Below are 144,179 nucleotides of genomic sequence, written 5' to 3'. Positions count from 1 at the left end.
TATTGATCCCACCAGCTCCTCGGCATATCTGTCAACATTTTCGTCACCTTCTGACAATGGAGAAACTTCACATTCCCGATCTAGGCGTTCCCAATCGGTTTTCTTGAAGTTAAATTGAACCTCCCAGCCTGTGTCCCAGAGGCACTCCCCGTCACATAAGGTGAACACAGTCTGGTTGTGTTCACTGTTATTGACCGGATCGAGGATTCTGCAATCCGTAATGTTGCGAATGACACTAGGCGTCGATAGAGTTGCATCTGTTTTGAATCCACGTCCACCTGGTCCAAGGTCTATCTGCGACAACTAGTTGCAAATCCATTATGAGCTCTTCGACTCTCTCTCCCTTTACATCTGGCGTGCCACTGAACCATAGGTGAGTATTTAGCAATCATGTCAGATGTTACAATAACTTTGCACCCCCGCAAAGCCGTGGTGACTGCTTTAAGGTGATCTAGGTAATCTTCAAACTTAGCTCCATTTACGATGTAGACAAGTCCGGCAGGTGACAGTAGCTCCACGACTATATGACAATTGTGACAGGACTGTGACACGTAGTGCCTTATTAACTACGATTAGTGCTTTTGGCTCGTCCGCTTCAAATATTTATCGAAAACTGGGAAAAAATATAACATAAAATAAAAGTATCATCACTCGATATAACCATTTCGATAACAACATATTGACTTATTGCGGAAGAATACCACAGTTGTATATCGATAATTTTCTATACTAGCGGACTGACGATATATCCATATTCTACCTTAGCACACCGCTCTCCCAGTCGTGTAGGCTTTCTTCACCTTCGGGTCGCTACTTACGTATAAAGCAGCTCCTCAGTTCAGCTGCCAAAGCTGAATGCACCCTGTTGCAGTCCTCTCATTAACGACAAATCTTTGGCACTACCGAGAATAGAATCAGGATTCTACGCGTAGCACCCAGATACGCTAACTACTGAGCTAGGCAGGTGCACACCTTGTTCGCCAGGTGCAATAGTTTTATCGTGCCTGGTTTCTCTTATTGTTGATTTTAATTGTCACAAGATTTCTGATAAGAGGGAGGCTGGCAGTGATATGGACTGAAGAGAGATTACAGCGAGGTGATCGTCTGCGGCACGAGCTGTGACACTGTCGCGGTGTTCCCGCGTGCGTTGCAGGTGAGCGTGGAAGCGGGCCGTGCCTCCGTGGTGGGCCGCCTGCGGCTGTGGGCTGCGCGCCCGCAGGAGGGCGGCGTCTACGAGTGCGTCGCCAGCAGCGCGGCCGGCGCCGCCTCCCACGCCGCCCCGCTGCGCGTGCTGGGCCCGCCGCACGTCGCACCCATGCCGGACCGCCGGGTCGTCGCCCACTCCGACGCCGCCTTCCACTGCCGCGTCACCGGCTTCCCCATCAGCGAGATACGCTGGCAGAGGGAAGGTTAGCACCAACCTACACGTAAATTTCTCCCCACAAATCTTTCGTGTAGGAAGCAGTAAATACGCTGGTGTCCAAAATTAAAGCAACAAACTGCTATTTCCCCATCTTGTGTCTAATTCACAATATAACCATACAGACTGTTAATACACACATCAAAAGAACTTTTGATCTCCTCGGTTTGAGAGTTCTGGAACCTGTACAGAAAATTGGAATAGAGATCAACACAAACTTCATTTCCGTCCTTTTTACTGCTCATGGAAACCACACATTGCATGTTGTACCACCATACAGCGAGGTCTTGAGAAGAGGTGGTCCAGATTGCTGTAGACAGCGGTACCTCTAATACCCAGCAGTACGTCCTCTTGCACGACGCATGCCTGTATTCGTAGTGACATACTATCCACAAGTTCATCAAGGCACTGTTGGTACACATTTCCCCACTCCTCAACGGCGATTCGGCGTAGATCCCTCAGAGTGGTCGTTGGGTCACGTCGTCCATAAACAGCCCTTTTGAATCTATCCAAAGCCTGTGCGATAGGGTTCATGTCTGGAGTAAACGCTGACCACGATGTCGTTGTGCATGGTGGGGGCGCGAATTGTCGTACATGAAGATGAATGCCTCGCCAGTACGCTGCCGATACGGTTGCACTATCGGTCGGAGGATGGCATTCACGTATCGTACAGTCGTTACGGAGCCTTCGGTGACCCCCAGCGGCGTACGTCGGCGCCACATAATGTCACCCTAAAACATCACTGTAACTCCACCTTGCTGCACTGGCTGGTCAGTGTGTAAGGAGTTCAGCCTGACCGGGTTGTCTCCAAACACGTCTCCGACGATTGTCTGGTTGAAGGCAAATGCGACACTCATCGCTGAAGAGAACGTGATGCCAATCCTGAGCGATCCATGCATCATGTTGTTGGGCCCATCTGTACCACACTGCATGGTGTCGTGGTTGCAAATATGGACCGTTCCATGGACGTCGTGCGTGAGCTTTGAAGTCGCGGCTGTCATCCCATAGTAGGCCTTTACAAGCACTGTACACTGAGGCAAGCTGTCCGTGGAATTTGCCGACAACAACCAGGCACGTGCGCGTACTGGTTCCCGTCAGTCCCCGCAGCAAATCGCGCAGTTTGAACGTCAGAAGTTATGATGATTTTATTTCATACAGTCCAATAATTGTCACCCTGTACGTATCAAGGAGAGGCCGCGAGTCTAGGGTCTTCAACATTTCAGGTGTGACTGTGAACATACGGGACCTACAAAGTAACAGTTGGCTGACGGTACGATAGAAGGCCTGTAATTCCCTCGCAAAGTACGCGGTAGTACTTATGGCTTTGCACATCTAATGTGTTAGGGGAAAATTTTTTGCCAACAGTTCGAGGAGGAAAAACATTTCTTTAGGTAGGGATCGAAATTAAATTTAGTCCCATTGGGTGATGCAGATATGTTCTACGTTGTGTTGTGTATTTTTGCTAGACAACAAGAATAATACGAAGTAGGGTACTAGACCCGATCTGTCAACAACTGTATTCTGTTTTCAGCGTCTTGTATATGTTTACAATGGCATGTTTCATTAACCACGATGTACATTTCTTAATTGTTTTATGTAGTGCAAAACGAGACTGGTATATGTTCTTGTATGAGTAATTCATTACTACCGCAGAACCCAACAGTTTTATTGAGCCCAAGACTTCTTCTAACTTTGTTTAATTATAACACATTTCCACAAGAAGTACGACATAATGTGCTTAAAAAGTCTTTCTAAGATGCGATGAGTACAGACTGAATGAAGTTTGAAAACAAATACAGCAATTACGGAGTACATTACAGGATTTGTGGCTTTCGGGGTACTAAATTAATTATTTTTACAGGTAGTTACATAACAAACTAGGCTTTCTAATGTTCCATTTGGCTTACTTAATTTTCCTAATTACTGAACAATATAACTTAGGAGTTGACTGCCCTAACACCTGCTTTCAGGTATCACGCTACCGGAAAACCACAGGCAACAAGTGTTCCAAAATGGAACACTCATAATAAGAAACATGCAGAAGCACCTCGATGAGGGAGGTTACGTGTGTGTAGCAACAAATCCTGATGGACTCACATCTAGAAGCAAGCTCAACATCCAGGTGATGGGTAAGAATGATGACGCTGATTTTAAACCAAGTAATTTAGTGTGAGAAGAAGAGATGCAGTGATAAAATAACTTCCACGGTAGATAAACGTGTTTCAAGATCACGATAGAAAGACTCTAGAGGCCAGTTATCGTGAAGGCTTACGCTTAATTTTCATTGACTGCTTACAGAACCTCCTGAGATTGACCCAATATCGACAAAGCCGGACCTTCAGAGAGGTATGCGGACGCACCTGTCGTGTATCGTTAGTAAAGGCGACCTGCCCATGGAGATCAGGTGGCTCAAGGACGGCGCGCCGCTCGCGGCGGACGCGGAGGTCAGCCAGAGGACGGTGGACGAGTACTCCAGCACGCTGAGCTTCCGCAGCCTGGAGCCCAGGCACGCCGGGGACTACTCGTGCCTCGCCTCCAACGCCGCAGCCTCCAGCCGACACACCGTGCAGCTCGTGGTAAACGGTGAGCGGCGGCTGTGTTACGTGTGCGACATCGGCAAACAGACGCAATGTAAAATGAGCATCATGCCCGTCTACAAACTCCCAATTCCCAGAAATACTTTGCGATAGCACTCTTTCGAAACCTACATTGTTACCGTCACTTCATAACCTTCCGAAACGAAAAACACATTTCTGTTTTATTTATTTATTTATTGAGTCATCTGTTTTCTGTCTGGTTTGATGCAGCCCGGTACGATTTCCTGTCTTGTCCCATTACCTTGATCCCAGGGAAGACCTTCCTCTCTATTTTCTGAATTATTTGCTCGATGTACTCCAATCTCTGTCTTCGCCAACATTTTCTACACTATGAAGTTCCCACTAGCACCATGGGTGTTATTCCATGACGTCTTAACACAGTTCTTATCATCCTGTCCCTTCTTTTTGTCAGTGTTCCTTTCTACGTCGGTTCTGCAGACAAGCTCTTCATTCCTTATCTTATCAGTCGATCTAATTTTCAACAGGGTTCTACAGTGCCACATCTCAATAGCTTCGATTCCTTTATTTTCCGGTTTTCAAGCGGCCCGTTGTTCACTATCATACAATGGTATGCTCCAAAAGAAATTCGCTAACACATGTCTTTCTCACATTATGACAGATTTTTGATGGTTACAAGACTTCTTCTGACCAGGGATTCCACCTTTGAGTTTGCTGTCTGCTTTTAATGTCCTCTTTTCTCCGTGCGTTTTGTGTGATTTTGCTTACAGCCGCGCTATACGATTGACACAAGTGGATATTATTTGGTAAAACAGTTATTTAAATTCTTTAAATTGTGAAGTTGTAAGGTGAAACGTAAAAATTTTATGGCTCTTTTTATGAATCTGTGAAACTTAAATACACAACTGGCCATTAAAATTGCTACACCAAGAAGAAATACAGAAACGGGTATTCATTGGACAAATATATTATACTAGAACTGACATGTGATTACATTTTCGCGGAATTTGGGTACATAAATCCTGAGAAATCAGTACCCAGAACAACCACCTCTGGCCGTAATAACGGTGTTGATATGCCTGGGCATTGAGTCAAACAAAGCTTGCATGGCGTGTAAATGTACAGCTGCCCATGCATCTTCAACACGATACCACAGTTCGTACAGGACCTGCAACATACGGTCGTGCATTATCCCGCTGAAATGTAGGGTTTCGCAGGGATCAAAATTGGTTCAAATGCCTCTGAGCACTATGGGACTTAAACGTCTGAGGTCATCACTCCCCTCGAACTTACAATTACTTAAACCTAACTAACCTAAGGACATCGCACACATCTATGCCCGAGGCAGGATTCGAACCAGCGACCGTAGCATGCAGGCATGGTCTCCGAGCTGATAGTCCATGCTGCTGCAAACGTCGTCGAACTGTTCGTGCAGATGGTTGTTGTCTTGCAAACGTCCCCATCTGTTGACTCAGGGATCGACACTGGGTGCACGATCCGTTACAGCCATGCGGATAAGATGCCTGTCACCTCGACTGCTAGTGATACGAGGCCGTTGGGATTCAGCACGACGTTCACTATTACCCTCCTAAACCCACCGAATCCATATTCATTGGATCTCGACCAACGCGAGCAGCAATGTCGCGATACGATAAACGGCAATCTGTTACAATCCGACCTTCATCAAAGTCGGAAACGTAGTGGTACGCATTTCTCCTCCTTACACGAGGCATCACAACAACGTTTCACCAGGCAACGCCGGTCAACTGCTGTTTGTGTATGAGAAATGGGTTGGAAACTTTCCTCATGTCAGCACGTTGTAGGTGTCGCCACCGGCGCCAACCTTCTGTGAATGCTCTGAAAAGCTAATCGTTTGCATATCACAACATCTTCTTCCTGTCGGTTAAATTTCGCGTCTGTAGCACGTCATCTCCGTGGAGTAGCAATTTTAATGGCAAGTAGTGTAACAAACTAGTATTAGATACCTGTTTATTTTAAATGTTAATTATACTTACTATTTAAGGTCTTTAGACCCAAGGAGTTTGGCGGAATCTCATTCCATTCAGAGAGAATTCCTAAGTTCGTTTACTTCCTCGTCAGCAATTCTAATATTAAGTTTGTCGGTAATGTCATTTCTGCTACTTCTCGAAGATATCATTTTCATCGTCAAATCTTATCACTGATATCTTTTCACCTGAACTTCCTTCCTATCAACTTTTGTCCTATCCTTGCCTATGCAAATGTTGCCTGCAAATCTACATCCAAATTACACCTCACCCAGCATATTATTGAACTTGCACTTCGGCTCATTTTCTGTATCCAATTCTTCGTACCTACCCTCGTCCGCGTCTTCAATCAGGCTACAAAAATTCCAGGTATTTCCTAAGAAATGGAATACTTCGATAGTCATGTACCAAGAGCAAAATCTAATCCTATTACAGCACTGCATCCACCATCCTAGAGAATCCAGTGACTCCCTAATCACCATATTCCATCTTCAACGTATAGACTTCACTCCTTGTCCTTCCGTAAAGTAACTGATTGCTAATTTTCTTCCCAAACCTAAAACTCAATCCTGTGAACTACTCATACTATCAAGTGTAGACTCTTCACTGTAAATGAAGGTTGTAACCCCGTCTTTCTCATTAGACGTTGCTACTATCACCTCCATTGCGTCACTTAACTATTCCTAATACCTATACATGTTCCATGCCTCTTTCCGTTAAATTAAACCAACAACGAAATGCCATACGTAGAAATTTGTAAGGTGAGCTCACAGCGTGGCATGACCAGCCACTCTGGCCGCACCGGTTCACCATTTATTATATTTCCTTAATATCGGAATGGTAGAAGCAGACCTCGGAGAAGATCATTTTGGATTCCGTAGAAATATTGCAACACGTGAGGCAATACTGCCCTACAACTTATCTTAGAAAATATATTAAGAAAAGGCAAACTTATGTTTCTAGCATTTGTAGACTTAGAGAAAGCTTTTGACAATGTTGACTCCAATACTCTTTTTCAAATTCTGGGGGTAGCAGGGGTAAAATACAGGGAGCGAAAGCCTATTTACAATTTGTACAGAAACCAGATGGCCGTTATAAGAGTCGAGGGGCACGAAAGGGAAGCAGTGGTTAGGAAGGGAGTGAGACAGGGTTGTAGCCTATCGCCGATGTTATTCAATCTGTATATTGAGCAAGCAGTAAATGAAACAAAAGAAAAATTTGGAGTAAGAACTAAAATCCACGGAGATAAATAAAAACTTTGAGGTTCAGCGATGACATTGTATTTCTGTCAGAGACAGCAAAGTACCTGGAAGAGCAGCTGAACGCCGGCCGCGGTGGTCTAGCGGTTCTAGACGCTCAGTCCGGAACCGCGGGACTGCTACGATCGCAGGTTCGAATCCTGCCTCGGGCATGGATGTGTGTGATGTCCTTAGGTTAGTTAGGTTTAAGTAGTTCTAAGTTCTAGGGGACTGATGACCACAGATGTTAAGTCCCATAGTGCTCAGAGCCATTTGAACCATTTGAGCAGCTGAACGGAAAGGACACGATCTTGAAAGGAGGATATAAGATGAACATCAACAAAAGCAAACCGACAATAATGAAATGTAGTCGGATTAAGTCGGATGATGCTGCGGGAATTAGATTAGGAAATGAGACGTTTAAAGTAGTAAATGAGTATTGCTATTTGGGGAGCAAAATAACTGATGGAGGTCGAAGTAGAGAGGATATAATATGTAGACTGGCAATGGCAAGGAAAGAGTTTCTGAAGAAGAGAAATTTGTTAACATCGAGTATAAATTCAAGTGCCTGGATGTTGTTACTGAAAGTATTTGTATGGAGTGTAGTCATGTATGGAAGTGAAACATGGACGATAAATAGTTTAGACAAGAAGAGAATAGAAGCTTTCCAAATGTTGTGGTAGAAAGGAATGCTGAAGATTAGATAGGTAGATCGCATAACTAATGAGGAGGTATTGAAGAGCAGAGAAGAGAAATTTGTGGTACAACTTGACTAGAAGAAGGGACCGGTTGGTAGGGCATATCATGAGGAATCAACGGATCACGAAATTGGTATTGGAGGGCAGCGTGGAGGGTAAAAATCGCAGAGTGATACCAAGAGATGAACACACTAAACAGATTCGGAAGGACTTAGGCTGCAGTAGGTACTGGGAGATGAAGAAGCTTGCACAGGATAGAGTAGCATGGAGAGCTGCATCAAACCAGTCTCAAGACTGAAGACCATAACAACAACAACAAAATCGGAAAGCGGGCAGCATTACGTGCACATTTCAGATGTGTAGTCAAAGAGTTCGGAGGCATCGTTAACTAAGAAGAGGTGGCGAGGAGTGACGCTCACGCGGGCTGGCGACGTGGGAATGGCGAACCTCGCAGGGCAAGTGCTTCACGTGACTCACAGTGGGAAGGTGCTAGGAAACGCATGAAGCAAGTTGTCCTAACACTGATGATTTTAAATCTGAAACGCTGCGAAACACACATGGAAAAATTCCTTTAACTTAATGTTCCAATTGTTAACTCTTATACACACATCAAAAAAAGTTTTGATCACCGCAGCTCCCAGAACTCCTGCAGACAGACGTTGACTGTGGATATTGTATCACAGACACAGTCCCTATGACTGTTCAGAGATGTCACTATAACCAGCCCAAAGATGTAAACAACAATGCATGAGCAGCACGTACTAGACGGAGGGGGGTCGGATAGCCGATCAGTTCCAATCGTTCCACCAGGAAAGAGGTACACGGCTCGTGTTGTCTGTAGTTCAGCCTTGTGCAGACGGTCAATACCGCGGTTTGATCGCGTCCGCATTGTTACTTTGTGCCAAGAAGGCTGTCAACAAAGGAAGTGACCAGGCGCATCGGAGTGAACCAAAGCGATGTTGTTCGGACATGGAGGAGACACAGAGACAGGAACTGTGAATAACATGCCTCTCTCAGGCCGCCCAAGGGCTACTAATGCAGTGGATGACCACTCCCTACGGATTTTGCCTCGGAGGAACCCTGACATCGTGGCAACCATGTTGAATGATGCTTTTCGTGCAGCCACAGGACGTCGTGTTACGACTCAAACTGTGCGCAGTAGGCTGCATGATGCGCAACTTCACTCTCGACGTCCATGGCGAGGTCCATATTTGCAACCACGACACCAAGCAGCTCGGTACACATGGGCCCAACAACATGCCAAATGAACTGCTCAGTATTGGCATAATATTCTCTTCACCGATGAATGTAGCATATGCCTTCGACCAGACAGTCATCGGAGACATGTTTGGAGGCAATCCGCTCAGGCTGAACGCCTTAGACACACTGTCCAGCAAGTGCAGCAATGTCGAGGTTCTACGCTGATTTGGGGTAGCATTGTGTGGGCCGACGTACGCCGCTGGTGGTCATGGAAGGCGCTGTACGATAAGTGAATGCCATCCTCCTACCGATAGCGCAACCATATCGCCAGCATAAGGGCGAGGCATTCGACTTCATGGACGACAGTACGTGGCCCCATCGTTCACATCTGGTGAATGACTTCCTTCAGGATAACGACATCGGTCGAGTAGAGTGGCCAGCATGTACTCCAGACATGAACCCTATCGAACATGCCTTGGATAGATTGAAAAGGGCTGTTTATCGATACGTGACCCACCAACCACTCTGAGGGATCTACGCCGAACGACGTGGAGGGGTGGGGCAATCTGGACCAATAGCGCGTTGATGAGCTTGTGGATAGTATGCCACGACGAATACAGGCATGCATCAATGCAAGAGGACATGCTACTGGGTATTAGAGGTACCGGTGTGTACAGCAATCTGGACCACCACCTCTGAAGGTCTCGCTATATGGCGGTACAACATGCAATGTGCGGTTTTCATGAGCAATATAAAGGACGGAAGTGATGTTTATGTTTTTGATCTCTGTTCCAATTTTCCGTACGGGTTCCGGAACTCTCTGAACCGAGGTGATGCAAAACTTTTTTTGATGTGTGTAGTTAACAGAACAAAAGTGGTAACCAACAAGGAACAGGCAAGAGGCTGTATCACGTTTGAAACTGCTGCACATTAGTACAAGTGGTCTAAATTCGTTTGAAGACGGCCTGTCAGATGGTTTGCGCTTATCTCCACGACTAAGGTTATTCTCATACCCAGAAGGACTGATTATTAAAGAGATTATATTACAACTTTTCAAAGCGCAGCTATTTGACATTGATAAATCGTATCTGCTTTATGCCAAAGAAAAACCGAGTGACATCCCACAATATAGAGTTTTCTTAACAATTGCACTAAACTACTACTGCACACCGGTATTGCTTTTATGAAGTGCTGGAAGAATTTCCCATTAAAAATCTTATATGTTCCCCAATTGAAATTAGAGTCGTTTGATTAAACAGAATGAAAGAAAATACAATGACCTAATTTAAATTTTAGGGTGTTAATTAGTTGGAAATCTGTGGCACTATAAGGCCGAATTTTACATATTTAACCTTGTTGAATTGAGCTAACTGCCAGAACACCTCCAGGTTCAGCAATCACTGGAGCTAACGTATCACTTCGATGAAATTAGTCTTTAATTCATTAATTAAGTTCCAACAGTTGGTGGCTAATGAGAGCCAGCCGTTTCCCATTTGAATGTTGGTACTTGATGAGGCTTCCATCAACCCCTCCCCCCTCTCCCCTCCCCCCTCCCCCCTCCTCCTACCCGCCCTCACAGTAGTTGCCAAACGGATGCAGTTACAACAGACCGTCCCCGGTCCGGAGGTGGATAGCGGCGCTGTCGCCATCGGCGCTAGTCAGTTGGTAGCGTGCAGATTTGCGCAGTCATCTGTTTCTTTCAAAAAGAGCTAACAAAATTACGAGTGCACACCGCGCCACTCTCACCACTCCGTGTCTGTGCTGCGAGCTAGACCTCAGTGGCGACTAATAGTCGTCTACGCATTAAGGCATGATTTGCGGAACATTAATTTCAACAACCACCTCCGCGATGTTATTAGTCGTTCATGTCTGCCAAAGCAGCCGCAGCGCTAGATGTGGTCTTACTGCCGTCTGTACTCCAGACCTCACTGCAAATTCTCGTCCTCGTTAGTGTTATCCTTGCTATACCACCCACTTATAAATACTTGACCTTTGTGAATTACAACTGCAGTGCTTTCAAGTGTTCTTCGTGGCACAAATAAGCTACTGTAAGTAATGAGTCTGTACACTACAAGAATTTAGACGATGCACTCAGACGGCACAGCCAGCAGCAGCTCGTGCCGGCAGAGTGAGAGAGTGGTTTCGGGCAGACCGAGTCCGAGGTACATAAGTGGTAAACCGCATCTCAGACTTCCTCTTTTGACATTGCGCCTACTTAGTGTTTTAGACCGCTGTTTTAGTTCGATGATTAATTTTGACACTATGCTTCAAGTTTATATTTTCACACTGGACAGTAGTAGTGCTTTTGCTCTCCACCTCTCAACTTCCTCTCTCCCATACTAACCATCCACGACATATGGATATGCATGTTGCTATGTGGATTCAATAGAATCCTAAATAGCGTTTAATGTGATCGGAAATGTACTACAGTGTTGTTCCTTTTGTTTTACAGCTTATTTCTGCGTTATTTTAAAAGAAACTGGTTTTTCAAAACGCGAAAGTAATCGTGTGCGTTTTAAAATTATAGATACTTCGATCTATGTTACCTACTTTTCTTTATTACTGCTTTGTTTTATTATATTTTATTTTTAGATGTGAAAATGATAATTAAATTTGGCCTACACTGATTACCAAGTGTGACTAAATGCAACTGAAACTGCTACAATAAAAATTTCAAAAATATTTTAATGAGTTTTTAAGTGTTTTACTCAAAGACTGGATGGAGCAAAAGGAGCTGCTGCTAGCTTGTACCATACTAGGGACCGAAAACAACAAAGAAAATGAAATGTACAAGTGAGATAATGTCTCAGTGTCACTTTCAGAACTGCAGTCAAAGTGCAATTAACAGACAGTGTTTAACATAAACCATGCCACTCCTATGTGCACCAACACTATTAGCGAAATACATCTGTGACTGCAAGTAAACAGAATGGTTGTCTGTTTCCCTGACTTCAGAGCCGCCGTCCTGGAAGACGCAGCCCAAGGACACGGCGGTGGAGGCCGGCATGTCTGTGGCGCTGCACTGCTCTGCAGACGGGTCGCCTCCTCCGCGAATCCTCTGGAAGAAGGACGCAGGATCCTCGCCTCCCCATTTCCTGGACGTCAGCCTGCTTATGTCCAACTACAAGTAAGTCTAAGCGAGCTGTTGCAGTAACTCTGGGTGTCTCACGTACTAGGCGAGCACCTTTTCCGGTACTGCGCAGGAATCAGTACTCCCGTAGCACGACTACAAGCGCAGCATGTCGCTCTGCCCCGATTCATCTTTCTAAACGTATTGTCAATCATCATCATCATCTCTTCAGGTATTAGACAGGAATGGCCCGCTACGGTACACATCTCTGTCGGGGTCTTCTTCTGTCTCTTCTCCCATGGCACATAAATTCTTGCCTGTAAGGGAAGTTCCATTTTCTTCTGTAATCTCGAATTTTTTCATTGAGGCTAAATATTTTCAGTTCTTCGCTGATATCTTGACTTCTTAGCCTGTCTTCCCTTGTGCAGCCTTTAACACCTATAAGGAATTTCATTTCTTGTGCCTCAATCCATCTTCCTTGCTTCTTGGTAATCAATCACTTCCATAGAGCAGTTTGAGAGCTGCGACAGTGTTGTAAAATTTAATTTGAGTGTCTTTCCTGTCGGTTTTGTTTAGGTTTCTGTTAACTGTCCCACATACTCGTCTGAATTTACTAAGCTTAATTTCAATATCTCTGCTGTAGCCGTATGTCATTTTACATCCGAGCTAAGTGAAATGGTTTACTTTATCTAAAATATTCTGATCTATCACTATTTTAATTGTGATTGGTTCTTTCCCCATGAAGGCCTTTGTCTTAGTTTTTTTCTTCTGAAATTTCCATGTTACATTTTGCACTTATTTGTTTTAGCAAGTAGATTCCTTTCTGAAAGTCATCTTCCTTATCTGCTAGCATAACTGCATCATCAGCATTTAGTAAATCATTTAAAAGAACGTTCCTGTCTAGGTAGATGCCTTTCTCAAATTCCGATTTCCATATGTGTGTTATTTCATTAATGTAGATGTGGAGCAAAGTTGGAGAGATGCAGCAGCCTTGTCGTACCCCGTAGTTAGTTGGTATCTCATTACTTGTTGAGATCTGGAGTGTTATTTCTATCTTCATATACAATTTTTATCGCAATTACTAGATGCTTTGGATGTGGTGTCAGCGCCAGACACCACACTTGGTACGTGGTAGCCTTTAAATCGGCCGCGATCCGGTGGTATACGTCGGACCCGCGTGTCGCCACTATCAGTGATTGCAGACCGAGCGCCACCACACGGCAGGTCTAGAGAGACTTCCTAGCACTCGCCCCAGTTGTACAGCCGACTTTGATAGCGATGGTTCACTAACAAAATACGCTCTCATTTGCCGAGACGATAGTAAGCATAGCCTTCAGCTACGTTATTTGCTACGACCTAGTAAAGCGCCATTATCAGTTACTATTGATATTGTAAATCATGTACCGTCAAGAGCGACGTTCATCATTAATGGATTAAAGTTAAGTATTCCACCAGCTACTTCCGTTGTTTCTAAATTCTAACTTCCTTGTCCTGTTCCAGACCTCACGCCAGCCTGCGTGAGATAAATCGCGTGCCTTTCGGCCTCCTCTAGTAACACGGTGTTGGCTCTCCTGCCAACCACAACATTGGATAACCGCAATTCGTCATTATTTCCCAAAGTTCCTGTCTATTGACATTGTAAAAGCTTTTTTAAAGTCAATAAAATCAATCTGTGTTTCTTTATTATAATCTCTCCGTTTTTCTATTATTTTCTATAGAATAAAAACTGCATCTATTGTGGAGTGTCCTTCCCTAAAACGTATTTGTTCCTCACGCAGTTCTGCTTCAGCTATGTTTTTAATTCTTGTATTTAAAATCTTACCATAGACCTTGTATGCTGAGCCCAGTAAGTTATTGCTCTGTAATTACTGCAGAGGCTTTGATCTCCTTTTTTAAAAGTTGATATCGCTCTAGCTGTTTTCCAGTCTAGGGGATTATTCTTCTTCTTACAACATTCGTCGAAGAGATGTAGCAGTCGTCGATGTAGCATCATTCCTCCATATTTTAATAATTCAGTAATTCAGTATTAATGCCGTTTTTTCCAGTTGCTTTTCTGTTCTTAAGTGATGTTAGTGCAGATGTTAATTCGTCACACTGTATTTCATCTAATCCTTTCTCACCTAGTTGTTCAATTTCAGTTTCTTGTCCTGTATTATCATACCACAATTCGCCGTAATGATTTATCTACTGTTCTTCTTCAATCCTATTTCTTTGTGTCTTCTCCCTTTCTGTTGTGTTTAAGGTATTTAAAACCTCATATGCCATTTGTTATCCTCGGTGGATATCATGTTTGATATTAGAAATAAACCTATCCCAGTGTTTCTGATGTGATCTTCTTACTACGCATTTAGCGGTTTTTTTTCTCCTTATAGTATTATTTGTTCTCAATAGTGGGGTTGCTTAAGTGTTATATATATATGCATCCTGGTTTTCTTTGGCAGCTTTAATTATATTCTAATTCCAGATTTTTACGCCTTTTCTTTTCCATATTCTTTTCTTTTTACAGAGAGCTTCTCCTGTTACTCTGCATACAGTATTCTTCAGATTTTGCCATTCTTCTTCTATACTGTCTTTAGTTTGTAAGTTTGCTAGTTCTTCATTTAATCTCCTTTGGTACAGGTGTCTGATACTGTCCTCTTCAAGCAAGTATACCTTATAAACTCTTCGATCTTGTTGGTTCATTACTTTTTTAGTTATTTTCTTCCATTTTGCAAAAGGATCTATTCTGGATATTAGTAAGAAATGATCTGATCCTATATCTTGTCCTCTATAAATTCTTGTATCCTTTACTTGGCCCGCTAGCTTATCATTTACTAAGATGTAGTCAATTATTGATCTAAGACCTCTGCTGGCCAAAGTATACCTGTGTATATCTTTTTTTCTTAAAAAGTGAATTTGTGATTTTTAAATTGTTGTAAGTGGCAAAATCGCTTAGTAATTTTCCACTATCATTACATATTAGTTCTCCAAATGGACCTATAACGTTTGGTACTGGGATATTGCGTATTCTGGCATTGATCACCCATCATAATAATCTGATCAATCGCACTGTATCTACTCAGAATCTTCTGTAGTTCTCCATAGAAGCTTTCAGACTCACCTTTTTCCCTTCTTCAGGTGCATATACACGTATAGAGGTGGCGTTACCCCTTATCAGTTTCAGTCTTACTACAAGTATTCCTTCATTTACGTTTGTACAATCTTGAATGTCTGTTTCCCATTTTTCCTCAATTTTTGTTTGCTCTTTTATGTTGTTCAACACCACTATAGAACACAATGTAATCCCCTACGTATTTATGTCCTCTTAATTTCTTTTTAGTTTCTGTGAGTGCTACAGCATCGATATTCATGTCGCTTAGTATATTTACTAGTTCTACCTCCCTTATTCGGGGTTATCACCCTTAGCAGATATGTTCCGGTTATTTAAAGGCGCCGGAAATAAGTCTGTCTTTCATCCCCTCCCATTGCCTTCTAGCCTGTATTCACTGTGTGTCATTCTTTGTCTAGGCGTCTCACGACTCATGCGTTTCAGTATGTGGGAGTAGGGTCTGCAGGCAGAGCTGCATTGAAATCCTTGAGGTCTGATTGATTTCTCAAATTTCAGTGAACATTTCCCAGAGATTATCTGCAAATAAGTGTCGGCAGCCTGAGCAGACTCCGGGGTCCTTTGTCATCCTTTGATTATTGGATAATAGAAAAGGGAAATGAAAGACACCCTCAGGCTCAGAAAATTTATACCATTTGGGTCGAATGAGTAAGAGTTGACCATGGGAAGCTGATAGGAAAGAAAAAAGAAGAAGTCCGACACAAGTAAGTGGAAGTAATGTCAGACCTAGCTAAGGACCCATGTGGTTGCCATCGACATGCTCCCACGGCAGGCGCCCACTGGGGGGACTATTCTTTGCCCGAAATCTCACCAACTGACCTGTCTGGCACGGGTGACCGTACTGGGAGCATGGCTCCCGCCAGCATAGCTCAGTGGATCACTGATATGCACAAATCTCCCCACCAACGTTAAGGTGATAGTCCTTGAAGAGGACATATTGTTAATATAATATAAAAATCGCAGTAGCTCTGTCGTTTGGAGTCCACGTTAAACTGTAGGTCCTCTACAACGCATTGCAGTGTCACCTTACTTCTTTTTCACAAGACTCATTGTTGTTGTTGATGTTGTGGTCTTCAGTCCTGAGACTGGTTTGATGCAGCTCTCCATGCTACTCTATCCTGTGCAAGCTTCTTCATCTCCCAGTACCTACTGCAACCTACATCCTTCTGAATCTGCTTAGTGTATTCATCTCTTGGTCTCCCTCTACGATTTTTACCCTCCACGCTGCCCTCCAGTACTAAATTGGTGATCCCTTGATGCCTCAGAACATGTCCTACCAACCGATCCCTTCTTCTAGTCAAGTTGTGCCACAAATTTCTCTTCTCCCCAATTCTATTCAGTACCTCCTCATTAGTTATGTGATCTACCCATCTAATCTTCAGCATTCTTCTGCAGCACCACATTTCAAAAGCGTCTGTTCTCTTCTTGTTCAAACTATTTATCGTCCATGTTTCTCTTCCATACATGGCTACACTCCATACAAATACTTTCAAAAATGACTTCCTGACACTTAAATCTATACACGATGTTAACAAATTTCTCTTCTTCAGAAACGCTTTCCTTTCCATTGCCCGTCTACATTTTATATCCTCTCTACTTCGACCATCATTACTTATTTTGCTCCCCAAATAGTAAAAGTCCTTTACTACTTTAAGTGTCTTAATTCGACTACATTCCATTATGCTCGTTTTGCTTTTGTTGATGTTCATCTTATATCCTCCTTTCAAGACACTGTCCATTCCGTTCAACTGCTCTTCCAAGTCCTTTGCTGTCTCTGACAGAATTGCAATGTCATCGGCGAACCTCAAAGTTTTTATTTCTTCTCCATGGATTTTAATACCTACTCCGAATTTTTCTTTTGCTTCCTTCACAATATAAAGATTGAGTTACATCGGGGAGGGGCTACAACCCTGCGAGACTCATTATCAAGACGTACAGTACTTCCCATACCCACGACTCACGATGAAAAGGGAAAGAAGTGTCATTCTGTTCGAGACTCATTATCAGACAGAATGACACTTTGTTCCCTTTTCATCGTGGTTCGTGGGTATGGGAAGTACTGTACGTCTTGGAATGCTTTGCGCCATTTTGTCTATTGGGTTCATTTGCTGACTAATCTGAAAATGCTAGTCAGTATAAACAACTGTAGTAGATAACATTAAGCGCAACAATAAAACACTTACTTTTTATATAACTTACACATGTTGTTGGGGTGATCTAATGTTGAATTCTGTAACATTCGAAGCCAAAATCGCTTGCTGTGAGTAGTCTATTTCAAGACCAGCTTTGACATTAACTAGCTGTCATTCTTTGATCCTCAGATCTCCAGAAATATAATTAGACATCAGTCTCATGGACATACTGAGAACATACTCCAGTACTTGAGCTGTATTATTACAAATGAAGCATGTTCAGTATGTCTGATGTGTAGTTAAATTTCTGGGAGACCTGAGAATCTAAGATTGACAGCAAGCTACTGTCGAAACAGGACATGAAATAAACTATTTCACATCAGGCGATCTAGGTCCCTAATATTATAAATTAGACTTATTTTTATACAGAAACTGGCAGTTTTTAAATTGTGAAAAATAGGACTCTTTTTAGCGATATTTCGTTACTATGAATCCAAATTCCCTCTATTGTGTCGATCGTGGCGTTTCTATGTCTACATGACACTCAGTGAAATCATCCACATTCGATGGATAACCTGCGTACTTTACATTCTGGAAGAAACAAAAACATGGTGGACTGTATCTGAATTTCGATATAACGTGCAACAGGCTGCATACAAAAATGCGCTTTGAGAATCTGTGCGTTAAATACATTTCAGTCATCGAACCTAGAGTACAGTAGTACATCAATCTATTTTAAACATATTTGCTTGCAATGTTACTCACTTTGGGAGACAGACAACGTAGCTGGGAGCCAAAAGAGTTTTCTTTTCTACAAGAATTTAGTATCCCCTTGCACCTTCACAACTTAGTTCACAAAGCTATGGAAGAATCACCAGAAAATTGAAATATCTTTGGCTATTTCTTCGACCTCCAAATGCGGCACTTGTGAGTACTCATCTTTTCGTTGAGAGGAAAGGTGGCCTCCGGTCGTAAAACTAAAACAGACTGGAATGTCTTCAATCACACATTTTCAAAAGTAAATTCATGGGGAATGAAGAGTCTTTGGGATGCTGCACAGTAGTTGAATCTTCCATGATGGTGACAACGATCTGTTTTGCATAACATGGTGAGTCATGGACTGCAGAGTTTAAACCTGCAAGGTACCAAAGATGACAGTCGGTTTCAGACTTCGGATCTATGGTTCTCCTATACCTCGGAACGCTTCACTCGTCTCTTTTTGTCGGAGTCTGTTTCCCTAAATAAATGGACAGAAATAACTGGACACCCACTCAAAACCACTGACGAATCAAATCGTTCTGATTGTAGGAACTGATCAAAGCCAGTACTGAAAATTGCATTTTCTGTAGCAATTTATGCTATATGCTAATTGGTACATATAAATGTTTCGTATGTGTGAAAAACGGAAAGGGAAAAGAGGAACTAGATAACGTACACCGTCATGTTATCTGGTGAACGGGTTCGGTTGGCCTACACAACGTTTACGTGCACTGGAAGATTCGGAAAAGGGCATAGGAAGGTATGGGTCGAATACCCACGTCAGCTCAAAGTTCTAATTTCTGTGGTCTGCAAGTTCCGGGGATTGTTAAGGGTTAAACGCACGTCAGCTGGACTTGCAACAGTGATGCTCTGTGCTTTTCTCGGTTCAAATACTACTTGCTTCAGAAAATATCTGAAGCCCCATATTGATACGGAGTCATTGGATCTTCGTGGCAAAATATAGACATGAGAAGGCATACGTCATGTGTTGGTGAGCAGAAGTCGTTTAGGGAACACAGTGAACACGGTATGGTCCCATGCACAATTCTGACTGTTCAGAGTCAAAGGATGACATCTCAGAACGTAAAGCTAGACGGCTGGGTCAATGGAAAGTTAAATTTTATGGAAACTTCAACACGAACAGCGTACCACTAATAATTTCACTGCACAAGTCATGTCACATGGATCTATGAGCAACTCAACAGTCTGTTGTTATCCAGGACAAACTGTCATGAAATTCCTTAGATATTCATGAAAGCTAGTTGTGCACATGTTTTAACATTAAATAATAAGAACAACGGTTTTGTTCTGGATATCGATTCAAACTCAGTACCTATAACTAATTCCAACTAACGTAAGCAAAGCTGATCTGGACTCGACACAGTACCTGTCGCCATTTATGATTAGCCTTGAAGGTAGATGAAATATCTAATTCTTAGCTAGTAACAGTTAGAAAGCCTCTATATCAAATTACAAGACGAAAATTTTTGTTCTGGGCCAGGACGCAACTGTTGTCTCTCTTAACTAACGATAATAGATATTTACAATGTTTTCATTCACAAGTAAAAAAGTTCGTACATGCTTAAACATGAAATGACGTGACGTAAAATTTGTGCTGGACGGATATTTGAGGACGGCACCTATCGGACTGTTAACTATGCAAAGTCACTTGGTAGATCTCGAAATTATTCACTGCTCGTGAGTTGTTTGAGCCTGAAATGAAAAGACGAAAATTTTTAGTATTATCGCGGCTCGAGCCCTACACATTCAAAATATGTCTAAGTTTTGGGGAGTCTTATATAATGGATCCTTCCTCTTTTATTAAAGTATACCTCCATTGTAAGGTTTTGGTTGTAGGTCGTTACTTACTTGCATTCTATTCCACGTATGTGAATCTAGGAGATTTAATTCAGAGAAGGAAATGAAAAACTGCTTTCACGTGAGCCGGTTCCAGTAGAGCTCGTGTATCCTGCAGTCTCATAAGTGTCTGCAGAGATAAAATAACGAGTCCGGCGGCCGTGGAAAGCCTCTGTAGTCAAGAATAGAGGGGCACAAAGTTCAGCACTTGTCGTGTCTATGGGAACACCAGAATGATACTAGGAATCTTCTGCACTAAACTACTAAACTCATCACATACCGCACCACTGATAGACATTTCGCATCCAATTCTTCATTATCTGAGAAAAGTATCGGACATGAGGACTGGAATTGGAACCAACCTAGCTTTTTATGTATCGTATCTGTAGAAACTATATGACTGTCCTTCAGGAATTTGCGAAAGGGATTTGAATCGCAGTCCTCTAGTACCATATGTAAGGTATTTTCTCATTCATTTGCAAATCGTAATCTGCACGTTTCTTCCTCCTCATATTTTTTAAAATTTTTTGATGATGTCACAACATTCAGTTGTGACCAAAACGTTTCTTTGTACGGTAGAATCAATTTCTTCAATGTCGTTACGTTTTACTTGACGTGCGTGCAAGAAGAAACAAATTCCTGCATTAATTTGAGGATGTAACTGCTCTTACGCAAGTTGTTTGTTTCAGAATTCTGGCCAATGGCAGCCTATGGATTCCTAGCGCCCGCTCAGTGGACGAGGGACATTTCTTGTGCCAAGCTACCAACGGATTTGGAATTGGTCTTGGTAAAGTCGTCCACCTTGATGTGCGAGGTAAGTATGCATCAAATATATTAACTGCCTGACATAAAAAGTGAAGCATCCAGGAAAAAGTAGAATGTCAGTGCACCTTCGTACAGGTACAAAACATTGGCGGTTATGTGAATGATTAGAACTGCTATTTTCTGTGAAAGGCCATCAGTTGTATTAGCGTTATTCATGTTTAGTGTTGTTACCATGCATGTTATTTATAACTAGTTGAACTCTTATGGGAGAATTTTCAATGAGGTACCTGGATGTCTGGAAGACTGGCAGCTCAATCCTTCTCAACCGACAACCCAGGAACCTACTGATGTTGAGCTCTGGGGAGTCGAGCGAAGTCGACGTTCAAAGTCATTGCATAGGTGTTCCATTGGATTCAGGTTTGGACTGTGGTAAGGCCAGTCCATTGCAGGAATGTTATCGTTCACAAGCTGTTCAACTGTGTGTGAATTCCTAAGGGACCAAACGCCTGAGGTCATGGGTCCCTAGACCTAAACACTACTTAAACTAACTTATGCTAAGGACAAAACACACACACACACGCGCGCGCGAGGGAGGACTCGAACCTCCGGCGGGAGGCGTTCACAAGACATTGACTCATTGATGCTCCTTGATGATAGGGTGCAGTATGATGCTGATACAGTCTCCGAACTGTTGCTCTACTGTACACACACTAATGACGAGAAACACCCCGATACCATAATATCAACTTTGCCAGTGGCACTGCACACGATGACAGATAACTTTCTCCAGGGATCAGCCAAATCCAGAACCTTCCATCAGACTGACACAGGCTATAGTGTGATTCATCACTACAAATCACTAGTTTCCAGCCATACTTGTCCAGTGGCGTTGTCCTGGGCACCACATCAAACACTGCAGAAACACGTGGTTCGTGGGGAGCTGCCCGCTCACCGTAACCCACTCTTTTTACTTCCATGCGCACAGTCATTGTGTTCGCTGGGCTGCTAGCAGCACTTTGAAAATCACGAGGCATCGCTTCCGCTGATTTCATGCGATTTTTACAAGCATCCTCTGCAGTGCTAGACGGTCCCTGTCCATCATTACGTGAACTCTGCCGGATCTTGGTTTAGCTTTGGTTGTTCCTGAGCATTTCCAGTTCACTTGGGCAGCTCTACAACGGTTCAGATGCAGAACAGATGTCGAACATCAGTCGTTGCCTAGTGCTGCTTAATCCACGAGTTTTGTCGGTAATGCATTTAAGCGAGCAATCAAGTTACGGCAATAGGCCTAGATCAAATGTATTGCAGTCAATATCGTCGATTATAATCCTGGAGTATAGAAAATGTCGCTGTATCTCACCCCCTCCTCCCTCCCCCCTCGTAATTTTTCACAATGAATTACTGAAAAATTCCTTAATTTGTGAGTCCACAGATCTGTTGTGTGTGTGTGTGTGTGTGTGTGTGTGTGTGTGTGTGTGTGTGTGTGCGTGCGTGTCCGTTCCGTCTTCTGGACCCTTCACTTTTTTGTCAGGCAACGTACAATTATTTTTACTGCTTTTCCAACGAATTTTAAATGAAAATTACTACTACAGTTAAAACATGAATCATTATATTAACTTGGTTCTATAGTTTTAAACTAACAGGTTTTCTTTTGGCGTTCTTCGAATTGTGGCAAGCTTGTTATGTCTTCGACTTTAGCCTGTACCGAATATAAAAGTAAATTATATTTACAGCTGCCTGTGTATTTGCTGCAATATTATTTCTATGTAGAGTATTTCTATTCTCTGTCTTGAATAACCCTCCAGTTACCTCGTGGGTTCTTAAGAACTGTTGTCAGACGTGTAAAACTGCAGCTTCATTTAAAAAAAAAAAAATTGTTCGGCGTACTCATCCCAGATAAATGAAGAAGGGACGCAGTGCAATCACAGGAAGTAGGTAGAAGTAACACACAACGCTTTTTAATGTTACCGGCGTGTGAGGAGGTCACATTTTGCCTCTTGTAAGGAGGAGAACCTTGTAACAGCCATTGCGAGAATTCGACAGCGGCCACAAGCCAGCATACCAAGACTGTGGTTTATCAGTCCTCGATACCGCTTCTCGTGTTGATGAATCTGACTGCAGAACGATCCTACTACCGTCAACATAAATTTCACGTAGGGACCACGAAGATAAAATACGACTAATTAGGGCTCATACGGAGGCTTATAAACTGTCGTTTTTCCGTCGCCCTGTCTGCGAGTGCAACAGTAAAGGAAAAGACTAGTTGTGGTACAAGGTGCCCTCAGTCACGCACCGTACGGTGGCTTGTGGAGTATGTACGTCGACCTAGATGTAGATGTTTGTGGCACCAAACTCATCGCCTACTCACAGTTGGCAACGGAAACGCACGTTTCCGACAGAGCCGGCAGATCCACTGATGGCTGACCACTGCGCCACGCCTTCGGAGGCTCCCACTACGAGCGCCCTCTGACGCCGCGGCGCAGGATGGCCGGCGGCGGCCACACCACAGGCCTCAGTCGCTGTCTCGACAGTCTTCAGCCTTAGGCAGCTTTGCACATTTTGTTCGTGGCTTAGTAGCGGGAGCCTCACAATAAGCGATGCTCTTCAGTTGCTTCTTGTAAAGGCTGGAATTTACTGCTGTTTGTTCTTTTGTAAAATTTATTCGCAATGCTGTGAGGAAGATAAATAAAAGTTCTGTTTACTATGTTAACTTGTCAGCTAATCATTTCTGCTCCCGTAGAGCTTTCCTACGATGACAGATGCTGCACCAATCTGTAGCCCACCTTCCCTTACCATTGTGTATGAGGTAGTACACAACAGAGTTTTGGTATTTGGCCAATAAAAGAACTGATGATCTCCGAATTAGAGATAACGAAGAATGTAGACTATGACAACATTAACGTCAGATATGCATTTAAATGTTAGGAAATCTTTCGTGCTGGTATTTGTCTGGTGGGTAGCATTGTATAGAAGCGAAAGACCGACCATAAACGGATCAGACAAGCAGAGCATACAAGCTTTTGAAATTTGGTGCTCCAGGAGAATGCCGAACATTTGATTGGTAGATCGTGTAACTAATGAGAAAGTACTGAATAGAATTGGGGAGAACAGAAATTTGTGGCACAACTTCACTAAAAGGACGGTTAATAGGACACGTTCTGAGACGTCATTGGAGCACCAATTCAGTACTGAGGGAAGTTTAGGGGGTAATAATTGTATAGGGAGACTAAGAGATGTATACAGTAAGCAGGTTCGAAAGAATGCGGGTTGCAGATAAAGAGGTTTCCAAAGGAGAGAGTAGGTTGGAGAGCTGTATCAAAACCATTCTTAGGATTCAAGACCACTGCAACTACAGCTCCTTGATGTTGTGTGTGTGTGTGTGTGTGCGAGCGCGACTAAAGAACAAAGCCTCCATCTGCAGTAGCAATTTGCTAACTACACAGAACCTGTCTGGGAAAGAGAAGAACCAGACTTCATCCGCTCAGATATATATGTTCGTTATGTATCGATATGTAAATAGATAGAGGTTCAGGGCACTCTATTCTCCCAGGGGTGGGAAATTGCCCCTAAAGGCGGAAGAATCAGCAATGATCAACGACATGAGGATGCAGAAGGTAATGGAAACCACTGCATTACAGACACATAACGTGTATCCACAGGACATGTGGCCTGAAGAGGAGTCATGATGATCTCTCCATTGGCAAAAGATTCCGGAATAGTCCCCCATTCGGATCTCCGGGGGGGGGGGGGGGGGACTGCCAAGGGGGAGGTTACCATGAGAAAAAGATTGAATAATCAACAAAAGGATAATGTTCTACGAGTCGGGGCGTGGAATGTCAGAAGCTTGAATGTGGTAGGGAAACTAGAAAATCTGAAAAGGGAAATGCAAAGGCTCAATCTAGATATAGTAGGGGTCAGTGAAGTGAAGTGGAAGGAAGGCAAGGATTTCTGGTCAGATGAGTATCGGGTAATATCAACAGCAGCAGATTCGTTATGAATAGGAAGGTAGGGTCTGTTACTGTGAACAGTTCAGTGACTGGGTTGTTCTAATCTGAATCGACAGCAGACCAACACCAACAACGATAGTTCAGGTATACATGCCGACGTCGCAAGCTGAAGATGAACAGATAGACAAAGTGTATGAGGATATTGAAAGGGTAATGCAGTATATAAAGGGGGACGAAAATCTAATAGTCATGGGCGACTGGAATGCAGTTGTAGGGGAAGGAGTAGAAGAAAATGTTACAGGATAATATGGGCTTGGGACAAGGAATGAAAGAGGAGAAAGACTAATTGAGTTCTGTAACAAGTTTCAGCTAGTAATAGCGAATACCCTGTTCAAGAATCACAAGATGAGGAGGTATACTTGGAAAAGGCGCGGTAGATACGGGAAGATTTCAATTAGATGACATCATGGTCAGACAGAGATTCCGAAATCAGATACTGGATGTAAGGCGTACCCAGGAGCAGATATAGACTCAGATCACAATATAGTAGTGATGAAGAATAGGCTGAAGTTCAAGATATTAGTCAGGAAGAATCAATACGCAAAGAAGTGGGATACGGAAGTTTTAAGGAATGACAGGATACGTTTGAAGTTCTCTAACGCTATAGATACAGCAATAAGGAATAGCGAAGTAGGCAGCACAGTTGAAGAGCAATGGACATCTCTAAAAAGGGCCATCACAGAAGTTGGGAAGGAAAACATAGGTACAAAGATGGTAGCTGCGAAGAAACCATGGGTAACAGAAGAAATACTTCAGCTGATTGATGATAGGAGGAAGTACAAACATGTTCCGGGAAAGTCAGGAATAGAGAAATACAAGTCGCTGAGGAATGAAATAAATAGGAAGTGCAGGGAAGCTAAGACGAAATGGCTGCAGGAAAAATGTGAAGACATCGAAAAAGATATGATTGTCGGAATGAAAGACTAAGCATACAGGAAAGTCAAAACAACCTTTGGTGACATTAAAAGCAACAGTGGTAACATTAAGAGTGCAACGGGGATTCCACTGTTAAATGCAGAAGAGAGAGCAGATAGGTGGAAAGAATACATTGAAAGCCTCTGTGAGGGTGAAGATTTGTCTGATGTGATAGAAGAAGAAACAGAAGTCGATTTAGAAGAGATAGGGGATCCAGTATTAGAATCTGAATTTAAAAGAGCTTTAGAGGACTTACGGTCAAATAAGGCAGAAGGGATAGATAACATTCCATCAGAATTTCCGAAATCATTAGGGGAAGTGGCAACAAAACGACTATTCACGTTGGTGTGTAGAATATATGAGTCTGGCGACATACCATCTGACTTTCGAAAAAGCATCATCCACACAATTCCGAAGACGACAAGAGCTGAGAAGTGCGAGAATTATCGCACAATCAGCTTAACAGCTCATGCATCGAAGCTGCGTACAAGAATAATATACAGAAGAATGGAAAAGAAAATTGAGAATGCGCTAGGAGCCGATCAGTTTGGCTTTAGGAAAAGTAAAGGGACGAGAGAGGCAATTCTGGCGTTACGGCTAATAATGGAAGCAAGGCTAAAGAAAAATCAATAAACGTTCATAGGATTTGTCGACCTGGAAAAAGCGTTCGACAGTATAAAATGGTGCAAGCTGTTCGAAATTATGAAAAAAGTAGGGGTAAGCTATAGGGAGAGACGGGTCATATACAATATATGAGGGAATAATAAGAGTGGACGATCAAGAACGAAATGCTCGTATTAAGAATATTAAGAAGGGAGTAAGACAAGGCTGTAGCCTTTCGCCCCTACTCTTCAGTCTGTACACCGAGGAAGCAATGATGGAAATAAAAGAAAGGTTCAGGAGTGGAATGAAAATACAAGGTGAAAGGATATCAATGATACTATTCGCTGATCCTGAGTTGCTATCCTGAGTAAAAGTGAAGAAGAATTAAATGATCTGCTGAACGGGATGAACAGTCTAATGAGTACACAGTATGGTTTGAGAGTAAATCGGAGAAAGACGAAGGTAATGAGAAGTAGTAGAAATGAGAACAGCGAGAAACTTAACATCAGGATTGGTGGTCACGAAGTCAATGAAGTTAAGGAATTCTGCTACCTGGTCAGTAAAATAACCAATGACGGACGGAGCAAGGAGGACATCAAAAGCAGACTCGCTATGGCAAAAAAGGCATTTCTGGCCAAGAGAAGTCTACTAATATCAAATACCGGCCTTAATTTGAGGAAGAAATTTCTGTGGATGTACGTCTGGAGTACAGCATTGTATGGTAGTGAAACATGGACTGTGGGAAAACCGGAACAGAAGAGAATCGAAACATTTGAGATGTGGTGCTATAGACGAATGTTGAAAATTAGGTAGCCTGATAAGGTAAGGAATGAGGAGGTTCTACGCAGAATCGGAGAGGAAAAGAATATGTGGAAAACACTGATAAGGAGAAGGGACAGGATGATAGGACCTCTGCTAAGACATGAGGGAATGACTTCCATGGTACTAGAGGGAGCTGTAGAGGGCAAAAACTGTAGAGGAAGACAGAGATTGGAATAAGTCAAGCAAATAATTGAGGACGTAGGTTGCAAGTGCTACTCGGAGATGAAGAGGTTAGCACAGGAAAGGAGTTCGTGGCGGGCCGCATCAAACCAGTTAGTAGACTGAGGACAAAAAAAAAAATAAATAAATAAATAAAAAAAATTAATGTGGTGGAAACTTGATCATGGCGTATAGAACCATGCAAAGAGGAAAAGTTAACTACAAGATAATGTTTACTCTCAATCGTTCCATAATCTAGAAATACTGATACATTTTCTTAGCTTTAATAGCAGTTATTAGTGATATTACTTTCGAAATAAATTAATCAATGAATAATTTACCGTTTTTGTTCTAAAATATATGACTGAATTTATATTGAACATGCAGGATGGTCAGAAACTGAAAAGACTGTAACCTCTACAGAAGGTTGTGCCGAGGAATAGGTGTTAGTAAAAAATTCGTTATGTTGCATATCCGAGTTATTGAAATAAGCCAATCAGGTCGTTGCACATGAAAATTCAAACACTCGCACACTCTAAAATACGGTAATGCACATACATCTGGGTGTCACTGAGTTACAACTCGTTTAAACCCTGATTACCAGTTAAAATGTGCCTTTTTCGGAAGCGATAAATTTAAGGTTGTGTTGTTGTTGTCTTCAGTCCTGAGACTGGTTTGATGCAGCTCTCCATGCTACTCTATACTGTGCAAGCTTCTTCATCTCCCAGTACCTACTGCAACCTACATCCTTCTGAATCTGCTTAGTGTATTCATCTCTTGGTCTCCCTCTACGATTTTTACCCTCCACGCTGCCCTCCAATGCTAAATTTGTGATCCCTTGATGCCTCAAAACATGTCCTACCAACCGATCCCTTCTTCTAGTCAAGTTGTGCCACAAACTTCTCTTCTCCCCAATCCTATTCAATACCTCCTCATTAGTTACGTGATCTACCCATCTAATCTTCAGCATTCTTCTGTAGCACCACATTTCGAAAGCTTCTATTCTCTTCTTGTCCAAACTAATTATCGTTCATGTTTCACTTCCATACATGGCTACACTCCAAACAAATACTTTCAGAAACGACTTCCTGACACTTAAATCTATACTGGATGTTAACAAATTTCTCATCTTCAGGAACGCTTTTCTTGCCATTGCCAGTCTACATTTTATATCCTCTCTACTTCGACCATCATCAGTTATTTTACTTCCTAAATAGCAAAACTCCTTTACTACTTTAAGTGTCTTATTTCCTAATCTAATTCCCTCAGCATCACCCGATTTAATTTGACTACATTCCATTATCTTCGTTTTGCTTTTGTTGATGTTCATCTTATATCCTCTTTTCAAGACACTTTCCATTCCGTTCAACTGCTCTTCCAAGTCCTTTGCTGCTGACAGAATTACAATGTCATCAGCGAACCTCAAAGTTTTTACTTCTTCTCCATGAATTTTAATACCTACTCCGAATTTTTCTTTTGTTTCCTTTACTGCTTGCTCAATACACAGATTGAATAACATCGGGGAGAGGCTACAACCCTGTCTCACTCCTTTCCCAACCACTGCTTCCCTTTCATGCCCCTCGACTCTAATAACTGCCATCTGGTTTCTGTACAAATTGTAAATAGCCTTTCGCTCCCTGTATTTTACCCCTGCCAACTTTAGAATTGAAAAGAGAGTATTCCAGTCAACATTGTCAAAAGCTTTCTCTAAGTCTACAAATGCTAGAAACATAAGTTTGCCTTTTCTTAATCTTTCTTCTAAGATAAGTCGTAACGTCAGTATTGCCTCACGTGTTCCAACATTTCTACGGAATCCAAACTGATCCTCCCCGAGGTCCGTATTTACCAGTTTTTTTCCATTCGTGTGTAAAGAATTCGCGTTAGCATTTTGCAACTGTGACTTATTAAACTGATAGTTCGGTAATTTTCACATCTGTCAGCGCCTGCTATCTTTGGGATTGGAATTATTATATTCTTCTTGAAGTCTGAGGGTGTTTCACCTGTCTCATACATCTTGCTCACCAGCTGGTAGAGTTTTGTCATGACTGGCTCTCCCAAGGCTGTCAGTAGTTCTAATGGAATGTTGTCTACTCCGGGGGCCTTGTTTCGGCTCAGGTCTTTCAGTGCTCTGTCAAACTCTTCACGCAGTATCGTATCTCCCATTTCGTCTTCATCTACATCCTCTTCCATTTCCATAATATTGTCCTCAAGTACATCACACTTGTATAAACCTTCTATATACTCCTTCCACCTTTCTGCCTTCCCTTCTTTGCTTAGAACTGGGTTGCCATCTGAGCTCTTGATATTCATACACGTGGTTCTCTTTAATTTTCCTGTAGGCAGTATCTATCTTACCCCTAGTGAGATAAGCTTCTACATCCTTACATTTGTCCTCTAGCCATCCCTGCTTAGCCATTTTGCACTTCCTGTCGATCTCATTTTTCAGACGTTTGTATTCCTTTTTGCCTGCTTCATTTACTGCATTTTTATATTTTCTCCTTTCATCAACTAAATTCAATATTTCTTCTGTTACCCAAGGATTTCTAGCCGCCCTCGTCTTTTTACATACTTTATCCTCTGCTGCCTTCAGTACTTCATCCCTCAGAGCTACCCATTCTTCTTCTACTGTATTTCTTTCCCCCATTGCTGTCAATTGTTCCCTTATGCTCTCCTTGAAACTCTGTACAACGTCTGGTACTTTCAGCTTATCCAGATCCCATGTCCTTAAATTCCCACCTTTTTGCAGTTTCTTCAGTTTTAACCTACAGGTCATAACCAATAGATTGTGGTCAGAGTCCACATCTGCCCCTGGAAATGTCCTACAATCTAAAACCTGATTCCTAAATCTCTGTCTTACCATTATATAATCTATCTGATACCTTTTAGTATCTCCAGGATTCTTCCATGTATACAACCTTCTTTTATGATTCTTAAACCAAGTGTTAGCTATGATTAATTTAAGGTAGGTAAGCAAAAATTACGTTTCTTCGGTTTGAGGAAACCAAATGAACAACATATTTTGCCACACTATCTCTGGCAGTGTGCTTGAATTTGCGTGCGACAACCTCATTAGCTAATTCATTGGTAACTGCGCAACTTATCGATTTTTTTTCTTAACAGTTTTTCTCAGCACAACTTCCCCTGGAAATACCCTTACAAGCTTTTCACATTGTTTCTTCTTACCATGCATATGTTGTCTGATAAAACCATCTAGCTTCTGTATCGTTTGTCAATGACGTAACAGCTTTACTATTAATGCAATATGTCTATTGTGGTTGGTAGGAGAGCCAACACCGTGTTACTAGAGGAGGCCGAAATGCACGCGTTTTAGCTCACGCAGGCTGACGTGAGGTCTGGAACAGGACAAGGAAATTAGAATTTAGAAAAACGGACGTAGCTGGTGGATTACTTAACTTTAATCCATTAATGATGAACGTCGCTCTTGACGGTACATGATTCACAATATCACTGAATATGGCGCATTGCTAGGTCGTAGCAAATGACATAGCTGAAGGCTATGCTAAACTATCGTCTCAGCAAATGAGAGCGTATTTTGTCAGTGAACCATCGCTAGCAAAGCCGGTTGTACAACTGGGCGAGTGTTAGGACCTACCGTGTGGCGGCGCTCGGTCTGCAATCACTGATAGTGGTGACACGCGGGTCGTATACTACCGCACCGCGGACGATTTAAAGGCTACCACCTATCAAGTGTGGTGTCTGGTGGTGACACCATAATGTCATAGTCGACAGTCAGCTCTAATTAGCTCAAAAGAATGCTGAAGATTGTTTAGCTGGGAGCTGTCTGCCCTTGCACAAAAGATTCGTTTCTTACATTGAGAGTACAAACTGTACATGGAATTTCAAATTTACATAAAATTTTGACATCAGCAAGCATTTCCTCGTCAAACTACACTATTTCAAGAAGCTATAATCTATATCTACACCTACATCTACATTCCACAAACCATGGTGAAGTGCACGGCATAGGGTACGTCCCATCATACCAGCTATTAGGATTTCTTCCCGCAGCAATCGCGTTTGGAATGCAGGAAGAATGATTATTGAATGCTTCTGTGCGTGCTGTAATTAGTCTAATCTTATCCTCAGGATTCTTATGTGAGATTTGCATAGCCGTTTGTAGTATATTCCTAGAATCATCATTTAAAGTCTTTTCTTGAAACAGTAGACTACCTCGAGACGGTTTACGTTTATCTTCAAGAGTCTGCTACATCAATTTCTTCAGTATTTCTGTGACACTTTCCCACGGATCAGACAAACCTTTGACCATTCGTGCTGCCCTTCTCCTTACACGTTCAGTATCCCCTGCTAATCCTATTTCGTATGGATCCCACACACCTGAGCAATATTCAGAAACTGGTGCATCAGTGATTTATAAGCAGTCTGCTTAGGAGACTGCACTTCCCCAGTATTCAACCAATAAACCCCTGCTTTACTCTTCACTGATCCTACGTGATTATTCTATCTCAAACCCCTACAAAATGTTATTCCCAGGTGTTTGTGTGAGTTTGGTCGATTTCAACAGTGACTCACTGATATTGCAGTCATAGGATACAGTGTTTTTTCGTTTTGTGAAGTGCACAGCTTTACGTTTTTTAATATTTAAAGCAAGTTGCCAATCTTTGCACCACTTTTAAATCTTACCAATACCTGACTGAATATTTATGCAGCTTCTTTTAGACAGTACTTCATTATAGATAATTCTATCAGCTGTAATACTCTGAGGTTACTGTTAATATTATTTGCAGGGTCATGAATACAGAACATGAACAGCAAGAATCCCATCACACCTCTCTGGGTCACACATCTAATGGTGACTCTCCATCCGAGATAGTATACTGCGTTCTCCCCGCCAAAAAAACCGTAGTCCAGATAAAAATTTCCCTTGCTACCCCACGTGATCGTATTTTTCACAATAAGTGTAGGTGCGGTACTGAATTAAATACCTTTTGGAATTAATGAAGTACTGCATATACCAGCTTCTCTTGACACAAGGCTTTTAGTGTGTCATGTGAGGAAAGTGTCAGTAAGGTTTGCTTGGTATGGAAGATGTCATTCTGTTCGAGATACCTGATTATTTTGTTACAGTAGCAAGTAAATAATATACAGATTTTAGTTAATGACAACAGAAACTAGATTTTCTTTTTAATAAGTGTTATTTTTATTTGAGAATAAATTTTTTAAAAAATTTTATCACAGTAAATTTGTACGTTGTGGTAATGTGTCGTGCTTAATGAACTTGAAGGTGTTGCTTTGATAAATTTAACTTAATGTTCTATCTTAAATGACATTCATTTCAAAACAGTGTAGAGTAATACCTGTGTACAATTTAATTTTTCTCCCCAAATGTTGTTGCATACTTGAAGGAAAATTTTAATTATATTTGGCAATGAACCTAAAACCTATAGCTGCTTTTCTTAAACATATTTAACAAAAAATTTAAGCTATCTTCAAAATCAGTGGAATTGTTTATTCAATTGCATGTGTGTGTGCACGATCCATAAGGGCGACCACTTGAAAAATGTTAACACAGAATTTTTTAAACCTTTCGTAGTGGCCCCCTTGTTTTAATATCCAATTTCTGAAATGGTTAGATTATGTAGCATTGGTATTCATTTCATAGGTGTTTTGAATTTATGCAGTAACGATATGTTTGACTTCATTTTCAGTGCCAGCAAGATTCCACAGACCCTTTCAAAATATAACAGCGATAAAGGGAAGTTCAGCGACTCTCGACTGCACAGTAGACGGGGACAAACCTGTCAGCATAAACTGGTTTCAAAATGGCCACCGTTTTGATGCCACTCTTCACGAACGAGTTACTGCAAATGAGATCGCATTACCGAATGGAATGGCAGCAAAACTTGAATTCGAACGCTTACAGAGAACAGATACAGCACGTTTTGTTTGCATTGCTGCTAACGAATATGGTTCAGACAGATCGGAAATCCTGCTGGTAGTTCAAGAGCCACCGGAAACTCCAGTCAATTTCCACGTTTCAAACTACAGCAGCCGCAGTGTTAGCTTGGCCTGGGAACCACCGTACGACGGAAACAGTCGAATCACGCACTACGTCGTGCAATACAAAAATACTTCAGGTACGTAGTCTCTGGAGCGTTGCCGTGGTTTGTAGTCTGAAGATTTTGCGCAATCTGACCGTGACTGATGCTGTTGTGTAATTTCTTCCAGTTTGTGTGTCTGTTGGCAGTTACATGGCATTGGAATGTTGCCCAGGTGCTGGTGCAAGGAGACCAGCAAAACGTCGCCGTGGCGGGTCTTCTGCCCGCCCACGCTTACCACTTCAGAGCTCTCGCTAGCAACTCCATTGGAACGTCCAACGCGACCAAGGTCCTCTCAGTAACCACATACGAAGAGCCCCCTGAATCTCCACCAAGAGATGTGAAAGTTAGGACGAAAAGTTCAGAGAGTCTTCTCGTTACGTGGAAGGTACGTTTCAGGCAAAACGTTTCGGATGAACAGATATTTGTTGCTACAAAAGCGCCAATGAACCACGACAAAAACATAAGATTGCCTTTGTTACGCCTCTGCTCTTGAACTGGAATTTAATATTAGTGTTCAAAGTGAGTATTTCTGGATTAGCAGGCCACGGCTCGAATGAACCACTTGTAAGAAAAAAGTCGTAACGACAAAGAAATCCGTATCTTTATTTTCTATGTCAGACGCAAATACCTTTCACTGGATATCATGAGAGCTGTTTTCAGTGCTTATACTCAGAGTCGCTTGATTAACGTGGACAACAGTAATAGAAGATATGGGTGCCGTTTTGTTCATTGTGCAAACGGCACGGGTAATGTGACTTGTGCCTATATTTGTTTTACGTGACAAAATCTATCTCGATTTGCCATCTACGAGTCTGTCTAGCCGTGTTGGCTTTCGAGATTCATTTACCTCTAACATAGAAACGAAGGCGAAAAATTTCTACCAATGTAGATGAGATGGGCTTTCTTGCATTTCTTGATTTTTCAGATACTGGTTTTCAAACTCAGCCCAAGGGAATGGCAGTAATGATGTCAGGACGAGTCTGCATCCTTGAAGAGTGCTAAAAATTTTTTCAGAATAAAATTAACGGAAGGCCTGACAATGAATTTGCCGTAAATAAACAGTGCGTATATTATTGCAGCTTTAAGGTTCGATCACCAACCAAACGTGTAGTCTTCCTTTGCACTTCTGGCCTTCATTTACCAAATGATAGAATTCGAATGCCTTAGAGCAAACAGTGTAGCTTTGTGGCTGTGGAAGTCATTATGGTCGAACCAGATCTCATCATCATCTTCGCAGATTAGAAGTGTGTGATGGACGGGAGCTCGAGCCAGGGCTCTTTCCTTTCAGCAGGAGGATAATAAAGCAAGTTATCAATTTTTAGTTTCTCATTTTTATAAGGTATATAATTATATTGTGCCACATCCAGCAGTAGGGAAATACAAAAAAAGTTTGTTTTCGTTCACTGAACGGTTTACTCCTTCGACTTGACTTCTCTCTATGGGTTATGCAAACGTCCATACCTCTGCTATACACTCTCCTACAAGTGATGGTACTCTGTTTCGGTCATTTTGCAGTTATCAAAGATATGGGTATTATATTCTTCTGAGAAGTGATATTCATAGTTTGTACTCATATAGGCAAGTTACTTAAAGTAAAGTAACTACAATGACACTATAGACATGGATACGTGAGCCCAGTGATAAATAAACATCGAGTAGTAGGGAGAAATTTACTTTCGCTTATAATATCTCACAAGATAAATAGCAAACTTTTTATTTTTTAAAAGCCATAACGCGTGAGTTTGATGTGTCTCGCCAAGAATTCTTCACTTGTCCACCAGCCTCCATATCTCGACCAGCACTTGCGTCCTCCGTCCTTAATTATTTGTTGGATGTTTTCGAATATTTGTCTTCCCCTACTCTTTTTACCCTGTCCCTAAAGTCTCAAGAAATTTCCTCTCGCCTTGTACGTTTTTCTCCACACGTTCTTTATTTCCCGATTTTGCGAACAACCTCCTCCTTCCTTATCACTGTACTTCACTTCTAGCAGTTTTCTGTAGCACCACATCTCAAATGTTTCGATTCTCTTCTTTTACGGTTTTCTCATTGTCGATGATACAGTACAATACAGTGATGTGCTCGAATTTTGTATTGTCAGGAATGTCTTCGTCACATTAATCTTCAAATTAAGATCCGTGTTTGATAGTAGTAGGTTTCTGTTTTCTAAGAATGTCTTTTTGCATTTTTAGCCTGCTTTTTAAGTTGTGTTTGCTCCATCCGTCTTCTGTTATTTTGCTTCTACGGTAGCAAAATTCGATACCTTTGTCTACTTTTCATATCCGTTTTACCGCTATTCTCATTTCTGCTATTCCTCATTACTTCCGACTTTCTGCAGTTTACTCTGAATACATATTCTGCACTCATTAGACTGTTAATTTCATTCAACAGAACCTGTAATTCTTCTTCACTTTGATGAGGACAGCAGTGTCAGCAGCGTATCTTATCACTGAAAAAATAATTAATATAGAGTAATGAATTTTTAGGAATGTATTTGTCTAGGTAATATTAATTAATTGATTAATATTGAATATTAATTAATTGATTAATATTGAAATATCACAGAGTAATGTGAGAAACAAAACAATACATTGCAAATGTGAAATGCTGGTACATTAATAACCGCCGGAATGAATGATAGCAAGCAAACTTACATGTCTTGTGTTGTACAGGCGCCAGATATCAGTTTGTGGGATGGAGTTCCATATTTGTGGCACTATCAGTCAACTCAGGGACGTTTAGTACTGTTTGTGGATGACGCTGGAGTTTCCGTCCAATGATAGACCACATATTCTCGACTGTAGAGAGATTTGTGATAGAGCAGGCCAAGGCAACATGTCCACACTCTGTAGAACATGTGCTGTTACAACAGCAGCTTGTCTGCCAGCGTTATCCACACTCTGTAGAACATGTGCTGTTACAACAGCAGCTTGTCTGCCAGCGTTATCCTACAGGAAAACAGACTCTCGAATGCTGACAGCGAATAGCAACACATCAGTTCGTATCACCAGACTGACGTACAGATTTTCAGTCAGGGTGTGTGGGATAACAATCAGAGTGTTCCTGTGTCATACTAAGTCGCACCCTGTACCACAGCTCCAGGAGTAGCTCCAGTGTGTGTGGCACACAGACAGGTTGGTTGTAGGCTCACAACTGGTCTCGTTCTAACCAACACACGGCCATCAGTGGCACTGAGGCACAATCAGCTTTCATCGGAAAACTTCTGACACTTCACGCCTTTTCTCTTTCTTCAGAGGTCAGCATAAACACTCTTCGAGTCCATTAACATATATAGAGTAAATAACTGGGGTAAGGAGGGGACCCGTATTCTATGACAGAGCACAATGGTGTTTAAGCTGTAAACAAATTGGTTTATAATGCTGAAGGTTTTTCATAGAAATATACGAATTTTTACAGTTTCCAACGTGAAAATGTGCGAACAGTTGTCAAGATAACGTATCTAGTCCTGAGTAAGTGAAATAACTCTAAAGACTATGTCATGAAATTGGCCAATATTACAATAAATCATCCGAATTCGGTTCTAAGTTCGGTGATGTTTAGGATAACAATCAAGTCTACGGAAGATGCTTAGTTTTGTGACAAACTGAACAAAAGATTACCTAAGGCTGATCGAGTTCACAGTGGTCGCAAGCTGGTGAACCAACAAGTTAAACCTCTGATTGCGGTATTTACCTTAGCTGTGATGAGCTGTCATCTGCATGGCTCCTCTCGTCCTCTGAACTTGCTATAAAAGCTAATCAAAATCTTTGCTGATTTTGTCAGCAGAGACTCTCCTTTGATTCTCGTGAGGCGAGAAAACATGCACTCGCCCCTAGTCTTGGGGTATGGCGACGTGCACGCGCATGGCTGGAGCAGCGTGCATATTACAATTCTCTCTCAGTTCTTGCCAGAACAATTAATAGAGTGGCTGGTTCGTTTCTCCATAGTTGGAGCTCAACGACGCTACAGCTAATATCTAACTGAATGTTAGCCGCAGTGAACGCAGTGTTCACACAAATTTCTCCTCTGCATTGTACAGAGCGTTATGCACCCCATCCTGCATTTGACGCCAGTTCAGAGGAGAGGTCCTCGAAATTTTTGGTCTTGTCTTTCTGGTAGCAAACCTCCCCCACCTGGGTCCTTTCGTGCTCCACGTCATGACTTTTTCCAACCAATTGGGAACTCTGTCTGCCAATTGCAAAGGCCCTACCATTTAACTACATCGAAATCTCGGCACTTTACTTCTTCCTAGTTCGTTTCCACCAATCGGACATTTTGTGCCTACTCCAGACACCTAAAAGTTACATGCGTACAGCATGAGCGTACCACGTCCTGTTCATGTGATCAACTCTATCACTTGTTTGTTCGTATCAATTTGGAAATTCCGAGATGCAGTTTTCTAAAGCTTCTTTCCATGTCCGATGGCCCGCTACTTTCTCTCCCGCCTGAGAAACCTGGAGCCCGTTCGTTGACTTTCGCTGCAGGACGTCCCTTAAGAGCTTTCCGTTGTACTGCCCATGTTGTGTCCCTCGCGCCTGCTCGCACCTGCTTTCAAACAAAACGTTTCCTCTAGCTGACTGTTTCACCTTTTGCTCATTGACATGCAGCATCGTCGATTGAGTGTCATCCCTTTGCAATACATACTTATATGCAAATCTGCTCATTTTAGCCAAACTGAGGTGTCCTATTTACCTTCCCGTAATGATGTATAAAAACTCTCGTGTAAGGTGAGAAATGGACCTTCATTTAATCTGCCAGTTAGTTCTCCCGTTACAACACAGAAGTCGCAAATGGCGGTGGTTTGGCGTCAGTTGAAAGCACACTACAGACTGTCTGGCCTGTAGCTATCCTTGAATTAACCATTTTGTAACAGTTAGTGGTGTCAGTGTGGTGCCAACTGCTGCTCAAACTGCTGCAGCAGATGCAGTACAATGCGCCGGAGCCACACGCCGAACACGATGGTCTTCCCTCTCTGTAGCGCCACTTGGCCGTAAGGAGACCGGTCGTCTTGAGACCTCGTGATCACCGCTGCCAACAGTGATGGACGGTAGCTACATTCCAGCCACGTCTTTCTGCAATATCGAAAAGAAACCTGCATCTTTCCATAGTCTTATTACACGACCTCATTCAAACTCAGTGATAATGGCGTTTTTGTCGCCTTAAAGAAGTTTTTAACCAACATCAACACGTCCAATTTCAAAGGTAGCTAACGCTCACGAACATTACAGTGTGTATTCAAAGCAAAGCAAGTTTGCATCCCCATAGTGGTATTACTAGCGCGAAACCTGAATGGACATCATCTTCAAACATAGAAACACGGCTGGCAACTTTCATTTATGTCCCACAACTTCTTTTTAATGCTGTAATTTTTTCAGCTTTGTATGGGATTGTCCTTTTATCTAGGTCCATTCGTTTTCAGGTGAGGTAAACGTAAATGTCGTGTTACTATGGCCTCCCGTCGGGTAGACCGTTCGCCGGGTGCTAGTCTTTCGATTTGACGCCACTTCGGCAACTTGCGCTTCGATGTGGATGAAATGATGATGATGATTAAGACAACACCCAGTCCCTGAGCGGAGAAAATCTCCGATCCAGCCGGGAATCTAACCCGAGCCCTTAGGATTGACATTCTGTCGCGATGACCACTCAGCTACCGAGGGCGTACTTCAGCTGAGGTGCCTACTACGGAATTCATTATCACAGCATCTACAGCCCTAGAGAACTCCACACGCAACGCGTCTTTCTTAAATACCACTGTATTCCACTTTTTGCCACATTGATTCTTCCGCGCTATTGTCTTAAAGATTGGTCTATGCTTCAGCATTACTAAGTTATGATCCGAGTTCACGTCTGCTCCTGGGTACACAATACGATCTAAAATCAAGTTTTGGAATCTCTGCCTGAGCATGACGTAATCCAGTAGGTATCTTTGCCTATCCATGGGCCTTTTCCCATTATGTTTTTTGAACAGTATATTCGCTGTTTCTAGCTAAAATTTTATTGACAAAGTAGTTTAGCCCTTCTCCTGTACTATAATGCCCATATTCTCCGAAAAATATTTCATCTATTCGTTCTCCTACTGCCGCATTCCAGTATTGCATGGTTATTGGTTTATCATCTCCTTTTCATACTGAATTACGAACCCAGTATCGTCATATGCGTTCTCTGTTGCCTCATCTTCTGCTAGCGATGTCAGCTTGTGTACCAATTCTTTTATTGTTGACGCTGTTTTATTGTCAATTCTCGTCAGAGTAATCCTGGCATAGATCTTTTCTCAGTAACTCATTCTTTTCGTGTTCATTATGAATCCCACACACATCAGACCATATTCTTCTGCTATTGCTGTTACCCTATACTTGTCTGACCAGAATTTCTTAAGTTTTCCCAATTCACCATTATGTGTAGACCGAGCTTTTGCGTTTGGTTTCTCAGATTTTTTAGCTTCCCTACCACGTTCACACATCTGACCTTCGTCGTCCTGACAAATAGTATGTTACCCTTTCGTTTTCTTATTCAATCTCATGGTCAGCCTCTCTTTGGCATTCACCTCCCGGAAACCGAATAGGGAACTAATCCGGAATCTTTTTCCAATCGAGAGATCATCATAACACTTTCTCTATTACACGGCACTTGCCCTGCGGATAAACATATATTGTCGTTAACGCAGTGATATTCATTGCCTTCTGTGTCCTCATGCCGCTGATCGTTGCTGAGCGTTCGGCCCTTAATCGGAAGTTTCTCACCCTAAAGGCAAGAGAGTCCTCTGAAACTCTGACGGCTCCCCAGCCCTCTTCGACATGGCCGTCGGATGAACAGAGATGCCGGAATTCTTCGACCAGTATTGACGATGGATGATTTTTATTCTATATTTAAACAGTGGTTGGGGTTTCTGACAATGGAAAATTCACCATAATGGTGACTGTAAATTGCATGTCTTTTCTGGAAGTAATTCACACTACTTTGGTAACTGGATCATCTTACAATGACTAAAGTGCACAAAAATATTGTTAGAACAATATTCTAATTGTGTTAAGATTTCTCTGGCACACTTATGTACATTAATGAAGATACATGGGTTTCTAAAACCGTCCATTAGAAGTAAGTTGTTTCGAATGTGCAACAGGGTAGTGTTTCTGTTTCCGCAGTCTTTAAGTGATCACACGATCCTGCAGATTAACGAGATAACGGTTTTCTTTTTCAGCCACCGGAGCAAAAATTTCAGAATGGAGAAATCCTAGGGTACCATGTTGGTTACAGAGAGAGTAACTCATCTGACGAATTCCATTACAAAACGTTCGAAGTAATCCCTGGAACGCAGCTGCAAGGACTGCTCGACAGCCTGCGGAAGTTCACTGAATACTCGGTGCACGTGCAGGCGTACAACGGAGCGGGCGCAGGCCCCAGGAGCCCAGCAGTCGCCGCCAAGACAGGCGAGGACGGTGAGTCTGCTCTAGAATGCTCACAGGCGTGGAACTTGGTTTATCATTTTGTCGTTAAGTTGTCATTAACATTTTTACACTATATGTCAGTGATCCGCCTGAAATGGTTCCTAATGTCTCATGCTTTAGGCACGTTTGCGAAAACTAAATAACGATTTTTACTTCGTAATGGAAATGTGAAAATTTATAATGAACTGAATTAAACTGCAAAATAGTTGCGTTTCAAAGGTTCGTAGCTTAAGCCCGTGGTGCAGGCTTTTAGGAATGTTTACAGGTATATCTGTTCCCCTTTCTCTACCACAAGAAGCGTTTTTTTCTTCAGTAATTTGCAGCAGAGCAGAACCTCTTACAGACATAAATATTGATGACTTAATTTTTTTCCTAGTCATCAGTTTGATGCGGCCCGCCACGATTTCATCTCCTCTGCCAACCTCTTCATCTCCTAGCAGCACTTGCAACCTATGTCCTCATTAATCTGCTGCATGTATTCCAATCTCTACCCTCCTCAACAGTTTTTGCCCTCTACACGTCCCTGTAACACCATGGAAGTCCCTGATGTCTTAACAGATGTCCTGTCATTCCGTCCCTTCTCCTTGTTAGTGTTTTCCGCATTTTCCTTTCCTCTCCGATTCTGCACAGTACCTCCTCACTCCTTACCTTATCAGTCCACCTAATTTTCAACATTCGTCTGTAGCACACATCTCATATGCTTCGATTCTTTTCTGTTCCGGTTTTCCCACAGTCCATGCTTCACTACCATACAATGTTGTGCTCCAAAAGTATTTCCTCAAAAATATCATCCTCAAATTAAGGCCTATGTTTGTTACTAATACACTTCTCTTGGCAAGGAATGCCCTTTTTGCCAGTGCTAGCCTGCTTTTGATGTCCTCCTTGCTACGACCGTCATTGGTTATCTTGCTACCTGACCATCAAATCCAGATGTTAAGTTTCTCGCTGTGTTCATTTCTGCTACTCCTCATTACTTTCGTCTTTCTTCGATTTACTCTCAATCTACATTCTGTACTCATTACACTGTATATTCCATTCAGCAGATCATGTAATTCTTCTTAACTTTCTCTCAGGATAGCAATGTCATTAGTGAACCGTATCATGACCCCTTTTCACCTTAAATTTTAATTCCACTCCTGAAGCTGTCTTTTATTTCCATCATTGCTTCTTCGATATACAGGTCAAACAGTAGAGGCAAAAAACTACATCCCTGTGTTACACCCTTTTTAATCTGACCACTTCGTTCTTGGTCGTCCACTCTTATTATTCCCTCTTGATTTTTGTACATAATGTATATTACCCGTCTCTCCCTATAGCTTATTTCCAACAGCTTGCACCATTCGACATTGTCGAACGCTTTTTCTACGTCGACAAATCCTATGCACGTGTCTTGATTTTTCTTTAGTCTTGCTTCCATTATCAACCGCTACGTCAGTATTGCCTCTCTGGTGCCTTTACGTTTCCTAAATCCAAATTGAACGTCATCTAACACATCCTCAATTTTCTTTCCCATTCCTCTGTATATTATTTTTGTCAGCAACTTGGACGCATGAGCCGTTAAGCTTAATGTCCTATAATATCACACTTGTCACCTCTTGCGGTCTTTGAAATTGTGCCGATGAGACTGCCAGTCACTTACAAGCCACACACCAAGTTTAAAAATCGTTTTGTTGCCATTTCCCCTAATGATTTTAGAAATTCTGAAGGAATGTTATCGATCCCTTCTGCCTTATTTGGTCGTAAGTCCTCCAAGCACACTTAAATTTTGATTCTAATACTGGCTCCCGTATCTCTTTCAAATCGACTCCTGTTTCTTCTTCTATGACATCAGATAAATCTTCCACCCCATAGAGGCTTTAAATTTTATCAATTTAAGTAATGGAAAATTGCATAGTTAAGTATTCTATTATGCTTTGCACGGAACGTTCCAAAAATTTATTTTCATTGTCTCGAGCACTGTACAGTGAGAACAACTCTCCAAAAGCGTTATGCTGACCACGAAAAATACGTAACTGGTGCAGTTTTTCATTATCTAAATTATGGATCACACTGTTGCCACGCCATCTCTCTCTCTCTCTCTCTCTCTCTCTCTCTCTCTCTTTCTCTCTCTTTCATAACACACACCGACACACACACACACACACACACACATACACACACACACATACACACACAAACACACTAAATAGCCGTATGCACTGCATTCCCTTTAGACACATTCTCGCAAGCGTACAACCTGAGATGTGTTTCGTGGAATATAGTCTCTTGTTGTATATTTCTTGTTGGTTAAGTGCGACGAAGTGTATTGTGTCCTTATAGCTGTACAATGAGAGTATAACAGCCGATTACGAATGAAATACTGTTCCGACAATAATGCACTGAAGTTGACAATAAACAGATCAGTTTCACATAGTTCAAGTATTAACTAAGACTGAACGATATAGGACGACAATAGAGAGAGGGCTTCATCTCTGCACGTATTAGCTGGCTCGCAGCAGAAGCCATTCCTTAGGTACAGTCATGCTCAAAAGTATCCGAACGACTTGATTTGCATTTCGCCTGATTCACATGCAACCCACATAGCGCAGCTGTCTAGCAGGTCCTCTAATCGTTCCTTGGTACAGTCGTTTGACTATTGAAAATGGTTCCAACAAGTCACCACTAAAAAACTCTGATTTGTATCGCAATAACTCAAGATATAAAGTAATACCGCGATTCTACAAATATCAGGGAAAACCTTATCACCGATAAGACTGACCATAAGGCTTGTAAGCTCACATTTATTGCAATAAATGACATACGTGAAATGTTACCACTCTCATTATTGCATCAGATAGGTAATGTACGTAGTACGTTGGTCGTATTCTTGATTTCCTCTTCAAAGTAACACATCGTACTTGTTATTTAACACAAAATGACATTAAAAATTTACATTATTCACTAGCAGCTAATTGAGAGTATGTATGAAATTCAAATGACACGACGAACCGCCTCGTTCTGCACATGGATTCAAACCCTGGTCATGCAGACTAGGATTTCGTGACTGACGGAAACTAACAGTCATTCCTGACTAACCACACAGAAAGTGACATGCCTTGATTTTAGACAGTATCAGTTAGCAAATATCACCTTTAAATTACATATCGCAAACATTTTTAAAGGACTTGACTTCCTACCCTGCATCTATTGTCTCTGTTAACGAACTACGAGAGATGTTAAATATTGCTCCTTCACAAGTAACTTACTAGAAATTCCGTGAGGTAAAACTTTGTGTTGGACAGGGATTCGAACCCAGAACCTAATCGGATTGTTATCGAAGCACAATCAACTGTGACGCTTCGGATTTCCTCGTCAGTAGCTAGATGTTTTAACTGAAATGACGACACCAAATATTAATTTTTTTCTTCCCAGGACACCAACCAGGCACCTATCGCTGTTATCTTCTATAGAAAACGAATGTTAAATATGAAAATTCATTAAAAATCAAAATTATTATCCACCAGCAGATAGGTGTTCTCATGCTAGAGTTTGAAATTACATAATGAAAACTTTAGTACCGGGACAGAACTCGAACCCATTCACGCGCAATATGTGGAGATGTCGAGGAATCTGCAGTTTTGAACAAACAACAAATAGTAGTCGAGCTGTATTGTCACGAAGGGATCAAATTCCGCATTAAGGGCGGTCTGAATTGCATTCCAAGTTCAGAACCAATTTTATCAACATGTAGTAGCTCAAATAAAAGATGGAGTAAGTGTCCTGCGACCCTACATAGCGTTTGTTTCGCCACTAGAAATAAATAACTCCTGACTTTATTGTCATTCAATCTAAGGTCTACTTGGTAGAGGAGGAATATCATGTTTAATGTGAATTTCAGACCACAATGCCATTATACCTTCTTCCCATGTCGTAGCCAGAAGAGAATAGAATCTGTCTCCCAATACTATAAATCATCGGCAGAAGTTGGCATCAAACCCAGACCACCATCATACAAACGTATCATCGTTCCAACAGACCACCAAATACTCTTTTCTGAGGCTCATTTTTCTATCATAATACCGTTGCGGCACAGTCGGTGAGAATTCTGACACACGGGCTCTCCGTAGTGGTTTGGAGCATGTTCAGTACATTCATTTACTTGGTTGATCGAATCACCTTGAACTAGCTGCCTCGGCTACCGAGTGCATGCAATCGACTCTATTTTGTAATCACCGAAGCAAAATCACGTAACTGCCACCTACACAGAACCGCCAACAGTGTAGGATGCAGAAATTTAAATAGGAAGTGTTTCTTTCCATTTGAGCTACTCTGTTGCACTATCTGTTTGTTGGAAACGTCGTGCAGTGCAAGGAAAAGCTGCAACTGCCTGTCTCACACAAGTATAGATCCGGCCATATGCTTTATCTCACTGTGGACTCCGGACGTTCTGGACAACTGTTGTCGACTTCTGGAGCTGCAACAGCTACATGACAGCTAGCAGCATAACGGTAAGCGTCACGCAACGTAGATAAGACGTCGCGAGTTATGTTACATTTTTTAAAACGCAATCTGCTGTCTGCTGAAATTATCAAATTGATGGAACTTTGAACATAATTCCCTTCACTTCTTAACCCAAAATAGCCGCATGTGGTAAAAGGGCTAACTTCTGCGACATTCTGTTCTTTTCAGTTTTAATAGACGGCCAGGCAGCAGATGCATCTCGAAGCGTTTGTATTATGTATAGTGAGAGCGCATCGTGCCAAAATAGTCAGAAAAGTATTTTCTACATTAGCTGTCGTCTGGTAGTGGCATTTTATTCTTCTTCAAACCTTGTTTGTCAGCTTTAACTCAGAAGAAGTTTTCTACATGCATGTAATCAATAAACTGCATGCGCATTGTCAGACTGTTACAGATAACATCAGAGAAGTCGCACATATCGTTGATGATTAATTTCTCTCTCAGGTTTGTATTGTTTTAACAACATTAAAAGAAACCTTACGAAAATTGTGGACTGTATTATGAGAAATGAAATAAAACTACCCACGATAACCCAACGGCGAAAGTCTGTTTTTATAAAACTGAGTATCGGTACACAAGCGTGCCTCTATCGGCACGAGTTAGTAAAATGCTACTCACATGTAGCTTTCGTTTGTGTAATTGGTATACTGTGTCATACTCAACATAAATAAAGTTATGTAATCCTAGAAACCCATAATTTGCTTATCAGCAGCGAAAGAGGCGTAACCTGTTGTGCAGCATTGTAAGTTTTTCACCATTGCACTATGAGCTGAAAATATTTTCTTGCAATTTCCTTATCGATGTTTGATCTGACTGCTTATAGCTCTTTCACAGAAGGGGTAAAAACGTTGCAGTCTGCAAGACTGGAGCTGCGACCATAACAGACGCTTTTTCACAGGCCAGCACATGCACACAGAGCTAGCGAAGAGTTATGTGCTGTGATTTCCTAAAACGAGGCCAATGGTGGCTAAAACTCGTAAACCGCGTTTTAAGGGACGAGATTAATTGCGATTCCCACGTGCGACGACTTTTCCTGGGCTGAAAACCGTAAATTTTCAATCTTTTGTTACACCTCAAGCGATAATAACTCAGATTAATCAATGGAAATAACAGGAAAAATCAAGTGAACTTTGAGGCTTAAGTCCTTGTACACCAGGAAGTAACTCATCGATACAGAGTTGCCAAACATACCTTGCCTTGTTGCCAAATCTCAGTTACAGTACCAGCAGGAAGAAAACGAACCGATGTGATCTTACAGCGGGCTTGGAAGTGACCATAGCTGGCGTCTCAAAGACGCGGCTGCTACGGCTTCGAATACATAAAGCGTCTGATTCGCATTTCTGTAACTAGGTTTAGGGACTTGAGCGTAGTTACTAATAATACTCAGAACTGACTGCAAACGAAGCATCATTAATCAGTTACTCTCATAGTTGTTTTTATATTTATTTCGTAACTGTACTCAAAACTAAGAAAGTAATTCACGGACGTATTCGTGCCTCACCGATAGTCGAAAACACCAAGGAAATAAAAACAAAAAGAGAATGTGTGTGTGTGTGTGTGTTTGTGTGTGTGTGTGTGTGTGAGTGTGTGTGTGTGTGTGTGAGAGAGAGAGAGAGAGAGAGAGAGAGAGAGAGAGAGAGAGAGAGAGAGAGAGAGACAGGAGAGGGAGAGAGAGAGATGAAAATAGAAAAGAATGAGAGAGAGGGTAAAGGATTGTTGTAAAGAAATTGTATACTGGTATGTAAGGAAATCTTTCATTAGAATGACATGTTCCACATCATTGCGAAATGTTGTATTCATGATCTATGGCACAAGTATTAATCTAATCTAATCTAATCGTATCATACTACTGACTATCCGTGAAGAATCATGAATTACCGAAATTTTCGCCAATATCAGTAAAAAAACTTGAAAATAAAAGACGACAGTTTTTGTAATAAACCGGGACTACTATCAAGACCCTTTCATCCCTGTCAACTAACCACGAAAGATGTCTGATGAACTTCCATTCAGAAGCAACAAACAGTGCATGCATTTAAAGATGAAGTGCATGATGTGAAGTTCTGTGATGGAGATACGAACCCACACGTAATCTGATTGTTAACCAAGTAAAATCAAATGTTACGTATTCTTTTTTCTTACCAACTGCTAGCTGTTTGAATCTAAAATAAGGATACAAATTTTTGTGCCTGGGCGACAATCGAACCACACTCCTATCGTTCTACTTCATCGTCCACGAATATAGCTTAAGTATCAATTGCTTACTCACTAACAGCAAGATGTGTGCGTGTTTGACCTAAAATTGTTGGCAACACATGAACAGACATTAAAAATGCACATTAATTTTCACTAGCAGGCCGGTGTGCGCGTGATAGGGCTTGAAATGAAATTATAAATATTTTCGTACTGGGTCAGGATTCGGACCCACATATTCACTTTTGGAGGAGACCTAGAGAAGATTGAAGTCTTGGAAAGAGGAACGAAATGATTGAACTATACTGTTCCGAGAGATTCAGATCCTCGAAAGAGGAGATACAAATTCAAATCACAGTCCAGCATCAAATTTTTCAACGTCCTTAGTTCAATCAAGTTCAAGTAAAATAAGAGCCCTGTTCCTTTAAATGGCTATCGCTTCATCAAATGAAATAAAATTTTCTAATGTAAGTAAGTTTACTGGCGACAGTACTTCTGTTTACCATGACCTCCACCTATGTCATTTCCCAACGTAGACTGGCGCTGCGCAGTTGGTAATGAAGGAACGTGATGTTTACTGCGGATTCTGGATTATAACGTCTTTCTCTTGAGGTTACCAGAGGTAACGTATATCTGGTTGTCTCTCTTAAAAGTAAATGCCTGAATCCACGCATTGCGCTTGTGACAGTTCGTTCCACCAGACTACTGTGGCCACATTTCCAAGCCCCAGGAGTGTGCTGTAACGGATGATGTGCTTAGCTTACAAAATTAGTCACGGTGGAAAAAATGCGAGTCTATTAAATGGTTAAGTAGCAGCAAGCTTCTGAAGTGGAGATTGTGCTATTCTCATGTCAGAAGGATGTAAAAACTTTTCTAGGCATCATAGCATCGATGAAGCCATTTTGAAAATTTCACTAATTAAGGAAATTACTTAGTTCGAGAAAATCCACTGTGAAGTGTGAAGTTACCGGATAATTCGATTATTACCGCCATTATTATTATCATTTTCTTCATACCGCTGCTGGAACACATGCGCTTTAAGATCATTTAAGGCCTTTTGGTCATTATAGAAGTAGTTGCCCAAGAGCAGGTTCTTTCCCTGTCTACAGAATCCTTTTCATATTAGTATCAAACATGAGCAATTACATTAAAACTAAAGTAATATATGAAGACGTTACTTGATAACAAAAACGCGCTGCTATTCTTCATTTACTTGCGTCTAGAAACGGCTGTCGAATACTACCAAACCAAAAGCCAAGGGATCTTACTGCCTTCCGATATACGTTGCTGTCAGTTGTTCCATATGATTCGGTCGACGTGACCTGTTTCAAGTTCCGTATGACAGAGAATGTTTTAGAAAATCAATTGTTTTCCTTTGCATTAAACAGAAAAATTTTTATTCTAACCTACCTCAGTTCAAATTTTTCACAATATTAGTTCAAATTTAATATTCGCTTCTATTATGTAGGGAAGTATTTCACAACTGAAAAACCCGCATCCGACTCATTGTCCTTACACTTAGTCGCTGACCATGAATTCTGACTCTGAGTGACACCAGTTTAAGTAACCTAATGTAGCGAAGACTGTTTACCAGGGCTCTTTCTCACCGGAAAATATGCAATTCATTCATTGGGCTCCAAATGTACACTATAACAGTAATTTCTGTGTGTAAGCAATGCATAAGGATTGTAGAAATTAGTGTCGCACTCTCTTCCACTTCTGTATGCAATATGCCTGACCTAAACGGGAAACAAAATCGCCCATATTTGAAGCTACCCAGAGAAAAAGAAAGTTGCTAGAGCTGTCGCTAGCAAATGTCTGCAGAGAGTTCCTAACTGCTACTGTAGAAATTTAGCATACAGGCCCTGTAGTAACCAAGAGGTTCGATTCCTTCATAATTATCATTCTGGCATGTGAGTCTTAAGGGAAGAGCAATATTGCATTTCGTATCGTTGATGGTCGATTCGAATTTCTTCAGAGAGGCTGGTATTGTGAAGCAGCTTGGCAGTAAGAAAGCCACAGATCTATGACCATTTACTCAGCTTACTGTGTCGAGCTATCAAGAGGCTTTGGTTTTCTCCTGATTACGTTACAGAATTTTTTCTGGAAATTCGCAGCCCCACAAAATAAATCAGAATAAAAAGCTCGCACACGCTGGCCCTACCACAGTTAGAACTGACGACTCCTTAAAACGTTGCGACATAAGGCATGGTCGGTACCACAGGGATATTTACACACTGCTGCCAGCACCGCACTCCCATCTTGGTGTTGGCCGCTCAGCCTCATAATGCATCGTGAAAGATAATAAAAGTTGTCACTTATGTGAAGAATAGCTTTTCCTTAGCCATAAAATTGAATTTTCTGTCTCAGTGTCTTACATTACACGAGGATTATATATCGCGAGTCATTCAAATGGAAAGGGAATAAATATCAAGTACATTTATCTAGTCAATTCAGTAGCATACGCGAAAGTGATTGTACTGTCACAGTTCTGACAAATGTTTGCGACGATATTGTCAATTCTCAGCTGTGCTAGGAACAGCTCTGTAGACTTATGGAAGCGGATTTCCGTCCTCATGTCATAGCAGGGTACGGAGAGAAGGCGTGTGGTTTGGTTAATATGCAGCCTTTTCTCCTACCAGTTGTGTCAAACGTTCAGGTGTGTAATATTCCTTCACGATTACAGTTTCCCACAAAATACATACGAATAAAGCACTTTCCTTGTTACCTTGTGACAAAAGATTATTTTAGTACAATAAAAAGTCTTTGGAAATCAACTTTGTCCACCTGTCACGAAAAGTAAGATAACAGAGACTTTGCACCTCAAAATCGGTTGCATCTATGTGCAGTCTTGTGATCATTCAAGTAGAATTCCATGAATTGCACGAAAATGTAGAAAAATGTTGGTGCGAATGGAAGCCGTAAGAAACACTATCAACTAATTATTCTGAACCACGTAATAACCAATCCATTTGAAAATTCAGAAGAAACTAAAAATTATGCTCATTAAGACAGAAACTAAAGTGCAGATGCGGGCACTGTGCAGATCTGCGCTTTTTCATCTTCAGATCTATACAAATATTGTATACTAACCAGCGTATTCATTGCTTTCGTAATGTTACCCTCTTGTTTAGTCTTCTAGTGATGAATTGGATCCACACCCATGAGTCTGACTGTTTCTTTGTATCCTTCAATCTATTATTTCTGTTTGTTATTGTTCGGAGTTCAAAAAGCAAAGTATTATGCCTGCTCCCACGAGGGAAAGTACGGGGTGGGCTGCAATGTCAAAGGGTGCATGGCAATTACAGGACGTGCTTGGATCAAGGAACAGTCGGAATTATAGTTGTAAATTGTTGTAGTTGCCCTGGAAAAGTCCCTGAGCTTCAAGCACTAATAGAAAGCACAGAAGCTGATATCGTTATAGCTACAGAAATCTGGCTAAAGCCTGAAATAAGTTCTGCAGAAATTTTTACGAAGTCTCAGACGGTGTTCAGGAAAGATAGATTAGGCAGAATTGGTGGTGGAGTGTTTGTGTCTGTATGTAGTGATTTATCTTGTAATGAAGTCGAAGTAGATACTCCGTGCGAATTGGTATGGGTGGAGGTTATACTTAACAGCCGAATTAAGTTAATAATTGGCTCCTTCTACCGACCCCCCGACTCCGATGATACAGTTGCAGAACAGTTCAGAGAAAGTTTGAGTCTCGTAACAAATAAATACCCCACTCATACGGTTATAGTTGGTGGGGACTTCAACCTACCCTCGGTATGTTGGCAAAAATACTTGTTCAAAACCGGTGGTAGGCAGAAAACGTCGTCCGAGATTGTCCTAAATGCTTTCTCCGAAAATTATTTCGAGCAGTTAGTCCACAAACCCACGCGAATTGTAAATGGTTGCGAAAACACACTTGACCTCTTAGCCACAAACAATCCAGAGCTGATAGAGAGCATCATGACTGATACAGCGATTAGTGATCACAAGGTCGTTGTAGCTAAGTTCAATACAGTTTCTTCCAAATCCATCAGAAACAAACGCAAAATAATTTTATTTAAAAAAGCGGATAAAGTGACACTAGAAGCCTTCCTAAAAGACAATTTCCATTCCTTCCGAACTGACTATGCGAATTTAGACGAGAAGTGGCTCAAATTCAAAGATATAGTAGCAACAGCAATTGAGATATTCATACCTCATAAATTGGCAAGAGATGGAACGGATCACCCGTGGTACACAAAAAAGGTCCGAACGCTGTTGCAGAGGCAACGGAAAAAGCATGCGAAGTTCAGAAGAACGCGAAATCCCGAAGATGGGCTAAAATTTACAGACGCGCGAAATTTGGCACGTACTTCGATGCGAGATGCCTTTAATAGGTTCCACAACGAAACATTGTCTCGAAATTTGGTAGAAAATCCGAAGAAATTCTAGTCGTATGTAAAGTACACAAGCGGCAAGACGCAGTCAATACCTTCGTTGCGCAGTGCCGATGGTACTGTTACCGACGACTGTGCCGCTAAAGCGGAGTTATTGAACGCAGTTTTCCGAAATTCCTTCACCAGTGAAGACGAATGGAATATTCCAGAATTTGAAACACGAACATCTGATAGTATGAGTTTCTTAGAAGTAGATACCTTAGGGGTTGCGAAGCAACTCAAATCGCTTGATACAGGCAAGTCTTCAGGTCCAGATTGTATACCGAATCGGTTCCTTTCAGATTACGCTGATACTATAGCTCCCTACTTAGCACTCATATACAACCGCTCGCTCACCGATAGATCTGTACCTACAGATTGGAAAATTGCGCAGGTCGCACCAGTGTTCAAGAAGGGTAGTAGGAGTAATCCATTTAACTACAGACCTATATCATTGACGTCGGTTTGCAGTAGGGTTTTGGAGCATATACTATATGCAAACATTATGAATCACCTCGAAGGGAACGATCTATTGACACGTAATCAGCATGGCTTCAGAAAACATCGCTCTTGTGCAACGCAGCTAGCTCTTTATTCGCACGAAGTAATGGCCGCTATCGACAGGGGATCTCAAGTTGATTCCGTATTTCTAGATTTTCGGAAAGCTTTTGACACCGTTCCTCACATGCGACTTCTAATCAAGCTGCGGAGCTATGGGGTATCGTCTCAGTTGTGCGACTGGATTCGTGATTTCCTGTCAGGAAGGTCGCAGTTGGTAGTAATAGACGGCAAATCATCGAGTAAAACTGAAGTGATATCAGGTGTCCCCCAGGAAAGCGTCCTGGGACCTCTGCTGTTCCTGATCTATATAAATGACATGGGTGCCAATCTGAGCAGTTCTCTTATATTGTTCGCAGATGATGCTGTAATTTACCGTTTAGTAAGGTCATCCGAAGACCAGTATCAGTTGCAAAGCGATTTAGAAAAGATTTCTGTATGGTGTATCAGGTGGCAGTTGACGCTAAATAACGAAAAGTGTGAGATGATCCACATGAGTTCCAAAAGAAATCCGTTGGAATTCGATTACTCGATAAATAGTACAATTCTCAAGGCTGTCAATTCAACTAAGTACCTGGGTGTTAAAATTACGAACAACTTCAGTTGGAAGGACCACATAGATAATATTGTCGGGAAGGGGAGCCAAAGGTTGCGTTTCATTGGCAGGACACTTAGAATATGCAACAAGTCCACTAAAGAGACAGCTTACACTACACTCGTTCGTCCTCTGTTAGAATATTGCTGCGCGGTGTGGGATCCGTACCAGGTGGGATTGACGGAGGACATCGAAAGGGTGCAAAAAAGGGTAGCTCGTTTTGTATTATCACGTTATAGGGGAGAGAGTGTGGCAGATATGATACACGAGTTGGGATGGAAGTCATTACAGCATAGACGTTTTTCGTCGCGGCGAGACCTTTTTACGAAATTTCAGTCACCAACTTTCTCTTCCGAATGCGAAAATATTTTGTTGAGCCCAACCTACATAGGTAGGAATGATCATCAAAATAAAATAAGAGAAATCAGAGCTCGAACAGAAAGGTTTAGGTGTTCGTTTTTCCCGCTCGCTGTTCAGGAGTGGAATAGTAGAGAGATAGTATGATTGTGGTTCGATGAACCCTCTGCCAAGCACTTAAATGTGAATTGCACAGTAGTCATGTAGATGTAGATGTATTAAAACGAGGTCGCAAGAAGGCTAACGAATTGTAATCAAAATACAGTAAGACGCCGGTTTGTCTGTAGTCATGGTGTTAAGTCGACAGAAATAGTTGGATATTATTGCCTGTATCACCGGCATCCTGTTGTCGTCTTCACTTATTGAGATTTTCGTATTATCCTGAACATATTCTTCGTGACGAAACATCCCACATTCCATTCATCCTCATCCATTCGTTACGTGCATCGGCAGCAATGAGTGATAGGAAAGCTGTTGCGAGGTGACGGATAACAATAAAAATGGTAGTAATAACAAATCAGTAAACAAGGATGTTTACTGAATTTGAGATGATTAACAAAATAGCCAAGAAATGCTGTTTAATTGGCCGACTACATATGTATTCTTACCACTTTGTTACTGAATTCTGTTCTGGCTGTTTGCAGAGAGAAAAGAAAGAACCCTCTAGCCATACATCTCCCTAGTACAACGAGATGTTACCTATCAACTATATTTGCTTTACGTCATGAGACGAACATGGCGTAACCGAGCTGATATTTGAAATACATTTCTGTTTTCTCTCTCGCTCTTTTTCTTTTTCTTTTTATTTTTTGAGGAAACTATCGAGAAGCGCGAATAATAAGCAAGTAGGTATTCAAGCTGTTTACAGTTATTTTCATTGGGATACATAATGCAAAAATACAACTTTTAAGTGTATTATTGCCTAATTCCAGTTATTGAGAGTCTATTCATGAGCTTGCTCGCATTCAATGGGGTGACACCTATCATATAAGGAAGCAAAACACAAATATTTCTTGCACCATGTGCAACACACAAACGAAATCTCGCTGCACTGACGTGTTGTCCGATATATTGCACGGAAAACATATCTGATTCATGTTGCTAAATACAGCTCTATCAGATATCAATTTGGATGCGTACCAAGTGTATAACAGTATATCTTGAAATATGCAGAAAGTCACATAGAGGTATTCGACTGAAACATAGCCATGACCAAAACTGTAACTGGGGTCGACAGCATCGTCGTCTACCACCTTGACAACTCGAACGGTGACAGTGGTCGGCTGTTTACTTACGTTTACTGGTCTCAAAGCTACAGCATGAAAGCCCAAAAATATTAATATAACCCGAAGATCAATAACTTTGGAAGCCATAGAAAGGAAAGCAGTCATCAGTCGGAAAATTGGTTTGAACACCACAGTGCTTTGATAGGCACGGTCTTCTTGGAGGTGGCATGCCGTTCCTCTCCTCCGACCTTTGAGTTGACTTCACTAGCCAGTCAATAGGGGAACGCACTGTTTAACGTGGCTTTCGGACCACAGTGCAACTCGTCATTTTTCACATCAATAAACACGACCTGAGGGGAAATAAGTGTAAAATGGCACATAAAATCATGGGCCTGACGAGGGACTGAACCTGAGACCATCAAATCAGTAGTCTTGCTCTTTATCACTTCGGCACCATTCAGCTACTACGGTGGTTTCTGCTTGACATTAAAATTAAGGATCTCTCGTTTGTGCCTGCGTTGGCACTTGCGTATCGCTTTGGTGGCCTTACACGTATACGTGTGCAAACGCCTTCCGATGCCCACTCAAGGAAGACAACGATACACAGTCTAGCTTCAATATTATAAATACGCCTCAGTTTGTGGATGAAATCAGACTTAAGCTGATAAGCATTTTCAATATTTAGCAGTGCTGTACATACTGGTGCTAAACTTGTTTTCAACCAATTACTCCCACAGCTACAAGAACACTACTTGTGATGCCTCTTAGATGAAATACATACACAGTACTATCAGACTAAAAGATCAGCCTGACACAAACTGTGGGAAGTTTGTTTTACAACCTACGTACCTGGACAAAGAGCTTTTCCTATTTGAGATATCTGTGAACGTTGCTGCATAAAACGATGTAAGAAGAAACTAAATTCCTTCAGCTACGCCAATGTTTAAACAAATCGTCTTAATGGCACTAAACAGTGGTTTGTGAATCGTTTACCGGCCGTACTCTGCTGCATTTCGCTGGTTGGAAGACAAAATGATTACTAACAAATTTCACAGAAGGAAAAGGAGGACAAAATGTCTACTACTGAAAGGTCGTGTTGTTTCATTTAAATGATTACAAAATCCGGTAAAATGAGCACTGAGGTTGTCAGTATAAGCACATTACTGTTGTCAGTATGATGTTGCACCGCCCAGGGCCTGTAATGATAAACGCCCGTTTAGGTCAGGCATATTGTATACAGAAGTGAAAGAGAGTGCACCACTAAATTCTACAATCAGTATGCTTTGCATACACACAGAAATTACTGTTATAGTGTACATATGGAGCCCAATGAGTGAATTGCATATTTTCCGGTGAGAAAGAGCACTGGCAGTCTTCGCTACATTAGGTTACTTAAACTGGTATCACTCAGAGTTAGAATTCATGGTCAGCGAGTAAGTGTAAGGTCAATGAGTCGGATGCGGGTTTTTCAATTGTGAAATACTTTCCTACATTATAGAAGCGAATATTAAATTTGAACTAATATTGCGAAAAATTTGAACTGAGGTAGGTTAGAATGAAAATTTTTCTGCTTAATGCAAAGGAAAACAATTGATTTTCTAAAACATTCTCTGTCTACGGAACTTGAAACAGGTCACGTCGACCGAATCATATGGAAAAACTGACAGCAACGTATATCGGAAGGCAGTAAGATCCCTTGGCTTTTGGTTTGGTAGTATTCGACAGCCGTTTCTAGGCGCAAGTAAATGAAGAATAGCAGAGCGTTTTTGTTATCAAGTAGCGTCTTCATGTATTACTTTAGCTTTAATGTAATCTACGAGTAATTGCTCATGTTTGATATTAACATAAAAAGGATTCCGTAGACAGGGAAAGAACCTGCTCTTGGGCAACTACTTCTATAATGTCCAAAAGGCCTTAAATGATCTTCAAGCATGTGTTCCAGCAGCGGTATGAAGAAAATGATAGTAATAATGGCGATAATAATCGAATTATCCGATAACTTCACACTTCACAGTGGATTTTCTCGAACTAAGTAATTTCCTTAATTAGTGAAATTTTCAAAATGGCTTCATCGATGCTATGATGCCTAGAAAAGTCTTTACATCCTTCTGACATGAGAATAGCATAATCTCCGTGTCAGAAGGTTGCATCTACTTACACATTTACTAGACTCGCAATTTTTCCAACGTAACTAATTTTGTAAGCTAAGCACATCATCCGTTACAGCACACTCCTTTGGCTGGGAAATGCGGCCACAACAGTCTGGTGGAACGAACTACCACATATGCAATGCGTGGCTCGAGGCATTTACTTGTAAGGGGTACAAACAGATTTACTTAACCTCTGGTAACCTCAAGAGAAAGACGTTATAATACAGAATCCACATTAAACATCACGTTCCTTCATTACCAACTGGGCAGAGGTGGTTTACGTTGGGAAATGACACAGGCGGAAGTCATGGTAAACAGAAAAATTGGCGCCAGTAAACTAAGCTTACTTACATTAGAAAATTTTATTTCATTTGATGAAGCGAAAGCCATTTAAAGGAACAGGGATCTTATTTTACTTGAATTTGATTGAACTAGAGTCGTAGAAAAATTTGATGCTGGACTGTGATTCGTATTCGTATCTCCTCTTGCGAGGATCTGAATCTCTTGGAACAGTGCAGTTTCTTTACAACAATCCTTTACCCTCTCTCTCATTCTTTTCTATTTTCATCTCTCTCTCTCCCTCTCCTCTCTCTCTCTTTCTCTCACACAAACACGCACACACTCTTTTTTTTATTTCTTTGGTGTTTTCGACTATCGGCGAGGCACGAAAACGTCCGTGAATGAGTTTCTTAGTTTTGAGTACGGTTACGAAAGAAATATAAAAACGACTGTGAGAGTTACTGATTTATGATGCTTCGTTTGCAGTCAGTTCTGGGTATTATTAATATCTACGCTCCAGTGCCTAAACCTAGTTACAGAAATGCGAATCAGACGCATTACGTATTCGAGGCCGTAGCAGCCAAGTCTTTGAGACGCCAGCTATGGTCACTTCCAAGCCCGCTGTAGGATCACATCGGTTCGTCTTCTTCCTGCTGGTACTGTAACTGAGATTTGGCAACAAGGCAAGGTATGTTTGGCAACTCTGTGATCGATGAGTTACTTCCTGGTGTACACGGAATTAAGACTCAAAGTTCACTTGATTTTTCCTGTTATTTCCATTGAATAATCTGAGTTATTATCGCTTGAGGTGTAACAAAACATTGAAAATTTACGGTTTTCAGCCCAGGAAAGTTGTCGCACTTGGAAATCGCTACTAATCTCGCCCCTTAAAACGCGGTTTACGAGTTTTAGCCACTGTTGGGCTCGTATTAGGAAAGAACATCACATACCTATGTGTGGATGTGCTGGCCTATGAAAAAGCGTCTGTTACGGTCGCAGTTCCAGTCTCGCAGACTGCAACGTTTTTACCCCTTCTGTGAAAGAGCTATAAGCAGTCAGATCAAACATCGATAAGGAAATCACAAGAAAATTACTTACAATGCTGCACAACTGGTAACGCCTCTTCGCTGCTGACAGGCAAATTCTGGGTTTCTAGGAATACATAACTTTATTTATGAGATACCACATTTGCATACCTGTTGAGTATGACACAGTATACCAATTACACAAACGAAAGCTAAATGTGAGTAGCATTTTACTAATTCGTGCCGATAGAGGCACGCTTGTGTACCGATACTCAGTTTTATAAAAACAGACTTTCGCCGTTGGGTTATCGTGGGTAGTTTTATTTCATTTCTTATAATACAGTGCACAATTTTAGCAAGGTTTCTTTTACTGTTGTTAAAACAATACAAACCTGAGAGAGAAATTAATCATCAACGATATGTGCTACTTCTCTGATGTTATCTGTAACAGTCTGACAATGCGCATGCAGTTTATTGATTACATGCATGTAGAAAATTTCTTCTGAGCTAAAGCTGACAAACAAGGTTTGAAGAAGAATAAAATGCCACTACCAGACGACAGCTAATGTAGAAAATACTTTTTTGACTATTTTGGCACGATGCGCTCTCACTATACATAATACAAAAGCTTCGAGATGCATCTGCTGCCTGGCCGTCTATTAAACCTGAGAAAAAAGTCCCAGAAGTTAGCCCTTTAACCACATACGGCTATTTTGGGTTGAGAAGTGAAGGGAATTATGTTCAAAGTTCCATTAAATTGATAACTTCAGCAGACAACAGAATTGCGTTTTAAAAAATGTAACAGAATTCGCGACGTCTTATCTACGTTGGGTGACGCTTACCGTTATGCTGCTAGCTGTCATGTAGCTGTTGCAGCTCCAGACGTCAACAACAGCATGCACTGGGTAGCCGAGACAGCTAGTTCATGGCGAATCGGTCAACCAAGTAAATGAATGTACTGAACATGCTCCAAACCACTACAGGGAGCCTACGTGTCAGAACTCTCAACTTGTGTGCCGCAATGATATTATGATAGAAAAATGAGCCTCAGGAAAGAGTATTTGGTGGTCTGTTGGAACGATGGTACGTTTGTATGATGGTGGTCTGGATTCGATTCCAACTTCTGCCGATTGTTTATAGTATTGGGAGACAGATACTATTCTCTTCTGGCTACGCCAAGGGAAGAAGGTATAATGGCATTGTGGTCTGAAATTCACATTAAACATGATATTCCTCCTCTACCAAGTAGACATTAGATTGAATGACAATAAAGTCAGGAGTGGCGAAATGTGGGAACTCTATCACGAATAACCTTTCTTATACTAGTTATTTATTTCTAGTGGCGAAACAAACGCTATGTAGGGTAGCAGGACACTTACTCCATCTTTTATTTGAGCTACTACATGTTGATAAAATTGGTTCTGAACTTGGAATGCAATTCAGACCGCCCTTAATGCGGAATTTGATCCCTTCGTGACAATACAGCTCGACTACTATTTGTTGTTTGTTCAAAACTGCAGATTCCTCGACATCTCCACATATTGCGCGTGAATGGGTTCGAGTTCTGTCCCGGTACTAAAGTTTTCATTATGTAATTTCAAACTCTAGCATGAGAACACCTATCTGCTGGTGGATAATAATTTTGATTTTTAATGAATTTTCATTCGTTGTCAGCACTAACGATATCTGACGTTTTTGACTCCCAGTGAGACACAGAACTATTTGAGAGATCACTGTAAGTTCAAGGATGTTATTCCGAGCTGCTGGTGGAGAAAAATTCGGTAGCTGACGTCTGTTTGTGTGTAGTCAATAACGATATGTGTTGGGTTCGATTCCCAGTCAGCACTGAACTCGTCGTTTTTTATTTCTAGTTCAAACATGCTCACATGTCTTTCCTGGTGTATCAAATCCATATTTAACAGCGATAGGTGCCGGGTTGGTGTCCTGCGAAGCAAAAAATTAATGTTTCGTGTCGTCATTTCAGTTAAAACATCTAGCTACTGCCGAGAAAATCCGATGCGTCACAGTTGATTGTGCTTCGATAACAATCCGATTAGGTTCTGGGTTCGAATCCCTGTCCAACACAAAGTTTTACATCACGGAATTTCAAGTAAGTTAATTGTGAAGGAGCAATATTTAACATCTCTCGTAGTTCGTTAACAGAGACAATAGATGCAGGGTAGGAAGTCAAGTCCTTTAAAAATGTTTGCGATATGTAATTTAAAGGTGATATTTGCTAACTGATGCTGTCTAAAATCAAGGCATGTCACTTTCTGTGTGGTTAGTCAGGAATGACTGTTAGTTTCCGTCAGTTACGAAATCTTAGTCTGCATGACCTGGGTTTGAATCCATATGCAGAACGAGGCGGTTCGTCGTGTCATTTGAATTTCATACATACTCTCAATTAGCTGCTAGTGAATAATGTAAATTTTTAATGTCATTTTGTGTTAAATAACAAGTACGATGTGTTACTTTGAAGAGGAAATCAAGAATACGATGAACGTACTACGTGCATTACCTATCTGATGCAATAATGATAGTGGTAACATTTCACATAGGTCATTTATTGCAATAAATGGGAGCTTACAAGCCTTAAGGACAGTCTTATCTGTGATAAGGTTTTCCCTGATATTTGTAGACTCGTGGTATTTCTTTACATCTTGAGTTATTGCGATACAGAGCAGAGTTTTCTAGTGGTGACTTGTGGGAACCATTTTCAATAGTCAAACGACTGTACCAAGGAGCGATTAGAGGACCTGCTAGACAGCTGCGTTATGTGGGTTGCATGTGAATCAGGTGAAAGGCAATTCAGGTAGTTCGGATACTTTTGAGCATGACTGTACATCACCGAAAACTCACCGTCTTACGAGCGGGAAGTACACAGCTGCAGACTCTTGCTCTCTCGCCTCGTAAGTTGCTTGCTACTACCCGATTCATGCTTCTGTTCGTTTGGAATCTCATAATCGCAAGGTTATTTGTAGGCAGGATGACTCTGTAAGATGTTGTCCCATAACGAACTGTTATATTCTGCCGTTTCATTATTCGGGATGACGCAGTTCATCATGATCCAAATCACTGTCATTTCCTCAAATGAAATTTTCTTTCATACCTAAAGATATTCGACTATCAGTCCATTTAGCTACCGAACTTAAAGACATGGAAAGGAGTCTGTAGAAATGGAAGGTTGCTTACTAGCCGTGCGCCTTGCCTCCTTCCATTTATACCAAGTTTATCTGCCACTTGTCACGACTGGCTATAGGCAGGACACTTTATTTGCATTTACCTTAAGTCTCATTGCGTTGATTTATTACGCGGAAATGTATTTTATAACACTTTAGTGTCGTCGGTAAAGGGGCTAGTATTTCCAGTCTGTGACTACGGGAGAAATGCTCAGCTCGCACAGTGCTTTGATGTGGCTGGTGTGTCGTGGGCACTTAAGAGCTGTGTTCTCGTTTGCGATTGTCTAGTGGCTACCGACGGAAGCTTACGGCGCCCATCGGTCATTTCACTGAGTCGGGTTTAACGGCCTGTACCAAGACTCGTGTCTTGAGAAGGTCGAAGGCAGAGGTCAACAGTTTAAAGTGCTTTCTGGGGCACCACAATTTACGGGATATTGCTGAAATAAGTATTTTGTTACTGCAATAAACGGTACAAAATTTGTTCTATCTGGCTTATTGCCTATTGAAGTGTATTGAATGAACTGAGGAGTGGTGGAGGAAGTGAGACGAAACACTGCACACTAAATTGCAAGAGGCACTGGCATACTCCATGAGTAGCAAGATAATAATAGGAAATGTAAGACAGGAAAGTGTATATTGAACAATAACACCGCAGTGGAGGACAGTAAAAATCTTATGCTTTTGCCGCTCTGTAACACAATGAAAGGTATGATTAGCCGGCGCCTGAAGAGACACAGTGGCCATTGTCTTCAAACCTCCAGTTAAAGTACGCCAACACGTCAGGTCCGTGCAAGATAATGTACGCCTCAGAAGTCTTGGCGTCTGCAAAGTACGGCCTGAGTGCAGGCAGCGTTACGTCGGGCAGACTGTATACACGAGATACCACTGGTTTTAGAGACTACGCCAGGCATAAATAAATTCGCGGTATCTGAACATGTTTTGATAAATGGACATAAACATTGCGCTGATCGGCAGCTCTGTCATCACGAGAGCTTACGATTTATGGGATATCGTGATAAAGGAAGCTAATCAGATCGAAGTATCTAATAACACTTTCAACTAAAAAGGCATAATGAAGCTGAGAACTGCGTGTAACCTGGGCATTGTTAGTTTAATGTGGGCGCAGCTGACGGCTTTGGAGTGAACACCGTTGACGCCAATATATGGACGAGAAATATTTTAAGAAGTTATACAAAAATTATCTACCTGATGATCAATTTCTCTGATATAACTCTTGATGACAGTCACTGGCATCACCTACACCTTCTGGCTGTAGCTTATTGTTACACTTGTTGGAAGTCAGTTCGAACGTGGCACATCAGAGCCATTTCCTGTCTGCCCCGAAATATCTTTACTCGTACGTTTTCTGTACCACGCACTCGCACGAGCGTCCCACTCATCTCAAATGCTGTTTGTCGCAGATTGTGAAAAAAGTTTGGGGTTACTCATTGCTCTATTGTATAATGACACTGAGCTTTACATTCGTTATACTTGACTGACTGTAGCGAACATATCTGGTTCAACATAGCGCTGTATTTGAGGCAAATATTCGTCTGCAATTCGAACCCTTGCAGGTGTATGTAACGTAAAAATAAAAAAAAAATGGCCAGGTGCGGGTAGGACTCACGCACTGCGGGTGCTGTAAGAACTTTATGAAGTATATAGAGAGTTCATTCACTTCGGGAATCGAAGACTTCGGCGATTATCGACATTGATACTGACAAGACGTAAGTCTCATAGATCCCAATAATTTCGAGAAAGTTTTAATTTCAAGTTTAAAGTCGGATAATAAAAGGCGAAAGGAATATTTTTTCATGTGATATAATTACAAACTGACAATTTTGGATTTGTTTTCATTTGGTTGTACAGCGAATCCTTACTTCTTGGGAAATTTCTCGATTTTGTCGTCACCCTGTAGGTTTTGATTAGTCAGTTCTTGAGTATCAAAATAGGCGACATAAATGGCCGTATCTTTCAGTTGCATTGACTTAGAATCTAAAGTTTGTTATACCACCAATGGACCGTTAACCTTAGAAATTTGAACTTGAAATTTGCACCCTTTTGCGAGAGAAAGGTGTTTTAACACACGTACGGACACACAGACACTCTGGTGATAATTATTTTTGGATCTTTTGCTTCGGTTAAACTGTGAAACATTGCTTCTCGACTAATTTCATGATTCTAGGTCAATGGAGAGTCTCATGTAGGTTTTGATGAGTGAGTTTGAGATTATAAAAAAAAGGTAACATAAATGGCCGTATCTTTCGACTGCATTGACTTAGAAGCTTATATTTCTTACACTACTACACCTGCAAGTGAATATAGACCTTAGTATGTAACATATATTTCAACTTGACTCGTCTATCTGCTCTTGAGGAAGGACAGACAGACAGTCAGATAACATATGATTTGTGATATAATTACAAATTCACAATTTTTAGAATTTTTCCCTTACTTTTACAATGAATTCTTGCTTCTTGCCAACTTTCACGGGAAGTGCACTATAGGTTTTGATGAGTGAGTTTGCGACTATCAAGATATGCGTCATTAGTGGCCGTATCTTTTGAGTGCATTGATTTAGAAGCTTCACTTTTGTACTTCACCAAGGAACCGTAGATCTTAATGTGTGAAGTGAGTTTCAATTCAGTACGCCTACACATCACTGATAGAAATAGAGTTTGAACAGTCGGACAGACAGGCAAATAGATGGAAAAGAAAGTGATATTATCTTATTTACCGGTTAACTTCAGAACTATAAAAACCTGACATAGTTTCTGTATTTGAGTTCCGTAATGTAATTTGGTATCGTGTTTTGGAGTAACTCAAATCAAGCTAAGGTATTCCAGATACAAAAACATGTAATGTATATAGCAATTACGGAGTAAGACTGAATAAACCATATAAAGGCTTTGGGCATAATGCTTACTGCTTTTCGATGTATTTGTCACTTAGTGAAATTAGTCATAAATAATGTGCGTCTTTTCCAAACGAAGGATTCTGTTCACAAACTCAGTGCCAGGAATAAGAAACAGCTGCATAAAGGCTTAAAGTAACTCACTTTTGTCCAGAAGCCTGTCCATTACTCAGCAAAATCCATTTTATTGGCTTTTCGGCTACAATGAAAAGATATACGAGGTTGACCAGCTTCGCCTGCTCTGTTACGGAATTGATGTTATCTATGTCAACTGGCCTCGGAACATTTTTGTCTTATTTTGACGATGCTTGGATACGATAACCTTGCAATTATCTTGCGCAATTCAGAGTGTAAACGAGAAAAAGGCTTGCGTTTATCAATTACCACGCGATTTATAATCATCTCACATAGGATCTGAAAAAAGGTAACGAGCACATCCGTTCTTATGTAAGTACAGTGCACAAAAAATTGTAATCCCTGGAGGAATCACGCTAATGCCTTGTAATACATCTTCTACCATCATTTGTGTGCGGAAGAGATTCCACAAGTTTTGTGAGGTACAACGCATCCAGCTGAAGGACTTATCGATGAGGAGATCTCGTACAGCCGCTATATTTCTGGAATGTTCATTGTTACGTTTCAACTGTTGTTCGAAATAGTTCAATGTATTGTTTTTGCGTTTAAGGTCGGGTGATTAGAAAAGAAGCGATATTATGGCCTATGTCTCCAGCCAGCTACTGTCCATTTCTGTGTTGTCTGCCCAAATAAAGACTTGCAGTTTCATGTGCTAGTGTAGAGTTTTTCGTGGTAGACGACTCCAAATGTCCGTTGCATGCAGTTCCCTCGGCCTAATTCGCTCGGAAAGTGACTGAGATGGACGTGCATCAGGGCCAGCAGCGACTCGTGACGGGTTTGAAACCGGTTATCATTCACAGCGCGTGACACTCACCTCCAGTGCTTGTATGTAACGATGATTTTTCAGCCACTTTTCTTATGGCATGTTACGTGGATGCAAGTAGTACATCATTCCTTGCAGACACTAAGGGCAGTCTGTGTTAATACACCAACAAATCGGTAATCTTTGGTCACAATGTGTTTAGGGACACGTCCAAACATGGCAGCTCCCTTCTACCATTCTGTGGTGACTACATGTCCACCCACTTTATAGCACTGATTCCAGATAACCGTGTGCTGCAAATACTGCCATGACTTACGTCAGAGGTGCGAGGATCACATAACCAGCTGATACAATTTCTGCATCATTTACAACGCACAAGAAGCCATTAGTGTGTTATTTTAGAGACATGAATAATATTTTGAGCGGTGAACTTAATATTGCTTTTATGGGATGTCTGTAATGTGGATTATCTCTTGACTACAGGCCTACGGACAGAACACTGTAGCGTCTAATCCTTACTCAATCCAACAAGATGACGCTTCCGACATGTCTGCTTATGTGCATATATATGCACCCACTTTTAATAGACTTTGCCGTGGAAAATGAGTGTAACGTTTATAACTGGAAGAAGAATATAATAATTCCAAATTTCAAAGAAAGCAAGTGCTGACAAGTGTGAATATTAATGAGCTGTAGATTTAATTAGTCTTGTTTGCAAAATACTAATAGAAATTCCTGACAAAAGAATGACAAAACTGGCAGTAGCCGCTCGGGGAAAATCAGTTTGAATTTCAGAGAGAGCTTAGAAAAAACTTTTGACAATGTCAACTAGAACACTTTTTCAAATTCTAAACGTAGCAGGGAGCGGAAGGCTATTTACAACATGTACAGAAATGGGACGCCAGTTAAGATTCGGGGGGTGGGGGGGGGGGAGGGGCATTAAAGGGAAGCAGTGGTTGAGAGGGGAGAGAGGGAGGGATGTAGCTTATCCCCAATGTTAGTCAGTATGCACACTGAGCAAGCAGTAAAGAAAACCAAAGAAAAATATGGAGTGTGAATTTAAGTTCACGCAAGAAAAATAATAACTTTCAGATTTGCCAATGACATTGTAATTCTGCTAGAGACAGCAGTGGACTTGGAAGAGCAGCTGAACGGAATGGACAGCGTCCTAAAAGGAGTATACAAGATGAACATCAACAGACGCAAAACAAGGATAATGGAATGTAGTCGAAGTACATCAGATGACGCTGAGAGATTTAGATTAGAAAACTAGTAAATAAAGTACTACATGAGCTTTGGTATTTGGGTAGCAAAAGAACTGATGACGGCCGAAATAAAGGGCCTATAAAATGATGATTGCCAATGGCAAGAAACGTATATCTGAAGAAAAGAAATTTATTAATGTCGAATATAACAGTAGGTTCGGAAGCCTTTTCTGAAGGTATATCCCTTGAGTGTAGCCATGCATGGGAGTGAAACGTGGATGAAAAACAGTTTAGACGAGAAGAGAGTAGCGGTTTCTAAAACGTGCTGCTACAGAATAACGCTGAAGATTGGGTGGGTAGATCGCGTATCGAATGAGGAGGTACCGAACAGAACTTGGGAGATAAGAAATATGTGGTACAATTTGGCTAGACGAAGGGATTGATTGACGGGATCACAGATCACGGGATTGTCAGTTTAATTTTGGACGGAAGTAGGGGGGGGGGGGGAGATAAAAACTCGTTGAGGGAGACCAAGAGATGAATACAGTAAGCAGATTCACAAGGTTATACATTGCAGCAGTTATTCGGAGATGAAGAGGATGGAGTAGCGAGGAGAGCTGCATCAAATCAGTTTTCGAGCTGAAGACTGTAACAGCAGCAACGGATAACAATAAATAATGTTTTAAGGGCGATTCATTGATGATGTTACCCACTCTCAGAGATGATGAAGAGAGGTAAATGCAATACCCTGGTCCGGAAAAGACCAAATTGAGATTTATAAGCGAAAACTCTTCAGATACTTCTAACAGTGGAATGTATGTACCGCTACTGTTGCTGCTAAGATTGTACGTTAAGCAAACTTCAGAGGTGGTTGTACAGACAAAGAAAAGGCAAACATGGACTTCATTGCTTCAGAGATATGGCCACTACTTCAGTACAAGAGATGTGTTTCACAGTACCGCGGATAGTGAAGCGCTCGTACATCTTAAGATATACGTTTCAGAGCTCATGATTGTTTTAGTGCAGACTGCCACCTCCGAAAGCTGCCTACCTTACAGTATTAGCAACAACAGTGCCTAGTTATGCATTAAATTGTCAGAGGTACGGGAACGATTTTCGCTGATTACTTTCGATTCGGTCGTTTCCGGCCCAGAGTGCCTTCAGTCAGATTAATGCATTTACTCTACTCTATCATCCCTGAAAGTTTGCAACATGATCAAGGTATCATTATGTACAATTCTAAGGAACTGTAGAAATAAGCCAACTGAGAAGTATTCACATTATTACGCAAATGATGAAAATTTTACTGTTACGAAGAAGATTATTCTTTCAGACATCCATGTTGTTCTCTTAAATGAAGGAAAGCGTGAATACACTACATTCTATCATGTGTTTTTCATAATTAGATTAATTTTTCTGAAAATATTGTTAATGTAGAAATCCGGAGCGAAGGATGCCAGGTAAAAGGGACATTGAGCTCATTTGCGTAACGGTTAGCAATCAGAACGTACTTTTAGACCGTTATGGTTCCTCTGCTGTCTGTTCCAGTTCCCGGTTCGCCTCCAGAGGACGTCAGATGTGAGCCGTCGTCCTCCAGCAGTTTGTCTGTGTGGTGGTCTGCTCCCACTACACAAATCAACGGAGTTCTGCAGGGGTACAGGGTTCTGTACCGAGCCTTATCTGACTGGGATGGTGAGCGCTCCTCTCTAAGATTCTTTAGACAGCAGTGATAAATTTAAGTTAGGTGAGGAAAAGTTACGTTTGTTCCGTATGAGCAAACCAAACAAACAACACGTTTAGCGACACTGTATCTGGCGGACCGCTTGAATTTGCTCGCGCAGCTGCCTTCGTGGCTACCTTCAGTACTAAATAATTCAGAAACGGAACATCGTACCAAATTTTTTTCTTTATAATTATTTCTCAGCACAGCCTCCCCCACAGCACCCTCACATACTTTCCTGACTGTTCTCTCCACCCTCTATATTAGCTGAGCACCCAGCGTTGTCTGGGTACGTATTAAATTACATCAGTCCAGTTGCTCCGTCTCCCTTTCTCTGCCCATTTTCCCCTGTCTTCATGTCCTTCTCCTCACTCTCTCTGTCCACTGTATTCTCCCCCCCCCCCCTCCCCAATCTTTCCCCACCTCCCCCTGCTCCTTCCTCTGTTCGTCTGCTTCTCCCTCCTACTCTATTATTCCGCACTATCTGCTCCTTCCATCTCTGTCTATCTCCTCCACTCCCCTTTTACTCCACCTCCTTCTGCTGGCTCTATCTCATACTCACTCCCCCTATCTCCTGATCCACTTCTTCTGTCCACCTCCTCCTCCCCATCCATCTGTCCACCTCTCCTCCCCACCCCTAGTTCGTATCATACTTCCTCCTATCTCCCTCCATATCCTCATCTCATCTTTCCTTCCACTGTCCATCTCCTGCTCCCTCCACCCCCCCCCCCCCGCCACCCCCGCCCCCCCCCCCCGCCACCCTGTTGTTCCATCTTCTCCTCTTCCTCCATTTCCTCTTTCCCCTCTCTCTGTTCATCTCCTCCTCCCTCAAATCTGGGTCCATGCACTCCTTCCACTTTTCTGTCCATCTCTTCCTGCCCCCTACTGTCACCCCTCAACATGAGTTTGCTGGTTCTTACCCCGACAATATTTCTTTCCAGACAGTAAGTAACGTGTGTACGAAGTTTGGTTGGAATCCATCTCTGGGTTTTCGAGGAGTTTTTTTACCTGTTGTCTCCCCGCAAAACTCACATATTTCACGCTTATTTGTACACATATTTCATTTGTATTTCTATCTAATATCTCCCTGAAATTATTTTTTATGCACCTCAGTTTTTATGTTGTCACATTTCCTGAACTGTGTGTCCTACAATCATATAATTTTGTACATACATTTAGCGATACATGTGTACACTATGTGCGAAATATGCTGAGAAAGTGAGTCAGTATCAAAGAAGCAATTAAATTTAAACGTCATTCATGAGGCAACATTTTCACGATTTTCGACCTTTATGACATATATCTCGAAGTATCTCTCCTTTGAAGATTCAATGTTGTAGACACAGTTATCGGCACACGTGGATAATTTATACGAAGTATGTTACGAATAGAGCTAGTAGCAAAAAGCAAGCACTCCGTCTTCAGGCCACAAGTGGCCCATCAGGACCATCCGACCGCCGTGTCATCCTCAGTAGAGGATGTGGATAGGTGGGGCGTGTGGTCAGCATACCGCTCTCCCGTTCGTTATGGTGGTTTCCTTTGACCGGAGCCACTACTATTCGGTCGAGCATATCCTCAATTGGCATCAAGAGGCTGACTGCATCCCAAAAAGAGGTAACAGTGCACGGCGGACCGGTCGGTCACCCATCCAAGTGCAGGCCACGTTCGACAGCGCTTAACTTCGGTGATCTGACGGGAACCGGTGTATCCACTACAGCAAGGCCGTTTCCAGTTAGTAGCAAAGCATAAATTTAATCGTCATGCATGATGCGGCAGTTTTTTTCACTCATCTCACTTTTTTATATCATCATGTCTGCTGAACTACTTGTCGTACAATGTCATAATTTTTCAGGTACAGTCAATGATATATGTGAATACTGTCTGCAAAAAGTGTCGCTAATGCGCATTTGGTAGGAAACCAGTAATATTAAATGATCGTGTCTGATGTGGCAGTTTTACTGCATGGACAGCCGAAATGTATTAAGCAGTGGGCTTTTTTCCTTCATTTTGTTGAAGTTGTCAGAGAGAAAAGTTTCGTAAGGGTTTGAAATTATGAACACAGGTTGTTGTAAATCACTAAGTGCTCTCATTCTCAAATATTGGCTGAGTAAGGTCTGGATATTCGGGCGTCGTATGCTTCAATTCTTTTTCACCCACACCCCTTCGATTAGCAGGTACTTTTAGCCACACAGCGATTCTACCCAGACAGTACGTGATACGTGTACCCAATCTGGTTGAAATCGGTCCAGTGGTATCGGAGATGTGTAACATACACACATACATACCTGTGCTTACGTACATCTATTTTTATAATATGTATGGATTTTGAATGTCACATTGAAACGGGTCGGAGCAAGGATTCCAGTTTAAATTAAGTGCCATCAATACGCTACATATCTAGTATATCTTTACTGTGACGGAAGACAGCAAAAATCCATCCACAAGTCTGTACTATGTTAAAGTTCGGACATTATTAACACAGTATTCTCATAATTCATTCGGTTTCTGCTTACAGTGAAATGCAGCAGCGTGATACAGGTTACACCTTCACACACTGAGCATTTTCAGATAATACTCTTCGACGACATGTCAGCAATAACATGATGCAATCTTAACTAAAACTGACGTTTTTATAGCTGTAACAGCTCTAGTTCACACTCTCACCCATTGTTCTCAAAAGGGCAGAATATCCTAAAGATGGTTTATAGAAGAATAAAGTTGCTAACAATAAACCGAAATCACCATAATACTTGGCGAAATGGTTTGATACAAATACAGCAAATAAACTTTAACATGTCATTCCAGTAATGCTCAAAATTCCTGTTCTTTTGTTAATTCAGTATACCCTGAGATCAAATTCTTTTTGGTGTTAAAATTATGTTACACACCACGATTAGAAACCAGATACGTGCGTTTGATCAACATAGCCTGCATTCAATATAGAGGAACTACACTCCTGGAAATGGAAAAAAGAACACATTGACACCGGTGTGTCAGACCCACCATACTTGCTCCGGACACTGCGAGAGGGCTGTACAAGCAATGATCACACGCACGGCACAGCGGACACACCAGGAACCGCAGTGTTGGCCGTCGAATGGCGCTAGCTGCGCAGCATTTGTGCACCGCCGCAGTCAGTGTCAGCAAGTTTGCCGTGGCATACAGAGCTCCATCGCAGTCTTTAACACTGGTAGCATGCCGCGACAGCGTGGACGTGAACCGTATGTGCAGTTGACGGACTTTGAGCGAGGGCGTATAGTGGACATGCGGGAGGCCGGGTGGACGTACCGCCGAATTGCTCAACACGTGGGGCGTGAGGTCTCCACAGTACATCGATGTTGTGGCCAGTGGTCGGCGGAAGGTGCACGTGCCCGTCGCCCTGGGACCGGACGGCAGCGACACACGGATGCACGCCAAGACCGTAGGATCCTACGCAGTGCCGTAGGGGACCGCATCGCCACTTCCCAGCAAATTAGGGACACTGTTGCTCCTGGGGTATCGGCGAGGACCATTCGCAACCGTCTCCATGAAGCTGGGATACGGTCCCGCACACCGTTAGGCCGTCTTCCGCTCACGCCCCAACATCGTGCAGCCCGCACTCCCTTTGTGGCTCAATTCCCGAAACAGTGACATGCGTATATTTTATTTCTAACAGAGAAACGAGCCAACTACAAATTTTCTTAGATTTAACAATACCAATTTTCATAGATTGAACGTCAGAAATGCTTTCATAATGAAATATTTCCACAAAAGCTTTCATCCCCACTTCACCCCCATAGGATTTAAATTTCCAAAACCAGTGAAACATATATTTTTTTTTATTTTTGATGGAGAAGCCATATTTAAATTTGATAGATTTATCTTCAAAAACGTTTTCATAATAAAACATTTTCATAAAAAATCTCAGCTCCTTTTTCACGCCCTTAGCGGTTCAATTTCCAAAAACCCGACACACGTATTTCTTTTATTTGTAACCTAGAAGTCAAATACCAATATTCACAGACGTAGCCTTGAAAGTATTTTAGTGGTTCTTTAAGAATGATATAGTTTCAAAGAAAAAGCTTTCGCCCACTATTTCACCCTCATAGGGTTAAATTTCCAAAAGTACTGAAAGACGTATCAGTTTATTTCTGCCGAGAAACCGAATAGCAATTTTCGTATGTGTAGCTTCAAAATTCGCTTAAATCTGACACTTTTCAAAATAACTTTTGTCCTCTATTTTATTCCCTTAGGGTTGGAATTACGAAAAAATCCCTTCTTAAACGATACCATTGGTATAAAATCCACACCTTCACCAAACTTCATGTTCCTAGCCTTAGCAGCTTGGGCTGGACTATGAGAATTGTCTTTTATGTATAGAGATAATGCTACTTTTTACTCAACAGCTTGTCATCTGCAAACGATTCATGTAAATTTTATCTTATCTGTTATTAAATTTTCTGCTGTTAATTTAGTGTATTGACTCGTTGATGAACATGGAGATTTTATTCACAATCTGGTCGTACGGAACTAGACGTGTAAAATAAATAAAATAAACATAATAAAATAAAACAATTTAGAAAGTAGGATGCAAGTGCTCTTCCGAGACGTTGGCAGAGGAGATGAAAAAACGTGGGTGGCAGCATCAAGTCATTCAGCAAGACATATGCCTCATAAAATGATGGTACTGATTCAAATGGTTTTCAGAATTCTACATACACCTAACTGCTGAGAATCATGGGTTTCAGGATGTCGTATGAGAAAGCACCGCTTCTGTAAACGTATTTTCACGTACGCGTTCCTTCAGCTAAGAAAACAAATGAAAATCGCTTGATGTATCAGTGTTTATAGGATGAATGCGTCTAAGTATCCACTTGAAAGATACAATATTTACTGAATACATAATGTTTACTGAATGCCACATATGGCGTGTAACCAAGTGTCCTGAAGGGAATATCACGAAGTACATCGTTACTGGTAACCTCTCTTGCCGTAGTGGGTACACTGGTTCCCGTCAGATCACCGAAGTTAAGCGCTGTCGAGCGTGACCGGCATTTGGATGGGTGACCACCCGGGCCGCCATGCGCTGTTGCCATTTTTCGGAATGCACTCAGCCTCGTGATGCCAGCTGAGGATCTACTCGACCGAATAGTAGCGGCTCCGGTCAGAGAAAACCATCGTAACGACTGGGAGAGCAGTGTGCTGACCACACGCCCCTCCTATTCGCAGCCTCATCTCAGAATGACACGGCGGTCGGATGGTCCCGATGGGCGTCTTGTGACCTGAAGACGAAGTGCTTTCCTCTCTCTCTCACACACATGAGTAGTGTAGTGTGGTCCTCCGTTATGCATCTGAGGATTTGTGTCTTATATTGGTAAGTAAGCGTGTGTGACCCCTTTTCATGGACTACTCGATATAGTCTGCCGTATAGTGATCTACTCAAATTTCACTTGTTGTCAATAGCAGTCTATAAAATATTCTTCTTGCTTTTCATGAGTAAAAATCTTTTTTGTATGTGGGTTTCAATAAACTTTTTCAGCGCGTGATTTGCGTACACTTTCTAAGAATTTAATGCAGTCGTTACTAGCGTAACTCAGGGCGACAAAATTTTAAATACAGTAGATTCCAGAAGCGATTTAAAAAGATCTAGAACATAAAAAATGAATATACTAAGAAGAGCTACTAATACGACGTTATGGAGCTAGCATATAAAGCAACAGGAAGATTCAAAACCATTTATGTAGTACAGATTAAGCCTCTACCTACCTGGTACACATCACGCTGAGACTGTAAAGGAGTTGGCAAAAGTGACTGTTGAAGGCTGAACTCATACAATAATTCAGTTACCTTACACAGGCTTTATGCACAATATATAACATAAACGATAACGGAATCGATAACATATTAAGGACAGGAAAGGGTACACATTACTAGATGCCCAGTTTTATAACAATCTGGGAATTGCATAATATTATTTTCTGCCATGGAATAACTCGACACGGAACCACCCTTAAGAAACACTACTGTAATCTGTGCACAATGGAGTACATAAATATGAGTTAGTAAAATATGTGGCCCTACTTCCAAATACTAATTTGGCAAACTTAAATAACACTTAATATCCCACAGAAAAAGACTAATCTTTGTTAAATGGTCAAAATATACTAATTTTTAAGACACGAAAGGTTATGCGTCATGATAATCGATTTATTGAGTAAATTGTGGGTATAATTTATATTGGAACACAAAAATATGAAATGTATATAAGATAGGCATCAGACTCATCCAAGCACAAATGCAGTTGACCAGTTGACATGTACGGATGGAACTGTTCGTACGATGGCTTCCCTTTTCTGATTATCAACATTAACGCTGTCTGTAATTTTTCGGTGTTGAGCTGCAGTCATTGCGCACCACAAAACTGCAAAATTATGATACGTGCGTTAATTAACCTCTTGCGGAGAGTGATGGAACACTTGGGAAACTCCTTCGCACTAAGTTGCAAACATGTTCATCGTACACAGCTGTCTCTCGGAAGCAGCCACGCGCTTGCCGCCAGAAATCTGTAAGTATGCGATTATTGCACCCCTAGACGAATGGAAGGATAGAATCCGCTGCGGTCGCCACTTTCATGCACCAACTCTCTCGATCGGAGTCCTCCAAAGAACTCGTCTCAAAATTCTTTCCAAAGAACCTATTCTCCGAAAATGCCCTCCCTATGGAGCACCACGGAATATACACACTGCCAATAGAATCGGTAGGTAGTCTCAATGCCAGTCGATAAGCATATTCCGAGACAGAGCCCCCTTCCCCGAGACGGAAAAAACCACTCTCCTACTGGAGTTGCTCGCGCCAGACTCCCGCGGTACGTTTTCTTACGTCACCGTCTGATTTCCGGTCACGCCCTTACTTTCTGCGAGTGCAAGATATCGCAAGGTACAGGAAACTAAAGAACTCTAAGAAACACAGTAGCTATGCTAGTGAGACAGTGTCATTCACCCAGCAGCGCCGGGCCATTTCAGACTCTGAGGGCAAGTGCTTTCCAAGCCAAAATAATCTTCTCTCAAAGAAAGGTCATCTCAAAGCCGGCCCGCAAACACCTGTGAATTCCTAAGAAAATCTTTCTAATTACAATTTCCTGGACGCCGGTACGTCGTGCGTCAAGGTCTGAAAAGAGAAAGAAAAGAAAGTGAATGTACCATAGTGAGTTAAATCCACGATCTTCGGGGGCTGGCCGCAACCCCCCCCCCCCCCCTCCCACCCCACACCCCACCGTCCTGGAGCCACGTGTCTTCGTGTCTTCTGTTCCCGCACTGCCCCTGGCATTGTCCTGTATCCCTGAGCTTCCGCCATCCCAGAACTGAGTGATGACTCTCCGAGCAGCATGTTTCTCCCCACACAGAGCCAATACAACCTGCCGTCAAGATTACTCTTCAGAAAGAATTACCCAGCGCAACTACAATGAAGAACCAAAGAAACTGGTACACCTAGGTAATATCGTGTAGGGCCCCTGAGACCACGCAGAAGTGCAGCAAGACGGCGCGGCGTTCACTCGACTAATGTCTGAAGTAATGCTGGAGGAAAGTAACACCGTGATCCCTGCACGGCTTCCATGAATCCGTGAGAGTGCGAGGGGTTGGAGATCTCTTCTGAACGGTACGTTGCAAGGGATCCCAGATATGTTCAATAATGTTCACATCTGGGGAGTTTGGTGGCCAGCGGAAGTGTTTAAACTCAGAAGTCTGTTCCTGGAGCAACTCTGTAGTCGTTCCGGACGTGTAGTGTGTCGCATTGTTCTGCTCGAATAGCCCAAGTTCGTCGAAATGCACAATCGATATCAATGGATGCAAGTGATCAGATAGGATGCTTACATACGTGTCACTTGCCAGAGTCGTATGTAGGCGTATCAAGGGTTACATATCACTCCAGCTGCATACGCGCCACAATATTACAGAGCCTCCACCAGCTTGAACAGTCTCCTGCTGACATGCAGGGTCCATGGATTCATGAGGTTTTCTCCATACCCGTGCACGTTCATCCGCTCGATACAATTCGAAACAAGACTCGTCCGACCAGTTCGTTTCCAATCATTAACAGTCCAATGTCGGTGTTGACGTGCCCAGGCGAGACGTAAAGCTTTGTCTCGTGCAGTCATCAAGGGTGCACGACTAGGCCTCCGGCTCCAAAAGCTCATACCAGTGATGTTTCGTTCAATGGTTCGCACGTTGACAATTGTTTATGGCCCACCACTGAAATCTGCAGCAGTTTGCGGAAGGGTTGCACTTCTGTCACGGTGAACGTTTCTCTTGAGTCGTCGTTTGCCCCGTTGTTGCAGGATTCTTTCCGGCCGCACAGATGTCGCAAATTTGATGTTTTAACGAATTCCTGACGTGGTAGTAAGGGAAAACCCCGAATGACACTTCATCGCTACCTCGGAGATGCTGTGTCGCATCGCTCGTGCGCCGACTGCAACATCACGTTCAAGCATACTTAAATCTTGATAACCTGCCATTGTAGCAGCAGTAACCGATCTAACAACTGCACCAGACACTTGTTGTCTTATATAGGTGTTGCCGACCGCTGCGTCTTATTCCGCCTGATTACAAATCTCTGTATTTAAATGCGCATGCCTATACCAGTTTCTTTCGCGCTTCAGAGTATATTCTGAGAGACTGTGGTACTATCTGGGAAGACGTTACATAACTGTCCGTACCCACATTTAACGTATTAGGCAGTTATATCATATCTGTCAGAAATATCAGCAACGTAATTGGAATATGATTGGACTATGGATGATGTGCAACACACTTTAACAGTCAGAGTAACAATTCCTCGCTACTATAAAGCATAGGAGCATGAACTCATGTTTCTGGTTCATTATTTCAGATGTAATCTACATATTCAGAACTATCCGGCAGGGTAGCCGAGAGCGCTAACGCGCTTCTTCCTGGACTTGGGTAGGCGCGCCGACCCTGGATCAAATCCGCCCGGTCGAATAACGACGAGGGCGGGTTGCCGGTCAGCCTGGATGTGGCTTTTAGGCGGTTTTCCACATCCCGTTAGGTGAATACCGGGCTGGTCCCCACGTTCCGTCTCAGCTACACACCTCGCAGACACTTGAAATGTTCGCAGTATTCCATGGCTTATACTAGACACAGACAGCTGGGGTACACTTATTCCGTCCTGGGTGGTATGAGGTGGCGACAGGAACAGCATCCAGCCACCCCTAAAATTTACTGCAGACCTCTTAATCTCGGGAGTAATGCTTGGATAGAGACTCTACATATTCAGAACGACTCAACGACTTCTGTGCGGCACTAGCACACTGTAGAGTACAGTTACCGAACAAACTTATGAACATTTTATTATATAATGACACTGCCAAGTAACCGGCAGCAGGGGAGTAACTATTCAGAAAGAAAAATTATGTGAAAAAGACACTATTATGCACAAGAAGCACTGCTTTGTAATGATTAAATTGTAAAATACAAAGGTCATTAAATAATGATAATAATTAATGAGTGGAATTATTATTGTTCTTGAAGTTGATTGTTGACGAAATACCTGTTGGTTCGCTACTGGAGGCAAGTTTTTGCGAGATTTCCTTCCTGTCTTACGGATCACCATTTGCACGGATTGATTAACAACCAATGTCTCTTCTTCCCTCTTCAAATTTCGTTAACTTAAAAAAAAATTCTCTTATAGATGAGAGTTGGGGACGAATTTCAAGAGCAATATCACCTATCTGCCACGAACTCCAAACTTGGCGGAATTTGGTATCGAAACTGCCACTCAGAACATGCATACGAACAGAAGAATTCCACATCTCAGCCCTTCTTAAATGAAATACTTCAGCCAAATATCAGGAGACGGAGTATGATGTTGTGAAAGTACTTCCAAGTGTTAAAAATTATGTTAGAATTACACCTATCTCATATTACAGCTGCGCACATAGCACACTTACTAACAACCTTACAGTGAAAACTCGCAACCCATTTAATTTTTCGTTAATACAGAAGGGATGACTACTTCTCATTGTTCCGCGCTAGATTAGCCGTGCGGTCTAGGGCGCTACAGTAATGGACTGTGCGGCTGGTCCCGGCGGAGGTTCAAGTCCTCCCTCGGGCATGGGTGTGTGTGTTTGTCCTAAGGATAATTTACGTTAAGTAGTGTGTATGCTTAGGGACTGATGACCTTAGCAGTTAAGTCCCATAGGATTTCACATACATTTTAACATTTTTGAACTTCTCATTGTGGCAGCTTTGTGGAAAACTGCTCATAGCTAATCACTCGACGCCTGCCTCAGTTGGCTCACAAGATGATTCCATCTTTTAAATGTGATGCACGAGTACATATATAAGAATGGTGGCCTATTAATGCTTTATGTAAAATTTCAATGCTCGTTGCAGAGCCTCCGGCACCCTCAGAAAGAGTAACAGAAGAGGAGAACGTCGAGCTGGCTGACCTTCAGAGCTTCTGCAACTACAGCGTGGAGGTGAGGGCGTTCACCAGGAAGGGCGACGGCACCGGCAGCCGCCCCGTCTTTTGCAGAACTTTGGAGGACGGTGAGCGACCCAGCAGGTGGCGCCTCTAGCGGGCCGTTTCAAACAGAGTGTGGCTGCTTTATTGCAGAATTACAGAACAAAAAATAAGTCTCTTTCGAAATAAATCAAAGCTTCCGATTCCATGGCGAATAGTAATGTGTTTATCAGTAAGCTTTTAGCACCCTACAACAGTGAATCAGCTGCCTGTCACTGGTAACTACTGTACTTGATTGCTGTCGGCACTATACTGCAACAAACACCACGCAAAGGGTTGTGTTTGATTCACATCTCCCATGTCGGATTCCCAACCATTTCGCCATTATGAGCCAATAAGCCAATATAATGCTCCTTATCTAAAAAAAAAAAAAAAAAAAAAAAAAAAAAATTCAAGAACAACGAAAACTGAGTAAATCATTTCTTGTACAACCTATGCCCACTTTCTCTTTCGACAGTATATTCCTACCAAATCAAATTTCCACCAACTGATTATGAACATATGTTTACACACAATCGCTATATCAAACACTAATATTTTTTCTTAGATGCGTAATAGGTGCTATATTTGTGCAGTCCACATCACACTAGTCGGTGTTTATAATCCAGTCTGCAGGCTATTACGTATATTTCAAAAACTGAATTTTCTGATGGTAAAATATAAAACAATATAGGTCTTCCAGTTGGACTTTAAGATGTTTCTCTATAAATTTTCAGTCGGTCATGTGGTGTCTATTATATACAATCGTTACACAGAATGCATTTCTTGATCTTATATATGATGCCGCATATTCAGTACCAAGTGTACACAGTAAACTCATTTTAGAAGGGGCAGTCAAATAAAAATGAGACAGATGGAATTAAAGTTAATTGTATTATTTCAGATGTAATAGCCATAACTGTTACCGCTTTTATCACACTGTGAGACAAGAAGATCAGTGCTTTCATGAAAAAATTTGTCAATGTTGTTTCGGCTACTGTACATAAATTTGGCTGGGGAGCCCTCACACATCATCCATACAGTCCCGATCCCAGCCCATGAGATTTTAGCATTTTTGGAGCCCTGACGAAAGATATTCGTGGCCGTCGGTTATCGTCGGACGAAGAGGGGCAAGTCTGGGTACAGTCGTGGTTCCGTGGACAGCCTCGACCATTTCTTCATGAAGGCGTTGACAGCCTTGTTTATTACTGGGAAAAATGTGTTAACATTTATGACGATTGCCTTCGAAATAACAAATACTTACTTACCTTTTTTCCATTTTTCTCTTTTCCATTTGACGGCCCCTTGTACATCATATCGCAGCAACAGTCAAACTAATGATTATAGATTCTACTGTAGCACAAATCAGTATGGATGTTGCCATTTCTCAAATTCACTATTTGTTATTCAGCTTCATATTATTCAAAGTTACAACTGTTTTTATGGACCTGCAGCATGCTGAGACTTCCCGTTATTAAAGCAAATGGTCGTAACTCCCTTGAAAGTCGCATCAAGAAGTATCCTTTATTTATTGGCAGTAACTAGTTGTGGATATAATATCCATTTTCAAACCATCCATCCTCGTAAGTAGTTAAAATACACTCAAATACGAATTCTTGGAAACATACACAGTAGATAATCCAGAATGGCAATACAAATAGATCAACAAACAATAAACATACTATGCTTACAGTACAGAGAGAACTGAGTTGTTGTTATAATTATCACATCCTACAGAACAAATGTGCATTACTGAGGCCGTTGATTTCCTTGTGAGAGCAAATGTCTCCTTTCTCGAATATTAAAACATTAGACGCCTGATGAAGAGCAAAACATTAGTGCTTTTGTTTCAGACTGGCCAACAAAGCCGACTTACTGCATTATAACCACACAGGCCTGACGAAGTGGTACCTAGAGCTAGTGTAATACGTGACAGCTTGATGAGGTTTACCTTTCAAGCAAGCATCTGCGCAGCACGTTTAATAATAAGTTTTCTGCTATCGTCTTATTCTACTTCGTGTACAAAGTTAATGATTAAAACTAGATCTAATCCATTTTGTAGTTCCAGATGAGCCAGCCGACATCAAGGCACTTGTGGTGGATTCAGAGACAATTCTGCTTTCGTGGAGACCACCAAAACATCCCAATGGAATACTTACGAAGTACAAAGTCTACATTAAATCGTTGGACGGATTTGGTTTGGTATGTACTGCTTAACATTTTTGTTCTTGGATTTTTTAACCGTGCCCACTCTCTCTCTCTCTCTCTCTCTCTCTCTCTCTCTCTCTCTCTCACACACACACACACACACACACACATACACACGCAGTTGAATATGTGTATCAAATGTTTGGTTATATGTTAATCATAACGTATCATCTAGATGCTCTTATATGTGTATGTATGCGGAAAAGAAATACTGTTCTCGTTGTATGTTTGTTGAACATTAGAGAGTATGTAGTTCCAGCATTTAAGCTCTCACGTCGATCGTTGCAAATTATGCAAAAAAAAAGCTTTCCTAGCAAAAATGTCACACTTTTAAGCAACAATCCACTAATTCATTTGCAGGGCATATGAGTTATTTATTGAGAAGGAGCTGGTAGGAAACGGTGTAATGCTTTCTCTCACCCAGTCACAGTCCTGACTGATCGACTCAGGGTTTGACATTAGTGCTAATGGAACCTCTTCAGAGGTCACCAGAGCCAATGTCTTCTGTACTGCCACAGTGAGTAATAGAGATACCGTAAAAAAAATTGTCTTTTACTGCACCAATGCATCCCACAGTGCCCAACAAAACGGTCTGAAGAACATTTTATACTTAAGTCATCATTATACCTCGGCTAACATATGAACAGTAAATGCCTTGTACTCACACTGTGCAACACAGTTAAAAGATTACTTCATCGAAACGTCGTAATTTGTTTCCCATTGCGACGCAGAACTTTGACATTTGGCTCAAAGTTGCCTTAAACCTGCGTCTATAACGGTGCAAAACCACGATGCTGTGTAACATAACCATCGGGTTAGGTGACGCTTCAGACAGCAAGGCGTCAACACGTGTGAAAAAGAGGCCAGAGATCGGAAGTTCATGTGAGATGGAAGATGGCTTAATGATGCCACATCGGCACAAAATTTCACCGCAATTCTTTCGGATGACGTGTTACATAATGGGAAGATCGTCACACCCCCTCTTACCCACAATTCACCACATCTTTTGACGCGTCTGCGATGGAGATCAGTACGGCGATGCCCAGAGTTGAAACCACGCGGTTTTCTTATGGGTGGTTAAGAAAAACATATCAGACACAGCGCTACCCAGAAAAAAACACGAAAACGCCTGATAATACACTCCTGGAAATTGAAATAAGAACACCGTGAATTCATTGTCCCAAGAAGACGAAACTTTATTGACACATTCCTGGGGTCAGATACATCACATGATCACACTGACAGAACCACAGGCGCATAGACACAGGCAACAGAGCATGCACAATGTCGCCACTAGTACAGTGTATATCCACCTTTCGCAGCAATGCAGGCTGCTATTCTCCCATGGAGACGATCGTAGAGATGCTGGATGTAGTCCTGTGGAACGGCTTGTCATGCCATTTCCACCTGGCGCCTCAATTGGACCAGCGTTCGTGCTGGACGTGCAGACCGCGTGAGACGACGCTTCATCCAGTCCCAAACATGCTCAATGGGGGACAGATCCGGAGATCTTGCTGCCAGGGTAGTTGACTTACACCTTCTAGAGGACGTTGGGTGGCACGGGATACATGCGGACGTGCATTGTCCTGTTGGAACAGCAAGTTCCCTTGCCGGTCTAGGAATGGTAGAACGATGGGTTCGATGACGGTTTGGATGTACCGTGCACTATTCAGTGTCCCCTCGACGATCACCAGAGGTGTACGGCCAGTGTAGGAGGTCGCTCCCCACACCATGATGCCGGGTGTTGGCCCTGTATGCCTCGGTCGTATGCAGTCCTGATTGTGGCGCTCACCTGCACGGCGCCAAACACGCATACGACCATCATTGGCACCAAGGCAGAAGCGACTCTCATCGCTGAAGACGACACGTCTCCATTCGTCCCTCCATTCACGCCTGTCGCGACACCACTGGAGGTGGGCTGCACGATGTTGGGGCGTGAGCGGAAGACGGCCTAACGGTGTGCGGGACCGTATCCCAGCTTCATGGAGACGGTTGCGAATGGTCCTCGCCGATACCCCAGGAGCAACAGTGTCCCTAATTTGCTGGGAAGTGGCGGTGCGGTCCCATGCGGCACTGCGTAGGATCCTACGGTCTTGGCGTGCATCCGTGCGTCGCTGCGGTCCGGTCCCAGGGCGACGGGCACGTGCACCTTCCGCCGACCACTGGCGACAACATCGATGTACTGTGGAGACCTCACGCCCCACGTGTTGAGCAATTCGGCGGTACGTCCACCCGGCCTCCCGCATGCCCACTATACGCCCTCGCTCAAAGTCCGTCAACTGCACATACGGTTCACGTCCACGCTGTCGCGGCATGCTACCAGTGTTAAAGACTGCGATGGAGCTCCGTATGCCACGGCAAACTGGCTGACACTGACTGCGGCGGTGCACAAATGCTGCGCAGCTAGCGCCATTCGACGGCCAACACCGCGGTTCCTGGTGTGTCCGCTGTGCCGTGCGTGTGATCATTGCTTGTACAGCCCTCTCGCCTCCGGAGCAAGTATGGTGGGTCTGACACACCGGTGTCAATGTGTTCTTTTTTCCATTTCCAGGAGTGTATAAATGGCGTCAATGAAACTTGAGCGTTCATTTCCACACATTTCATTGTCGAAAACGAAAGTTCGAAGGACGATAACAGGACGACGTCCTTGACACCTTTCATACTGCTCACATCCCACGTAAAATTCAACCCTTATCTAAGGACATGATTGTCCCGCAGTCCCACTGAACGGTATCGCGCCTCTGTGGAGTGCAGTGCGACCTCAGTTTTTTGTGCAGGGTGGAACCATTGGGGACAGTTTAAAGCCACTGAACGGAATAGCGCCCCCCCCCCCCCCCAAATCCCCTCCCACAACCGTTTGGCAACTCCATAAGTGCCAGCCACCTGTCTTTGTTGAGCGCTTTAATAATAATCTGTACAGACACTTCGACTCCCCTTCAGGTAACTACAATCCGTTGGTGCTATAGTGCCTGCGTATTAAGCATACAGAATACAAGGGTCATCGAAATTGTTGTCGGCTATCAGGCGCCAGAGCAACAGTGGAGCGCTACTTAGTTGAATGGGTGTAGAGATGCATTTTTAACGTAGTCAACAAAGGTGTGTTGGACACAACGAAGTGTTGCCAAACGTGGAGGGAGTTCTTAGGGGACCCACCTCCTGTGATCATGCCACATAAGGGCGCGAAAAATGAGGGCTAAAAAGGGGAAACACTCTTTGCAGCTTTGGTTTAGATTCTAATTTCGCCGAATGGGTTTGAATGTTCCATGGTGGCTCTGCGCTTTATACTAGAGGAAAAACTGCAATCGCACTGCATTCCAAAGGGGTCATATACAGTTCCGTTAGCTCACGATGTCCTCAGGGAGAAGGGTTGAAAAGTTTGCCGGAGGGAGGGAGGGGCGTTAGCAGTGTGAAAGGTGATGAAGAACCTTGTCATATTGCTCATCACGGTGTGAACTATCGTTTTTAACAGCGAAATGTGTGAGAATCAACGCTTCGAGGGAAGCTGTGGTTCCATTTACGCCCCTTATGCCACCTCCTGTGACCTTTCCGTGTATATTCCGAGCAGCGGTGTGTCTGGAATGTTTTCCTCGAGCACCCATGAGAAAACTGCGTGATTTCAACGCTCTATGTCGCGGTTCTGACCTGCATCCCAGAGACGTCAAACAAAGGGTGAAACGTATGTAAGAGGGAGTGTGAAGACTTCCCCGTTCTGTGACGCGTCTGCGGCTGCCTTGGGCATGATTATGGTGAAATTTGGTGCCAATGTCACATAATTAATGTTGTATCGTTCTTTTGATACAAAAGGACATTTTATTCATCGCCACCCTCAACCACTTACAGGGTGCTGACGGAAACACAGTGAAAGGAGAACGAGGAGAACACTAAAACATTGATAAAGTTTAGTGTCAAGAACACACACATTTATTGACGAATACTTAAGTTTTTACACATCGGTTCAGGCAACAGATCCTGAAGTTCAATTCTTTTATACAAGCTAAGGTCGGATAGTAAACAGTCCTTGTCCCCCTAGACTGTTCACTGAAGACGGGCTGGTGCTGACTCCCTTGAGGCAGGGGATGCGGCGCGAAGTACACAAGTAGAAGCAATCCCTGGGGTGTACTCCCTCTCTGGAGGGCGTTGTCAACCTGTCGAGGCCTATGGCGCTGCCCGGTGGTACGCGCTGTGCTTACCACACCACAAGTAACCCATCTTACACGAACTTTTCAGTTCTGAGCGCCACGCTTTTGCAGCAACACAGGGAAAGGTTGTAAGCACCTTGAAGCCAAATTTAAAACTTCTGCGTCGCAATGGAAGACAATTGCGGCATTTCGAAAAAGTTATCTTTGCATTGCGTTGCGCAGTGTAGTAGTAGAGATACATAAATGATTCAAAAATTATTTGCTCTCATTATTTGAGGTTATAATTGATTTATTCAAAAATATGTGACATGGATTAACTTAATATCTTATTTCTCTTTCCTGGCGTTATTCTGAGTCTTAGTGGGGTCGATATGTTCTTCTAGACTTGGCAATGCTAGTGGTAGAGGATGGCAGGTTCTCCCTGCTGTGACACACTTTCCCTCTCCCCACCCACCTGGGACGAAATTTGTGCACGCCTTCTGTCTGCGTCTAATATTATCCGATGTGGAAGTGTGAGAACGTTTCCGAGATGTTTGCAGGTCGTATAACTAGGGCAATGCGTGGATACCAGTCTGACATTCACCTGGTCAGTTTGGGAAACCTCGTAAAGCCACATCCAAGTTATTCGACCCACCGACGCCTCGTCGCTAATCCGCTGGCCAGTTCTGATCCACGGTCGGCGCGTCTCCCCGTATCCCGGAAGCAGCGTACTAACGCACGCGACTCTCCGGCGGGTAAAATTACGTAGAAAATTTAAAAAAGTATGTAAGATCTAACTTCATATGTCATAAAACGTATTTCTTCGAAAGCTTACAGCTGTGTCAATAACGATTTACCCGTATAATAAAACACCGCATTAGTTACTTTTTTTCACGTGTAGCAAGAAGCGTTTCAAGAAGTAATATTCGTTTTTACTTCTAAATTAAAATGAATTTCTGAAACGTGTCGTGCTGCGCGTGCAGTATTTTATTGGTTAAATCTTTATTATAAATTTTGATCTTTCATAACCCAAAACTGAATTCTGTCACTTCTCTCTGTCTTCGTTCTGTACGTTTCTCCACTAGAGCTGTGCTACTATGTAATGAGTATACATGTAAGAATGTTTCCCAATGACTTCCACAAATCTCTTTCTTTTTTTTTAAACCAACGGACAGTCGACCACTTTGACGCTGTCGTACGCCTTTTCCCATCTTGTGCTAATGAAGTGGTTCCCAACCTGGGGGTAATTACTTCCTGAGGAGTAAGCTGAAATTTTCTGAGGTGTAAAAACTAAACGATTCCATTCTGTTTCAGTCACGAAATTAAGTTAGTTTCAAAAGATTGTTACTTTTATCACAATTTTGTAAGATTCTAATATTAATTAAATAAGTTATCAATAATTACTTGTTCTCAGTTAATAACAACAATCTGGTGGAGGTCGCAACTTCCTCACATAGTCCATCCTCTACATAGATTTGACATTTGTTTTGTTTTGTCCCATACATTGTTGATGATAAAAGTGAGACTCACGTGTAACAAATGCTAAATGTCTCAAGAAAATGTCTTTTCCAAGTTGCGCAATCGTCCAGAAATTGTTTCATCACTCGCTTCGAAATAGATAAATGAATTAATTGACAGCACAGCAGTAACTACATTAAGCTGTACACAGTATTATTCTTCTTCTTTCCTGTCTCAGACGTTATGTCTGGTTAAAAATGGAAAGTGACGCGGACCTTGATCAAGCGTAACTTCTATTATTATTATTATTATTATTATTATTAGACTGGTTAGACGTAAAGCATTGACAGCCTGAAGTCATCCTGTCTGCGTCAGTTTAGAAGTAGGGAGTCCAACCATCATCTCATACATAAACAGTTAGCACGACGCACACATCTGAACTTGTTTGATTTTAAATGTGATTGCAGAGTGCAGGCCTAGCAAGTGCCACAATGAAGAGCAGTAGTGCAGGGGAAGCATGTTTCGTAGCTATTATCTATCCCCTCTGTGGATACTTAGCTTTATCTGAGAAGAAGCTGGAGAAGCTGTGGGTAGCACTTGCGATGCACCACTAATTTCTTTTCATTCACTCTAACTCCCCCCCCCCCCCCCCCTCCCCTCGAACACACGCATACGCACACACAAATTAAATATTATTCAGCTTTCATCATTTTAAACATAAAAGTGTTCCAAGAAAAATTGTTCATTCTACAGTTTAAGTAGGTGCTAAGATAGGTGATAATGTGGAGGAGTGGGAAGGAGGGGGGACAGACGGCAGGGTGGGAGGTAGGGTTTAACTAGCTAATGTGTAATTGCACTCATGGGTAATAGTCTACGAAAGGTTGGGAGCCACTGTGTTAATGTTTTTATCTCTTCCGAAATACTACACTCAGCATCTCCTCTTGTCTGACACGTACCGGCTGCTTTTGCACTGCGCAAATGGGACTTCCTTGGAGTCAGTACGAAAGTAGCTAGGCATATACCGTTGCTTCCTGGAGAAAGTACAGTTTAGCGGCCATGGTAACTGGTTTATCCTCTCTAGCAACGTGTCACAGCATTCCAGACACGTCAGCTGGAAAGCACTGCCACACCGGTCGTCGCCATCTCCACTCCATTCGACCAGATAAGATCCATCGCACGTAATCACGGTGCTGTTGTTTTGCACGCCTTATTTACGTTTTAGTACCCGTTTAAGAGTTCCTTTTGACGCATCACGGGAGACCGCCGCCCACACTGAGTAACTTGCTACCACCACCCTGTTTCTGCATGACACACAAAACGGAAAGAACACATATCCATAGCCTAAAGTGAATCTGATGATACGCAAATGTTTCCGACAGAAACCGTAGCCTTCCTTTAAACGGATACAATCAAACTAAGAGTATGGGGGAGACAGCATACGCCCGTGTATCACCTGCACTTGGAATCACTGCACAGACGCGCTGTTGTTGTTGTGGTCTTCAGTCCTGAGACTGGTTTGATAGAGCTCTTCATGCTACTCTATCCTGTACAAGCTTCTTCTTCTCCGAGTAACTACTGTAATCTACATCCTTCTGAATCTATTTAGTACATTCATCTCTTGGTCTACCTCTACTTATTTTTACTCTCCATGATTCCCTCCAATACTAAATTAGTGATCCCTTGATGCCTCAGAACGTGTCCTACCGACCAGTCCCTTCTTTTAGTCAGCTTGTGCCACAATTTCCTATTCTCCCCGACTCCATGCAGTACCTCCTCAGTAGTTGCGTGGTCTACACATCCAGTCCTCAGCATTCTTCTGCAGTACCGCATTTCGAAAGCTTCTATTCTCTGCTTGTCTAAACTATTTACCGTCCATGTTTCACATCCATACATGGCTACACTCCATAAAAATACTTTCAGAAAAGACTTCGTCACACTTAAATGTATACTCAGTGTTAACAAATTTCTCTTCTTCAGAAATGCTCTCCTTGCCATAGCCAATCTCTTTTTTATATCAAACTTCGACCATTATCAGCTACTTTGCTCCCAAATAGCAAAACTCGTCTACAACTTTAAGTCTCTCATTTCGTAATCTAATTCCCTGGACAGATTTCATGGAAAGTAAAGAAAGAGCAAAGGAAGTGAGTCATAGTCCAGGTGAGTGCTTTAACTGAACAGTTCTGAATTCTCATTCGGAAGGACAGAGTTTCAAGTCTTCGCAGGGTCAATCCAGAGCTAGGCTTTCTGAGATTTCATTAAATGTTATAATGCGAATATCGGTATGGTATTCCACCACTGATTTCCTTTCGCACCATTCGTACGTGCGAACTTCTCTTCTGTCTCTAATAATTCGTCGTTAAGCCTTTACCTGCATTCTTCAATTCCTTCCTTTTTTACGTAAGAAGCAAATACACTCCTGGAAATTGAAATAAGAACACCGTGAATTCATTGTCCCAGGAAGGGGAAACTTTATTGACACATTCCTGGCGTCAGATACATCACATGATCACACTGACATAACCACAGGCACATAGACACAGGCAACAGAGCATGCATAATGTCGCCACTAGTACAGTGTATATCCACCTTTCGCAGCAATGCAGGCTACTATTCTCCCATGGAGACGATCGTAGAGATGCTGGATGTAGTCCTGTGTAACGGCTTGCCATGCCATTTCCACCTGGCGCCTCAGTTGGACCAGCGTTCGTGCTGGACATACAGACCGCGTGTGACGACGCTTCATCCAGTCCCAAACATGCTCAATGGGGGACAGATCCGGAGATCTTGCTGGCCAGGGTAGTTGACTTACACCTTCTAGAGCACGTTGGGTGGCACGGGATACATGCGGACGTGCATTGTCCTGTTGGAACAGCAAGTTCCCTTGCCGGTCTAGGAATGGTAGAACGATGGGTTCGATGACGGTTTGGATGTACCGTGCACTATTCAGTGTCCCCTCGACGATCACCAGAGGTGTACGGCCAGTGTAGGAGATCGCTCCCCACACCATGATGCTGGGTGTTGGCCCTGTGTGCCTCGGTCGTATGCAGTCCTGATCGTGGAGCTCACCTGCATGGCGCCAAACACGCATACGACCATCATTGGCACCAAGGCAGAAGCGACTCTCATCGCTGAAGACGACACGTCTCCATTCGTCCCTCCATTCACTCCTGTCGCGACACAACTGGAGGCGGGCTGCACGATGTTGGGGCGTGAGCGGAAGACGGCCTAACGGTGTGCGGGACCGTAGCCCAGCTTCATGGAGATGGTTGCGAATGGTCCTCGCCGATACCCAAGGAGCAACAGTGTCCCTAATTTGCTGGGAAGTGGCGGTGCGGTCCCCTACGGCACTGCGTAGGATCCTACGGTCTTGGCGTGCATCCGTGCGTCGCTGCGGTCCGGTCCCAGGTCGACGGGCACGTACACCTTCCGCCGACCACTGGCGACAACATCGATGTACTGTGGAGACCTCACGCCTCACGTGTTGAGCAATTCGGCGGTACGTCCACCCGGCCTCCCGCAAGTCCACTATACGCCCTCGCTCAAAGTCCATCAGCTGCACATACGGTTCACGTCCACGCTGTCGCGGCATGCTACCAGTGTTAAAGACTGCGATGAAGCTCCGTATGTCACGGCAAACTGGCTGACACTGACGGCGGCGGTGCACAAATGCTGCGCAGCTAGCGCCATTCGACGCCCAACACCGCGGTTCCTGGTGTGTCCGCTGTGCCGTGCGTGTGATCATTGCTTGTACAGCCCTCTCGCAATGTCCGGAGCAAGTATGGTGGGTCTGACACACCGGTGTCAATGTGTTCTTTTTTCCATTTCCAGGAGTGTACTATCACACCGCGAGCAAACACAAGGGAGCAGTAAACGAAATATCCTGCGTTTTAAAAGAGTGTATGCCACAAACGACAATGAAGGAATTACACTTTTCTAATTGGTCCTGGTAACACACCCTGCGAAATATTACGGATCGAGTTTTCGTGAAGCCATTAACAACATAACGTAAATGTATTACATTTAATAGAAACAAAGAAATCAAAACTTTCTGATAATGTCCACATTGGTATCAGCGATCATGTGGCAGTTATGGCAACAAAGTGGAAGTAAAATAAGCATAAAGATTTGCATGTTAAGTAAACTAGAGAATGACGTAGTCATGCAATATCTGAAGGACCAATTCGAAATATTTAGCTCTGGGCAGAAGGGATTCTCAAGTTCATTTAATGCTTTTAGATTTCCAGAAGGCATCTGACACCATTGTAGAGTTGATTTCCAGAGGCATTTGACATCGGACTTCTCGAGCGGCTTTTAATCAAACTGCTTGCCCACTGTGTATCATCTCTGCTTTGCGACTTAGTGTGTTCCTATAATAAAGGACATAGATCGCAACAATTGATGGGAAGTGATCTACTGAAGCGGAAGTTATAACTAGAGTTCCCCAACGAAGTGTTATCGGCGATCTGCTGCTCTTAACCTGTGTAATGATCCAAAACAGTGTTTCCCAACTGGTGTGACATGACACACTGGTATACCACTACGAAGTGACGGGTGTTACGCAAACATTTACATACTTCCTTTCTCAAAAAAAGTTCCAGGACAGATTGAAAAACAGAAAGTTTCACTTACCAAGTAATGATCCTAGCTCCTACCGAAGTAGTCCCCTTGGCTATTTATACCACAGTTGCCAATATTTCTAGAGATCTTGGAACCAAGCAGGAAAAATTTTACCTGCGATGCTTGTAATCTCATTTGTCATAGCCCAGTGGATGTTTGCGAAATCTTGATGAAGCTTACCTTTCAGTCGCTTTCTCACTCACGGAAACAAAACAAAAAAATCACAAGGCGCGGGGTCGGGCGAATATGTCGAATGTGGGACGGCAATAAGAGAAAGTCTGTCCAGATACTCGGTAACAGATAAAGTAGCAATGGGTTTTGTATTGTCATACAGTAAGAACCAGTCCTGAGAATGCCAAATCAGGGGGCGACTACCGAAAAGTTTCAAGACTTCGGTGTACATAGTTTGGTTCAGTATTTGACCTGGAGAAACACAGTCTTGGTGAACTGATCCTTTACTATCAAAGAATGCGATCAGCATTGTCGTTTGACCTTTCTTGAGGCTGGGGGTCCAAAGTCCGCCACTCAGCACTTTCATGTTTCGTGTGAGGGTCATACTCGTAGCACCAACTTTTAATCCTTGCAGTAATTTGGGACCACGTCTGGCTCTATCCAGTAGTTCACCAGAAATTCTTCGTCTTTCCTCCTTCCGTTCGTGTGTTAGTGTGTGAGGGACGAGTTTTGTAGTAAGTTTCCGTTTACCTAAATCCTCGCGTAAAATATTACGGCACACATCACATTTCAAATTAGTGACTTCTGATACCGCACCCAAGTTACATGAAGGTCTTCTTACAGTAACTGTCATACAGGCACCACTTTTTCATCAGCATATGCTGTAGACGGGCGATCAGCTCTGGGATCGCCTTGCTATGAATCTATGCCTTCACAATACCTTTCGTGCCATGCGAAAACACGGCTCCTTGAAAGTGTCTTGCCTGAATGTTCACGCTTAACCATTATTCACGTTTCACTAGGAGTTTTCCCAAGCTTAGCTCAGAACTTAATGTTCACTCTTTGCTTACAATTAACATCCTATGTTCTTCTAATAATTTCCGAGTATGCAGCCGGATCCCATCGACATTCTGCCACGATAATTCGGCCCAGAGACGTCTGGCCATCATCAGGTGAGTACACAACTACTGAAGAGCCCAAGTGCAGTCGCGGTATTTATGCCGAATCTCGCGCATGCGAAATGTACTGGCATCCTACAGAGCACGCGTCACGTGTTGCCATGCGCGGCATAGCCGAGTTGTACGTGCTGCCCTCGGTGGTGAAAGTAAAAGATCATCTAGTCATTGAGTATCGAATGACGCTGTCTATTCCGCTGTGACTGTATAATTTTAATAACAGGATTCTAATTTTTATCCAGTCGAGAGCCGTTGTCACGATTTATAAGATTATCGGCAAGACGTTTTTCCACTGATTCCTTGATTACGGAATCCCAAAGGAATCAGTGGAAATACGTCTTGCCGATAATCTTATAAATCGTGACAACGGCTTTCAACTGGATAAAAATTGGAATCCTGTTATTAAAATTATACAGTCACAGTGGAATAGATAGCGTCATTCGATACTCAATGACTAGATGATCTTTTACTTTCACCACCGAGGGCAGCACGTACAACTCGGCTATGCCGCGCATGGCAACACGTGACGCATGCTTTGTAGGATGCCAGTACATTTCGCATGCGCGAGATTCGGCATAGATACCGCGACTGCACCTGGGCTCGTCAGTAGTTGTGTACTCACCTGATGATGGCCAGACGTCTCTGGGCCGAAATATCGTGGCAGAATGTCGACGGGATCCGGATGCATACCCGGAATTATTAGAAGAACAAATACGCCGGGAAAATTTCAGAAGTCACATCAAATACCTTTACGGGGAGCAGATGGTTCAGGATATCCTGGTACTGGATAAATTACGTGAGAAAAGAGCCAGGTTGTTGTGTTCACTATATTTTTTACTGAAATGTAGAGACAATAACTTGATTCCAACTTTCGCCAGAGTTGTTCATTTTATTAATAGTGTAGCCGCCAACAATATAAAACGCGAGTCTGGCTTTAGTAAGAGAACGAATGCGTTTTACGCGTCGTGAGTTAGACGCTGTTGCCAGGAATTTATATTATTTACATCTGAAGATTGCACCAAGATGTTCTTCCCTTAGCTGGGACTGGATTGACTGTGTATCCTGGGCCAAGGTAGACTGGGCTCACAGGAACAGTACGAACAGGCAAAGTGCAAAGTTTAGCCAACTCGTAACACGAAAGCCGCAAGAAACTATCTCTGGATGATCCGTGGGGAACCTTACGGAGAAATCGTTTGACGATACGACGATGTCAGTGCGTGCGAAAGGTTTAAACTTCGCCCCTACTCCTGCTTCACTGCCTTTAACGGATTTCATCAGTTCCATTGAGGAAGTCATTAGACGTCTCCCTGTGGATACTGCAGACGAAATTCGACGTGAATCTTGCCGAACGTTGTTGAAATGTGCGCCACAACGGAGTAACATTTCGCCAGCTGAAAGAGCTGCTCTCCGCAGCCTCAGAGAAGATACTAGCACAGTCGTACTGCCTGCGGATAAGGGTAACGCCACAGTTCTTCTGACAAGGGAAGCCTACAACGAGAAGATATATTGTCAGCTAAATGATTCTACGTACCACAGAATTGAAAAGGACCCAACAAGCCGAATATCAAGGAAAACTACTACCCTTTTGAACGACTGTTCTCTACCTGAACAAGTTATCAAAAGATTGAGACCACACATTGCAGTACCACCAAGACTCAACGGTCTTCCCAAGATACACAAGGATGGTGCCCCACTACGATTAATAGTGAGTAATATTGGTGCTGCCACCTATTCTACAGCAAAATATCTGGCCTCAATACTAAAGCCGTATGTGGGTAAGTGTTGCCACCATATACGTAATTCCGAGGATTTTGTCAGTCGCTTGAAGGAAGTTAAGTTTAGCAGCTCGGATTTATTAGTCAGCTTTGATGTGGTCTCACTATTTACCAAAGTGCATTTAATGGAATAGTTACATCTTACTGGTAACTTATTCTGTGCAGAAATGACGGCCTTGTTTGACCATATACTCTCCTCAACGTACTTTTTATTCAATGACGAATTCTTTGAACAAACAGACGGCGTCGTCATGGGGAGCCCTTTGTCCCCTGTGGTAGCTAATCTCTTTATGGAGGACTTTGAGGAAAAAGCACTTGAGTCTGCTGTCTTAAAGCCTACGGTCTTCTGGCGGTACGTAGATGATACTTTTGTTGTATGGCCTCATGGCAGACAGGAACTGGAGAAATTCCTTCATCATTTAAACTCTTTACATGAGAACATCAAATTCACGATGGAGATTGAAAAAGATGGCACTTTACCATTTCTAGACGTGCTAGTACGCCGTAAAAATGATGGGTCATTAGGACATTCTGTGTACAGGAAACCGACTCACACAGATCTGTATCTCCAGGCGTCAAGCTGCCACCACCCAGCACAAACAGCCGGTGTTCTCAGTACCTTAATACATCGAGCGTATGTAATATCGTATGATGAAAACGTCCACACAGAATTAGAACACTTGCAGAAGGTTTTTAAAGAGAATGGCTACACTTCACGCCAAACAAGAAAGACCATGCGCAACTGTCATAACAAGAAGCAGCGCACTGAGGACACTGATGACGACTTTAAATCTACTGCGTTTCTTCCATACGCCGGGAATGTGTCGTCGAAAATAGGCCGATTACTGAAGAAGAATAAAATCAAGGTTATCTTCCGTCCACCAGCAAAGAACCGGGCCCTGGTTGAATCCGTTACAGGTGATTTACAACTGAAGAAAGAAGGCGTCTACAAAATTCCCTGCGAATGTGGCTCTGCATATATTGGCCAGACGACAAGAACTGTCCATGAACGATGTACAGAACATGAAAGATACATCCGTCTGCGGCAACCGTCAAAATCGGCAGTAGCAGACCACTGTATTTCATTGGGACATTCAATGGAGTAGAATGGAACAAAAATTTAATCTCCGGTTCCGGATTTTGGGATTCCGTAATCAAGGAATCAGTGGAAATACGGCTTGCCGATAATCTTATAAATCGTGACAACGGCTTTCAACTGGATAAAAATTGGAATCCTGTTATTAAAATTATACAGTCACAGCGGAATAGACAGCGTCATTCGATACTCAGTGACTAGATGATCTTTTACTTTCACCACCGAGGGCAGCACGCACAACTCGGCTATGCCGCGCATGGCAACACGTGACGCATGCTCTGTAGGATGCCAGTACATTTCGCATGCGCGAGATTCGGCATAAATACCGCGACTGCACCTGGGCTCTTCAGTAGTTGTGTACTCACCTGGCCGGACGTCTCTGGGCCGAAATATCGTGGCAGAATGTCGACGGGATCCGGCTGCATACCCGGAAATTATTAGAAGAACAAATACGCCGGGAAAATTTCAGAAGTCACAGCATCCTATGTGCCGCCGTAACTCATGTCCCAAGAACTCAGTGTGTTGCTCAGCACAGCTCTGCCACCTAGTGAGTTTTCACGGAAACATAGCCAAGGTCATTTCAGGACGCACGCAGACGAGGTATCATAAAAACATTTGTTCCTGTTTAGTATTACAAACTCAGAAATAATAAAACCTTTCTTGGAAATTTTCTGACAAAGGAAGTATTATTGCAAGACATTATGGCAATTCGATTTTAGACTCCCGCGAAATTTATGTTTTTAAAGAAATGAAATATCGTAGATCACACTTAAGTCTTGATAGAGAAGTGAAGCCATATTAGCAATCAATACAAATATGACTCTAAAAATACTGATAGGCTGCTGCAATGAAGGAGATCCAGACGGCAGGAAATCCTTTATTGTGCTGAGGCGTTTAGAGCAAAGCCCATCATGAGAGCTCGTGGTAAAAAAAAATACAAAAACCATCACAAATGGATACAGTGACACAGCATTTCAACTTGTTGAACTTCTTCTGCACGAAGTGACACGTATCTCCTTTTGTTTAGTTGCTCTATGGCAAGTTGAAATGCCATGTCACGGAATGTACTATTATTTGTATTGCTTTTTGAATATTTTACTTGGCACTTTGAATATGTTCTTTACCCGAAACGCGGCAGCACAATAAAGGATTTACCAGTATCTGGATCTTATTCATTTCAGAAAGCCTATTAGCATATTTAAAGTCGTATTTATCGGGTGGTTATAATTAAAGTTTCCCTATTTAACACGTTATAACACGGAATTTAAGTACCGTAGATGTAACAAACTTGGTAGCATTACTGTCCAGAGCATGAGATGAATGATTTCCATGCATCACAGCGCCACCGTCCAGTTCCAACTATGGCCACCAGATGCCGTGATCAGTCATCGTGATTCACAGTCTCTCACTCCTGACCAGTCGCAGTGCACTTGTTGACGTGTGAACATGAGCTTCGACAAAAGGAGCAGATCGTTATTAGTGAACCTCTAGTGTCAAAACAACTGTAATGCTGCAATTGCAGTTTGAGAATATAGCCAGCTGAGAGGATTACGGAAGGGTATCCTTTATCCATCTTCTGTGCGGAGCAAGATGAAGAAGTTCGAATAATCAAGATTACTTGGCGTCGCTGCGGGAAGAGGCCGACGTCCGGTTGCACCACAGGTGGTTGATGAAATCGCTGTTGCTATGGCAGACAACACTGCGCACAATTCCCAATCGTCAGGCAGTGTGTGTGCTGTGTAACGATAGTAGAACATCCCTTGGTCCACTGTATGCTATGTGCTTCGAGCCATTCTCAAATTGTATCTGTACACAGTCCATATCGTACACCGGTTTGCACCACAGGATGCACAACGACGTGTTGACTTTGCTCTCCATTTTCTCGCAAGGACTGAAGTTGACAAGGGCGAGCCCTCGACTATGCTATGGATAAAAGTTTATTTTTCTCTGACGAGTGAGGTGAACACGCAGAATTGCCAAGTGTGGGGATTTTCACCTCCAGTCACTGTGTATAAAGTTCCTCTTTATGGTGAACGTGTCACCTTGTGGTGTGGCTTCACGGCTGCGTTCATCACTGGCCAATTCTTTTTTAACAGGTTGGCCCTCAAGGACCAAATGTGTACAGTGTGATTGGCCAGCGTTACTGTGACATACACCTCAGTCGTGTCATACCCGCCATACAGGAGAGAGAGACATTGAAATCAATATATTTCATACAAGGTGGGGCTCGACCGCACATCGCTCGTGAAGTGCAACTGCTTTCCGAAATATATTTGGAAACGATCGAATTATCAGCAGATCATTTCCAAATGCTTGTCCGGCATGATCGCCTGATCTCACTCCCTGTAATTTGTGGTTGTGGGGTTACCTTAATGTCATGGTTTACCAAAGGAGCATTCTCACCTGATCTGATCTGAAGCGCTGCATATCAAGAGAGGTAGGCAACATACCTACGGACATGCTTCGTCCTGCTGTGCAGAATGCAATCCTGCGCTTTCAGATTCTCCTGGACACTGATAGGCGCCATATTGAGCCCCTTTTGTAGTAGTAATGGTACCGGCATGTAATGGTGTGACGTACCGTAACAGCACATTAAGTCTTTCAACTGAATTGATTCTGCTTTATTTCTCTTCCCCACGTCCATGAAATTAATGTTACCAAGTTTGGTACTCATACAGTAATTAATTTCCGTGTTATAAGGTGTGAAATAGGGATAGGTACATGAACTGAAATTAAATATAATTTACTTCCTTCGGTTTTAAGTATGAACATGCTTGTTTATTCTTTAATTATAGGACACAAGCTGATAACCCTTCGATTTTTATAAAACCTAAATGTAATTTGTTTACTCAATATTGTTGTTATACTTTCCTTATCTAAAGTTAATTGTATTCTCGTCTGTACCACTCCACCAACTATGCCACTAGGGTGAGAATATTTTGTAAAACCGCATCTTTTGTGTACAGCTAGCTGTACGTCCTTTACCAGAAAATTCCGGGGACTAGGAAAAATGTCCCTGTCTTATTGTTTTATTGCCTTGTTTCGATATTCATTACACTTTCTAGCCGCTGCTTAAGCCTGATTGAATTCTCCTTTCGCAGCCAAAGGACCTGCACATTGTCAGGCAACACTATAGTACTTCATTTCAACAATATTGTTGCTATTACATTCTACGCTTTCCATTGTTTGAGTATTTCAGTTCAGTTTTAACAAAGGTGTGCTCTGCAGCAGTACCAATACTGTGATTGCTGCAGCAATATTTTCTAGTACAGGTGCAATGACAGAATCATGAAGGGTTGTCAGAAAACAAGAGAAATCATGTATGTATGAATATTAGTAGTACGTCTTGTAACTTAGTGGAGACATACAGTGCAAATAGCTATCGTCAGTCCATCAAGAAGTCATATGCATTGGGAAACTGCTGATTTCGCTTTCACTGATTGCGAATTGGAAATAAAAAGCAATGCAGTTACGTATCACCTGTAGCAAACTTCCCCAAATACCGTAGACAGAAGCCCCCATATGTCAAGTTCCTGCCCAAGGAGAGTTCCAGGCAGAAGCCTTGCATGAGCAACAACCTTTAGTAGATATTGCATAAGTGAGCATTTACTCAGTCAAGCAATCACGCTAAGAAGGACATGCAAATATTGTCTTTGTGTACCTCTGGACTAGGCTTATTGGGTTCCATCGTGCATTTGTCTACATGTGCCAGAGTCTGTAAGTCAGATCCACGACAATAAAATGTGGAACTTCCAGGTTAGTGGTCTGTAGTAGCACACGTTATTGTATATACTCGAATCTTAATGCATTTATAGGCCCAGGTGGCCATTCCATCTGGATTGGAGAATCTAGTGAGCCCCATCTATGTTTACACTCACAGATGTTATAAACCAGTGTCTGTGCTCTTCTACATGTTCACTGAAAACAAATGAAGAACCAAGAAAAAACAACCAGTAAGCCACCTAAGATTCTCATTTCCTTATCATCATCATATCTACCTCCTTAGCCTAACAGCCAAGTCATGTGTACCAAGGAACGGATGATCTCAAATCCTGCGTCACCTCTGACCTTAGAATGAGCTTTAAAGTAACTGTTGCGACCGCATTCGGTTATGACACAGTCTTTTGAGACAATTTCTTTTCCGGTATGGATACGTTCATCGTATGGAGTGATCCATACTCAAATGCAAGTAGTGAAACCATCGAACCTGAGAAGCAGAAACGAGTAATAATTGAAAGCAATATAGTGGCCGGCCAGAGTGGCCGAGCGGTTCTAGGCGCTACAGTCTGGAACCACGCGACCGCTGCGGTCGCAGGTTCGAATCCTGCCTCGGGCATGTATGTGTGTGATGTCCTTAGGTTAGTTAGGTTTAAGTAGTTCTAAGTTCTAGGGGACTGATGACCACAGCAGTTAAGTCCCATACTGCTCAGAGCTATTTGAACCATTTGAGCAATATAGTGATAATTAATGTATTATGTTTGTTTTTCTTTTTTGTGTCGTGAGAAAACATACTCAACCTCCGAGTGTGTAATGAGTGCGAGAAATATCAGTGACGCTGCTATGGTTCCCAGAAAATTGAAACGACATTTATCAACAGAACATTCCTCTCTGTTAAATAAAGATGTGAATTATTTTCGTCGGTTGATGGAAAAAAATGAGGAAGAAGTGTTCATGACTACATCAACACATGTTTCGCAGAAAGGACGTGAAGCTATCTAACCTTTAGCAGAACATATCATAAAGGGCAAGAAACCACAAATAATAGTAGAAACATTGTATTTATTTGTTTACTTAACCTTGCATGATTAGGACCATCAGGTCCTCTCTTACATCAGACCACGTTTTCACACGTACAGTACCGATTTTACGTCTTAGTTACCAAAGAAATAACAATTTTAATACGACAGCTTGTATTCAAATTATTTGAATGGGTATAGCTACAGCGTAAGTAAATATACTGACTATAATATAATAAAGTTAATACCGGCGCTACTTGTGCTGCTACAATTGGTGTCCCTAATAACGCTAATAATAATAAGAAATATATTTCCATTATTGTAAAACTTTGGTGCTACAATGCTGTCATTAAAGGAGAAAGCCTTTATGTGCCAGAATACCTTTCGTTAAATTGAGCCGCAGACAATCAGGTGAAATAGAAAGCAAGGAAAGGAAAAATAATCAGGGAAATCTTTGGACCAAAGTATCAGAGTGGGACATGGAAATTAAGAGGTAATAAAGAAGTTTATGAAAAAATAAAGCGAAAATCAGACACAATGAGGAAGAGAAGAGCTGCATTCTATGAACACCTAAAAAGACTAGACGAAACTAGGATATATAGTCAAGTTTGCGAGATCCACCCAGTATGTGTTACATAGCTGTAAAAGTCCTATTTTAATAGAAATTCGCATATTTTTAATTTTTCATACTATGACTACGGCGCATTATTGTGCGTCAGTATATGTGCCCTCACTAATTAAAAATTTACCTGTCTTTCATAATGTAAAAGTCGGCTATTAGTTAGCAGGTTTAAATTGATCCCACTTTTAATGTGTCCTTTTAGTGCTATTGCTGCTAGCTATTATTGGTATAGTAGTTTTTGACAGTGTGGACTGTCAAGTTTTGCTACCTACCCTTTCGTTTAGTAGCGAGATGCTTCTTAATAGGAATGCTTCTTAATACGAGTCGCACATGTGTATTTTCTTTATAACTATGACGCGTTGTTCCATGTCGCCATATATATCCCGTCAGAGTTAAAAACTTGCATAGGACTCCTGGATAGGTAAAAACTTTCATTGTGTTTTACAATTTACACATAAATTTCATGTTGCCAGCTTCCAGATAGTTTTGCTACTGTTCTGCACTGCCCCTGTTCATTATGTTGCTTTCCCGCTCATAATGTATTTTTATCGCTTTCTGTGTAACGGTTTTGTTTTTCGTTTTGAACAAAATCAGTAATTCAAATTGTGAACGGCGGGGCTTGTTGCCCGTCAACACATGGCAGTACTTTTTCCAGTCTGGTTTACCAGTTTGCTTCCTGCTTCGTATACGCCACTCCGTGTTCTGCGCTCTATCGCGGTGCACAGCGTCCTGTGCTCGACCACCGCGGTACTCGGAGTCACACACAGCACGACGTGTAAGTGTCCCGGTATTCATTGCATAGTTCTTTACTCAGCCAGTCGCCCATGGTGTTGTCTGGTGTCACTTTGTCATTGACATTATCGCACCTGGCCCGACAGCTGGTTTATAAAATTTTGTATGGAACTCCTTTTTTGCTTTTTTTACGTGTATTGCTATGAGTAAAGACTGTTATTATCTCCGGTCTCTGGTTTATTTTCGATATAACACGTGAGGATGGGCATATAAGAGCCCGAAACCGGTCGCGTTTTAAATAAAAAGAACCTTACAACTGAAGTGGTATTTTCAACCTCTGCTGTTTCAACAGTGTTTCATTCTTAAAACTCCGATTGTTTGCTGAGGAGGCAACTTCGATGTCTAGAAATTTGAATTGATATGTTTTGAACAGGAAAACTCGGAATGCCGTGTTGTTATAATGAAAGTTGTGTCTGGCTAAAGGGGAACTCCAGGTTGACGCAGGTAAGAGCCTGCTTCCAAAATCGGATGTTCCCGGTTGCATTGTGTGTTCTCACCTCTCGCCGTATGAGGATATATCCAGGTGTTATGACGTGGGAAGACGTTACGTTGCATAGGCATACAGACCTCCAAATCTCTGAACGCTGTACACTTGCTGGTCAACATATGTGACACTGCAGTCCTCCCCCATTCAGCTGTGAATTCGATCATGGCTTAAATTTAATAAATTACACTATTGGCCATTAAAATTGCTACAACAAGAAGAAATGCAGATGATAAACGGGTATAAATTGGACAAGTATATTATACTAGAACTGACATGTGATTACATTTTCACTTAATTTGGGTGCATAGATCCTGAGAAATCAGTACCCGGAACAACCACCTATGGCAGGAATAACGGCCTTTATACGCCTCGGCATTGAGTCAAACAGAGCTTGGATGGATGTTTCAACACGATACCACAGTTCATCAAGAGCAGTGACTGGCGTTTTGTGACGAGTCAATTTCTCGGCCACCACTGACCAGACGTTCTCAATTGGTGAGAGATCTGGAGAATGTGCTTGCCAGGGCAGCAGTCGAACATTTCCTATGCCCAGAAAGGCCTGTACAGGACCTGCAACTTGCGGTTGTGCATTATCCTGCTGAAATTTAGGGTTTCACAGGGATCGAATGAAGGGTCTTAACACATCTGAAATGTAACGTGCCGACAATGCGAACAAGAGGTGACCGAGACGTGTAACCAATGGCACCCCACACCATCACGACGGATGATACGCCAGTTTGGCGATGACGAATACACGCTTTCAATGTGTGTTAACCACGATGTCGCCAAACACGGATGCGATCATCATGAAGCTGTAAACGGAACCTGGATTCATCCAAAAAGATGACGTTTCGCCATTCGTGCACCCCGCTTCGTCGTTGAGTACATCATCGCAGGCGCTCCTGTCTGTGATGCACAATCAAGGGTAACCCCAGCCACGGTCTCCGGGCTGATAGTCCATGCTGCGGCATACGTCGTCGAACTGTTCGTGCAGATGGTGGTTGTCTTGCAAACGTCCCCATCTGTTGACTCAGGGAAGGAGACGTGGCTGTACGATCCGCTACAGCCATGCAGATAAGATGACTGTCGTCTCGACTGCTAGTGATACGAGGCCGATGGGACCCAGCACGGCCTTCCGTATTACCCTTCTGAGCCCACCGATGCCATATTCTGCTAACAGTCATTGGATCTCGACCAACACGAGCAGCAATGTCGCGACACAATTAAACGCAATCACGATAGGCTACAGCCCGACCTTTATCAAAGTCAGAAACGTGATGGTACGCATTTCTCCTGCTTACACGAGGAATCACAACGTTTCACCAGGCAATGGCGGTCAAATGCTGTTTGTGTATGAGAAATCGGTTGGAACCTTTCCTCATGTCAGCATGTTTTAGTTGTCGCCACCGGCGCCAACCTTGTGTGAATGCTCTGAAAAGCTAATCACTTGCAAATCACAGCATCTTCTTCCTGTCGACTAAATTTCGCGTCTGTAGCACGTCATCTTCGTGGTGTAGCAATTTTAATGGCCAGTAGTGTACTATGTGCAGCTGCACTGAACTGTGCAGGAGGTAGAGCTCTTAGAATGAGAGGATCATCTGTGTAAGTAGTGGCCTGCACATTCCTCCTTAAATCCCATCGAACATAAGTGGGATGCATTGGGGAGACGTACTGCAGCATGTCAGCAAGCTCCGAAGACCATCCAGAAGGTCAGCCGCGCTGGTGGAAGAATGGAGCTTCCTACCACAAGAAATTCAGAGTGAGTAGCGTTTATTTGTGTGTTATCGTAAATACAGGCCTGGCAATGTCAACTGGCAACCTAAATGTGCTACTGAGTTCAAAGCCACATCTCTTACCTGAAACCGAAAAGAAATCTGTGAGTGAAAACCGATCTTATTCATAAGCAATACATTCGTACATTCACATAAGCAAACCAATAATTTCACGCTCAGTAGACTATGTCAGTGCGATCTGTTTGAGAGAAACGTAGCTGCATAAAACAATCTGTAATGTCGATCTGTATAAGAAAGTAATGTGAAACACACGAATCTTTCTGCACTGGCATATGGCCGTGGCAATATAAAGGAACTGACAGAACCTACATTGCGCAAAGGAAACTAAACAGCCACATATTGTGAATCTCACTTGCCAAATGGTTCATAATCTTGACACAGAATGCCAATGAAACACATAACTCAACCTTTAAGTTTTGAAATTCCAGTTAGGAAGGAACTTATCAAAGAAAATAATTACAGACTCTAATATGATCATCATCATCATCATTTAAGACTGATTATGCCTTTCAGCGTTCAGTCTGAAGCACAGTCCCCCTTATAAAATTCCTCCATGATCCCTTATTCAGTGCTAACATTGGTGCCTCTTCTGATGTTAAGCCTATTATTTCAAAATCATTCTTAACCGAATCCAGGTACCTTCTCCTTGGTCTGCCCCGACTCCTCCTACCTTCTACTGCTGATCCCATGAGTCTCTTGGGTAACCTTGCTTCTCCCATGCGTGTAACATGACCCCACCATCGCAGCCTGTTCGCCCTGACTGCTACATCTATAGAGTTCGTTCCCAGTTTTTCTTTGATTTCCTCATTTTGACACCCTCCTGCCATTGTTCCCATCTGCTAGTACCTGCAATCATCCTAGCTACTTTCATATCCGTAACCTCAACCTTACTGATGACCTGAATCCACCTAGCTTTCGCTCCCATACAACAAAGTTGGTCGAAAGATTGAACGGTGCACCGATAACTTAGTCTTGGTACTGACTTCCTTCTTGCAGAAGAGAGTAGATCGCTCACTGCATTCTTTACTACACCTCGCTTCCAGTTCTTTCACTATGTTGTCATCCTGTGAGAATATGCATCCTAAGTACTTGAAACTGTCCACCTGTTCTAACTTCGTTCCTCCTATTTGGCACTCAATCCGTTTATATCTCTTTCCCAGTGACATTACTTTCGTTTAGGAGATGCTATTCTTCATACCACAGTCCTTACATTTCTGATCTAGCTCTGAAATATTACTTTGCAAACTTTCAATCGAATTTGCCATCACAACTAAGTCATCGGCATATGCAAGACTGCTTATTTTGTGTTCACATATCTTAATCTCACCCAGCCAGTCTATTGTTTTCAACATATGATCCATAAATAGTATGAACAACAGTGGAGACAGGTTACAGCCTTGTCTTACCCCTGAAACTACTCTGAACCATGAACTCAATTTACCGTCAACTCTAACTGCTGCCTGACTATTCACGTAAAGACCTTTAATTGCTTGCAAAAGTTTGCCTCCTATTCCATAATCTTGTAGAACAGACAATAACTTCCTCCTAGGAACCAGGTCATATGTCTTTTCTAGATCTATAAAGCATAGATACAATTCCCTGTTCCACTCATAACACTTCTCCATTATTTGCTGTAAACTAAAGATCTGGTCCTGACAACCTCTAAGAGGCCTAAACCCACACTGATTTTCATCCAATTGGTCCGCAACTAATACTCGCACTTTCCTTTCAACAATACCTGAGAAGATTTTACCACAACGCTGATTAAAGAGATACCTCTGTAGTTGTTACAATCTTTTCTGTTTCCATGTTTAAAGATTGGTGTGATTACTGCTTTTGTCCAGTGTGATGGAACCTGTCCCGGTTCCCAGGCCATTTCAATTACCCTGTGTAGCCATTTAAGACCAGACATTCCACTGTATTTGATGAGTTCTGACTTAATTTCATCCACCCCAGCTGCTTTATTGCACATCAATCTGTTGACCACTTTCTGCACTTCCTCAAATGTGATCCTATTTACATCATCATTCCTATCCCATTGTACCTCGAAATGTCAAAAATTACTGATCGTATTTTCACCTACATTGGGCAACTCTTCAAAATATTCCTTCCATCTGCCCAAGGAATCCACAGGATTCACCAGCAGTTTTCCTGACCTGTCCAAATACATCTACATCTACATCTACATCCATACTCCGCAAGCCACCTGACGGTGTGTGTCGGAGGGTACCCTGAGTACCTCTATCGGTTCTCCCTTCTATTCCAGTCTCGTATTGTACGTGGAAAGAAGGATTGTCGGTATGCTTCTGTGTGGGCTCTAATCTCTCTGATTTTATCCTCATGGTCTCTTCGCGAGATATACGTAGGAGGGAGCAATATACTGCTTGACTCTTCGGTGAAGGTATGTTCTCGAAACTTTAACAAAAGCCCGTACCGAGCTACTGAGCGTCTCTCCTGCAGAGTCTTCCACTGGAGTTTATCTATCATCTCCGTAACGCTTTCGCAATTACTAAATGATCCTGTAACGAAGCGCGCTGCTCTCCGTTGGATCTTCTCTATCTCTTCTATCAACCCTACCTGGTGCGGATCCCACACTGCTGAGCAGCATTCAAGCATTGGGCGAACAAGCGTACTGTAACCTACTTCCTTTGTTGTCGGATTGCATTTCCTTAAGATTCTTCCAATGAATCTCAGTCTGGCATCTGCTTTACCGACGATCAACTTTATATGATCATTCCATTTTAAATCACTCCTAATGAGTACTCCCAGATAATTTATGGAATTAACTACTTCCAGTTGCTGACCTGCTATTTTGTAGCTAAATGATAAGGGACCTATCTTTCTATGTATTCGCATCACATTACACTTGTCTACATTGAGATTCAATTGCCATTCCGTGCACCATGCGTCAATTCGCTGCAGATCCTCCTGCATTTCAGTACAATTTTCCATTGTTGCAACCTCTCGATACACCACAGCATCATCTGCAAAAAGCCTCAGTGAACTTCCGATGTCATCCACCAGGTCATTTATGTATATTGTGAATAGCAACGGTCCTATGACACTCCCCTGGGGCACACCTGAAATCACTCTTACTTCGGAAGACTTCTCTCCATTGAGAATGACATGCTGCGTTCTGTTATCTAGGAACTCCTCAATCCAATCACACAACTGATCTGATAGTCCGTATGCTCTTACTTTGTTCATTAAACGACTGTGGGGAACTGTGTCAAACGCCTTGCGGAAGTCAATAAACACGGCATCTACCTGTGAACCCGTGTCTATGGCTCTGTGAGTCTCGTGGACGAATAGCGAGAGCTGGGTTTCACACGACCGTCTTTTTCGAAACCCATGCTGATTCCTACAGAGTAGATTTCTAGTCTCCAGAAAAGACATTATACTCGAACATAATACGTGTTCCAAAATTCTACAACTGATCGACGTTAGAGATATAGGTCTATAGTTCTGCACATCTGTTTGACGTCCCTTCTTGAAAACGGGGATGACCTGTGCCCTTTTCCAATCCTTTGGAACGCTTCGCTCTTCTAGAGACCTACGGTACACCGCTGCAAGAAGGGGGGCAAGTTCCTTCGCGTACTCTGTGTAAAATCGAACTGGTATTCCATCAGGACCAGCGGCCTTTCCTCTTTTGAGCGATTTTAATTGTTTCTCTATCCCTCTGTCGTCTATTTCGATATCTACCATTTTGTCAACTGTGCGACAATCTAGAGAAGGAACTACAGTGCAGTCTTCCTCTGTGAAACAGCTGTGGAAGAAGACATTTAGTAATTCGGCCTTTAGTCTGTCATCCTCTGTTTCAGTACCATTTTGGTCACAGAGTGTCTGGACATTTTGTTTTGATCCACCTACCGCTTTGACATAGGACCAAAATTTCTTAGGATACTTGTCATTTCCTTCTTACCTCCATTCCGAAGACTGCTAATTACACTCCAGAATGGTTTTCCAGCAGCTTGACCCAAAGTCTCCAACCTGTTTCCAAAGTCTTCCCAATGTTTCTTCTTGGATGCTGCAATTATCTTTTTGGCTTTGTTTCTTTCTTCAACATAACTTTCCCTGTCTACCTGAGTTCTACTATGTAGCCATTTTTGATACGCCTTCTTCTTCCTTTTACAGGCTGCCTTGACTGTGTCATTCCACCAAGCTGTTTGCTTCATCCTACCCTTACACACTACTGTTCCAAGACATTCTTTAGCCACTTCTAGTACTGTGTCCCTGTACCTTGTCCATTCCTATTCCAATGACTGTAATTGACTACATTCAACTAACTGATACCTTACTGAGATCCCTGTTATGTACTTGTGCCTGATTGCATATCCTGAAGTTTCTCCACTCTTATCCTCATACATATGGGCCTCACCTCCTGCAATTTCGGCCTCACAATCCCAAATTCACTGAAGATTAAATAATGGTCAGTGTCATCAAAGAATCCCCTGAATACACGTGTGTCCCTCACAGCCTTCCTGAATTCCTGATCTGTTATTATATAGTCAATGACAGATCTGGTTCCCCTACCTTCCCAAGTATACAGGTGAATGTTATTATGTTTAAAAAAGAAGTTTGTGATTACTAAGCCCATACTGGCACAGATATCCAAGGGTTGTTTCCCGTTCCTTTTGGCCTCCATATCCTCTCCAAATTTACCCATAAACTTTTCATACCCTTCTGTTCAATTTCCAATCCTGGCATTAAAATCACCCATGAGCAGAACACTGTCCTTGTCCTTTACTCTAACAACTACATCACTGAGTGTCTCATAAAAACTATCCATCTTATCTTGATCTGTCCCTTCACAATGCGAATATACTGACCAATCCTAATTTTCTTGCTAGACACTGTCAAATCTATCCACATCAGTCGTTCGTTTACATATTTTACTGCAACTACGCTGGGTTCCATTTCTTTGCCAATGTAAAGCCCTACACCCCCGCCGGCCGCGGTGGTCTCGCGGTTAAGGCGCTCAGTCCGGAACCGCGCGACTGCTTCGGTCGCAGGTTCGAATCCTGCCTCGGGCATGGATGTGTGTGATGTCCTCAGGTTAGTTAGGTTTAAGTAGTTCTAAGTTCTAGGGAACTGATGACCACAGATGTTAAGTCCCATAGTGCCCAGAGTCAGTCCTACACCCCAATGTGCTATTCCTGCTTTGACTCCTGATAGGTAGACCTTGTATTCTCCCACTTCCTCTTCTTTCCCACCCCTTACCCAAATGTCACTAACAGCTAAAACGTCCAGCCCCATCTTACTAGCAGCCTCTGCCAGCTCTACCTTCTTCCCAGAGTAGCCCCCATTGATATTAATAGCTCCCAATCTCATTACCATTTGTTTGCCAAGTCATAACTTAGGAGTCCCTGGTTTGTCAATTAGAGCTCGGACTCCGTCACCTCCAAAGGTCCGAGGCATTTTGCTCTGATTGTTGCCAGCATCATATTTAAAGTACCAGGGAAGCAGGTTGCTAGCCTTACTTGCCCCGAGTCTCGTTGAGTTTTACCCCTAACTGTTGAGGAACTAACCGGTGGATTTGGTAGTCTTCGCCGTATGAGCACAAAGGTGACCACGACTCAGAATATGTCCTAGATGCCCAGCCTTATTCCAAAGTAACTTGTATCCCGACTGTCGGGACCACTTACTTGGCCATTCATACGTTGCCCATGGTTCATGAACTAGGACATGACTACAGGAACCCACACCTCCACCATCTAATAACTTTTTGGTATAGTAAATTAACTCAGAAGATCAATGTATAGAATAATTATCAAAACCTCGAAAATGTCGAGGGTAAAGTGGACTGACAATACAAGTCTACAAAAATAAAAATAAAGTTTTTATCTCATCAAATGATACCTAGTCTTTCATTTCGAAACCTTTTCTATATCAGTACGCTATCCAAACATTGTTCTGTCACTATTCCTCCTCATAATAAATTTGCTACTCACATAGTTCCAAAGGTGCATCCCTGCATTACACTGTACATTCAACGAACCCTCACCTCCTGCACACCGTAGCTATCCACCACCCACTGTCACAGATTTTACTACTCCACAGTGTTTCCATTGCAGACACAGATATTGTTGCCTAACAACTGCTCGTTTGATCATAATTCTTCAAATATATCATTTTCCTTTACAAATATTAACACATAATGACACCATCGAAAAATAGCCATTTTACAAACTTCTTACCAGCTTTAAAGACAGCGTGAGAGCCTATAGCAGAGCATGCATTGCCATCCATGGTAATCACACGTCATGTTAATAACGATGTCCTACCATTTGCAATATGAACTGCAATAACATGACTGCAATTATTGTCTATGACTAAGAGTGTCATTTCTATTCATCTCATTATCAATTTGTTTCAGTGACATTCTGTGCTATAGTTTGTGGTGCAAGTCTCATCGAGCTATGGAAAGTCCAGAATGAAATAACATTGTGAAAAGCATACATTGCTACTCCCATATAGCAGACATATTGAGTCACAGACAGACGAAACAAAAAGACTGCCATGTATTTAAGATTTTAGCCTCAAAGTGTTCTTGTGAAATAGAAAACCCTCACATACATTAGCAAAAGCACAACTCGCACACACATGACCACTGTCTCTGGCCACTGTGGCTTGACTACAGATGGCAACTGCAGCTGATGAGACAGCGACCTGATGTGGGTGATGGAGGTACTGAGTTAGGGGCTGGTGAAGGGGAGGGATAGCAGGGTAGTGGTGGAAAAGAGCTAGAACTAGTTGTCGGAACATGGAGAGATGTGGTATGGACAGGAGAGGGCTGCTAGGTGCAGTCATGAGGTTTTGGGAGGAGAGGAAGAGGGGGGGGGGGGGGAGGAACACGACAATGAGAGAAGTGGAAAGAGGGGAAAGGATAGCGGAAACAGTGGTGGGTTTGAAAGGTGTGTAGTACTGCTGTGGGAGCAGGGAAGGGGATTTGGAGCACAGGGACTAGCGAAGATGGAGGCCAGAAGGACTATGAGAATGCATCTTCATACATCCATATCTAAATTTGGTGAAGAAGGGACTGGTATTTTTTTAATTAAAAATGAAACTCCTCCAGCTGTACTTAAGATTTTATATTTACTTGGCTCTTAGTTTCGACGTCAACGCCATCTTCAGGCCCGTGCACTTTCATGAAATCAATGGTGTGTGGCTCAGTACTAGAAGTCCGTGGTTGGTCTCACTGCAGACTTCTAGTACTGAGCCACACACCATTGATTTCATCAAAGTACACCGGTCTGAAGATGGCGTTGACGTCGGAACTAGTAGCCAAGTAAATATAAAATCTTAAGTACAGCTGGAGCAGTTTCATTTTTAATAGAAAAAAAATATGAGAGTGCAGAATGTATTGAAGGGAGAGTTGCCGTCTGTGCAGTTCCGATAAATGAATTGTGCAGGTTGGGACTCTACCTCCAATATATCCTTAACCACCTAGCCTCAAGCTTCACGAGTCCTGTGCTCCATCAAACTGTCCTCTTCCCATCTGCCCTACATCTACTCTGCTATTCCTCCCATTGCCCACACCATGCCTCCTTCTCACGCGCAGCACCCGCTCCAGATTGCTGTTCCTGTCAGGCGTAGTTGCTGTCTGTGTTCAGGCTACAGTGGCGAGAGGCATTAGTAATGTGTGTGTGAATTGTACTTGTGTGAAGGTATATGTATTTTCTACTTTGGATGAAGATCTTTTGTCCTAAAACTTAACTGTATAGCAATCTTCGATTTATGCCTGTCTGTGACTCAAACGCCCCGTCTACAGGGTGTTACAAAAAGGTAAGGCCAAACTTTCAGGAAACATTCCTCACACACAAATAAAGAAAAGATGTTATGTGGACATGTGTCCGGAAACGCTTAATTTACATGTTAGAGCTCATTTTAGTTTCGTCAGTATGTACTGTACTTCCTCGATTCACCGCCACATGTGTGGGCTGACGAGAATCCGCACGCAATTGTGCAATCACGTCATCAACACAGATTTTCTGTGAACGTTTTGGCAGGCATTGTTGGTGATATTTCGATTGGGACCCATGTTCTTCTACCTACGCTCGACGGAGCACGTTATCATGATTTCATACGGGATACTCTACCTGTGCTGCTAGAACATGTGCCTATACACGTACGACACAACATGTGGTTCATCCAAGATGGAGCTCCTGCACATTTCAGTCGAAGTGTTCGTACGCTTCTCAACAACAGATTCGGTGACCGATGGATTGGTAGAGGCGGACGAATTCCATGGCCTCCACGCTCTCCTGACCTCAACCCTCTTGACTTTCATTTATGGGGGCATTTGAAAGCTCTTGTCTACGCAACCCCGGTACCAAATGTAGAGACTCTTCGTGCTCGTATTGTGGACGGTTGTGATACAATACGCCATTCTCCAGGGCTGCATCAGCGCATCAGGGATTCCATGCGACGGAGGGTGGATGCATGTATCCTCGCTAACGGAGGATATTTTGAACATTTCCTGTAACAAAGTGTTTGAAGTCACGCTGGTACGTTCTGTTGCTGTGTGTTTCCATTCCATGATTAATGTGATTTGAAGAGAAGTAATAAAATGAGCTCTAACATGGAAAGTAAGCATTTCTGGACACACGTCCACATAACATATTTTCTTTCTTTGTGTGTGAGGAATGTTTCCTGAAAGTTTGCCCGTACCTTTTTGTAACACCCTGTATATGGTGAACAGCAATCTATCCTTTTCATAATATGGTTGTTATTTCATCAAGCTATATGAGCTGGCAGTGATACATGATGTGAAAGTTACTTTCGTCCTTACGTTTGCACACCAGTGTAGTTCAAACCTATAGAGACTGAGGCAGAGTCTACAGTGCGAGTGCAGGCGCTTGTTGCAGACGCGCGACGACTTCGACGTTCCGGCGGGTCAGACGGTGTTCCGCGTGTCGCACCTGTCCGCGCAACACCGCTACCTGCTGTGGGTGTCGGCCGCCACGGCTGCAGGGGAGGGCGCCGCCTCGCGACGCGTCAGCCAGGCGCCGAGCGGCCGCGCGCCCGCCAGGGTCGCCGCCTTCAGCCGCCAGCTGGCAGCGCCGCCGCACGCCACGCTCTCGCTGCCCTGCCTCGCCGTGGGGCAGCCGCCGCCGCTGCGCCGCTGGACCAAAGAGTACACATTATAACTGTCTGGTCATATTATTGCAAATACTTCCTCGATGTGAGGAGACAGATGACCACACGATTTACTCCCTTTAACCCCCATATAACTAACCGACCAACCGACCTTGACGTGAAATCTAAACCTTATACACTCCTGGAAATGGAAAAAAGAACACATTGACACCGGTGTGTCAGACCCACCATACTTGCTCCGGACACTGCGAGAGGGCTGTACAAGCAATTATCACACGCACGGCACAGCGGACACACCAGGAACCGCGGTGTTGACCGTCGAATGACGCTAGCTGCGCAGCATTTGTGCACCGCTAGGACCATTCGCAACCGTCTCCATGAAGCTGGGATACGGTCCCGCACACCGTTAGGCCGTCTTCCGCTCACGCCCCAACATCGTGCAGCCCGCCTCCAGTGGTGTCGCTACAGGCGTGAATGGAGGGACGAATGGAGACGTGTCGTCTTCAGCGATGAGAGTCGCTTCTGCCTTGGTGCCAATGATGGTCGTATGCGTGTTTGGCGCCGTGCAGGTGAGCGCCACAATCAGGACTGCATACGACCGAGGCACACAGCGCCAACACCCGGCATCATGGTGCGGGGAGCGATCTCCTACACTGGCCGTACACCTCTGGTGATCGTCGAGGGGACACTGAATAGTCCACGGTACATCCAAACCGTCATCGAACCCATCGTTCTACCATTCCTAGACCGGCAAGGGAACTTCCTGTTCCAACAGGACAATGCACGTCCGCATGTATTCCGTGCCACCCAACGTGCTCTAGAAGGTGTAAGTCAACTACCCTGGCCAGCAAGATCTCCGGATCTGTCCCCCCATTGAACATGTTTGGGACTGGATGAAGCGTCGTCTCACGCGGTCTGCACGTCCAGCACGAACGCTGGTCCAACTGAGGCGCCAGGTGGAAATGGCATGGCAAGCCGTTACACAGGACTACATCCAGCATCTCTACGATCGTCTCCATGGGAGAATAGCAGCCTGCATTGCTGCGAAAGGTGGATATACACTGTACTAGTGCCGACATTGTGCATGCTCTGTTGCCTGTGTCTATGTGCCTGTGGGCCTGTCACTGTGATCATGTTATGTATCTGACCCCAGGAATGTGTCAATAAAGTTTCCCCTTCCTGGGACAATGAATTAACGGTGTTCTTATTTCAATTTCCAGGAGTGTAGTTCCTAACCTCTCGCGTCCGTCGGCCGTCGTAATTTAATATATTATTCATTGGTAACGTTAATTCTTGCCAACCTCGTGGTGGGCCTTAATGAAACTAATATTTCATTTAATTTTGATTTACAATTAAATGCTTTTGTGAAGTTCTCCTTTTTTAACAATTTAATCTTCAGTATAAATTATTTTTATGTTAATGAACGTTGTTGTTGTTGTTGTTTTGGTCTTCAGTCCTGAGACTGGTTTGATTAAGCCCTCCACGCTACTCTATCCTGTGCAAGCTCCTTCATCTTCCAGTACCTACTGCAACCTACATCCTTCTGAATCTGCTTAGTGTATTGATCTCTTGGTCTCCCTCTACGACTTTTACCCTCCACATAGCCCTCCAATGCTAAATTTGTGATCCCCTGATGCCACAGAACATGTCCTACCAACCGGCACCTTCTTCTTGTCAAGTTGTGCCACAAACTCATTTTCTCCCCAATTCTATTCAATACCTCCTCATTAGTTATGTGATCTACCCATCTAATCTTCAGCATTCTTCTGTAGCACCAAATTTCGAAAGCTTCGATTCTCTTCTTGTCCAAACTATTTATCGTCTATGTTTCACTTCCATACATGGCTACACTCCATACAAATACTTTCAGAAATGGCTTCCTTACACTTAAATCTATACTCGATGTTAACAACTTTCTCTTCTTTAGAAACGCTTTCCTTGCTATTTCCAGTCTCCAGCGAAGATATGCACTGCATTTTATATCCTCTCTACTTCGACCATCATCAGTTATTTTTCTCCCCAAATAGCAAAACTACTTTACTACTTTAAGTGTCTCATTTTCTAATCTAATTCGACTACATTCCATTATCCTCGTTTTGCTTTTGTTGATGTTCATCTTATATCCTCCTTTCAAGACACTGTCCATTCCGTTCAACTGCTCTTCCAAGTCCTTTGCTGTCCCTGTCATCGGCGAACCTCAAAGTTTTATTTCTTCTCCATGGACTTTAATACCTACACCAAATTTTTCTTTTGTTTCCTTTACTGCTTGCTCACTATACAGATTGAATAACGTCGGGGAGAGGCTACAAAACTGTCTCAGTGCTTCCCTTTCGTGCCCCTAAACTCTTACAACGTTAGACTCGCTGAATCTTAAAACATGGGCATATAAGTTGAACAATAGAATAAACTTTTCATATTAATTTCCTCGGCTAGTCAGTTCACTTTAAAGGAAAAAAAATCTTTAGTTATTAATTACAATTGCGGCCCACACACGTGCGAGAGTTTTCTTCTTACTTCCGTTAACCATTGCATTGTAGTCGGAGTCCTGGCTCTGGCTCTCGGTTAATGTACTGAAAATAAGAATCTTAAAGCTACGTATTTCTTCAACGTCGGGCGGCTGTGGAGAAAAATGAATATTATGTTAATAGCGGGCGAGTTTTTCTCTTTCGCTAAATTTTATAAGTTAATATCGCCACGTAATGGCGTCGTTGACTGCATCGGCCCCTGCGATTGTTGCACTGTAAATTTCTCGAATGCAGGTTAATTCAAGGAAGGCGGACACGAAATCTGGATCAGCTCTTACAAATTAAAAGTGCACAACAATATTAAATCAATATATTATCTGCTTAATTAGTACAAATGTGCTTACATTTGCCAGCAGTCGCAAGATGTCCGTCTACACGCAACCAAGACAAGAGAAGAAGAAGTGAAGACAACTAAAATATTAACAAAAGAGTGTATCTTGTCGTCTCTTTAGATCATTTTGTTATATTTATTTGCCCTCGAAACTTACACAGAGAAATTATTATTTTACGGGTACATGAGAAAAATGTATATTATTCAATTTTTAAACGTCTCTTCTTTATAAATACTGTTTTTTAAGTCTTTTCGTATTATTTCACTGTGGACGCTATAGTGCGTCATCTCATGGCCACTAGCGAGTTATGTGCTGTGCGATGCAGCCATACATTTCAGCCAATATTTTAATTGGCAAGGGACCTACGCAAGCTGGAAAACATAATATCTTCGACCTACTGGCCAAGTGACACAATACACACCTATATGCCAAACCATTATGACTACTGCCGAACGCGACTTTGGGTGTCACCTGGTGACGCTGAGAGCACATAACACGGTATAACAAAGCGGAGCAGACACGAACGGGGATAACCCCAGCGAAGATATGCACTGCAAATGCGGAAATCTATTAAGAGAAGCGACTTAGACAAAGGACAGATTATTATTACGTAGAGCCCGTGAAGGAGTATCTCACAAACGGTGAAGCTGGTGTATGTTCATGTGGTACTGTCGTGATCATCTACGGAAAGCGGTAGGAAATGGCTCTGACCACTATGGGACTTAACTTCTTAGGTCACCAGTCCCCAAGAATTTAGAAGTACTTAAACATAAATAACCTAAGAACGTCACACTCATCCATGCCCGAGGCAGGGTTCGAACCTGCGACCGTAACGGTCGCGAGGTTCCAGACTGTTACGCCTAGAGCAGCTCGGCCACTCCGGCCGGCATGCGGTAGGAGAACAGTGAAACTACATATAGGCGCTAAATGGTTTAATGTCCACGATTCTTCACAGAAAGTGGGATTCTCCGCTCTGTAAAGTACGATTGATGTTGATCTGTGGCATCTCTGCCAAAAGAGCACAGTACTGATGAATGAACAAGTGTTTCGTAGCACACGGTTCACCTTCACCGTACATCGTTGAACATGTAGCTCCGATGCAGAGCACCCTTACGTGTTCACATGTTGACCCTATGACATCGTGTAGTACGATGGCAGTGGGCACAGAACCATCGGCATTCGACCGTCGATAAAGTCTATGGCCGTCTCTTTAAACGCCTTCATCGAGGTGAACGGCAGCTTAAAAAGTGTAGCGAGCTACGGACGCTGGCTGGTTGGGTTGGGTGGTTTGGAGGAAGAGACCAAACTGCAAGGTCATCGGTCTCATCGGATTAGAGAAGGATGGGGAAGGAAGTAGGCAGTGCCCTTTCCTTGAAAGGGAACCATCCCGGCATTTGCCTGGAGCGATTTAGGGAAATCACGGGAAACCTAAATTAGGATGGCCGGACGCGAGATTGAACCGCCGTCCTCCCGAATGCGAGTCCAGTGTGCTAACCACTGCGCCACCTCGCTCGGTCGCAGGTTGGTGAGAGCAGTATTATCCTATGGGAAACATGAGCTTGCGTGGGACCTGTGGTAGTAATAGAGGACGCGCCAACAGCTGCGAACCACCTACAGCCCGCCATGCCTGAAGTGTTGCCAGATGGCTATGTCAGTTTTCAGTAGCATAGTTGTCCATATATCGGAGCCTGAATCGTGCTACAGTAGTTTGAGGAGTGTTATAGTGAACTCACGTTGATATCAAGTAAATCCTATGGAACCTATCTGGGTCACTATCCGGCGCTATCACCGCGTACGCAAATCAGCGGCCTTTTGTTTATGCGAATTACAGTACCCTGTGCGTAGACATGCCACATACCTCCACAAACCTACCAATAAACTGTCGGAATCCTGATACGCAGAATCAGTAATGTATTTCGTTCCAAAGACGCTCTCGAGCAGGTGGTCATGATGTTTCGGCTCATCAGTGTATCTAAACTAGCGAAATATGTGAATCAATGAAACATTTCTGTGCCACTCGCGAGGATACAGAGAGTTACGCATGGACAACTTGTGGAAGAATTCGTCCTTTATGTTATTAGACCACCTAGTATTCAGCATTCTTCTGTTTCACAACATCTGCAACAGTTCCACTCTTTTCCTGTTTTCCCTTACCTCATGGTTCAGATCCACAAAATGCTGTGCTCCAGAGAAATGCTGTGCTCCAGACAAACATTCTCAGAAATTTCCACCTCATATTAAGGCCTCTGCTTGGTACTATCAGATGTCTTCTAGGCAGAAGTTCCTGTTTTTCGTGTGTTAATGTGCTTCCTAGGTCCTACTTGACTCGTTTGTCATGCGTTACTTTGCTTCCCAGGTCTTGAATCCAGTTGCTACGCGATTCTAGTTTCGGTGTTGAGTTTATCGCTGCTTCTCACTACTTTACTCTCTGTCTACATTCTGTGTTCAGTAGACTATTTACTGTACTCAACAGGTCTTGCAAAGCCTGCTTGCTCTCACCGACAACAACAGTGCCCGCAGTGAGCCTTAACATTGCTGCCTTAACACTGCTGCTCTTCACGCTGAAATGTAATCCCATTCTTGGACATTTATTCATGTCATTGCTTTCTCGATGTGCATATTCAGCAACATATTAGAAAGGCTACACTCCTGCCTTAAAGCCTTTTCGACGGAGTTCTTCTGCCTGGGAGTTATATTCTTCTGCTTCCCCTCTTGGTTGTTGCTTTTCTTTCTTTACGGCTTGTGCCTACTTTTCTTCGAATTTCGAATAACTTACACAGTTTCACGTTGTAGAATGCTTTTCTAGGTCGATAGACCATGTAAATGTGTCGTTATTTTTAAGTGCATCCTCCATTATCAAGCATTATCCTCCACAGTAACTTCAGCTGACCATAGCGTCGAAAATCGACTGCGAGAATACATGAAATTTTGGGCTTTGCTGCACGCTCTCAACGGTTACCAGTAGAGAACCGTGAATCGTACACTACGTTTCACCTGTTCCTGTTTTCTCTTTGAGGATATAACCGCTGAATTCACTCCACCGCCATACCTGCAGTTCAAATGCGGAAGTGATGCATCCTCGAAAGGACATAAGACGGATACTTAGCACAGTATTTGTATTGGTGGCGTTTTAGTGCCACTGTTACGTCTGTCGTCCGTTGCGTTGTACAGTGGCAGTGCTGTGGAGAGCAGCAGCCGCGTGAGGATCAACGAGGAGTGGCTGCTCACCATCAGCCCCACCCAGATCTCCGACACCGGCCAGTACACGTGCTGTGCCGAGAACGCCTTCGGGAGCGACCAGGTGGTCTACTCCGTAACCATAAGAGGTGAGCTCCTCACTTAGATACTACATAGGGACAAAATCTGTGCCATCATCATACAACTAAAATAAACTAAAAATTGTTACATTTCTCTGTGTATTCTTATCCCATATTTACTAATGTATGCTCGTATGAACACTTTCACGCTGTCACAGAGGTGAGGAACACCGGAGGTAAGCAGTTTTCAGAGTGTTTTCATATTCTTATATTAGTAGCAGTTAGTTTCGTCGTGTTCGTGTGAAACATCTACCTTGTGGAAATCTCCTTATAAGCTTCCGTTATTATCATCTTTAGTTCTCTGGGATACTTATAATCAGTTCATCATGTCTGATTTCAGTCTTCTGTTCCAAATGATGGAACTTTTTTCTTCCGCTTAGTTTTGTTTCCTATGTTACTCACCTTCTAAATATTTTAATCGTTCTAACTGTATTGAACGGAATCGAGGAGATACAATTTTCACACTTTCACAGTCTCTGATTTAATTTATAATTCCCGCATACCGAGCAAAGTTCTTAAGCCTCTTCCTTTCCGAGTTGACTGTTCTCTTCACAACGCGACCCCGACTTACACCCATATGAGTTGTCCAATCCGGGAAACAACTGACTCTATGCACATGCCAGTCTTATTTAACTGGAGGTTCTTAACGTGCAATCGCCCTCAACGAGACGTAATCGAGTGTTTAGTCTTAATTAGAAAAAAGAGATTAGAAGGAAAGAAAAGTTTGCTAGAGAGGCCACTGCCACATAGAGAAAGAGTGTACGAGAATGGCGCAAACAGAATGACAGTAAGACATGTTTAAAGATGCCATCGGCGATCATGCTTATGTTATCGTAATACTGTGGGATGATTTTTATGTAAATTTGATGTCTAGGAGACTTCTCAATAAAGACAAGAAAACAATGAGTGACAATATCATAAATGTAAACAGAACACGGTGAGGAACATCACTGCTGATGCAAGTTTGAAACTCGACAGTTTAGTTTGAAGTAAGAAACAACATCTTGATGAATTACTCACTGAAAAATGAAAGACGAATGGCTCAATCTGAAATGGCGAATTCAAGAAATATTGGAAGGAACAATACCCGCGGCTGAAAATGGACGTAAGTAAAATATTGTAAAACTGACAGATTTTCTTTCAATCTAAGAGTATGGAGTACCTAATAACTTGCCGATTAACTGTTCCCCGGGCTCACTGATTTAAAAATACAAACACTCCAAAGTTTCACTAGCATATTCACAATTTTTTTAGAAAACGCTTAACATGTCAGTCTCAAACGACAAACATTAACACGATTGGTAACGGTCTGCTGCATTCAATACGCCACACATAGTTTCCTGGAACGCGGCAAATGCCGAACAGCAGAGGTAGCTAACTGCCTGTCTGGAACGCGTAACCATCTGGCGACCCTGGGGCGTTGAAATGAGGACTGGAGAGCGCTTCTTGTCCTGTACGACCGTAATCTCTGCACACGCTCCAGCAGCTACTGGGTGACGCTTATATGATCCGGTGTAAGTCACGGATAACGAAGATTGTGACACTCTACATGAATCAGAAGTTTATATGAACCTCTACGGAGAAAACGTCAAGGTCTATTACCTGTCAATGTGATGGATGTGAAATAATCGTCCGAATGCAAACTCTGGAAAACCTGTTACAGATACATTGCAATAGGCTACTCAAGTATGTGGATCTCTGAGTGGACTATCAATTTCTTAACGTCTCGTGGGACCAAAATTGAATTCAGAAACTCTAACAAAACACTCCCAAATGGGTTGAGTGGGTGATTGCTGAGCATTCACATTGAAGCAAGACACTAATATCAACTTCCGCCAGAACAAAGTAAAGCTCAATCTGAATAAACAATACAGTAACAGAGCATATTTGCATCATATTTTATTTGTGATAAGGGAGGAGAGGGCAGAAAGTCGTAGAGGCAACCATAATGTGTATCATATCCTTTGAAAGGCACAACATTAGCACCATTATCATATGTAGGCAACATACTGTCAACCATAACGCATTCGGAAATGCGAGAACGGGTACGTTGTTTGTTATCTTCCAAATATGCCATTTATTCACCTGCAATAAAGAAATTGCGTCCTGGCAGAATCTGTGTGAGTTTAAATCAGCGAATTTCATAATGAATGGCCAGAATAAGGTGCTACACAGGTAAAAAATGTAAACGCAGGTTCCTGAGTCCTTTAGTCCTGCTGTGCACAGTAAGCAATACGCTGCTATAAATGTCAGTGTATCAGCCCCGCTACCGACCTGGAAGGGAAAAGCTGCACGGGTGAACTACGGTATGAGCTCGACTGCAAACGAAGCAAGCTTTTGATGGGCGTCACTGCCATGATGCACGAAGTGTGTTCGTTGGTGAAGGAAAGACAGAAAAACTGAACCCAATAAAGCGGTTTCTCTACGATGAAGCGAAGAAATCGCACTAAATGACGTTACCAATTACATTCGCGATACATTTCGCATCAGCAAATAATGAAAAGGCCAGCTCGAGAAATTGACCCTTCCAGTTACAAGACAAAAAATAGAGAATGACCAACACAACAGACAACAATGATTACTCAACATGTAATCAAAAGGATACTTCAAGTGCTATCACATATAGCTAAATGCCTGAAGACAAAGGAAAAAAGAAAAGAAAACAGAACGAAGAAATGATCAGATACCCAGGCACTGTCTACTTATGATTAGTCTAACAATGGAACTTCCCAAAAAATGAAAACTGTGTTCTGTACCGGGACTCCAGTCCGGAAGCTTTGGCTTTCGCAGACAAATACTGGGGCAACGGAGCCAACAGGCACGATCAACGGCCCTCCTTCAGAGCTTTACTTCTGCCATACCCTCTCTCCTACCTCCCAAATAATCACAGAGGTCGTCTAATAACGTTATCGCCATTTTATACTTCCCAGTCATTTTCATTTATTTGATTCGATTTACCACTACTTGTATACCCACTATTCGTATTCCATAATCAATCGTTTGAATATTTCGTAACAGTTGATGCGTTGAACAGTAAACTTAAACGTTGAAAGTAGATTTTTTTATGAGTGCATGGTAGAACTTTTATCATCTACTGCTTTTTCACATTTTAGCTGATCTAGGTCTACATCTAAATGACTACCCTGCAATTCTACATGGATACTCTGCAAATCACATTATGTGCCTGGCAGAGGGTTCATCGAACCACGAGCTCTGATTTCCCTTATTTTATTATGATGATCGTTTCTCGTTCTGTAGGTCGGCATCACCAAAATATTTTCTCATTCGGAGGAGAAAGTTGGTGATTGAAATTTCGTGAGAAGATTCCACCTCTACAAAAAACGCCTTTGTTCTAATGATGCGCGCCCCAACTCCTGTATTGTGTCAGTAACTTTCTCCGCAAAACGTGCTGTTCTTCTTTGAACTTTCTCGAAGTACTCCGTTAATGGTGTCTGGCAAGGATCCCACATCACCCTAGCAATACTGCAAAAGAGGGTGGACAACTGAAGTGCAGGCAGTCTCTTCAATATATCTGTTGCATCTTCTAAGTGTTTTGTTAATAAAACGCAGTCTTAGGTTCGTTTCCCCATAAAAATTACTACGTGTTCTTGTTAGTAATTGTAATCCCTCAGTATTTAGTTCAGTTGGCAGCCTTTAGATCTAGGTTATTTATCGTGTACCTCAAACTGAATGGATTCCTTTTAGTAATGATGTATACGACCTCAAACTTCTCATTATTTACAGTCAACTGCAACTTTTCGCGCAATACAGGTATCTTATCTAAATCATTTTGTAATTAGTATTGATGACTTTACTAGTCGGTATATGGTAGCATCATCTGTAAACAACGTAAGAGAGTTGCTCAGATTGTCTGGGTCTAAAACTGATCCCTGAAGAATGCCAGATGACACTTCTGTTTTACTGCATGACTTTCCATTAGTTACTACGAACTGTTATCTTTCTCGCAAGAAATCGCAAATCAGTGACGCAGCTGAGACGAGACGATAGTCCATAGTCACACAATTTGATTAGAAGTTGATTGTAAGGAACGTTGTCAAAAGCTTTCTGGATATATAATGACGGTAGTGTGCGATTTGTGACTTTTAGGGAGTGTATAAGAATGTGTTATAAGAAAAGGAAATGGGAAGTAGACGATGGTGTGTTTTAGGGAAGAATGTTTTGGGCAGCATGTGGATAGTAAGTGATGGGGAAGACAACTTTGAAACCAACAGTTTCTCCAACAGTTGGCTTCAAAGTTGTCTTCCCCATCACTTACTTTGTCAATAAAACGCAGTCTTAGGTTCGTTTCCCCATAAAATTTACTACGTGTTCATGTTCGTAATTGTAATCCCTCAGTATTTAGTTCAGTTGGAAGAAAGTGGCGAGAAATGGAGTCATGCGACGGAGAAGGAGGAGAAGGAGAAGAAGAAGAAGAAGAAGAAGAAGAGGAGGAGGAGGAGAAGTATTGCTTTAAATCCGGATGAATGAGCCGATTGCGAGAGACTGAAGAACTAGCTTTTGTATTTGAAGGTATTTGCATATCCAACAATGTAATTTATTCGATGGCTGTCTTCGATACCAGAAAATTGGAGAATATGCTGTCTTCTTGAAACTTCAAATGAGTTAGGAACATTTCATTTGAACCGTAACTGTACTGTTTCACCGTATTGAGGCATGCTTTCTCACTCGCTGTCCGTCGTCGTGTTCCAGTACCGGTGGCTCCCGTCAACCTGAGCGCGTCCGCTGCAGGCCACACGAGCATCCAGCTGCGCTGGCAGCTCCCCAGCGAGGCGCGCAATATTGTGCAAGGTGAGCGCTAAGTTAACATCCATTTCGAAGAGTGTCGTTAGAAATCTGGCGTATCGCCATAGACGTTACTGGTTCCTATTTGTCATCAGTGTACGTAGCTACACGACTTTTATAACTGGGCACTGGGTTGTGAGTTTTCTCCAGCAGCACAAGTAAATCATGTTTTAACAAAATATGAACAAAGTATTTCCTCTTGTGGCATTTATCAGCTGTATCATCTATACTATTATTCTAAAATACGAGCATACTATTCCGATACAAATTTTATATCATATAGTTTGCTAGGCAATATCACAGATCACGAATATGTTAAGAAAAAGAATAAAATGTAACTGGTTTATGACAGCATATCGTTATTGGTAGGATACCGGCTTAAATACTGTACCTAAGTTAGAATTGACCTTCAGGTAGGATTAACAAAAAAAACAGTTCAAATGTGTGTGAAATCTTATGGGACTTAACTGCTAAGATCATCAGTCTCTAAGCTTACACACTACTTAACCTAAATTATCCTAAGGACAAACACACACAACCATGCCCGAGGGAGGACTCGAACCTCCGCCGGGATCAGCCGCTAGGATTAACAGTTTGGCAGTATATCTGCTGTATCACAAAAGACACATTTTCAATAGTCGTTGGAAGGAAATAGAAGGCAGTGTATTCGTAATATGAAAACAAGAGCCTGTAGGATACTCATGAAACGTTAGGCCTGTGCTAGTGTTGTCCGAGAAGACTCCATGCCGCCTGGAGGTAGGAGAAATTCATCCTGGAGAACACGAGTACGCTGCTGTATGTCTAGACTAACTTTGCTGGAAGCCAGTCTGTTGTTACTCAGCTCTCAGTAAAACAATACCACAATGAAGGCGCCAGTATGAGAGACCTAACGTCATTTACGACTCAACAGGACACTGAGTTTCGCAAATATCCGCGAACTAAATATTACTAGACACACGAATACCTTTAGAAAGAAACACTCTTGACCAGCGAAAATGTTTGAGGTTGAAAAAGGGAGCATTGCATGATGACAATGACAATTGTTAAGAAACTGGTCAGACGGAGAATCAGAGATCGACCACATGTAAGAACAAGCGCTGAGAAATTTTGCCGGGAAGCTAGGGAAGACGTAAATCAATGTACGAAGTAACCGCAGTGTCAGAAAAATATCATAATCTGCTGACGGGCAATAAAATTAAGACATCTGTATAACAAAATGTGATATTATTGATATCAACATCCCATTTTGTAATACAGATGTCTTAAATCACACACTTAATCAAACAAGGCATGCCTATCGCGCTGGTAGGTGTTGAAATATTTCTGGGTAACGGAAGCATGAACAGAAATGAAACCGACAGCCTCAAAATTCAACAAGACGGTTGCTACAAAACAGCACCATCAACAGCACGGAGGATATAAAAATAATGGAACATGCTGTTCCTTCACAAAGTTTCGTCCCTCCACCACGTTATAAGCTCGGTTAATCCTCGTTACAACATTACCTGCAAGTGATAAAAAATCCTGCTGGGGCCGTACGCAATAAAATATTTGTTTAACACATGGAGGATAGATAGAATAGAAAAGAGTTTTCATAGGTCACAAGTTTTTCTACTTATCTAAGTTTGTTGCCATTTTTTAATTTTAGTTTGTACTTATTTGTTTTTTGTTACACAGCAGTCTTCTTGACGATTCTATTTTGTAAGAATATTATAGAATTCTTAATTTGAACGTCTTCTTTATTTTCAGTCAAATGTTTCATACACAGGTTTTTGCGTATATTGCACCTTTATTCTTCTCCACATTTCAACAGTTTTCAGCTAGCCCATTTACTCAACCGGGGAAAGGGGCCTAAACTTTATCGTGGAAACCGAACCACGTGTTGTTTCTGGCAGCTCCTCAGATCGTTAAGAGGTAGACGCTAGGTTAAAACGAAAACTGAAATACCCGTTGTCTGAAGGAGATTCGATCCTGCGATCTTTTAGTTGCCAGACACGTACCTTAACGCTAGATAAATGGGAGTTTAAAAACAAGATATCGATAAAAAAATTTCATAAAAATGACTGGTATTAGCAGAAAGTGATATCAATGCTTTTTGTTTATACAGAAATGCTATTTGTACAGTTAACTACATATGAAGATATTTACTAAAAATGTCTTCTATATACTGTGGAAATGAAGTATTCAATATTGTACGATTAAACCAGCAAATAGTATGCAAGAAACCAGTGACAGAGTATTTAGAATGTAGACGTGCATAAACAGACTATAAATAAACTACTAGCAAGGAACGAAAACATTCATACTAGGAAAATTAGTCTTCCATATTAAAGTAAATAAGGCACAATTTTCACTTTCATTGAAAGAGCTACAAGAAACTGTTATTCAAAGGAAATTCTGGATTCACGTGTCAAAGAATATACACAAGTTCGAAAAGAATTAACAGTGATCGACGCGAGATACAGAGCGAGAAAACCATTGCAGAAGAATCGTCAGGGGCCGAAGAGCGACTGTAGCATAGAAAAGTTTACAGCAATGACCAAAGTGTTGACAGGGATCCACGGTAGGCGTAGCACAGCTTATGTTGCCAAACGACAGCCAGGGGTATCTTCAAAGGCAGCGTCCGCAGTCTCGAATTTCTGGAGCCCTCGGTGATGTGACGTTGCTGCAGTCTGTACCATATTGCTACATGGTGGCGCTCCAGAACAAACATGCTTCGAACATCAGTGATTACCAATTTTTCAGTGATTACCAGTACAGGTCTGCATCTTCGTCATAAAAATTTTCAGGGATGTGGTTGTTCAGCAGTCTGTTTTTGTTGAAGCCCTGCTAACCACTGTTGATGCCTAGTGGATTCACTCCTTTAGAGACATTTCGCAGGAATATGAATGTGGACCTTTTTGATTCCAGGCCACGTTGTTTATAGGCTCTGGTTTCTTAGCCTATAGGGGACCGCACGTCATACCGAACCCTCAAAGCTAAAGAACTTGTACTCTTATAATCATTTTTATAATCGATCGTAACTAATCTGTGGTATAAGGGCCATTTCAGTGACAGGCATACTTCATGATGCTATCATTTACCCTATTGATAGTGTATGTATAGTTACAGGATATGAAGTCTTGCCCAAACAAACATCGAAGTGTGGTAAAAGCTATCTGGATGATAACCCATTTTCGGAAACTTCATCCAACAATGCTATAGTGTGCTAAATTTATAGATACTAACGCCTTTACATCTTTTCGGCAACATGTGTTACCTTATATATTGGTGAACTGCAAGCGGAACTCGTTGCAGTGTACCCGACACTATTAGGGACGTTAAATGGGGTCTAACGCATGCACACCTGCCACATCACAAGCGTCATAGTACGGCTTGGTGCCAGTCGCCGACGGAATCGCTAGCAAGTCATTGTGTCTTATAACATCGACATCCGGTGGCATCGCAGAGTTACGTTTCCTGACTTTGGTTTCTTCTCCAGCTAGTTCCTGCCGGCCGCGGTGGTCTTGCGGTTCTAGGCGCGCAGTCCGGAACCGTGCGACTGCTACGGTCGCAGGTTCGAATCCTGCCTCGGGCATGGATGTGTGTGATGTCCTTAGGTTAGTTAGGTTTAAGTAGTTCTAAGTTCTAGGGGACTGATGACCACAGCAGTTGAGTCCCATAGTGCTCAGAGCCATTTGAACCATTTTGAACCAGCTTGTTCCTGAAGACACTGTCTACAAATTCCCCAGTCGATACTGCACAAATGATTACTTGGTGACCCTCTGATGCTGCTCTGTAATCGTTATGATGATGGTCAGTGGTGACCAATACCAGTTAACAGTATACGTTTTTGTTGTCATCGACACAAAGAAAATATTAAGTACAAAGGTAATAAGGTCAGACATTATCTCCTCGTCAAAATTCCCTTTTCTCCCTGTCTGTCGGCACACTTTTGCTATACTCTTAATGTCATTAGGCGCAGGAAATAACAAAAATCTCACCGAACAGTAACATAAATAGAGATGCGGCCTTCCATGAGCCGCTCAGGTACACAACTAGTTAAAAGAAAATTTTAAAAATTTGTAAAAGACATTTGTAAGCGTTTAGTTCAGAATTCTGTACCTGCACATTAGCCTTGGGGTTCCCTGAGATCTATCATGGACCGACATATATGGATCAGCCACAGCTCCAGTGATCCATTTCTGCTGATGAAACCGGAAAAGCTTCCAGAAACTTATTTATTAATTACTCACTCACAACTAGTTTCTTGACCATAAAGTCACATCTTCAGAACCTTAAATTGTGATTATATTTCGAAGACTATAAATAACAGACGTCCCTATCTTCCTGCTTGAATCTTGAAAATGTTAGAAATTCTCTCCCGTAATCCATAAAATGAAGAAAAAAGCGACACACACTCAAATATTTATTGTGTCGACGTCCTGGCCGTTCCTCTTTGCTCTCTCCACTTGCCTCGTGTCCTTTCTCATTTTATGGATGGCGAGAGTGTATTTTATAATGGAATTTCAAAAGGAAGATAGAGAAAGTCTATTATTCACTCTCAATTTAATGTTCGTGTATTCTCTTCCCTGAAGTCTTCTGACTGATTTGATACGATCCGCCACGAATTCCTCTCCTGCGCCAACCTCTTCATCTCAGAGTAGCACTTGCCACCTAAAACTAAACTTAACTCCGTCCGAATAGGTCTCGGGAGGCCCTAACGGTACTGACCGATCGCCGTGTCATCCTCAGCCTATAGGCGTCACTGGATGCAAAGACGGAGAGGGATGTTGCCAGCACACCACTCTCCCGGCCGTTGTCAGTTTTCGTGACATTTAGCCGCTACTTCTTAGTCAAGTAGCTCCTCACAACGGCTCCTCGCTTGCCAACAGCAGTTGGCAGACCGGACGGTGACCCATCCAAGTGCTTGCTAAGCCCGAGAGCGCTTAACTTCGGTGATCTGACGGGAACCGGTGTTACCACTGCGGAAAGACCGTTCGCACTTGTGACCTATGTCCTCGGTTATTTGCTCCGATTCTGCGGAGAACCTCCTCATTCCTTACCTAATCATTCCACGTAATTTTCAACATTCGTCTCTAACACCACATCTCAAATGCTTCGATTCTCTTCTGTTCCGGTTTTCCCACAGTCCATGTTTAACTACCATAGAATGTTGTATTCCAAACGTACGTTCTCAGAAATTTCTTCCTCAAGTTAAGGCCTATGCTTGATACTCGTAGACTTCAGTTGGCCAAAAATGCCCTTTTTGCCATTGCTACTCTGCTTTTTATGTCTTCCTTGCTCTGTCCTTAATTTGTTATTTAACTGCCTATGGAGCTCAATTCCTTAACTTCATCTACTTCGTGACCATCAATCCTGATGTTAAGTTTCTCGCTGTTCTCATTTCTGCTATTTCTCATTACTTTCGTCTTTCTTTGATTTACTCTCAATTCATATTCTGTACTCATTAGATTGTTCATCATTCGTCTTTCTTCGATTTACTCTCAATTCATATTCTGTACTCATTAGATTGTTCATTCCGTTCAGCAGATCTTGCAATTCTTCTTCACTTTCACTCAGGATAGCAACGTCATCAGCGAATATCCTTTTAACTTGAATTTAATTTCCACTCCTGAACATTCTTTTTATTTCCATCATTGCTTCATCGATATGCAGATTGCACGCTTTTTAATCCGAGCTCTTCGTCCTTGGTCGTCAAGTCTTATTATTCCCTCTTGTGCCTTGCACATGTTGTAGAATACCAGTCTCTCCCTATACCTTACCCCTATTTTTACACTGTCGAAGGCTTTTTCCCAGGTTGACAAATCCTGTGAACATGTCTTGATTTTTCTTTAGTTTTGCTTAATAGTCGTTTTGTTGTCACTTCCCACAAAGATTTTAGAAATTCGGAAGGAATATTCTCTGTCCCTTCTGCCTTATTTGATCTTAAGCCCTTCAAAGCTCTTTTATAATCTGATTCATATACTGGATCTCCTATCTTTTCTAAATAGAGGCTTTCAATGTGTGCGTTCCACCTATCCGCTCTTTCTTTTGCATTTATCAGTGAAATTCGCGTTGCACTCTTAATGTTATCACCCTTGCTTTTAACGTCACCGAAGGGTGTTTTGACGTCCCTGTATGATGAGTCAGTCCTTCCGACAATCATTTCTTTTTGGATTTCTTCGCATTTCTCATGCAGCCATTTCGTTTTAGCTTCCCTGCGCTTCCTATTTATTTCATTCCTCAGCGACTTGTATTTCTGAGTTTCCAGAAACATTTTTGTACTTCCTGCTTTCATCGATCAAACGAAGTATTTCTTCTGTTACCCGTGGCTTCTTTGCAGGTACCTTCTTTGTACTTACGTTTTTCTTTCCAACTTCTGTGATGACCCTTTGTAGAGATGTCCATTCCTTTTCCTACTGAGCTGTTCCTTATTGCTGCATGTATAGCCTTAGAGAACTTCAAACGTATGTCGTCATTCTATAGCCTTAGAGAACTTCAAACATATCTCGTCATTCCTTAGTACTTCTGTATTCAACTTCTTTGCGTATTGATTCTTCCTAAGTAATGCCTTAAACTTCAGTCTAGTCTTCATAGCTACTATATTGTGATCTGAGTCTATACCTGCACCTGGGTACACTTTACATTGCAGAATTAAATTTCGGAATCTCTGTTTGACCGTGATGTAATCTAACTGAAATCTTCCCGTATCACCCGGTCGTTTCCAAGTGTACCTCCTCCTCTTGTGATTCTTGAACAGTGTGTTCGCTATTTCTAGCTGAAACTAGTTACAGGGCTCAATCTTTCTCCTCTCTCATTCCTTGTCCCAAGCCCATATTCTCCTGTAACCTTTTCTTCTACTTCCTCTACAATGGCATACAGTCTCCCACGACTATTAGACTTTTATTCCTTTTTACGTACTGCATTACCCTTTCAATATCCTCATATATTTTCTCTATCTCTTCATCTTCAGCTTGCGACTTCGGCATATACACTTAAACTATCGTTGTCGGTTTTGTTTTGCTGTCGATTCTGATAAGAAGAATCCTATTACTGAACTGTTCACAGCAACTTTGTCCTACCTTCCTATTCATAACGAATCCTACTCCCGTTATACCATTTTCTTCAGATGTTGATATTATCCTATACTCATCTATCCAGAAATCCTTGGCTTCTTTCCATTTCACTTCACTGACTCGTGTTATATCTAGATTGAGTCTTTGCATTTCCCTTTTCAGATTCTCTAGTTTCCCTACCACGTTCAAGTTTCTGACATTCCCCGCCCAGATTCGTAGAACGTTATCCTTTCGTTGATTATTCAATCTCTCTGTCATGGTCACCTCCCCCTTGAAAGTCCCCTCCGGGAGATCCGAATGGGGAACTATTCGGGAGTCTTCTGCCAATGGAGAGACACTTTACCGTCACGAAACTAATTGTGATTGAGTGATTAAAAAAATACTTCTGTCAGCCGTTGCGTTTGTATCAGTTGCGATGAATTATTTACTTGCAGTATATAAATGGTTGAAACTATGATATACTGTGTATACTTTTTCTGCACACAGGATATCACTTGCATTATAAAAAGGAGTTTGGCGAGTGGGAGCAGCTGACCCTGCCGGCAGAGAGCAGGAGCTGGAGGGTGAGCGAGCTGCAGTGCGGCTCCAGGTACCAGCTGTACCTGCAGGCGTTCAACAGGGTGGGGCGCAGCGCGGCCACGCCCACCACTGCCGCGAGGACTCTGGGAACAGGTGGGTGGGCAGCAGCCCAGCAGCTGGTGACCCCACCAGAGTCCGGGCGTGCGGAGCACCGCGTGCCGTCAACCGAGGTGCCGGGCGCCGTGACAACAGTGGCCAGCGGCTTCGATGGCTCGTAAACCTGAAAAATAAAGGACAAGGTGTTGAAACTATGTAACATTTTTATTTACGTGAGGTGGCTGTACAGCAGATCACCCAGTTGTACCTTACTCGTGGTTACTTGTTCCTGAAAATAATACAGACTGGCTATCTAAAGAATAAAGTATAAATAAGATACACACAGGTGTACGCCATGACTGAATAAATACCGAGAAACATAATTAGCCACTGAAATCGATACACAGTTGTGCACAGGCACCCAGACCACTGGGTACTAATGCTGAAGAATAGGCTGGTAGCGAAAGGCACCCATAATTTGAGAATTAAGGACAGGTATTTCAGATAACACAAACTACAACCTAATTCTTCTTTCTGAGCATGTGGCAGCCTCATTTTCATTTTGGGGTAGCTGTCTTGTCTAAGACGCGTTCGACTTTTGGAAGAACTAACACCACCCCGAAAAGTTCGCGTAACTCCACAGTAGACTGATCCCTTATTTTTTCAATTTTACTTCATTTTTTGACTGGACTGACATTTCATTCCAACTGCAGGTAGCAAAAACACCAGATAATAAATTCTTCCATGTGTATTCGGCCCTAAAATGCCGTAGTTGTTGTTACTATTTAGTTTATTGCTGCTAGCTGAGAAGTACTTGCGGGTAACTTCTGCTTCAGGACACAGAAGTAGCAGCTCCCCTCTATCCCCTTCCCCGCTACTTATTACAATGAAGAAGGACCAGTCCACACGCCTCGTTCAACTTTTGTATTTCATTCGTGCCTCCGATGGGGATCTTCCCTCTGAAATATCAGCCCGAGCTGAGAAAACACACTCGTAAGAATTACGAAAATACTCCGTCCTAGATTTTAACCCTCTTTCAAAAATTTTCACTACGGCAGTTGGGTAATGTTATTTAGAAGTATAATTGATGGTAGCAAAGTCACTTTCCTTAAAGCATTTTGAACGCAGGATGATATGGTATAAGCAACGCAAAGAAGGAGAACTGTTAGTACAGAAAGTAACAGATCAACGCTACTGGGAAACATCATACTTATCTTAAGTAATAATTAATTGATTGCAAGTTTTCAAGGAGCTATTTTTAATGTTAATAATCAATTGCTTATGGTCTTCCTTAGAATACGACTGTGCACCCACTTACTTCTCGTTGTCAGTCATTACGTTGAACGCTTGTAATAACACAATCTGTGAGAGACTGTCGGTTCAAATACGAGTTCTTTCATTGTTTTAAATTCTTACTCGCAGGTGCTTTCACCACTGGCAACGCCTGTACCTGCTTCTTTTAGTGCTTCCCACAATAGTTCAAATTCCTAAAAACTATTTAATTATTTTTCAAAGAACTAGTAAACTGAAAGCTGAGTAGGTATAATAAATCTGAATGTTTTGCAATTTCTAGATTCCGGTGTTGCTTCTCTATAAGCCAAGGAAATTTTGCCAGACCAGTTATAATATCAGAACGAAACAAAAAATTAAGAAAATAGTTCTGACTTTCGTATCTTGCACACTGGATGAAAGCCAGTGCTACAAGCTACTGTGCAACTGCTTTTATTCTGCCAGTAAACGAAAGCGAATTCGACTCATTGCCATTTGCTCGCACTAGTTCTGCCTGACAACGAATGGAGAAGTGGAGCATGCTTCCCTCTGCTGATCAAAACTCTGAGCGACATGTCTAAAAGCCAAGTCGACGCCATGATACAAAAAAATAGTTCAAATGGCTCTGAGCACAATGGGACTTAACATCTGAGGTCATCAGTCCCCTAGAACTTAGAACTACTTAAACCTAAATAACCTAAGGATATCACACACATCCATGCCCGAGGCGGGATTCGAGCCTGCGACCGTAGCGGTCTCGCGGTTCCAGACTGAAGCGCCTAGAACCGCTGGGCCACACCGGTCGGCGCCATGACACATTTCGGACATCGACAACCATGATATTACACACAGTCATTGCTGTACGTGTTTTATTTGCCAATGTTTTTGACAGACGATCCTTCCGAAATCACAGCACTGATAAAAATTATACAACTCGACGCAGAAAGTATTCCGAATATAGCAGCGACATTTTGTTCACAACTGTCTCCTAACATCTTCCAGTAGCTTTTGTAGTAAGTATCCGCTGTCCGCATACTCCTCTTTCTTCTTTATGACGTAAACGCATTTTATTAGTCCACTACCCCACAGACAGCATCTTTTACGTCTTTTGTATATACTTACTGACGCGAGTTTTGTTGCATGGTCTGTGATGCAGCGGATAGGGTTGGTACGTGGTGTGGTCTAGGTCAGCAGTTCAGACCTGACCAGCAACAGTTATTTGTTGTCTAGTATTTGTTATTTCTGGAAGGTTCTTGAAATATCTTATCAATAATCGTGCTTTCGGTTCTAAATGTTCTTCTTCACTAACTATCCTGCCTTCGGATTTGTACTTCAATGTGGTTAACAGGTAACAATGCTACAGAGTTTGTACTTGCTCTGCGGTTGTGCTTTATATGCAATCATACCTTTTTTTAGAACTATCCCAATCTATTGGATCTTAACGACAGGCTAAACATATGTGCGACACCAGGACTCGAATGTCTGCCTTTCGCTGGGAGTGCTCTAATGACTGAGCTATCCAGGCAAAAATTGACAGTCACTCTTAAGGTGTATCTCTGCCAGTATCTTTCTCTTACCTTACAATATCTTCCTAGCATCTTATTTCTTTTGAATCACTTATTTCATAAATAAATAGACTTGAAAAATTTTCCTTTCTCCTGTTCTCGCGCGGGAGGTTTCGCTGAGGTCCACTTCTTTTCACATGTAGTCAAGATTCATGCGACCATATCTGGACACATCAAGGTTTGCGCAAATTCTGGCATCAGTTCCTCGTTCTTGAACCATACGGCTTCCGCGTTTCTTCTCCTCACCATTTAGATATTGAAACCTTATCTTGTAATTATCCGTTGTAAATTCGAAGGAAATCTTCTCTGTTTTCAAGCCGCGTCAATTCGAATAAAATTATCGAGCTTTCAGTGGCTATCTCCGCCATCGTCATCAGGAGTGAAACTACTGAGTGCTTGGGTTCACACGATTTTCCGCGTATATAGACACAATTACTGCCGCTGGCATTAATCAGAGAGGGTCGAAACGACGTTTTCCAGGCAATGCTTGTCGAAGTTCCTTTGTTTCTCTTGTGCTCGGTACAACGCTAAGCAACTGTGCGGTTTGTCTGACCTATATAGATGTTGCCGCTCTCGCAAGGGACACAATACACGTTGGGCATGCGAAGAGCTGTGTCGCCGCTGACAGGGCGCAGCATATCTCGTATCTTGAGGGCAGCCCTGGAAAACGGACATAAGATACATTTTTTGAGAACACGAGAGTCTTGCCTCACACGTCAACATACTGAGATTTCGTTATAAAAGAGGCAGCTGATATTAGCAATAATTTTAACAGAGACCAGAGATACACATTCAGTAGGGTGCGGGGGCGGGCTGTGGATGTCGAAAGGAAGCAACGACGGACGCTTAAAGCTTGCAGGGAGGCGGGAGAGGCAGAGGGCCCGAGCTGTTACATCTACATACATACTCCGCAATCCACCATACGGTGCGTGGCGGAGGGTACCTCGTACCACAACTAGCAGCTTCTCTCCCTGTCGCACTCCCAAACTGAACGATGGAAAAATGACTGCCTATATGCCTCTGTACGAGCCCTAATCTCTCTTATCTTATCTTTGTGGTCTTTCCGCGAAATGCAAGTTGGCGACAGTAAATTTGTACTGCAGTCAGCCTCAAATGCTGGTTCTCTAAATTTCCTCAGAAGCGATTCACGATAAGAACGCCTCCTTTCCTCTAGACACTCCCACCCGAGTCCCTGAAGCATTTCTGTAACACTCGCGTGATGATCAAACCTACCAGTTACAAATCTAGCAGCCCGCCTCTGAATTGCTTCTATGTCCTCCCTCAATGCGACCTCATAGGAATCCCAAACGCTCGAGCAGTATTCAAGAGTAGGTCGTATTAGTGTTTTATAAGCGGTCTCCTTTACAGGCGAACCGCATCTTCCCAAAATTCTACCACTGAACCGAAGACGACTATCCGCCTTTCCCACAACTGCCATTACATGCTTGTCCCACTTCATATCGCTCTGCAATGTTGCGCCCAAATATTTAATCGAGCTGCCCAATTCACCTTCAGTGCACGCGTCGTTTCGGCCCTCTCTGATTGGTGCCAGTGACCGTAATCGTAGGTATATAATCGGGAGATAGTGCCAGTCCCAGCTGTTAAGCCACTCGGCTGAAGAGCGGCGGACTGTGCCACTGTTAGCCCACCCCTGCCCATGTGGGGCAGGGGCATGAAATCAAATAAAGGAAAAAAAAAGTAGCGTTACACCTGATGATGATGGCGCAGATAGCCACCGAAAGCTCGAGGTTTTATTCGAACTGACGCGTCTTGAAACCAGGCTGCGAAACACTACGATGATGTTTGTAAATTTGATGTACGTCACTTTTGTTTTCAGCTCCTGTTGCTCCCACGGATTCGAAACTGATACGTGTCAATTCGACGTGGATATCCCTAAACCTGAGTTCGTGGAGCGATGGCGGATGCCCCATCACCTCCGTGGTGGTGGAGTACAAGGTGCGCGATGAGCCGACGTGGACGCTGGTGTCGAACAACGCGCAGGTGGGGCCTGGAGACTTGGCAGTGCTGGACCTGGCCTCCGGGGCGAGCTACAGGCTGCGCGTCACAGCACACAACAGCGCCGGCTCCACAGTCGCCACCTACGACTTCGCCACGCTCACACACGCCGGCGGTGAGCGGGGCTCTGCAAACCACCTCTTCCCACGGACAGCCTCTGTACCTAGAGAAAGATAAGGCTTCCGGTCCAGATAGTGTACCAATCAGGTCCAATTCGACGTATACGGATCAATATCTCCATACTTAGCAGTCAAATACAAACTCTCCTCATAGAAAGATCCGCACCCAAAGACTGCAAAGTGGTACAAGTCGCTTCTATTCCCATGAGAGGAAATAGGAGTAATCCGCTGAATTACAGACTCATATCAATAACGTCAGTTTGCCGTAGGACTCTGGAGACTACACTGTACTCGAACATTATCAATTACCTCAAAGAAATTGATTTATTGAGGAATAGTGAACACAGATTCAGAAAACATCGTGCTTCTGAAATACAGCTAGCTCTTGATTCTCACGAAGTAATGAGTGCTATTGACAGCGACAACAAATTGATATCATATTTTTAAATTTCCAGAAGGCTTTTGACACAGTTTCTCGCAAGCGACCTCTAATTACATTCCGTGCCTTTGGAGCATTGTCTGAGTCGTGTGATTGAATTCGTGATTTCGTGTCAGAAATGTCACAGTTTGCAGTATTTGATGGAAAGTCATCGAGGAAGTATTATCCGCTCTCTGTTGCTCCTGATCTAGATAAACGATTTAGGATAAAATCTGAGCAGTCCTCTTAGATTCTTCTCAGATGATGCTGTCAATTATCGTTACTTAAAGTCATCAGATGATTAAAACGAAATGATCAAAAACGAATTGCAAATTTATTTAGACAAGATATCTGCATGTAACTCCATCTTCTGTCTGGAGTATGGGACTACGGGACAGGCGATATGGAACAGCTTGTGATGTCATCTTTGGCCCTCTAGTTTGAGTGGATGCTTTGACAGTTGGTGACAGTTGTCCAAGGAGCACGCATGTCCGTGTGAATATGTTTTTGGGGGTACCAGACCTTACCTGTGATATGTTTTTTATTACTCCTGTTGACTTCTCTCTCCAGAATAATCGTTACGAGACCAGTTAAAGGTGCTGCTGTATTTTGTAACAGGAAGGTTACTCGATTTATGTAGGTGAGTAGACACCCTCTCGTAGTGAACTGTGTCTTCGTGGTCAATTATGGCTTAATGTAGGTCCGACTTAACTAATAGTAATGGACGTACCTGACAGATTTCGCATAGTTAGATCATTAGGGTGTGAGTACTTTAGGTTTAGTTACTTAGATGTTTGTGTCCATTCAGTTTTATGGTACCCTAATGACGGATGTAACTATCACATCTATGCAATTTTCATCTGCATTTCAGCGGTGTAACGATGTCTGGGGAGTGGAGATTATTTTCTAGCGACTTTTCCGAGATTACATGATTAAGAAGTGAGGTATTCGGATATTATATGATGAAGTGTATATAATCCTGTACTTTGCTAACTTTTGACCCAATGTGGACTTTTATTTGATTTAACATTTCGTGGTATGTACTTGAGTTTACCTCTTGGCTTTTGCGTTCCCCTGCAGTATATAAGGAACAGTCAACATGTGGTTTGGTTGATCACTATTCGATATTAATATCCATAGTGACGTAGTTTAATAATATATTTGTTATTTGCGCGATTTCCTATAACGAGTCTACTGTTAATTATCTTCATTCTATAGATACTGACCAAAAGTATGATCTTAGGAATTTTCTGCCTAAATAACTGATGTGGGTTCCATCTTCGAAATAGTGTTAACATAAATAGAAACATAAAAACCTTGTGTTATTGTTGAAAAAGGTATGCTTTTTGAAATGTTCACCTACTTAATATCCACTCTTCGGTTGTGGTATCCATGGTCTTATCACATGGGTGGACAAATGTTTACTTTTTATTTTTCGTATTTTTATTTTTATTCTTTACTTCTTACAGCCATCTTCCTAAAGTGTTCTTTTGGTTCGTCCTTGTTGAATATTGTTTAGTAACCACTGAGTACAGCTATGGTGTTTTCATAGGTGTAATGCATTTTAAGGATCGTTCCCATATGTATATCTACTGTAAATAGTACCATTGCTTATCGTATACCTCCTTTACATTACCTGATATATGACCCTGTTACGTGCGTTACATATGAGTATTCGGTCACTTTGCCCGTCTTTTATTTTTTGATAAACGCAATAGAGTTTTCCGGGTATAACAAAACGTTTTTACGAACAACGGATATACTGGACTGATGGTTGCATTACTCTCACACTTATGTTTTATAAACACTTGCATTCGGTTACTGAGGATTTTACAATAGGCACGAATAACTAATTAATTTCTGATAGTACATATTACATTGTATCATGTAGATTTTAATTAAGACTGAGTTCTTTTTAATGCGTAAATTAACATGTAATACTTGCACCTTTTAGACAATTCGCTCTGTATTTTAATATGTACTTATTTCTCTGTTATAACCTTCACCGTATATATTTTAATTACGTAAATTAATATGCAGCACTTGCAATTTTAGACAATATGCACTGTAATTTAATTTTAATATGTACTTATTTCTGATGACGTAATGACGTAATGTATCGAAGAAACTGGTAGCCTAAAGGTAAAACCTAAATAACGCCGATTGGTATTGTTTTATTAGATATCTGTAAGGTGAAAAAAGTGGCAGTTGTCTCTAAATCATGAAAACTGTGAAACCATCCACATGGGCACTAAAGAAACAGGTAAATTTCGGTTACACAATAGCTCACAAAAAATCTAAAAGCTGTGAACGCAACTAAATACTTAGGGGTTAAAATTACGAATAACGTAAAGTGGAACTATAACATAAATGATGTTGTGGGAAAGCAAACCAAAGACTGCGGTTCATTGGCAGAACACTTGGAAAGTGCAACATGCCTAATAAAGAGACTGGAACATTGCTGTGCGTTGTGCGATAAACATCAGGACACCGAAAAACTTTAAAGATGGGCGGCTCGTTTTTATTGCGAAATAGGGCAGAGAGTGCCTCGGATATGATACACAAGGTGGAGTGGCAGCTATTAAAACAAAGTCGTTTTTCGCTGCAGCAGGACCTTCTCATGAAGTTTGTATCACCAACGTTCTCCTCAGAATGTGAAAATATTTCGGTGTCGTCCACCTACATAGGAAGCAGTGATCATCATAATAAAATCAGAGTAATCGGAGCACCCACGGAACAACTTAGGTGTTCGTTTTCCCTGCGCTGTGTCGAGAGTGGAACAGAGATAATTAGCTTAAAGATGTTTCGATGAACCCTCTGCCAGGGAATTACTTGTGAATCGCACAGTAATTAGGCAGATGTAGGTGTTGATAGCTTTTGATAATGTTCACTGAAATACAACGCAGCAGGGAAAAAATACAGTGAGTTGCATACAACTCGTAGAGTAACTAGGCTGCAGTTGTTGTTGTTCTTCCGTTGTAGTTTTCAGTCAGAAGGCTGGGTTGGTTCGTCTATCCACCTTGGTCTATATCGCTCACCTCTATTAATCTTTCCAGAAGAACTGAAAACCTACTTACACTTATTTTAACTTGTTTACTGTATTCATGCATGGATCTCACGCAACAATTTTTACCCTCTCCCCCCCCCCCCCTCCCTCCCACTACCATCCATTACCAAACGGAGCTTCCTGATGCCTCACGACGTGACGTACAACTGACACCTTCTTTTATTCAAGTTGAACCATAAATTTCATTTTCACCCACATTAACTCTATACCTACCCATCTAATTTTAAATGTTCTTCTGAAGTACCAAATTTTAAAATCTTTCCTTCTCTAGTTGTGTAAACTGCTTATCATCTATTTTCTCTTTCGGAAAACACTTCGTAACACATAAATTTATATTAGACTAGTAACTCCGGCAATGCTTCACAACTGCTAAATACGTATGGTAATTATTATGTATACACTCTAAATTCCTTGCCCCCTCTCTCTGTCCATCTCCGCCTCTCGCCTAAATATAACGCCTTTGTTCGTCCTAGCGTTCATTACAGTGCCGTGTAAAAATTTGAAACAGTGAAGAACTTTTCGAGATTTTCCCTAACAACGTCTCCCGATATTCATACATTATATACATAACTGTCAAATTGACTTTTTTTGTTCTGAAAACGTGCCGCAGCAGAACTGTCAAAATGAACTAATTTTTTTATTCTATTTTTCGTACCTAAAATACCGTTACCATCCACAATCAAGAACATAACCGCAACCCCTCCTCAAAAAAAAGTAAAATAAAATAACATCAGCATAATCGATCGAGCCCTTCTCAAATAATGATCATCCGCAATTGATCTTAATTTCTGACTTTCCCGGTTGATTTTCCAAACGTTTTCTTCATAAAAACCTTTTCCTGACACGAACGCAGCAGAAACAAAAATCAACCAAATCCTTAGCTCATATTTCACACATGTGGCAACCGATGTTAATTTCCGACTTTTCTGTTGAATTTTCAAAAAAATTTGTTTCATACAAACCTGATCCTGACAACGCCGAAAACAACAACCAAATCGCTCAAGCCGTTTCCAGGCCATGCTGTTTCATAAGTGCGGCAACTCAGTTTTATTGTTATAGATGTAAAAAAATTTCAATTTTTCAGAAATAATTTTCTTCACATCCTCTGTCTGTACTTTACATCCTGCCTACTTCGGCCATCATTACTTATTTCCCTGCCAAAATATAAAAAATTCCCATCTAGTTTTTGTATATCCCTCGGCGTCCACTCGTTTAAATAGACTAAATTCCATTGCTCTTGTTTTTTACTTTTGTTGGTGGTCATCTTAGAACCTCAGGCTGCAGACTGTGAACGATTTGAAATGGCAGCAATAATTGACAACAGAATGAAACAATGTTGAAGTGTATTCCCCGTGTTTTTCAGTTTATCGATAGGGCAAGCAGCAAAGAAAACAAAGGATAAATTTGAAAACGGAATTGAGGTAGAAGGAATAGAAATAAAAACTCTGAGGTATAGCTATGATATAGCAGTTCTACCAGAGGCAAGGACGAGGACGAGGACGAGGAGGGGGAGGGTTGAGAGAAGGATATGGAAGTTCAGTTGAACAGGATATACAGAACTGAAAAGAGGTTAGAAGATGAATGTCAACAAAGAAAATATGCTTTTGTTGAAGTTAAAATAGCTAGATTACGAAGTGAGGCCCTAAAGGTATTAGGTGAGATTTGCTATATGTGCAGAAAATTAGAGAGAACGTAAAATGCCGATTGCGCACAGCAAAAAGAGCAATCCTGAAAAAGAGAAATTTCCTAATATCCAACACAGATTTAACCGTTAGCAACTGTCTCGTAAAGGTATTTGTCTAGCGTGTAGCCCTGTATAGAAGGTCATGAAGAGTTCAGACAGGAAAAGAACAGAAGCGACTGAAATATATTCATTCGTAATAATACTGGAGACCATTCGTCTGTATGATAGCAATGAATAATGTGCCTCACAGTTTGCCCTATTCCCCTACTGATCTAGCGAAGTTACATCTCACCTGCGATTCTGCTGCTTTCCCGACAGCAGCTGAAACAAATTCCGTTTAGCTGGAGTTTTAGTATTCGAAATGATAATGAAGAGAGACACTACAATGAAAAACAGACAGGTCTTGTATAACATTACGTCTGTTGTCACAGAAGAACACATTAAATTAAGCTAAGAAACTGGCAAGAACTAGTTTTGCTACAGGTCAAGGCACAAGAACAATTAAACAGAGGACAAATTACGCACATTGCTGGGTTGGTAGGTTGATCTGGAATAGGGGACCAAACAGCGATATCATCGGTGACATCGGACAGTTAGCTTTCTGCCGTCGAGCAGTGTGTCAGCAGTGCGCAAGCAGCAGCAAGTTGCTTATTTAGCTTTCATATAAGTGTTGTAATCAAGTTGAAAATTTGTTTAAGTGTTCTTAGCGCACTTGATTAGTCAAATCTGCCAAATCATTGTGTAGTTTCGTATTTAGCAGGGGCAGAGTTGCATTTTAATATCTGTGACATGTAAAGTCACGTAGCCATCTGTCGTTTGTTTATTTCTTTCAAATAGTCTTTGTAAGTTACTGACAGTACAGATAGCCTTCTGCCACCAAGTAGTGTCAGCAGTGTGCAAGTAGAAGCATTACTGCATTTACTAGCCAGATTTGTATTTTAATAACCATTTAAATTTTGTGTCGAATTGTTTGTGCTCTCTGCACATTAGTTCACACGTTTTTGTACAACAGTATTTAGCATGGATAGTGAGTGCGACTGCTGTGTTCAGATGTGGCCTGAGTTGGCATTCCTTCACTCCCAGCTTCAGGCAGTGTTGGCTTCGGTCACACAGCTTGAGGCTGTTTGCCAATGGGCATCACTGTGGGGGTCCGGACAGGGGTTTGTCGGGGACGGCTAGCGCATCTCACACATCCCCCAATCGGACTACGGCTGTGGCTGCCCGGGATACTGCCCACATTGAGGCTGATCCCTCACCCGTGGTAGAGTGGGAGATCGTCTCGAGGTGTGGCAGGGAGCGAAAGACATTCTGGAAGGCTGAACGGAAGGCCTCTCCAGTCTTTCGGACAAACCAGTTGATACTGTCTCCGGCTGATACTGATCTTCGGCCGGATATGGCTCCCTGTCCTGTTCCAGAGTTTGCCCCTCATTCTGCAAGATCCCGGCGATTGCAGAGGGTGGGCTTACTGGTAGTTGGGAGCTCCAACGTCAGAGGCGTAATGAGGACTCTTAGGGATATGGCTGAAGGGAGGGGAAGAAAACCAATGTGTACTCCATGTGCATACCGAGGGGAATCATTCAAGATATGAAAAAGGTCCTTCCTGATGCCATGAAGGGTACAGGGTGCACCCATCTACAGGTGGTCGCTTATGTCCGTACCAAAGATGTGTGTCACTATGGATCGGAGGGAATCCTTTCTGGCTTCCAGCGGCTATCTGATTTGGTGAAGACTGCCAGCCTCGCTAGTGGAATGAAAGCAAAGCTCACCATATGCAGCTTCTTCGACAGGACTGACTACGGACCTTTGGTACAGAGCCAAGTGGAGAGTCTGAATCAGAGGCCGAGACGGTTCTGTGACTGTGTGGGCTGCAGATTCTTAAACTTGCGCCATGTGGTGGTGATGTTTCGGGTTCCGCTGGATAGGTCAGGAGTCCACTGCACATAGCAACAGCAGGTGGCTACACGGGTAGCAGGGGTTGTGTGGCATGGACTGGGCGGTTTTTTTAGGGTAGATTGTCTCAGGCAAGTACTGAAAAGGCAATAGCCTCAAAGGGTGCGGGGCAAAGTCAGGACATGTGGGGACCAAGCAGCAATCCTTATTGTAACTGTAAACTGTCGAGCTGCGTTCGTAATGTACCGGAACATCAATCGCTGATAGAAAGCACCGAAGCTGAAATCGCTACAGGTATGGAAAGCTGGCTGGAACCAGAGATAAATTCTGCCAGAATTTTTACAAAGGCACAGACGGTGTTTAGAAAGGATAGACTGCATGTAACCGGTGGTGGCGTGTTTGTCGCTGTTAGTAGTAGTTTATCCCATAGTGAAACAGAAGTTGATAGTTACTGTGAATTATTATGGGTGGAGATTATAGTCAACAACCGAGCTAGGTTAATAATTGGCTCCTTTTCCCGACCTCCCGACTCAGCAGCATTAATGGCAGAACAACTGAGAGAAAATCTGGAATATATTTCACATAAATTACGTCAGCATGTTATAGTCTTTGGTGGAGATTTCAATTTACCAGATATAGACTGGGACACTCAGATGTTTAGGACGGGTGGTAGGGACAGAGCATCTAGTGACATTATACTGAGTGCACTATCCGAAAATTACCTCGAGCAATTGAACAGAGAACTGACTCGTGGAGATAACATCTTAACAGACCCGACCTTTTCGACTCTGTAAGCACAGAACAGGGAATCAGTGATCATAAGGCCGTTGTAGCATCCCTGAATATGGAAGTAAATAGGAAAAAAAGGGAGGAAGGTCTATCTGTTTAGCAAGAGTAATATGAGGCAGATTTCAGACTACCTAATAGATCAAGATTAAAATCTTTGTACCGACACTGACAATGTTGAGTGTTTATGGAAAAAATTCAAGGCAATCGTGAAATGCGTTTTAGACAGGTACGTGCCGAATAAAACAGTGAGG

General features: G+C 42.4%; 1 protein-coding gene across 1 annotated transcript; it reads left to right on the top strand.

The window, feature by feature from the left end:
• The first annotated feature begins 33,181 nt into the window (after positions 1-33,181).
• On the top strand, positions 33,182-136,138 carry LOC126334107 (Down syndrome cell adhesion molecule-like protein 1 homolog). Its single transcript, XM_049996798.1, has 12 exons — positions 33,182-33,428; positions 33,539-33,777; positions 40,588-40,825; positions 67,865-68,008; positions 78,425-78,580; positions 80,596-80,735; positions 112,230-112,498; positions 118,490-118,644; positions 118,794-118,811; positions 123,346-123,444; positions 130,983-131,168; positions 135,783-136,138. The coding sequence occupies exons 1-12, from the start codon at positions 33,182-33,184 to the stop codon at positions 136,136-136,138; spliced, it is 2,247 nt and encodes a 748-aa protein (XP_049852755.1).
• Positions 136,139-144,179: the final 8,041 nt, after the last annotated feature.

Source organism: Schistocerca gregaria, chromosome 2 (assembly GCF_023897955.1).
Source record: "Schistocerca gregaria isolate iqSchGreg1 chromosome 2, iqSchGreg1.2, whole genome shotgun sequence".
NCBI lineage: Eukaryota > Metazoa > Arthropoda > Insecta > Orthoptera > Acrididae > Schistocerca > Schistocerca gregaria.
Note: the sequence above shows the minus strand (reverse complement) of the source record. Positions and strands in the feature narration are given on the sequence as shown.

What these genes read in the sequence shown, in the direction of transcription:
- LOC126334107 (XM_049996798.1), top strand. Translation starts at nt 33,182, where the DNA reads ATGGCAGCAAAACTTGAATTCGAACGCTTACAGAGAACAGATACAGCA. An exon ending in CGCCAAGACAGGCGAGGACG is followed by an intron (nt 40,826 to 67,864) that starts GTGAGTCTGCTC and finishes TGTCTGTTCCAG; the next exon opens with TTCCCGGTTCGCCTCCAGAG. An exon ending in CGTTGGACGGATTTGGTTTG is followed by an intron (nt 80,736 to 112,229) that starts GTATGTACTGCT and finishes CGCTTGTTGCAG; the next exon opens with ACGCGCGACGACTTCGACGT.